This window comes from Chanodichthys erythropterus, chromosome 16 (assembly GCF_024489055.1).
Source record: "Chanodichthys erythropterus isolate Z2021 chromosome 16, ASM2448905v1, whole genome shotgun sequence".
Classification (NCBI taxonomy): domain Eukaryota; kingdom Metazoa; phylum Chordata; class Actinopteri; order Cypriniformes; family Xenocyprididae; genus Chanodichthys; species Chanodichthys erythropterus.
Window position 1 is genome coordinate 769191 of NC_090236.1, and position 116747 is coordinate 885937.

At 38.3% G+C, this 116747-nt stretch overlaps 8 protein-coding genes and 1 long non-coding RNA gene across 20 annotated transcripts; 6 read left to right on the forward strand and 3 right to left on the reverse strand.

Moving 5' to 3' along the window:
- Window positions 1-3693: 3693 nt before the first annotated feature.
- LOC137002498 (alanine aminotransferase 2) lies at window positions 3694-14437 on the reverse strand. Its single transcript, XM_067362197.1, has 11 exons — window positions 14267-14437; window positions 13827-13916; window positions 13573-13681; window positions 12054-12187; window positions 11651-11894; window positions 11451-11530; window positions 10768-10904; window positions 9334-9508; window positions 8571-8726; window positions 4273-4385; window positions 3694-4000 (listed from the first exon to the last, which is right to left on the reverse strand). The coding sequence occupies exons 1-11, from the start codon at window positions 14369-14371 to the stop codon at window positions 3910-3912; spliced, it is 1434 nt and encodes a 477-aa protein (XP_067218298.1). The 5' UTR covers window positions 14372-14437; the 3' UTR covers window positions 3694-3909.
- Window positions 14438-14893: 456 nt separating this feature from the next.
- On the reverse strand, window positions 14894-24530 carry sharpin (SHANK-associated RH domain interacting protein). Its single transcript, XM_067362205.1, has 9 exons — window positions 24296-24530; window positions 22780-22954; window positions 21075-21161; window positions 19429-19570; window positions 18927-19017; window positions 18499-18811; window positions 17003-17103; window positions 16528-16638; window positions 14894-16435 (listed from the first exon to the last, which is right to left on the reverse strand). Exons 1-9 carry the CDS (start codon window positions 24464-24466, stop codon window positions 16409-16411), a joined length of 1218 nt encoding a protein of 405 aa, XP_067218306.1. The 5' UTR covers window positions 24467-24530; the 3' UTR covers window positions 14894-16408.
- An 85-nt stretch (window positions 24531-24615) lies between these two features.
- LOC137002493 (zinc finger protein 160-like) lies at window positions 24616-30446 on the forward strand. 8 transcript variants are annotated; one of them, XR_010891873.1, is made up of 6 exons: window positions 24616-24636; window positions 24887-24931; window positions 25224-25379; window positions 26257-28190; window positions 29160-29252; window positions 29463-30446. XR_010891873.1 is itself a non-coding variant. In XM_067362189.1 (2 exons), exons 1-2 carry the CDS (start codon window positions 25292-25294, stop codon window positions 28035-28037), a joined length of 1869 nt encoding a protein of 622 aa, XP_067218290.1. In that variant the 5' UTR covers window positions 24625-25291; the 3' UTR covers window positions 28038-29150. The 8 variants fall into 8 exon arrangements, 1 of the variants encoding a protein (XP_067218290.1); XR_010891875.1 differs by having other exon boundaries at window positions 24625-25379; window positions 29463-29550; window positions 30215-30446; XR_010891872.1 differs by having other exon boundaries at window positions 24625-24931.
- Window positions 30447-52691: 22245 nt separating this feature from the next.
- LOC137002374 (zinc finger protein 585A-like) lies at window positions 52692-64818 on the forward strand. The gene is made up of 3 exons (XM_067361949.1): window positions 52692-53699; window positions 54605-54638; window positions 63062-64818. The coding sequence occupies exons 1-3, from the start codon at window positions 52692-52694 to the stop codon at window positions 64432-64434; spliced, it is 2415 nt and encodes an 804-aa protein (XP_067218050.1). The 3' UTR covers window positions 64435-64818.
- Window positions 64819-68977: 4159 nt separating this feature from the next.
- Window positions 68978-88401, forward strand: LOC137002504 (ubiquitin carboxyl-terminal hydrolase 37-like). Its single transcript, XM_067362206.1, has 17 exons — window positions 68978-69171; window positions 69353-69451; window positions 69708-69750; window positions 69842-69994; window positions 83156-83281; window positions 83450-83576; window positions 83801-83937; window positions 84080-84179; window positions 84276-84355; window positions 84431-84537; window positions 85210-85348; window positions 85455-85492; window positions 85657-85756; window positions 85846-85925; window positions 86015-86121; window positions 87350-87427; window positions 87532-88401. Exons 4-12 carry the CDS (start codon window positions 69855-69857, stop codon window positions 85456-85458), a joined length of 960 nt encoding a protein of 319 aa, XP_067218307.1. The 5' UTR covers window positions 68978-69171; window positions 69353-69451; window positions 69708-69750; window positions 69842-69854; the 3' UTR covers window positions 85459-85492; window positions 85657-85756; window positions 85846-85925; window positions 86015-86121; window positions 87350-87427; window positions 87532-88401.
- A 5009-nt stretch (window positions 88402-93410) lies between these two features.
- Window positions 93411-99703, reverse strand: LOC137002495 (zinc finger protein 226-like). Of its 3 annotated transcripts, XM_067362194.1 has the most exons (3): window positions 99573-99703; window positions 99266-99443; window positions 93411-96425 (listed from the first exon to the last, which is right to left on the reverse strand). In XM_067362194.1, the coding sequence occupies exons 2-3, from the start codon at window positions 99348-99350 to the stop codon at window positions 94960-94962; spliced, it is 1551 nt and encodes a 516-aa protein (XP_067218295.1). In that variant the 5' UTR covers window positions 99351-99443; window positions 99573-99703; the 3' UTR covers window positions 93411-94959. The 3 variants fall into 3 exon arrangements, with proteins under 3 accessions (XP_067218295.1, XP_067218296.1, XP_067218294.1); XM_067362195.1 differs by having other exon boundaries at window positions 99270-99697; XM_067362193.1 differs by having other exon boundaries at window positions 99266-99697.
- Window positions 99704-100113: 410 nt separating this feature from the next.
- On the forward strand, window positions 100114-103838 carry LOC137002516 (uncharacterized). Its single transcript, XR_010891882.1, has 4 exons — window positions 100114-100169; window positions 100388-100550; window positions 101903-102139; window positions 102295-103838. It is a non-coding gene; the product is annotated as an uncharacterized lncRNA (long non-coding RNA).
- Window positions 103839-103884: 46 nt separating this feature from the next.
- On the forward strand, window positions 103885-111362 carry LOC137002510 (uncharacterized). 3 transcript variants are annotated; one of them, XM_067362217.1, is made up of 9 exons: window positions 103885-106132; window positions 106793-106930; window positions 108026-108153; window positions 108277-108417; window positions 108535-108628; window positions 109731-110084; window positions 110192-110372; window positions 110465-110592; window positions 110667-111362. In XM_067362217.1, exons 6-9 carry the CDS (start codon window positions 109944-109946, stop codon window positions 110979-110981), a joined length of 765 nt encoding a protein of 254 aa, XP_067218318.1. In that variant the 5' UTR covers window positions 103885-106132; window positions 106793-106930; window positions 108026-108153; window positions 108277-108417; window positions 108535-108628; window positions 109731-109943; the 3' UTR covers window positions 110982-111362. The 3 variants fall into 3 exon arrangements, with proteins under 3 accessions (XP_067218318.1, XP_067218316.1, XP_067218317.1); XM_067362215.1 differs by having other exon boundaries at window positions 108538-108628; XM_067362216.1 differs by having other exon boundaries at window positions 103885-106930; window positions 108538-108628.
- Window positions 111363-114813: 3451 nt separating this feature from the next.
- LOC137002514 (gastrula zinc finger protein XlCGF7.1-like) lies at window positions 114814-116535 on the forward strand. The gene has a single exon (XM_067362221.1). The coding sequence runs from the start codon at window positions 114926-114928 to the stop codon at window positions 115592-115594; it is 669 nt and encodes a 222-aa protein (XP_067218322.1). The 5' UTR covers window positions 114814-114925; the 3' UTR covers window positions 115595-116535.
- Window positions 116536-116747: the final 212 nt, after the last annotated feature.

Consider the following 116747-nt stretch of genomic DNA (forward strand, 5'->3'; position numbering starts at 1 on the left):
AATGAATTGCATTTTTGAGGACCTAAACGTGCTCAAACTCATGAAACTTTGCATACGTGTCAGAAATGGTGAAAATGTACATCTGATATGGGTTTTAGAATTAGTTACATTAACAAACTCCTCCTAGAGCTTTAATCAGATCAACATCATATTTGGTCAGTCTAATCTAAAGGCCTTTGAGACGTTAAATTGCGAAGATCTAGAGTTTTCACTGGAGGGTGTGTCTGTGGCGGCCTGACAAAATTTGATGTTTTGTCATGAAACAGAGGAAGTTGTTGTAACTCAGGCATACTGTGTCCGATCTGCCCCAAACTTCACGTGTGAAAAGAGTCCTGGCCTAAAGACATTTATATGCCAATATTCAGTTATTCACAGTGCCACCTGCTGGCAACAGGAAATGGCACGCTTTACACTAATTCACTCCCAGAAACACATTTCAATATGCCACAAAGTACCAAACATACTAGAAACACTTGGCTAAGTGCTAATGTATGTGATTAACAGCACGAAACAGGAAGTTCTTTTAACTCAGGCATACGATGTCTGATCTACTCCAAACTTCACGTGTTTGATTACAGTCCTGGCCTGAAGACATCAACATGATTGCCATGATTGATTGATTCAGTTACAGTCAAAGCGCCTCCTGTTGGCAGCAGGAAGTGTGGCACTTTGAAATGTCTTTGCCATATGTCCCTTGTTATTAATCACTTACATGCATGTAGCCCACTGTTCTCGGTTTTCCTAAGGCCAATGTATGGCGGAGAGCCCAGGTGCGAGGGCCCTTTCATCGCTGCTTGCAGCTTTAATTGAATCGTTATTTTCCTGTTTATCACTGTAAAGCTACTTTGAAATAATCTGTATTGTATAAAGCACTATGTAAATAAAGGTGACTTGATTAGCTAAAGGTAGGGTAGGTCATTTTCAGAGAGGCTAGCAATAGCGAGCTGAAAGCATAAGATTCCACCCTCCCTTCAAAGCATTATACAAAGCCATGCCTCCTCCAAAACACATGAACGCGCAAAGCAGGAAGCAAACAAAAGCATCATGTGAGATGGCATTAAACTAAACTAGTGATTGCTATCAGGATATGAAGAGACTTTTAACCAGCATAAAAAAAAAAAAAAAAAAAAGTTTCTGGAACAAAATCACCCCTGCCTTCCATTATACACTGCTCAAAAAAATTAAAGGAACACTTTTAAAAAAAAATCAGAATAGCATCAATTCAGTTAAACTCCTGGGATATTGATCTGGTGAGTTAAGTAGCAGAAGGGGTTGTTAATCAGTTTCAGCTGCTTTGGTGTTAATGAAATTAACAACAGGTGCACTAGATGGGCAACAATGAGACGACCCCCAAAACAGGAACGTTTTTACAGGTGGAGGCCACTGACATTGTTTTCCCTACTCATCTTTTCTGACTAGTTTTGCATTTGGCTAGGGTCAGTGTCACTACTGGTAGCATGAGGCGATACCTGGATCCTAAAGAGGTTGCACAGGCAGTCCCACGCCTCCAGGGTGGCACATCAATACGTGCCATTGCCAGAAGTTTTGCTGTGTCTCCCAGCACAGTCTCAAGAGCATGGAGGAGATTCCAGGAGACAGGCAGTTACTCTAGGAGAGCTGGACATGGCTGTAGAAGGTCCTTAGCCCATCAGCAGGACCGGAATCTGCTCCTTTGTGCAAGGAGGAACAGGATGAGCACTGCCAGAGCCCTACAAAATGACCTCCAGCAGGACACTGGTGTGAATATCTCTGACCAAACAATCAGAAACAGACTTCATGAGGGTGGCCTGAGGGTCCGACATCCTCTAATGGGCCCTGTGCTCACTGCCTGACACCGTGGAGCTCGACTGGCATTTCAACTTCAACACTTTATTAGATCCCCGAGGGGCAAATTGTTTTGCAGTCAGTGGCAACAAACAAAGAAATACATGCATCCACCCAATCGAAAACAGGACAATACAATAAAAACATAGGGATAAAAATAAACAATAGTTAAATTAAGTTTGGAGAAATTAAGATAAATTAAAATAAAATAAAATAAGTGCAAAAAACAAAACAAAAAAACAATATAACAATGTCAAAGGTGCAGCATCCTTGACCAAAGGCAATACATTTAGCTATAATTTATTCAAGAAGCCAATGACAGTGGGGACGAAGGAGTTTTTTGATCTGTTTGTCCTACACTTGGGCACCAAGTACGTCCTGCCTGAGGGGAGTGGTTTAAACCTCTCCTGCAGAGGATGTGAAGGGTCAGCTAGTGTCCATGAGGTTGTTTAGCTGTATGCCAGAAATTTTCCCACACTCCTTCACTAGTGCATTCAAGCGGTTCCGGGTTTTTAAATTTAACATATTAAACCAGCAAACATACGAAAAAGTAAGGACTGATTCAATGTAGCAACAATAAAACATTTTCATAAAAACACGGTCAACATCAAGATTTCTCAATTTGCGAAGAAAGTGAATTCTCTGGTAAGCTTTGCTACAAACAGCATCCACTTGGGACTCAAAGGAAGTTTAAAAGTTTATTGTCCATCATTATGCCCAGATACTTGTATTCTTGTACCACCTCCACAGTCTTACCATCAATCAGTGCTGGGGGGAGCAAAGGAGGGGATTTTCTAAAGTCAATGCACATTTCTTTAGTTTTAGTCACATAAATGTGAAGGAAGGATGACTGGCACCAGTCAAAAAATTTCAACAGGACAGGGCCATGGTCTGGAGCATCACCGTACAACAGAGAGACAATAACCGAGTCATCAGCAAATTTAACAACATAGTGGTTCTTATGGCGACTTTGACACATATTAGTATATAAAACAAACAACAGTGGTGAAAGAATACAACCCTAAGGTGCACCAGTAGAGGACACCAAGGAGTGCCATTAACTTTGACTTGCTGGGTCTTTTTTAACCTATTTGTTAAAAAAAAAAAAAAAAAAAAAAAAAAATCGATAAGCCAAAGAATGAGGGTATTTTCTACATTGATAGATCTCAGTCTCTCCACCAAGAAGTGAGGTTGAATGCAATTAAATGTGGCATCCTTTCTTTCCTAACATTACCCAGTCCATATCAGTATAGATATCCAGCATATTTTTCCCCCATTGAGATCGGATGTGTTTTCAAAGTGTTCCTTTAATTTTTTTGAGCAGTGTACTTAGACACTGAAGTATAAAACAGGAGTTTCTGTTTAGAATGACAGTGTCACTTGACTAAATAGGGTTAACCTCTGATTATTGTAATATTATTTCCATGGGAAATTAAATTATTAATTATTTAGGCACTATTAAAGTAACTATTAGAGAAAATAGAACTGGTCAGCTTATTTCTATAATGGTCATGATTCCTGGCTAGAAATAATCTTGCTTTAAGTGTGTACAGATCCTTGGGTACTAAATTAAGTACTTTTAGAAAAGAACAAGCATGAGTGGCCATCTAAATAGTAAGATTAGTAGTCAGTTACCTCTGTCTAATGACCATGACTGGCGAGTGTGTGACCGTGAAATCCACATGCATGGCTGGTGCAAGACTCTGAGTGACACTGGAATCCAAATAAACAAGTACAATCTAAAGTATACAATTACAATAATCAAATGTCTGAATAATTTATTAGACCAATATTCATGTAACCTCAACCTAAATTTGAGGCCTACAAAGTGTTTAATTGGAACTAAATTACTTTAGTAATTAGTAATTTAGTAATTACTTTAGTCCACAAAAAGAACATGCAGCAATACAACTGGGTATCATTGTTGGGTCAGTGGATGATCCTTACAACAGAGAAATTTAAATCAAATCAAAGGATGTTGACCATCTATCTCAGCTCTGTAAGAAAATAAGCAATGTTTTCAATTTGATTTTCAATTTACTTTCAAACAAATCTCATAATCTGACAAAAGCAAATAAGATGGCACTAAGAAAACTCCTTCATAAACCGCATATGGAATGTCTTCAGTCTTTGTAGAGCATCTTCCATGATGTCCTCATGAGTTGCCACCAAAAGCCTGAGAAACAATTAAGAATTTGGTTTTCACAGAGAATCTATGGAATACACAGATGATGCTTACAATTAAGATGAGCTAATGTTTACAGTTTATTTGAATGTCTACTATGGTAAGCATGACTGGCTGTAATTTGGCAGAATTTGGCAACTGAAAAGAATAATGAAATCTGTCAGATAAAAAGTAATGATAAATTCACATTTTCCAGCATGATTTAGTTAATGTTTTCTATGAGGTAACCATTCACATCACTCAAACAGTGGCAGTGCAACAACCTAATGTGATGGCTGTCCTTTCTTTGTCCATATTCACAGCCCGGCCTCACATGCAGACCTGTTTCCTCTAGCAATTGCAAACAATACAGCATGTCTGGTTCCATCTGCCTTTTCTACAAAGAGAAAAGAACGTTAATGGTAGAAAACATGAAAACTACAGTTAGGTAAGTATTGCCTATAGGGATTTCTTCACTGCTGTGACTGGTTAGCTAATTATTCAGTGTTAGTTGATGACTTGACTGAAGACACTGTAATTGATCATGGGTCACAACTCACATCATGTGTCTAGACATCTGCCAACAACACTGCTATGCTAGTCTCACTTCAGTATTAGTATTGCATTCAGCCATATGTAGAGACAAACAGACTCGATCAGAAATATGAAAGTTCTTGCATTTTGATTTTTAAGCCCTACATTGACTGATCACTTTGGGATTTGAGGAAAATGACATTCTGCCTTTTGACAAATTACTTGTGAGGTTTCTCATTTATAAGTCATTTCGGATAAAAGCATCTGCCAAATGAATAGATGTAAATAAATATTTTGAATGCTGACTGGCTATTGTTTCTTGTGCTTATTACTAACAGGTCATTACGACTGCCACCAATTACCCTTTGGATTCCCCACATTACAATTGGCATGTGTCAGGAAAAGAGTAGTAATAAAGCTTCAACAATCACTGAGAAGAGAATTGCTACAAACTCTACCATGTGATTGATTCTGTATATTTTTTATATTGCGTCTGTTTTCTGTCTTTTGTATATACTTTTTTTTTTTTTTTTGTGTTTTAAAATAACCAAAATTTAAGGAGAATACCTGTAATAACTGTTTGTACATGACTGTTTGTGATATAAAAATGCACCGTCTGCAGAGAGTTCCCCTAAGGCCCCGATATACTTCAAACAAAGTTCTTTTTCGTTCTTCATTTAGGAGTAAAACGAAGTTCGAAATGCGTGAGCAGTGATATACTATAATCAAACATGACACCGCCCACACTGCTGAGAGTGATGGTTAGATGAATGTAAATCCGTGCTGTACACTTTATTCTCAGTAATAAAATAAACAAAAATGAGAAAACTGCAAGCATTTTCATAGAAAGCTTAAGAAAAGCATCTGATCATAACATTGGTATGTTAGCACAAGCTCTGCAAATTAGCACTCGCGTCACGTTTATTTATATAGTACTTTATTCAATAGACTGCTTAAAAGCAAGCAGCTTTACAGTATCAAACATGAAACAGTGTCAGTGCCTCATTTCATTAGAAGCACAACTTCATTTTGTACTATAAAGTGTGTTAAAGTTTACCCCTATTATTACGTTATCGTCATGGACCAATGGTAGTACGAAGGAGCTTTGCAGCTGGAGCGAACTTTTCCTGAGAGTTCGGTTTGGCAAGCCATTTCGAACTTCCAAAAAGAACACAAAACAAACTTCATTTTGTCCTGATTTTGTTCGAAATGACGTCACATCAGTTCATTCTTCGATTTCGTTTGAAGTATATCGGGGCCTTTATCCTGCCCTAAACACTGTTATTGTAAAGTGTGATGTTTGGACACATTATAGGGCAAACTCATTGAGTTTACTCAATCAAAGTCAATGAGTAATCATTTACAGTGTAAGTTGGAATAAGTAACCCTTTAAAATTATCTTGTAGATCAGTGGTGTTCCATACTATTCCTGGAGATCCTGCAAATTTTAGCACCAGCACCTGAACCAACTAATTACGGTTTTCATGAACAATTGATAATTACAAACAGTTGTTAGAGCGGGGATGGAACTGAACTCTGCAAGAAAGCAGATGTCAAGAAACAGGAAAGCACACCCCTGCATTGTCAGAAAGGTACAACAGCATGTCACTGGGGCAGTACCCTTAAATGGACAACTTTGTCCCTCATTTAACCCTAAAAGGTGCATTTTAGTACCTTAGAGTACTAATATGCAACTATAAGTTTTCTGAACTTTAACGGGGAAATAAAGATGACCCAGTGGCCATCTGTTGTACCCCTAAAGGTACAATTTTTGCACATTTTTTTTATCTGAGAGTGTGTAGTAGGTGCTTTTTTTATCAGCAACAACCTCCACCAAATGTTTCCTTTAGCTTTTTATAAGACTTGCACAACTTGGTCAAAATGGCATGACCTGAAGTTCAGGTTTCGGATCTGATCCAAAAACAAACTTCTTTTTCAGCCATCCTTTAGTTGATTTACTTGAGTGCTTTACACTCTTAAAAATTGAGGTTCTTTTTAGGCATTTTTATTTTATTTACATCAATGGTTCTTTTAAGAACTGTTCACAGAAAGGTTCTTTGTGTAACCAAATTGGTTTAACTGCATCACTATGAAACCCCCCTTTTGCAACCTCGAAGCTCATTGTCTACTTACATCACCCAACCTCTCTTAAGCTTGAGATCATGGATATCTACATCCTCATTGTCTTGATACATTTTTTAATTCATTCTCCTTTAACAGGGCTTGACATTAAAGGGTTAGTTGACCCAAAAATGAAAATTCTGTCATTAATTACTCACCCTGTCGTTCCAAACCCGTTAGATTTTCATTCATATTTAGAAAGCAAATGAAGATTGTTTTGATGAAATCTGAGAGCTTTCCGTCTCTCCGTAGACAGCTATGCAATTGAAACTTTGACGCTTCAAAAAGTTAATGAAGAGATAGTAAAACTAATCCTTATGAATTGAGTGGTTAAGTCCAAAATTTCTGAAGAGACTTGATCACTTTTCATGATGAACAGATTTAATTTAGGCTTTTACTCACATATAAACAGTGAGCTTCCATTTACCATAACTGATGTGTTGATGAATGATGAATGTTTATATGTGAATAAGCCTAAATTCAATCTGTTCAATATATAAAGTGACCGTGGATCTTCAGAAAATGAATTTATATAATATATACATTATATAATATATACATTTTTCAATTATAGTCTTTTAAAAAGGCATCTGAAATAAACCAAGTACAACGTAGTGTTGTCAAAAATATTGATTTCGATACATATTGATACTGAACTATCTGAAATGCTTTCAATTCTCATTTTCTGCAGAATAGATACACCAGCTGTGCTTTCTCGCTCTCTCATCTCTCTAACAGCGAGTTGACACACAAATCCGCTTCCCCTCACTCACAGTTTCATTTGCTCTGGATGAATATTGTTGGTGTTCCATGGCTTAAATTTTGGCGTGGGATTGCACGTATTGCACCAAATTTTACTCATTCCCACAGATTGTTTGCTCACACTCAAAGTGTGCGCACATAAATCCACCACAGTTATTTAATAAATTTAGTTATTTTTTGCTGCTTATTGCACTTAAACAGTCAAATACACATAAAATAATATCAAAACGCTGGTCTTGGTGAGTATTCACATAAACAAAGTCAGCTATGTTTTAAGTTAATGTAAAAAGTTGATAAACAAAAAATGCATGTGTAACAGTATACTAGATCCGTGTGTCAGGTCTCACAGCAGTAATATCTCACTAATATACCTGAGATAATATTAAAGATATCTATATGGAAGTTTTTAGCCATCGTATCGATGTCAAAATTGTGGCCAGTGAAATTGCTAATGCTAGTGGCTAATAACTTTGGAAAAATCACTAGCCACAGTGCTGGTGAGTAAAAAAGTTAATGTCAAGCCCTGTCCTTTAATGATTGCAAGGTGTTCAGGCAGCAAAGCAGCAGCAGGCCATTATAAGGCTGACTACGATACAGTGAACTTCCCTTTTGGAGAATTTGTTAAAACAGAGGTTCACTTTGGCTGCGTTCAGACTGTCAGTCCAAATCTGATGGCAAAAACATCACAAATCTGATTTTACAAATCTGTTTCAAGCTCTAATTCCATCCTCCTATGTTTTTGCCGCTCCTTCATAAGATGCAATACTCTAGCGTGGCGGCTACACATTGTAATGTTGTAAATAAGGCAACATATGTATTGCAAACCCCGTTGCGGTTGTTGTTGTTGGCGTATACCTACCAACGCGAAGTCATTGCCATAGAAACCAATGCAGAAAACAAAGAGTGGCATGGGACACACAAATTGGATCTGAACAGTTGCGGTACACAATGTGGACAGTCAATAAATTTAGATCAGATTTAGATAGACAAATAATTGGATTTGGACTGCCAGTGTGAATGTATTCTTTTTCACTGTGAAATTACTACTTTTTACAAAAGCTCTTTACAACTCTTGGTTTGTAGAGTTCTGCTCTGACTATTTTTTAACAACAGTAGTACTTTTAATCCAGTGTCATTTACAAATTGGTGTAACACAGAATCTCACCTTGGCCCATTTTATTGCCTTTGGAGGGAAGTGTAGACAGGGGAAGACAAAAAATCCTGCCTTCAATGGCTGGCAGTTGATCCCCGGTAGCTCAGCAAAGACCTCCTGAATCCGACAAGCATTTTTACACATCATATTTTTAATGGACTGGACCTCCTGACAGAAAAAAAATTATTTAGACATTCAAAATCAAAAAGTTGTGATAATTGATAATAGATACACAATTGGTTTGACTAATATTCCTTCATGTGCCAATGTTATGTATTCCAATCTTTAAGTAGAAGGAACAGGATTAAATATTTTGAATGATATCAATCCATGTTGTGTCAGTTATGCTTTTTTCATAATTTGAATACAGAAGGTGTAGGATGTAGCGTAAGCTTTTGAACTGCGAGAGGCGTTACAGTTTCACCATAAGCTGAATAGGGAAGGCGGTCTCGCTGAAGCTAGATATTTTACTTTATAACTTGTTAAATCTGGATATTCTCTTGAACGCATTGCTTCGCTTCTGAAGGCCTTTATTAACCCCTGGAGTTGTGTGGAGTACTTTAAAATGGATGGATGCATTTTCTTGAGCCTCATACTTGATCCTGTTCACTGCCATTATAAAGTTTGGATGCATCAGGATATTTATCAATATAACTCTGATTGTGTTCATCAGAAAGACGAAAGTCATATACACCTAGGATGGCTTGAGGGTGAGTAAAGCTTGGGGTAATTTTCATTTTAAAGTGAACAAATTACTCATATGCAGCACACCAACCTCAGAAAAGGTGGGGAATGAAGGATCTCCGGGTTTTGGAGGATCCGCCATGAGGTCAAGTGCAATTTGTCCACCAACAGGTGGGCTGAACCTAGTGGAAAAAAGTATACGAGTATATTCCTTCACCGCTGGGTCAAGATTCACCAGCTCCACGTAGCCACCACGAAGCCCACACCTGGACCCAAAGAATGGTCAGAGAAGAGACAGATTTGCTATTTACTCCATTTGGTGATTAAATACTAGTGCAACCATCAGACTAACTGGCCCACTACCATTATTATTATTATTTTTTTATCCAGAGTAGGGTAAAATGAGGCCAAATGAGCCGTGGGGCAAATGGCGCCTTGGATATTATTTTTCTCCAAAACCACTAGAACCACTAAACTCCCTAAACATCCGCTTTTCAAGACGCACATGCAAATTCGTCTGTTCCTTGACAGGATCATGGACAGCAGTGCAAAGTTGATTCTGAGGTAGTCTGATCTAATATTTTATGGTTTTTAAGATGTTGATTTAAGTAGCAAATAAGAATCGATTAAATTAATGTTTATATTTTCAGACAAAGGATTTCTTAATGATTTTCAGTTTTGTTCAAGGTAATTAAAGAAGCAATTTTTCAATAACGGAAGAATATGTAGAATGGTATGGTATTTGGGGTAAAAAGTGCACCTGCTGTTGGGGTTAAAGCACAATAATTAACATGCTAATAAACAGCTGGCTGACTTTTCCCTCTTTTGATGTGACATGGTTTGATATCATATAATAAATATCATATCAAATTGGGTATCCACCTAAGAGATAATATCCATATTTATAATGAAACAATCATATGTAAAAATATGATATTAATCATATCATAATAAAATACAATTTTTTGTTACTACTGTAAATCTATATTAAATATTATGGAATCTCCTCCAATGCTTTCAGAATCTTTACTTTTTAAAATAATTTTATTTCTGTATTTTTAAAATATCTGTATTTTGTATGTATTTTTAAATATATTTTTATATTAACATTTTAATGACAGTATATTTATTGAATGAAAATGAATTCTTTTATTTATCAAAATAAACAGAAAATAGTACAAACTTTGCTAAAGTGATTCTTTTGAACAAGTATAAAACTAGACATTATTAAAAACCTTATTTTAGCTAAAGTATTTGTATCAATACTGTGTGCCTTTTGCCCCATGCTGGGGAGCCTTTTACCCCATGTGTGGGGTAAAAGGCCCCCCTCGCCACCTCATACATTTATTAGATTTTTAAACAAATGTTCCATCAATGTTCAATACAAATATTTTTTTTCTGCAGTCATACACTTTGAGAGTAGTGAAAAGTAAAAAATTTTCTTAAGATGTGCCTTTAGCCCCATTGTACCCTAATATTAATATAAGGATCAATATAATACTCAAGAGCACAACATGCTACTCACTCTCCCATGAAGCCCTTGGAGGCAGAATTGAAGGAGGCCAGTTCCACAGTGCTGGAAATAGTAGAGCCCATTTCTGATAACACTTTCTTATAGGATTCAAACTTAGTATCTTCTCTATACACACAGCTCTGATACACCTGAAGAGAAAGATACAGCTCACGATCATGTCAATGGAGGGTTCAAGAGCAGAGGTGCCCAATTCTGCTCCCGCAGGGCCACTTTCCTGTTGGGTTTAGCTCTAACACACCTGCCTGAAAGTTTCTAGTGATACTGAAGACCTTGATTAGCTGGTTCAGATGTGTTTAATTAAGGCTAGAGCTAAACTCTGATGGAAGGTGGCCCTCCAAGTATTTTACCAAGACAGTGCACTTATATTTCTTACGAATGGGCAACACGCAAAATGGCAGAATAAGTCCCACCTTCTAAATAAAAGGTAAAGTCATCGTGTCACTGCAGCTGATGTTAGAAGCTCCAGTTGCTATAGAAACAATCAGTTTTTCGAGACACATGCTGAGGTCTGTTTTTGAGATTTCAGGGTTCCCCAATTCAAGTAGATAGGACTTGGACGCCCGATATAGCTGCCTGGAGGCGTTGAGTGATGGCCCCAGAGTGAAAAGACTTTCCTTGAAAGGGACTTCAGTTTTAATGACAGAGAGCTCTTACATTACCTTAGAAAAACTAACCTCATCAGCTAGTAGGAAGAGCCTTTCTTCTGCAGCGAACCGAATCACTTCTTCTATAGACTTCCTACTCTGTATGTGACCTGATAATCAAAGCAACATTCATCCATTCATAATTCCAAGAAGCCATTTTCTTTTTCTCAACTTTTGGTCACCAGATGGCACAGATTTCTCACAATAATAAGGATAATCTATTACTGTACCTGTAGGATTCCCTGGGTTGCAGATATAAAGCGCTACTGGATTGCAGGTCTTTCTACCTGCATGGAGAGCTCTGCGAAGCTCCTCCACCTGCAGTGTCCAGCCCTGCTCCTCACACAAATAGTAAGGTATGATGACAGCACCATGGTCCTTCAGAGCCAGGTTAAAGGAAGCATAGGAGGGCACAGGTATGAGCACACCAGTCTGACAAGGGACGTTGCTCTGAACCAGCAGCTTCAGCATAAACTACAATGAAAACATTTACTCAGTCTTGAATGAAGTGTCACTTATCACGTCCAATTTTATATTTTCAAAGAAAGGTTTTTTTGTATATTTGTGCATTTGCTTTTTAAAAACATTTAAAAGGAAGAAAAAGTCTGATGATAAATGATTTTTGTTGACAACCATGAGAGCCATCTGTGACCCAGACGTGATGAATATGTCATCGGGTGAGGAAGGAACTCCTCCATCTCTCCTGGTAATGAACTTAGACAAGCCATGTTTGATTTTGGTGATTCCACACGAATCTGTATAGGAGCCTGAAGAGATTGTCACTACATGATATGCACGTACAGATGAAAGGATTCAACACTACAGTCATGCGATTCATACAGTATACTTCAATTAACATTTGATCAGACCTGCCTGTCCACAGCGTAAAAAAAAATAAAAAATAAAAAAATAAATATTGAAATGCTTAAATTTAAAGTTGATTTGAAGCTGATCCCTTAGGCCCAGTTTCACAGACAGGTTTTAGCCTAATCCAGGATTAGGCATTAGTTCAATTAGGAACTTTAAAGGGTTAGTTCACCCAAAAATGAAAATTCTGTCATTTATTACTCGCCCTCATGCTGTTCCACACCCGTAAGACCTTTGTTAATCTTCGGAACACAAATTAAGATAATTTTGTTGAAATCCGATTGCTCTGTGAGGCCTCCATAGGGAGCAATGACATTTCCTCTCTCAAGATCCATAAAAGTACTAAAAACATAGCTCAAAAAAAATCAGCTCATGTTAGTACAGTGGTTCAATAGTAATATTATAAAGTGACGAGAATATTTTTGGTGCACCAAAAAAAACAAAATAACGACTTATTTAGTGATGGCTGATTTCAAAACACTGCTTCAGGAAGCTTCGGAGCGTTATGAATCAGCGGTTCGGAGCGCCAAAGTCATGTGATTTCAGCAGTTTGGTGGTTTGACATGCGATCCGAATCATGATTCGATACACTGATTCATTATGCTCTTAAGCAGTGTTTTGAAATCGGCCATCACTAAATAAGTCGTTATTTAGTTTTTTTGACGCACCAAAAATATTCTTGTCACTTTATAATATTAATATTGAATCACTGTACTCACATGAACTGATTTGAATATGTTTTTAGTACATTAATGGATCTTGAGAGAGGAAATGTCATTGCTGGCTATGGAGGCCTCATTGAGTCATCGGATTTCAACAAAAATATCTTAATTTGTGTTCCAAAGATTAACGAAGGTCTTACAGGTGTGGAACAGCAGGAGGGTGAGTAATAAATGACAGAACTTTCATTTTTGGGTGAACTAACCCTTTAAGTAGCTTTTATTAATGTACACAAAAAAAAAAAAAAAAAAAATCATTACTAGTGTGCATCTTGAAACAAAACAATGGCACTGACATATTTTAAGATATATCAGTACATTTTGCTTTCAGTTGAAACAGCTCAAACTTGCATTTTAGTCTAGGTCTAGCTTAAGCCTTGTCTGTGAAACCGGGGGTTAAAGTTGTAACATTTGACAATGAACATTTGACAATTGAACTTTTCTTATCATGTTAATCCTCAACTCTCACAACTAACACGAAAACATCTAGTACAGTGTAAGGCACTTAAATGTATGAAAACAGCAAGGTATGCCAATATATCTACTGGGCAGGGACAAAAGCTTACCTACGCTTCCACCATCACATTGTCTAAGGAGATCATCTGCCCTTTCTTTAACATCTAATGGCAGACTGTCATCCTCCAAAAGTGCTGGATAGAAGCAAGCAGCAAGGACCTGAAAATAGCAAAAAACACTGAGCCTTAAGAGAACTATTCCTATTTCTCTTAAAGGCATATAGGTTAAGAAATAATATTTCTCCCAACACATTGTTTTTCTGTTCTCCATACAACTGAGTGACTGGTAGAAAGGTGCTACCTACTTGACGAACAAAGGTGATGGGTTTTATTCCCCCTCTGTGGAGATCTCCAGAAGACAAATCAAGAACCTCAATATAGTTCTTTCTCTCACCCTAAAATCATTTGAAGTAAAATTGAAAATGTTCTTGAGTTATAAAAGGAACCATATGTTCAAATCAGAGCATTGCTTAGTCAGCAAGTCAGTTCAGTAAATCAGTTAAAACTGGTTTTAATTCAGGACCCAAATTTTGAATTGGTTATCTAGTTACAATATGACACAAAAGTGAATAAAAATGTAAAAGTCAAACACTAAAAAGTTGTTTGTTTTTTTTCCTCGCACAAATAAGGGCATGTTACATAACCTATCCATGTTGCCATCTGCATAATTTCTACTTGACATCAGAAGAATTTGCACCAAAATATGATATTAACATTATAAAAGAATACAAGATGAATACCACACCTGTTGTATTTCAGCTGCAATCTGTGCTGCGAGTCTCAATAAAACATCCTTCTCGGAGAGAACCCTGTTCCTCACCAATGGGCTGATCTCTCTCAGGAAGGACATTGTTGTTTCTCAATGTGAAGATTTTGAATTGTCGTCTAAATTATTTGGTTCCTTTTGATGGGTTCTCTTCCTGGACCAGTTGAATTCAGCAAGATCTTAACAGTTAGCCAAATGTTCACCACTCCTTACCATGAGTTTTAGTTATTATTAAACCTGAATCATTCATCCTATGGTGATTTTGCTTATACATGGGAGCAAAGTTCCCAATAATGGGCCGGGCTTCTTGAGACATTAACAAAGACATTGCAAGATACATAGATGACTATTCCCTGCTTAACTTCTCACCACAGGAGATGAATGGAAATCATCTACAGTATTAACATCTCATTTGGACTCATGTCTATGTAAAGTCTGACTAAAATCAGCATTTTAAGTTTTTGAAATTCTTGACATAAACCTAATAGCAAGTTTAGTAAGCATAAGCAGCCTAGTAGTAAGTGAAATCATTTTAAATACATCTACATAAATCATTTTAATACTTCACAAATGTCTCTTTACATCACATTTGAGGTGGAGCTTAATGTTTGTCTGTGTATCCAGTCAAAGTATGCATAAACTAAAATTCAAACTATGCATATCCAATTTTCTTCAATTTACCATCTACCTAACTTCAATTATATTAAAACAAAGTTTTGGCTTCTATAATTCATCAAACATTTACAGAAAGTTCAACGATTGCAGTGAATAGAGAAGTTCAGATATAATGGTTTCAATTGATGTCAATCCACTAAAAAAAATGCAAATATGCAACAAGACAGACCACATTCCATTATTAAACAGTAAAATATTGCACATTTTAAGAGACTAAAGTTTAGTCTTAAGCTTCTCACTCCATTATGTTTATTCACAGCAAAGCCATGGTGAAATGCAGGTAATTATTCTTTTTTTGGTAAGAATGTATAACACAATCATTTACAATACACACATAATCAATGCAATTACAACATAAATTCAAAACAATAGATTGTTCGTTAAATAATATTCTATATATAAAAATAAAATAAATGCACTTAATAACCCTGTCTGAATGTAGTTTGTCTGTTCCAAACATGAACAAAGTCTTTCATGAGAATTCCCAGTCAGTTAAATAAGGAATACTTAGTACATAAAATGTACATGCATTTATGAAAGTTTCATTCAGCTGACTCAACGGTCGTTTTTCTTACCATGTACTGGCCTCGTCACATAATGTGGCCACAAAGTCACATTAAAACTTAAGCCCCTAAAATAGAGCTCGGTGAACATATATAATAAACTGATATTTGTCCTGTTCCAGTACACCTGTGGAACAGACATGAACACTGACTTGCACACCATGTAGTGAGTGAAGAAGGTTCCGAAACTGTTTCACAAGCAGAAATTACAATACACAGCAAATCAATTTGAGAATAAAGAGCAAAAGAAGCAGTCACATCTGCAAATGGGTAAGATCCAATTCTGACATTGTGCACAATCTCCTTTCCAGCAAGGACATTAAAAAAAGCTTGAAATGCTTTGTTTAATCAGTATTGAATTTTACACAAGTTTTGCCAGGGTTGTTTTTTGTTTTTTTATTCAGATTACATATCTGAATCTACAACCAAAGCTAAAAGATTCTTCTTATGTCCCATTTGAAACAAAAACTTGTGTGCTATTATCCTAAATAGACTGTCATCTGTGGCGCTTGATGGTAAAAACTCAAAGCATCCGTTTTGTTTTTATCATCTGGTAAAATGAACCGAAATAACTTCTGGTGCCTATCCATTAATACTGTTCAACAGTATTCAATTAAGAGAAACCAAAGAACAAATCAATTGGGAAAACCAACTGATATTCACCCACTAGTGAAATACACTGCATAGCCACTATGGGAGTGTGACTTTGTTGCAAGCCAACTCTTATTCAAACTACAAGCGGAGGACTAGCATGTCAAACCTCAGGAGGAAGGGCGAGAGCTGGAGTCTGGTTTTACTTCCCCACATGTCGCTCGAACGTGAATGAATGGGAGAATATTTTAGGCTTTTTGTCTCGGTATCTGTGTGTATTTACAACACAGTTTCACTGGTTAGATCTTCTTGCTTTTTCCTGTAATAGAGTAAAACAAATGTGTATTAGCCCACACACTGTTCCAGCACAGTCAATGTTTTGAGCAGGTGTAGTCACTAGGGTGAAGTCACCTGTTGAACGCTACTGGGATTTGGAGGGTTTGGTCGATCTGTGCTGCAGATTTCACAGCCTGGTCTCGTTGACTTATTTATGAATGTACAGGAGGGGCAGGACCAGCCTGGCTAAAGAGAGAGATATGGAAATCCAACTATTCGTTATATATAATCCAAAAATGTACATTGGTTATGTACATGGAATGGGAAGACTGATCCACATCAATCAGGGGATATCTATATCTGTAATCTATACAAATATACCTAAATATACATGAATAATGTTGTGTTTTTTATTGAATCATTTCCATTTGCGATCTCTTACTCTGAAAGGTTTCATAAGCCGTTTAATCGGTCATTGCTACAATGGCACAGTCTGTGGGAGTGTGTGTTTTTGTGGTTTATGATTATGTGGCCACAGGCCACTTATTTACAATCCAGCTGAATTTGTTAGTTTCAAGAAATGGTAAATGTGAATGTATGTAATTATTACCTGTGTGTTACTTGATTTCAGTTTGGACCCTCCAAGTTGCAACATCTCAAGGTTTATGATGTCACTGACGCTAGGTTTATCTATGCCACACCCACTACTGCCTATTCAACAAAGAGAAACACAGTTACTAGGGAAGTAAGTTAATAATTTTTTTTCAGAAATGTTGCATTAAGTTGATCAAGTGTGACATTAAAGTATTTATAATCTTCAAATAAATGCTGCTCTTTTGAGCTTTATATTCATCAAAGGAAAAGCACAGTTTCCATAAAAATATGAAGTAGCACAACTGTTTTCAACATTGATAAGAAGAAGTTGAGAAATCACTGTTGGTGACAGACAGGCTGGTCTGAGTATTTCAGAAACTGCTTATCTACTGGGATTTTCATGCACAACCATCTCTAGGGTTTACAGAGAATGGTCATAAAAAGAGAAAATATCCAGTGAGTGTCAGTTCTTTGGGTGAAAATTCCTTGTTGAGGTCAGAGGAGAAAGGCCAGACTGGTTCCAGCAGATAGAAAGGCAACAGTCACTAAAATAACCTCTTGTTACAACAGAGGTCTGCAGAAGAGCATCTCTGAATGCACAAGAAGTCAAACCTTGAAGCAGATGAGCTACAGCACCAAAAGATCACACAGGGTGCCACCCCTGTCAGCTAAGAACAGGAAACTGAGGCTACAGTTCACGCAGGCTCACAAAAAAACTGGGCAATAGAACATTGCCTGGTCTGATGAGTCTTGATTTCCGCTGTGATATTCAGATGGTAGGGGCGGAATTTGGAATCAAATGGCCTCCACAGTCACCAGATCTCAATCCAATAGAGCACCTTTGGGATGTGGTGGAACAGGAGATTTGCATCATAGATGTGCAGACATCACAATCTGCAGCAAAATCTCTAAATCTCCAAAGAAAATTGGCAGCACCTTGTTGAATCTTTGCCACAAAGAATTAATGGATATTTGAAAATTACCTTAAAGTACACATGTAGTGTGTAACATTGCTCTAAGTCAGTGGTCTCAAACTTGTTTTGCTCCAACCCTCATCAAACACACCTGATCCAGCTAATCAAAGTCTTCAGGATTACTAGAAACTTTCAAACAGGTGTGAGTTGGAGCTGGTTGGAGCTAAACTGTGCAGAGCTGTGGCCCTCCAGGAATTGAGTTTGAGACCACTGCTCTAAGTGAATGATAACATCCTGCAAAGTTTTAAATCTGAAAGTGCACCGTATACTGTATAAAGTTATTGTCTCTCAAAAGTAAGCGTAGACTCAGTGTCAATTAAAGTCGTTTGTAAAATGAATCCCAAGCCGTTTCGTTGTGACATCACAACGAAACATTAGCATATCGCCCACCCACTTATTGTGAGTTCAGACGCCAGGGAAAATTCATTTTTTCAACAATACCACAGCAGTACAATCTTTTGTTGTGTTCCCGCCATTTTACTGACGACTGTTTCTCAAACCTCAGGGAGTTTAAAGCAGGATTCACAAATCAACTCACCTGTGCTACTGTGGCTAAATCGGGGAGGTAACGTGCTGTAGCCTCTCCAGTCATGGCTGCTGGGGCCACTGCTGGCCGGCATGTGGGCGAGCGAGGCGTTTGGTGGTGGTGGAGCTGCAGTCAGCATTGGGAGGCTGTTCTCCTGGTCCTGCTGGTGATCAAGGCAAGCGTGACGGGCAGACAAGAGGTAGAGAAATGCTGTGTCACCGTCCCTATAGATGCCGTACGATGCTAAAGAACGACCATCGGAGCACAGACTCTGAGCGATCACCCAGCGCTGCACCCTGGGGTGAAAACCATACTCAACAAACATCTGGAACAGACATGTCAGAAAATTATTAAATTATCATCTGACAATTCAGCAAATCAGAAAGTCTTGGAGAAATATTTTACTTCATTTTGTCAAGATATATTTTGATCTTTCCTACCTGCTGCTTCAGAGAAGCCACAGTCACATGAGGGTGGATTTTTACTGTAACGCAGCAGGAAGATGATGCATCTTCCACTACCACAGCTAAGCTGAAAATAAAAGTATATCCATGAACTCTTTGTCACTATCAGGACTTTAAGATATAAATTATATAAATTTGTCTACATGTACAGTATGTAGATTTGTGCTGCTTTCTATTCCAGATTTCAACAGGAAAGTCATTAGGCCATTCATGCAATTCATGTGCCCCACTGGTGAGTAAATCAATATTATTATTATTATCATTATTAGTAGTAGTAGTAGTATAAAATGTATTAACACAAACCGATTGGCAGCCCTTATAATAATCACAAAAGAAGTGATTAAACATACTTTTAGATGTGACAACACAGATAAGTGTCAAATTTTAAATACCCACAGACCAAACAAGCATGAGGCAAGCGACAGATCTAGTATAATTCAAGCATGACGAGGGCACACACGCACAGTCGCACACATACCTTATCTCCCTGTCATCAGTGTCCCGCAGCGCTGGTTGAATAGTCAGTGCGATATGCTGCCGGGCCAGATCTGTGGCGTAGTGCACAGCTGCATGAGCATCTCCAGTCTCTATTGCTCGAGAAAGCTCTATACACAGCTCCTCTACAGCAGGCAGAAGAGAAGCACAAAGACACAATGAACATGAAATGTACTTAGGAGCAATACAACTAGTATTAGAGACAGACTTTTTATAACCAATACTGGTTATTTTTAGATTTATATGTCCGATAACTGATATGCAGAACCGTTATTTAATGTTTTACTTCTGTTTTTGTTAAATTTTATCTTCATATAACAATTAAAAAAAACCTGCTTTTTTTTTTTTTTTTTTACAACAGAAGCAGCAACAGTGACAATTTTATAATAATAGGCAAAATAAACTGACAGTATAATGTTTTCAAAAGGAGAACATAAATTAATGACAAAGGGGTCTATTAACTCTGCATAAATGTAATAATTTATTTTAAACTACAGTTTAATAAAGCAATAAGCCCAGTAAAGATGTGGTTTACAGCGTTCGTAGAAGAGCTAAGGGGAGCTGTTAGGCACAAGTAAAAAAAAAAAAAAAAAAAAAAAAATTTCAAATTATTATTAAAAAAAAAATACATTTTCCCACTGAAAAGGTAGACTAAAAACAAATTAATATTTAAAACAACTAACCTACTTATTCAGGGTTTCTGAAGTTTTCATGAAGGTAGATTTAAGACTTTTTATAAAATCTTTTTAAGGCCAAGTAAAGACAATGTAAGGAATAAAGTGAAGGGAACACAATATGTCCAGGGAGAATCACAATGAGTTGTATTAGTAACACTTTAAAGTTACAAAATACAACTCTCTACCAATACAACTTTAAATGTATTTTCTCATCATAAGAAAATCACTTTTTTTTGCAGTGATGTTCTCAGTTTTTTTGTGTCTAGTTTTCCTGTGCAAATAAAGATTCCTAAATCAAGATACATTTATAGGAGAAGAAAAATTATATAAGATTAGAAGTCTTGCTTTCTGTAAAACTGATCAAAGAAGATATAAAACAAGATTAAAACTAAAATTAAAACAAGAACAAATATCTGCCAAAGGGCTCAGAAAAATCTTCTTAAATCAAAGGGAAAACAAGTTAATACACCATTGGCAGATATTTGCTTTTTTGTTCAGTGTTGAACAGTTTCTCAGAGGAAGATAATGATTCAACATTTAATACAACCTTAAGTGGCATCATTTTATTAACTTAAGACTTTTTGCTCTGATTTAAGACCTTTTTAAGGCCTTAATTTGGGGAAGGAAGAATTAAGACTTCAAGAGCTTTTTTAAAACCTGAAGAAAACCTGTTATTATAAATATTTTATTATAAAAAAAGGAATTTGAAATCTAATTTGTCAAGTGATTCAGGAGGATGAGGCCAGTTTAATATCACTGCCAGCAGTCCATTTCCCATATAAAGTGCACTTTTTAGTCACTTCCACACTGATGCAGATACACAAATGGTACTCACTAAAACATTAATAAACACAAAAGTGTTCACTGTGTGTCTACAACAATGGTGGAGCTAAATAAATGATCAAGAAAAACCAAGCTTAAACCCAGTCAGCTCTCCCATTAGAAAACAAACCTTTCATTGACAGCGACAAGACAGAGTTTTTCTCTCCACACTTCAAATTCTGCAGTCCATCATGTGAGGAATGTAAAATGTTGGCAACTGAGATAGAAAAAAAGAATGAATGAACAATGAGCCACAGTAAGAGCAGAGTCCATCTTTAAAAAAAAAAAAAGTTTAGAAGATCATTTAACAAGAAGAAAGGTTAAGCACATCTGGCATGCTTTTTTGTGTGTTTTCATATTCTTCCCATTTCGCTCGCCATGTATCTAAGATATAAGAGTTTAAAAAGGCTTAAAGTCTCTCTGATCTTGTTTTGAGATATATGAATAATCATGCATCAGGAAAGCACACTTGAGTTTCCACATTCCATATATACAGTACAGTCCAAAAGTTTGGAACCACTAATATTTTTAATGTTTTTAAAAGAAGTTTCGTCTGCTCACCAAGGCTACATTTATTTAATTAAAAATACAGTAAAAAACAGTAATATTGTGAAATATTATTACAATTTAAAATAACTCTGTACTATTTAAATATGTTTCACAAAGTAATTTATTCCTGTGATGCAAAACTGAATTTTCAGCATCGTTACTCCAGTCTTCAGTGTCACATGATCCTTCAGAAATCATTCTAATATGCTGATCTGCTGCTCAATAAACATTTATGATTATTTTCAATGTTGAAAACAGTTGTGTACTTTTTTTTTTTTTCAGGATTCCTTGATGAATAGAAAGTTCAAAAGAACAGCATTTATCTGAAATACAAAGCTTCTGTAGCATTATACACTACCGTTCAAAAGTTTGGGGTCAGTAAGAATTTTTATTTTTATTTTTTTTAAAAGAAATTAAAGAAATGAATACTTTTATTCAGCAAGGATGCATTCAATCAATCAAAAGTGGCAGTAAAGATATTTATAATGTTACAAAAGATTAGATTTCAGATAAACACTGTTCTTTTGAACTTTCTATTCATCAAATAATCCTGAAAAAAAATATTGTACACAAATATTTTGTACAATTGTACACATTAAATGTTTCTTGAGCAGCAGATCAGCATATTAGAATGATTTCTGAAGGATCATGTGACACTGAAGACAGGAGTAATGATGCTGAAAATTCAGCTTTGCCATCACAGGAATAAATTACTTTGTGAAATATATTCAAATAGAAAACAGTCATTTTAAATTGTAATAATATTTCACAATATTACAGTTTTTACTGTATTTTTAATTAAATAAATGTAGCCTTGGTGAGCAGACGAAACTTCTTTTAAAAACATTAAAAATCTTAGTGGTTCCAAACTTTTGGACTGTACTGTATATAGGATTTTTCTAAAATATAATGTATGGATAATCAAGTAAACTTAAGTTGCTTCAGTCCAGTACATGTACATCTTGAAATATTACTGACAATATTAAAGTGATTCTTACAATTACCTTATAAAATATTTCACAGCAAAAAGATGTGTATCACAACCTGAAGAGGAACTTTTTTTAATTAATTAATTAATTAATTAAAAATCACTAAAAGGCCTTTTACTTATTAAAACAGTATGAACTATCTGGGGGCAGAAGGCATGTAGTAGATTGTGTGCAACAGTTTTTTTTTTTTTTTTTAGCAAAGTTTTGATCATGTCGATATTTTAAAGGCCTTAGAATTTCATGTGTCCAATTAAATACAGTAGCTTTATGGGGTTAAATGTTGCTGTGAACTCTGACCTCTGTGTGACTCTCTCAGTGATGACATCATGACTGTTGCCCATTCCTGGGCCTCCTGCTCGCTGCGGAAGGTAAACGTGAGACAGTCGTGGGGCGGCTTGGTGAGACGCAGTTCGTGACATCGAGCCGACGTGATCTCATACTTCACCGAGCGCAGATCAAACTCTGCTAGAGACTGAGAGAGAGAACAGCTCATCATTACACCTTCAGTGACAGTGACCATTAACAGCATACATGTTATGATACATAATACACGTTCCTTTAGTGAGGCAAGACAATCCAATCTCACAGAATTGCCAATATGCCACAAGGCAGTTTGGCAAACCAAACCAAACGTTTTAGTTCGACTCATAAGCATCCGACAACACCATGAGTTTGAGAGAAGCAAGGTTTAATTTGTGACTTTCCAAGAAAGAGTGTTAAAAACAAAATGTATGTAGATGCAAACAAAATTAAAACAGCATTGTCGAATAGGTGTTGAATAATTTTGACATGGCTGTATTATGAAAAAAAATAAAATAAAATCATATTATTCAAAAATAACCTAATACATTAGAAATTGATCAGGGTTTGAGCTAAACTCAGTCGGGCAGTGTCCCTACAGGGCTGGATTTAAGGAAACCTGCAGTAAAGTGTTATATGTGTATTTATTTATTTTTTTTCTTCAAACTCTGGATGTTTAGAAGAGCATACATTTGTAATTGTTACAGTCAATGAAGTTTGCGTCACAGCTGATAAGGAACTGATAGATTTTATGTTGGTCTCAGCATTGAAAGTATGTGGACTGAGGCTCCTTTTTTTTTTCCTCTGTCAAAGCTGTATACTATGTTTTAAACATATGGTTTTCTGTGTACCAGAACCATTCCATATAAGGCTCTACCATGAGTAAATGTAAGACAGGGAATGGTCTCTGCTTTTCTGTATTACCAAGAATAGGAGAAGGTCCTTGGGATGCTAAGGGACCTCACGGGTACCTGACCAGTAGATGACCATATTTAGACTTGTTTTTCTATATGTATCACATTCCTATAACATGATCTATATGATGTATTCTCTTTCTCATTGGCTGAAACTATACTACACCCCTTGTACTCTTTCTATATATTCTCTCTTTTCTTATCAATAAAAGGAGACTATATTCTCCCTCAGCGCTGAGTGATTGCTCATTCAATTGCCAAATAAGAGGTCTGGGATGAGGCACAAATTAGGAGCAAAAACCTAACAGGAACTTTACAGAAAATTGTTCATGGTTATTTTTTTTTAATAATAAATTGTTGGAATATAACACAAACTACGTATAACCCAGCATGCATATCTATTCAGAGGACTAGCTACACGAGGGTAACGTAAACAGTGTTCAAACTGTGCTGAATGGCACACTGGCAGGTAGACAGATAGCACTAATCAGATAGTATGAAAGTGAGAATACTTTTCTAAGGTTGACAGCTAAACATAACAGATGACAGCTGTGTGTGTGTGTGTCTGTGGGTGTGTGTGTGTGTGTGTGTGTGTGTACCACGCTGCGTCCTCCGCGGTCGGTGTGCCTGAGGGTGAGTGTGAAGAGTCCCGGGCGGTTCGCGTTCATACTGAGCTGCAGCCGCAGGGAATCCGAGCCCACACAGAGCGGCCGAACAGACACCCGCACCGACATCAGCACCGTACTGCAGCCCGAGCTCACAGCCATCATGTCTTCTGCACGAAGATCTATACAGCACGTACTGACATCATCACCATCTTCATGAGTAACAAACAACCAGTTTCAAAACAGGAAGCAGGTCCGTCGGATATTTACTGCCCCCTATTTTAACATGCAGTATTTATTATGTCTATGGTTCCGAGAGTGGTTGTGCGTCAAGGGTCGGTCGATAATTTACACCTAAACAACGTTAACAATCATTTAATTGGATAAAATCCTCTATTTTTATTGTAATGAATTGGATATATTTCTTTCATTTGTAGATTTACATTCATATAACTTGACCACATGTATACATTATTTGCGTTTAATTGTATATAATGTATATATTTTATTAGTATTTGTCTAGTTTTATTTTAGACTGTTTAAACTGTCTTTTATTTTGCCACTCCGTACCGCTGACATCATAAGGTCTGCGCCGCGACTTCTCCGGTTGGTTTTTTTGACTGAAGAAAGGTTTGACATAAGCCCTTCAGTATTTAAGGTGTATAAAATGGTTCATAAGTGTTTTAAAGTTGTTTTTAACAAATTTGTTTCAACAACATGTTAATATTACTGAGAGCATTTTGCGTTGGAAATTTTGAACCTGTAGCCATAAATGGCTTTGTCTTAAACTGATAGTTGGCTCTCGTAAATATCGCCAAATTATTATGATTTATTTTTCTGTGCAAAACGCATCGACACATGAGGAACGGAGTGATTGACTTGACTGTTTTCTCTATTAATTATTCCCACTTAAACGTAACAGAAAAGTTTCCAGGCAAGCAGGATCTCCAGATTAAAGGCTGAGATCTTGCTTGACATACTGCTGGAAAGATGGAGTTTATTAAAGTGGAGATTATGGACATGAATGATCCAGAACCTTGCAGAGTGAAAGATGAAGAAGATACTGAAGAACAAAGAGGTTGGTGTCTGTTCTTGATTCCTGATTAAGTACATTTGTTGCATTTATGCATGTAGGAGATGCTTTTATCCAAAGCGATTTATGTGGCATTCAATGTACAGAAAGTAATGCAAGAAATAAAGCTTCTGAAAATTCATCAGACTTGAATTTTATAAAAGAGGTAAAATAACAAACCAATAAAACACATTATGATTCTGGCAGAGTATCATAACACTGTATATCATTCCAACATTTTATATCAGTAGTAATCGAGCAGATTTCATATTGTTAAATTGATATTTTATTAAAGGGATAGGTCACCCAAAAATGAAAATTATCCCATGATTTACTCACCAAGTATTCCACATGGTTCCAGGGGTATAAAGGCCTTCTAAAGCGAATGATGGGTATTTGTAAGAAAAATATCCATATTTAAACTATAATAACCAGCTTCCGACAAACATTCATACTCAAGACAACTTACAGTGGAAATGTAACCCCTCACGCAATGTATGACGTAGAATGTAGGAGTAGGTGAGAGTAGAAGTCTCTCACAGTTCAATCAAATAGGGTTGGACAACAAACTCAAGCTCCTCTACTCTTATATTGAAATCCTCCAATATTTCTATTTTAAAAAATTCTCATTTTAGACTTCTAATTCGTGACTGGTGTTTTGCTTTGCTCTAACTGCGCTTCCTTGTTTGTCAATACGTCTTACGTCAGAGGTTAGGCTTCTGCCGTAAGTCGACTTGCGTACAGATGTTTGTAGCTGGTTATTATATTAAAAATCCCTTTAACTTTGAGCACACTAAAGATCACATAACTTAAGTTGGACTTTACTTTAGTGTTTCTTCTTGTTTCACCTGTCTTGAACTGATTTTTAATATGTTAATTTTAGACCACATGGAAGTGAAAAAGGAAAGTCAAGAACCGAGTGACACCGAGGAGAACCACTACTTTGAGAAATCTGAGGATTTTATAGTTGGAGAAAAATCTATTAGTTCCTCGCTAACTGAAAATAATTTCTCACATACAACAGAAGCCAAAAATTCTTTCTCCTGCCCTCAGTGTGAGAAGGCATTCACACATAAAGGAAACCTTAGAGATCACATAAAAATTCACATTGGAGAGAAGCCTTATACATGCCATCTATGTGGGAAGAGTTTTATTCACAAAGGTCACCTTAATGATCACATAAGAATTCACACTGGAGAGAAGCCTTACGCATGCCATCTGTGTGGCAAGAGCTTTACATGTAAGGGAAGCCTTAATGGTCACATGAGAATTCACACTGGAGAGAGGCCTTTCACATGCCACCTGTGTGGAAAGAGTTTTACATGTAAAGGCACTCTTACATGTCATGTAAGAGTTCATACTGGAGAGAAGCCTTTCACATGCCCTCAGTGTGAAAAGAGTTTCTCACATAAAGGAAGCCTTAAGTGTCACATGAGAATTCACATCGAAGAGGGCCCTTTCACATGCCATCAGTGTGGAAAGAGTTTCACCCAAAAAGAATACCTTAAGAATCATATACGAATTCACACTGGAGGGAAGCCTTTCACATGCCATCTGTGTGGAAAAGGTTTAACATGTAAAGGAAGCCTCAGATGTCACATGAGAATTCACACTGGAGAGAAGCCTTTCACGTGCCTTCACTGTGGAAAGAGTTTCACAAATAAAGGAAACCTAAAGATTCATGCAAGAATTCACACCGAAGAGAGCCCTTTAACTTGCCTTCAGTGTGGAAAGTGTTTCACACATAAAGAAAACCTTAAGTGTCACATGAGAATCCACACTGGTGAGAAGCCTTTTACGTGCCATCAGTGTGGAAAGAGCTTTGCTCGTAAAGTAATCCTTCAGAATCACATAAAAACTCACTCTGGAGAAAAGCCTTACACATGCCATCAGTGTGGAAAGAGTTTCACAGATAAAGGATACATAAAGCGTCACATGAGAAGTCACACTGGAGAGAAGCCTTTCATATGCCCTCAGTGTGGAAAGAGTTTCACACATAAAGGAAACCTTAAAATTCATATAAGAATTCACACTGGAGAGAAGCCTTCCAAGTGTCCTCAGTGTGGAAAGAGTTTCACACACAAAGGACAGCTTAAAGATCACATGAGAATTCACACCGGAGAGAAGCCTTACACATGCCCTCAGTGTGGAAAGAGTTTCAAATGTAAAGGACACCTTAAGACGCACATAAGAACTCACACCGGAGAGAAGCCATTCACATGCCATGAGTGTGGGAAGAGCTTCACAGTTCAAAGAAGCCTACACATGCACATGAAATATCATTCTGGAGAGAAATTACATGAGTGTTCTGAGTGTGGCAAGAGGTTTGCAGAGAGCAACACTTTCAAAACGCATTTGCTCATTCATTCTGAAGAAAGACCATTTAGTTGCGATCAGTGTGGCAAAAAGTTTATTTTGGCAGCACGCTTAAAGGCACATCTGAAACTTCATACAGATGAGAGACCCTATTTGTGTTCTTTGTGTGGAGAGAGTTTTAAGCTGATCGGCAGTTTAAAATCACACCAGAAAATACATGCCAGTGAGAAATCTCATGTGTGCTCTGAGTGTGGTAAAGCTTTTACCAGAGAAAGCTACTTGAAACGGCATCAACGCACCCACACTGGAGAAACCCCCGGGAAGGGTTCATTGCTTCAAGAACCCTAAAAATATGAGTGCAAACTGCAGAGAAGCCCACTGCCATTTATATGGGAGGACTGTCAACACAGCCCTGTGATGGACTGGCCTTCAGTCCAAGACCCATCCCTGTGACCCTAGGACAAGGGGTTTGTAAAATGGACGGATTTTCACCACAGAAATGTATCTACTGGCTCTTAAAATTTTTTTTAAAAATCATTGTCCAGAGTAGTCACAGAGAGCAAAATTTGTCTTCGTTAATTATTAAATAGTGTGACATTCAGATGTAGCCAAAAGTAGAATTTCTTCCTAAAGGGTGATTTTTATCTAAGAGGGTTAAACGACCTAATGGTGATGTTTGTGCTCTTCCAAAAAAGAAAAATATAAGGGAAGTAAAAAAAAAATCATTGTGATTTTGACCTATGATAAATATTTAACATTCCATATTGTCGCTGCATCAATAAAGTATAAGAACAAAAAACAGTCACATTGAACGACACTCTTTCATGTTCAAAAGAACAAAACCTGGCAAGCAATGCCCAAATTTATCCCCGTTCTGTATATAAATCCAATTAAAACCCAGTTCTCTTTGTATTCACATAGCCATATCTAAAATGAATAGTCTAAAGCAGTGGTTCCCAAACGTTTTACTCCCTGAAGCATTTACCATTCTTCTGCGTACCCCCTCTCTTCCAATTAGACTGCAGTCAGACCGTTTCCATTAAGGGACAATATTTTTCCACAGGATTTTCCTGTGCATTTTTTTGCCTTTATAAATACCTTTATAAAATAAATTATTTTAAAATGATAAATGCTCAATAGAGAAATATGCAATGATGGTAAAAATGAAGTGATACTTTTAAATAATAAACCGCCAATACGGGGTGGTAAGTTACTGTTTTCATGAGTAAGTCATTGAATCATTCAATAGAGTGGTGGAACAATGACACATTTTGTAGGACAAAACCCGGAAGCGAGTTAGCATTTTAGCACTTCCGGTTCCGTCGTCCCAAAGTCAATGGGTTTTTAGTTAAATGGCTGAAATGAGGTCTGTGGTTAACACAAGCTCAAGATACTTTCATGTTTTATTCTGTGACAAAAAATACATCAGTATTAACCTACCTGTGACTTTTTTTTTTTTTTTTTTTTTAGCTGTTACATGTCTTTAAAATGATGGTTGCTAACAAGTGGCTAAATCAGACTGCAGAAGCTGTTGGCAACATTAAACATCATCACGCCGAACAGGTAAACTCAGTCCGCTTTTACAGCCTTGTTATGCTTATATCTGCGCTCTTACAAACTATTCTAATTCAAACTTTCAAGAAAAATGTATTTAGATAAAGACTGAAAGCATTGTTTGAAGCTTAGTGTTGGTGAAGTTGAAATTGTGTGCCTGTGGTGTAGTTCACTTATAGCCTACCTTTTAACTTTTTTGCTTCTGGCGACTGTGTTTAGGCTTCAAAATTCACAAAAGTTGTGTTCATCTGTGAAAATTGTGTTGATCTGTGAAAATGATCTTCGTCTGTGAAAATGATCAAAACATGTAAGTACCAAACTTTTGTTGATCACAGAGCTTATTTTTTGCGAAAATAAGGGAACCAGCGTGATGCCAGCTGCCAATTCGCCTACAATATGATGTCATAGTTCCACCACTCTATAACGAAGCAAGTCACTGTATTTATGAATGAGTCATTGAATCATTGACTTTCATGATTCATTCAAAGTTGCAGATTTGTTCACAAAACACCGCTGTACGTTGCAGTTTTGCTGTGGCTTTCATTGAAATTCTTTTGTTGCAAAATAGAGCAAACAATGCTGACAATACTGTGTTTAAAATGTACATCACTTAATATTATCCTTTTGTTTGTTGAAATGTTTTATAAAATCAATGTCACATTTGCAATTGTTTATATTTGGGGAAAATTAATAACTGTGTTTTTGTATTTAAGAGAGTTTGAGTCTTAAATTGATCTTAAATTGATTGCACAATCTTTGTTCTTCATGCTAGTAAGTGCTAAAACCTCACTTTTACAAAGGTACAATGTCGAGAATGGCCGTAATGTAGCTTTATTTACTAAGGCACTACACTCTGCACGCAACCTGTCATATGCACGCTGCTTGTGTGTATGCAGTCAGTTTTGACTGCAAAAAATAATAATAAAAAAAAAGGTAATTTGATTGGATATCATGTATTTGACCTTTTACAGCATTTTGCCTGTTTGAAATACATCCTTGGTTTCAAATGAATGGGAAAACTCAGCATTTCGTTCATGTACTCCTTCGTCTCATGTACCCCCAGGGATACCCCAGTTTGGGAACCACTGATCTAAAGGCAGGCTGAAGTTATTTATTCCCTTCTTTGTAAATATTTTTGTATTGCATGTCTTACTCCTTGTCTCTTGTACATCTGTATAATTGCTGAATGACAATAAAGTTAATCTTGACTTATATCATTGGCATTCTATACCTTGTTTACATTAATTAGTACATTATAATTTCACATATTTTGTCAGCTGTCTGGATAGTAGATCATTTCATTCAATACTTGATATTAAGTGATTTATTTACTGCATTATACATTTACTTTTATGTAGATTTTAATATTGTGTTCATCAGAAAGAAGAAAGTCATATACACCTAGGATGGCTTGAGGGTGAGTAAAGCTTGGGCTAATTTTCATTTGAAATTGAACTAATCCTTTAACACATGAGTTCTCTAAAAATGCTTTAACACAGTGGTTCTCTACCTTTTTTTTGGCCAGCACCCCCTACCCATTATCTAGGTCCCTATCTCTCCCTATCCCATTATCTAGGTAGTCTAATTGTCTTTCCTTAAATATTAATGCTGATAATTACCTTGTGTTTATTATAATTAGGCCTGTTGTAATTTTGGTGAGAATATTTCAACTTTCAACTACTTAAAAAAAAAAAAAAAAAATAAGTAGAAAGATGGAAAACATATGCTCTATGACAAAATACACTGCTCAAAAAAATTAAAGTAACACTTTGAAAACACATCAGATCTCAATATGAAAAAAATATAATGCTGGATATCTATACTGATATGGACTGTGTAATGTGTTAGGAACGAAAGGATGCCACATCATATGATGGAAATGAACATGATCAGCTTACAAGCTTACAACTGTTTCAAGGATTTCAGGCAGTTACAGGCAGCATAAAGTTCTCGATGGCTTCTCCAGACCCTTTCACATCTGTCACATGTGCTCAGGGTGAACCTGCTCTCATCTGTGAAAAGCACAGGGCACCAGTAGCGGACCTGCCAATTCTGGTGTTCAATAGCAAATGCCAATTGAGTTCCACAGTGCTGGGCAGTGAGCACAGGGCCCTCTAGAGGACGTTGGACCCTCAAGCCACCCTCATTAAAGTCCCTGTAAAGTCATTTTAAAGTATGTGTTTTGAGCATATCACACCACAGAAAAATGTGTTATTAACCACCCAGCCAAATTTGAATGATTAAAAAAATCTGCAAGTAAATGAAATAAGTTATCAAAATCTCGAAAAAATAGGCAGCGCTCTCTGCTCTCAAACGCTAAGGGCGTGTCCGCTGTCGGCGCTGAAACCACACCCACTCGCGAGAGCTGCCGTCTCAACTTACTTGTCTAATGAGTCAAACATACTGATGCATATAAACAAAAGAATCACGTTCGAGGGTTGCACATTTTAGTAGAGTTACTGTGGACTACCTACTAATTATAATATACGCAAACTCGGTAACTTACACTCATTGGTGGGCACGTAGCCTACTGCCGGACTGTTGTCGAGTCGACAAATGACGGTGCCGCGAGACGGGAGGAAATAAGAAGACCGAGCTGTACTGTATATTATAACAACCATGTTATATGCATTTGCATGACGAAGGCATTACTAGCTAAATGTGCAAAGGGCTGTATGAGCGTAATGAAACACTCGATACCATAGGCTCGAGACACAGCGAGTGAACCACTGTAGAGGCGGCGCCACGCTCTGTGCGTCATCGACAGTTATATACTGTTAGGGGCGGGGCTATGCTCGGGGGACGATGTGCGTCATTAGACCCCCGTTTTAGCTCCGCCCAAAAAATCCTGAGCAGAGACTTGGTGAAAAACTGTTTAACGCTCTAACTTCACAATTAAGCATTACTCAATTCACACTCTTTGTAATGTGTTTTAGCAATACATTTGTAACATTTATAAAGTGTTTAGAAAGAATTCTCAGAATTGACTTTACAGGGACTTTAAGTCTGATTTCTGATTGTTTGGTAAGAGACATTCACACAGTGGCCTGCTGGAAGTCATTTTGTAGGGCTCTGGCAGTGCTCATCCTGTTCCTCCTTGCACAAAGGAGCAGATTCTGGTCCTGCTGATGGGTTAAGGACCTTCTACGGCCCTGTCCAACTCTCCTAGAGTAACTGCCTGTATCCTGGAATCTCCTCCTTGCTCTTGAGACTGTGCTGGGAGAAACAACAAGCCTTCTGGTAATGGCACGTATTGATGTGCCATCCTGGAGAAGTTGGACTGCCTGTGCATCCTCTGTAGGGTCCAGGTATCGCCTCATGCTACCAGTAGTGACACTGATGCAAAACTAGTGAAAAACAGTCAGAAAAGATGAGTAGGGAAAAAAATGGCTGTGTCCGAAAACTGGAAAATGCTGCCTTCCGAGGACACATTTCAAGGTAGTAAGGCATCAAGGCACGTTCGAATCCAATGTTAGCTTCACTTCCTCTCTCATGAGATACCTTCCTCAGATCGATTTTTGAAGGGAGCATAGATGTATCCTTAGCTGCCTTTGATATCCCACAATGCTGTGCTTTCCATTCTGTGACAGTTGAGCTAGAAAAATAAATATGGCGTCCGAAAGTTGCGGTTGCTGCTCAGTTTGTGTATAAATGTACGATTTTGCTCAACATATTTCAATTTTGATATCATTTCTATCGAGAAATTACTACTGTAGTAATTAAATATGTGTTTAGTTCTCACCAAAGCTTGCGCTTTATTGCTGTAGATCATTAAACTGTTACGCTGCCTCAGAAGTCTGTCCGAAATCAATTTCGTGAGGTGCCTTCATGCACAAATGCTGCCGTACAAGTTATTCTCTTAGCGAGGCAGCAAGACAGCTACCTAGGTTTTTGGACGCAGCCAAAGTCAGTTGCCTTCACCTGTAAAATCATTTCTGTTTTGGGGGTCGTCTCATTGTTGCCCATCTAGTGCACCTGTTGTTCATTTCATTAACACCAAAGCAGTTGAAACTGATTAACAACACCTTCTGCTACTTAACTGATCAGATCAATATCCCAGGAGTTTAACTGACTTGATGCTATTCTCTGATTTAAAAATGTTCCTTTAATTTTTATGAGCAGTGTATTTACCATTTTAGTGCTGTCCTGATTTACATCATTGAGTGCATTCCATTTCAAATCTTGCTTTTTTGGATGTGTTGGTGTTCTGAATTTTAGAAGCTGATAAATGTGCCAGCTGTACCCCCGGATAAAATACAATCTGTTCCCTTTTGCCTACTCAAATTTTAGTCCCCTAATATCAAAACTGGTCTTTTTGGTTGAAGTGTCCAGTTGTTAGACTGGTCCCCCGTATAATATTTTTTTAAAATAAAGTCTGTGTAAAGCAATATTAAAATATATGTTCTGAGTTTGTCACACCACAGAAAAATTATGTATTAACAACCCAGCCAAATTGGAATGATTAAAAAAAAAACCAAGTAAATGAAAAAAAATAAGCTAATGAGTCAAACATACTGATGCATATCAAAAAAGAATCATGTTAGAGGGTTGCAAAATTTAGTAGAGTTACCTACAAATTATAACATAAGCACACAAGGCAACATACTCATTGGTGGGCATGTACTGCCCACTGTGGCACCAGATGTCGGTGCCACAAGACAGGGGCATGAAGGCCGGTGGGGAGAAAGTTGGTCTGGCCCCATATCCTCAGTTGTCGGCAGAATGGGAGGATGGGAGGATGAAGGCTGAGGCCCCCTTCAGATAGTCGGTTCAGCTCCATTCACCAAAAACAGTGGATTATCTATGAATCCCAGTTGTCTGATGAAAGTTTGTAAAACTCTGGTGTAAAATTATCACTGCAGATGTGGATGTTGGTGGTGATTGTCAGCTCTCCATCAAGATGGCCGTTCACGAAATTAATACACCTCTTCTTCTTATCATTTTTAGGAAATTTAAATAAGGAGACCGAGCTGTATTGTATATTATCGTAACCAGGTAATATGCATTTGCGTGGCGAAAGCATAGTAGCTAGCAAAATGTAGGCAATAAAGGTAATGACAGTAACTCACGATTGAGCTGGCGAGCCACTAATGCTTATACACTGTAGTTATTATTGTGTTAAGGGCAGTTCCATGCTCTGTGGCTTCAGTGCGTCATCAAGCCACCACTGTCTTCAGGATCCCCTACTCTTTTCTCCCACGTGGTTCCCCATCTTTTTCCTCCCCTTCCCTTTTTGCTCCCCACCCCTATCACTCCCACTGTCACCCCCAGTTGTCCTGCTGTAATGCCGGCAATGTCAACTTCATCTTCGCAGCCGACACTGATTCAGAAAACATTACTTTATTAATAAACAATTAAAATGTCTCCTTGCTGTTTTTGTCACATTCATAATTATTACTTTTACCGTTTTTTTATGGCAAGCTTTATGCGTGCGCTTGAGTGCCTTTATATATTACATAAACGCTCATTATTAGTTTATTCTCTCCAGTATTTAAGAAATTAAATTAATATAAATGTGATTAGTCAACTAATGGCTTAAATGAATAACTACTAGTCGACTAGAACATCTTATTTCCCATATTTTCGATCCAGCATGTCACAAAGGGTATTCTGGGTATGTCTGTGAGCAAGGGTATTCGCTTGCTCACAGACACACACACACACAGAGCATCGTTAATTATTATCAGTTTAAAATTATATTTGTGTATGACTAACCGCAGCACACACCAGAGAAAAAAACTTTGCAGGTCCTATGGCTAAGAGAGAGCCTACTCAGATGAAAACCGCTTCAGTAAGCTCAATTATAGTAACGCTGCATTTTTTTTTGCCAGTAACGGTAACGGCGTTGTAACGGGAGAAAAAGTAATTTGCTTGATTAAAAAAAATTGAAAATACTGAAAAATTATTCCCGTTATTCCCATCACTGAATGCCGGATTCACTTCTAACCTCCTCCACCTACCCCTCTTCATCCTGCTCCTGGACCGTCTCTTGTGCTATGTTCACACTGGCAGTCCAAATCCGATTATTTGTGTACAACACCTATGCTGTGTTATCAGCTTTCCAGAGATATGAGAGAATGGAAGATGTAGACACTAATGGAAGATGTAGACACGAATCTCCAGTCACCATGCCTGTCATCACAGCACACTACATCTCCCATAATTCTTTCTGGCTACCACCTGAGCACACTCCACAATCACCACACCTGTCTGCCATCATCCTCATCAGCTCCTTTACATGAAAGCCAGCACCACAGTCACATTACTTGGTCTCATCTATCACTACGGCGCTACACTTACCTGAGTTTTACCTGTGTTTGTGCCTGTTGCCAGTCAGTCATCCGTCTGTCTTTCTCAGTCTTAATCTTTGGCTATTCAGATCTACACTGCTCCTATAAAATGAGAGTGACTTTATTACCATTGAAGCTAAGTACTGATCAGAACTTGACTGCTGTGACTTACCTGTGTCCTACAGTTGACAGTTGACCTTTCGCCTGCTAATAAACACTCTGAACTGTTACCATGGTGTTCTCCTCTTCTGTTGCTGACAAAAGACCAGACCAAATCAAAAGATGGACTCCGCAGGAGTTTTTCTGGAACCTGAGGATTTCCTCTGCACAATATTTCAAGATAGCAAGAAGATAGAGGAGTGCATGAAGGAATTTATTGAATACTGTTACCTGACGACGTGGAATGATTGTATCCTTATCCGCTGCTTTAAAGATGGATTAGATGACAATGTCTGCCAACTATTGTCAGAGATAGATGGATGTGTGACATTTGAGCAATTTTTGGACCTCGTTCTGTGGCGGTGTGTATATGCTATACAGTTGGACCATCTCAAGACTAGAGAGAAACCATCACAAGTTCCCTTGTCTCTGCCTGCTCTGATTCCACCATAAAGACAGTTCCTGTCAAAGAACCACCCTTTCATCTAGACAGGTCAGCCAAACAAAGCTGGGAGAGATCAGCTCCAGGGAGTATTCGGCTGTCTTCTAAAGTGGAGTATTTTTTCATCATGTTTGTCCATAAGGCGAGAAGTTCATGAACAGCAATTCTAAGTCAGCCCATCAGTCCATGAGTCTACTCCATTTCTAGATTCTGTTCCTGTCAATGCCCTGTAGAATTTCAGCCCAGAAATCCACTCAGAAGCCCATTCCTGCCTCAGTACTCCATCAAATACCCACTCAATCCACAGAGCTCAACTTAGAATCGTCCTCCTGGTTGAACATAACCCTAACCCCAGCACAAAGGAAGAGGCTAAGTAAGAAGAAATCAACCTTTCAACATTCTTCTGTAGTTCCTTAGCCACTTGTCGCTTCAGAGTGCTCATTCCTGAGAGAGAACGTTCTGAGTGTGTTACAAGGAGTGATTTTATGGAGTATGCTCCTGAGATACTAGAGCCTGCTCCAGAGAAGGCAATTTGAAGGACCTGCTCCAAGATTCAGCCCAGAGTCCGCTCCTGCATTCACCCCCTGAGTCCGCTTCAGTGTTGGCTCCAGCTACTGACCACAGTCCAGTGTCAGCTCCAGCACCTGATCAAAGTCCAGTGTTGGCTCCAGCCCCTGAGTTCGCTCCAGTGTTGGCTCCAACCCCTGACCACAGTTCAGTGATGGCTCCAGCCCCTGGCCACATGCCTGGAACTCTCGCCTCAGAGTTCAGTAATGCACCCACTCCAGCCCCAGACTGCATCAAAGTCTGCTCAAGCCCCTGCGTCTTCACTAGAGTCTGCCCCAGAGCTCAGCCCAGTGCCCGCTCTCGCCGTGGAGCTCAGCTCAGTGCCCACTCTACCACCAAAGACTTCATCCAACATGGCTGCCATGTCAGAATATTCAGCAAAAATTGCCACTAAGTCTCCTGATGTCACAGCTATTGTGCCAGAACTTGTCTACTTTTCTACTCAAGCACAGGCACGGAGGCCAATCTATGTCACTTCATCACGGACGCAGAAGCTGATTTAATCTCCTGTGTTCCCAAGTCAAGTCATCTTCATTTATATAGTGCCTTTTACAGTACAGATTGTTTCAAAGCAGCTTCACAGTGATAATAGGAAAATTAATGGACAGAGTTTCTGACTTTACAGCAGCTCTAGGAAAATGTTATTATCAAGCCTAAGTATGTTTTTGATTGAATCACTTCAGTTGTAAAAGTTGTTAATTATTAACTTAGGGGCCAATTAAATTACACCTTTTTAACTGAAAATGGAAGACTTTTAATGGGTTCTTGCAGTTCATTTACGTGTTTAGTCTATAGGTATGCGCGCTTGAATGTGTATATGCACAGACTCTTGGTTAACTGCCAAATTCCCTCAACGTGGCCTCGGTGTAGTCGGGGCCATATGCACGTATACTCCGTATATTTACTTTTTGCCCAGGGCTGTTTGCGTATTACGACTTCTAAGGATCAGTATTTGAGTATACCCACTAGTATTTTTTGCTTCGAAAGTCCATAATCTACTGTTATGTTAGCTTCCCCTTTATCTGTGTGTCCAATGCTGTTATGTAAACTCGCGATTCTTTGTTGTAATTGATGCATTAGCACTTCTATCTTTCTACCTTTTCATCGACTAAAAAATCAGGCTTGACTGTGCGGGTTTGCGCTGCAGTGAGAGAACTCCACTCAAAGCCGCTCTGTGTTTTGAGCGGTGCATTTAGCGCAGTTCTCTCACTGCAGCGGACATGGCGTGAGAAATATGGTGGTCAGCGAGTAAGACTATTAATTAATTATATACATCATGCATTCTGTTTTAAGCACTAAGTTCCGTATGAACCAAAAAGACCATCAGCGGAATTGAAGTCAGAGATAATAGCACACCACTTCTTTTTTAGGACTACACCACTGCCGCCATGGTCCCCTGAGCTACCTTCAGTGTCACAACTCAGGGCGGTGCCGGCAGCTCAGATCCACACTGCTCTTGGAAATGTAAGAGAGTTTGTTACCATTTAAGCTAAGTGCTGATCTGAACTTGACTGCTGTGACTTACCTGTGTACTTCCTGTGTTCTCCTCTATGGAAGTAAAATAATGCCAAATGTTTTTGAAATAAAAAGCTTGTTGAATTGCACTATTTGAAAAAAATATGCATTACATTAGCTGTACTTGCATTTAGATGCACTGTATTTTTAAGGCTTGCATTTTTATGGGCTGAAATTCAACATGGTCGTATATTTAGGCTGTGAATATTTCAATTAAAAATATTTCACACACATTTTCATTATTAAAAATTCAATAATTCATATTCACCTTTTAGATTTCACTTCCAAAATATTCATTCTGTTTAAAAATACAACCTATAAAATTCAACTAGCAATTTTCAGTCCATTTTATTTCGCTTTACAAATTCGCTTCCACAAATTCAGTGGTTCAAATTCGGCAGAAAATTCAACATTTCACATCCGGGAACTGCAGGAAGAGCAGTAGAGTGCCGATGCATCATCTCTATCTGCTGTTAGTCTTCTTCACCAGCAGGTGCCGCTAGCGGCTGTTTAAGAGAGATCACGGCTAGTAAGTCATCATTCATTCATAAAAACAGATTTACAGAAATGGAGCAAGCGGTAAGTGAATGTGTGATGATTATCAGGGCCAGTATAAATGCAGAAAAGCTGATAAAGACACAAAAGCTGCATTTATGTTTAATTCAGTGTATTTACGCTTACTTTCCCAGTGTAGCTACAGCTTTCTCTCCAGTGAACAAGATAACGTTATTGCCCGATGCTGGTGTATAGATCAAACGTTAAATCTGAGATAGACATATATTTTTCTCTGTTGTTTAGTTTCCTTAACTTTATATCGCAGCGCTGTGTTGTAATTCTAGGGCTTCCCTCATCCGTCATAGCTGCCATCAGGACATATAAACTCTTAACACAGCTTAATGGACTCGTACAGTGATATAAAAGACCAAACTCGCACCTCATTTGTGATGTAGGTTAGACTATATAGGCTCCAAGAAAGCAGATACTGGCATTAAGTTGATTTGACGCTGAACGTTTGATTATGATATTCGCAAATTTAGGGACTGTCTCTAAAGTTACAACATTATGTATTCACGTTTCTACCTTTATTAGCATTTAAAGAGAATGACTTAGTCACAAAACCAACTGTAAATTGTTCATCTAGCTGTCAGGTATAATGCAAACCTTTTAGATTTTTGATGTTTATTAAAATAAAAGGTAACACTTTATATTAAATAGTTGATATGAACGAACAATGAACTGCACTTCTACAGCACTTACTAATCTTTGTTAATGTTAATTCCAGCATTTACTAATACATTATTAAAATCAAGAGTTGTATTTGTCAACTTTAGTTAATGCACAGTGAAGTAACATGAACAATGAACTGCTGTATTTTTATTAACGTTAACAAAGATTAACAAATACAACAACAAATGTGTTGCTCATGGATAGTTCACATTAGTTAATACATTATGAACCTTACTGTAAAGTGTTTCCAAATAAACTGTCAAGTAATATGTAAAGATTGCTATGTATTTCACTACTGTATTGGATCATACAAAAAAATGCCATAATTTAAAGCTCAATAGCATTTGATGAGAATGATTTACAATCACCAAAACTACCTGTGAAGTGTTCATCTATAGGTGCCAGGTCGAAGAGTGATGCACCCTTCTCTCTCTCTCTCTCTCTCTCTCTCACACACACACACACACACACACACATATTCAAACACACTCAACTCAAAGTACATGCACATATACTTTTTCTTTTTTTTACACATTCATCACACAATTAGTTCTACTTAGTTAATTTTATTTCTAAATTTAATTTAAAATTTGTATAAGCAGGATAATCTATGATCAGGTAAAATAAAAAATGAACAAAGTAAAAAATAAATTGTGATGAACGTGTAAAAAAAAAAAAAAAAGAAAAGAAATAGTATATATGCATGTACTTTGAGTGGGGTGTGTTTGAATATGTATATGTGCATGTGTGTCTACAAGAGTTTGGTAGAAGGTAGAAACGTGAATACAGAATGTCGTAACTTTAGAGACGGTCCCTAAATTTGCGAATATCATAATCAAACGTTCAGCGTCAAATCAACTTTATGCCAGTATCTGCTTTCTTGGAGCCTATATAGTCTAACCTACATCACAAATGAGGTGCGAGTTTGGTCTTTTATATCACTGTACGAGTCCATTAAGCTGTGTTAAGAGTTTATATGTCCTGATGGCAGCTATGACGGATGAGGGAAGCCCTAGTATTACAACACAGCGCTGCGATATAAAGTTAAGGAAACTAAACAACAGAGAGAAATATATGTCTATCTCAGATTTAACGTTTGATCTATACACCAGCATCGGGCAATAACGTTATCTTGTTCACTGTAGAGAAAGCTGTAGCTACACAGGGAAAGTAAGCGTAAAGACACTGAATTAAACATAAATGCAGCTTTTGTGTCTTTATCAGCTTTTCTGCATTTATACTGGCCCTGATAATCATCACACATTCACTTACCGCTTGCTCTAATTCTGTAAATCCGTTTTTATGAATGAATGACTTACTAGCGTTGCTTTGGTCTTCCTAAACAGCCGCTAGCGGCACCTGCTGGTGAAGAAGACTAACAGCAGATAGAGATGATGCATCGGCACTCTACTGCTCTTCCTGCAGTTCCCGGATGTGAAATGTTGAATTTTCTGCCGAATTTGAGCCACTGAATTTGTGGAAGCGAATTTGTAAAGTGAAATAAAATGGACTGAAAATTGCTAGTCGAATTTTATAGGTTGTATTTTTAAACAGAATAAATATCTTGGAAGTGAAATTTGAAATGTGAATATGAATTATTTAATTTTTAATAATGAAAATGTGTGTGAAATATTTTTAATTGAAATATTCACAGCTTAAATATACGACTGTGTTGAATTTCATCCCATAAAAATGCAAGCCTTAAAAATACAGTGCATCTAAATGCAAGTACAGCTAATGTAATGCATTTTTTTTTTTTTCAGTTAGAGCAATTCAACAAGCTTTTTATTTCAAAAACATTTGGCATTAATTTACTTCCATAGACATACTACTTAATTGTGGCTTTAACGGATGCTCTGTCGCTTAGTTACATGCAACCTGTCATAGTTTAAACTGCCCTGTCAATTATCTTGTCACAATAAAAATTCTCCACATTAAATTTAACCGTTCCAACATTCACCGTTTCAGAGAGAAATGTAGTCGCTTGTTCTTTCATGCAGTTCTTTCTGCCAGTCGTGGGTCTTTCATGCAGAGAACTCTCCTCATCTTTGCATAATGATGCATTTAAAAGTTAAGGACCAAACGCATTGTTCTAAAAGTTCACAATGCTGTTGCAGATATTTGGATGTAGATGTGGATAATATTGAATAAATATCTTTTTGTCAGGTTAGATACTGATTATTAATCATTCAAATCCTTTTATCTTAACTGCTCTGCTTAACCAATGGTCTTGCATATCCATGTTTGTAGTTTTTTAACACCTTTTATTCGTGTTTGTAGTTATAATCGAATCCTCGTCCAACGTGCAATGGGTTTTGGGCAATATTAGCCGCTAGAGTGTGCACAGATCTGCACTTCCAATTCTAATTCTTTGGAATATGCATTTTTCACATACTACAATTTGGGATGCACAAATTCTAATTACGAATAATATTTAGGACGGTTAGTATGCAAATTGGGATGCAGCATACAGGCTAGTCCCAATTTTCTGAAGAAAGAATCTGTTCATCAATAAAAAACGCTTGAGTCTTTTCAGAAAAGACCTCTCCATATAAATTGAGAGGTTTAGTCCAAAATAGACCTCTCAATTCATATGGATTAGTTTTCCGATCTCTTTATGAACTTTTTGAAGTGTCAAATTTCCAGTTACAAAGGCAGACTATGGAAAAAGATTTTCATTTGTCTTCTGGAGATGAACGAAATTCTTACGAGTTTGGAACGGCATGAGGGTGAGTAATAATGACAGAATTTTCATTTTTTGGGTGAACTAACCCTTTAATGCTGAACCACAAGGTTTTTCAAATTGCAATAATCAAATACAGTTTTAATGATAATTTAAATATGAAATGGTATACTAACTGTCTGAATTTTTATCGTGGTTCATCATTAAACCGCTAACCGTTTCACTCCAACAAAAATGAAGATAATCCAACATTGAAGGGGGACACCACACGTAACGCATACAATAACATGAAGACAATGACTGACAACAGACAGGAGTATAAGTGCGGTCACGCGGCCTCATAATTCCTGTAGTTACGAGATTCTAGCCTGTAAAAAGTGTTCATGTCCTCGTAGAGCTCGTAATTATAGCTTGTAAGCTGGGAGTTTTCTGAAAGCTCCCACATGTACCACGTGGCCGCTGTACCACCTGACCACTGTAGATTCATTTAGGCGTTGACAGTGCTGCCATGGAAACGCATAATTCCCAGTCCAAGGACCAAAAGGACGTGAACAGCTCTGAATATAACGTCATGTGTTGTCATTTCAAGATTCTGGTAAATACGAGGTGGTGTGAACGCAGCATATATACAACATGGAACCAGCGAAAGAGGCGGAGCCAGGGAATGGGGTGGAAACAGTTAAGGAGGAAGAGCAAGGAGACTGGACAGAACCAGCGGAGGTGGAAGGGCCAGGGAAGTGGTCACAACCTGAGTGTCTAGAAAGTCGGGTGGAATTGACTGGAAAGTTAAGACTCCAGGGGTGGGAGCGCACTCCAGGGTATCCAGCTCAGTGAGTGCCAGCTCAGGGACAGATGTGGCAGCAGGCTCTAACTTCGGGACTTGGCCTCTGGTTGAGGGTCTGTGTCAGGAGTGGTCACTGCCTTTGGGGCTGGGGTGCTCTTTGGAGGATTAAGGCTGGAATGGATGGAATGGGCAGGGAGTGAGTGGAGCACGCATCCCCCTGCACCTCCTCCACTGTGAGGGAGAACCAGTCAGCCACAAGGCATACTCAATGTATCGGGGTAGCAAGCAACTGTAATCCCCCATGGGCATCGGCTGCAGGAGGTCGTGGTGTAGCCCACTCAAAAACGTGAAACTTCAAAACTTCAGTGTGTGGTGTTGTTGAGCATCAGCCCACATGAATTCAACTTTTGTTAGTCAACAAAAATCCTGGTGAAAAACTGTTACCCATGATTGTGCAGAGAAATCTTCACCATTCAGAGAATCACAACAAGCAAATCCCGTCTGCTCCCATGAAGCACTGCGAATGATGCTTTCAAATTACTTATAGATATTACGCATAGGCTACTATGCAGATTTTGCAATAGACATAAAAAAGTATACATTCAACATTTATAAATCAGTAGTTTTATATTATATGTCATATTTATTTTGCTTATGTTGTACCATGTTTATGTTTTACCACAAATGCTTTTTTGCATTAAATCAAAGTTGGTAATATTGTGATTTACTTCATATCATGTTGGTTTAGTTAATGGCTTATAACTATTTAAGACTTTTTAAATCATATTTCCAGAACCAAGGCTGCTGAAAAAAATTAAAATGTAGGTTATTTATTTATTTACTTAGTAGGTTTATGTGAACACAGACTTATATCAATAAACGCATACTTTCGATTTCATGGGGGTCTTTAAGTTTAAATGCAAATAAAAATACAAACTCTGATATTTTTGATATTTGTCTACTTTTAATTTTAAGAACTTTAAATTATCTTTTATTTTGCCTTTATGACCCGATGTAACGTCATTACGTCATGACGTCGGCTCCGGGGTTACGCCGCCTGTTGTTATCAGTTCTTCGAGGGAAAGGTTGTTTTGAGCCAGTCAGAATTTAAGGTTTGTACAGCTTTCAGCATGAATGGAATGTATTCCAAAACATTGTATTATTAGATATTTTTTTAATCACCAAACCACAGCTTATGTATTTAACGTAATATGCTTTGATAGTTAGTCTTTCGTAAATGGCGCCAAAATGTTTTTTTTTTTTTTTTTTTTTTTTAATGGCGCCAAAATGTGTTATTGTTTTTAATTTGTTACGCTAGATTTTCTGTGCAAAGCGCATCCACGCATAAGGAATATAGTGATTTAATTTCCTTTATTTTTCTTTCTACTGTTAATACTTATCAAACTATTACAGACACGCAGGAAAAACTCCAGGTGAAAATCGAGATCTACGTGGCATAGATAAACATGGAGTTTATTAAAGAGGAGGACATCAGTGATTCAGAACCATGCAGAGTAAAAGAAGAGGAAACTGAGAAACTATTAGGTTGGTGTCCACTCTTGATTTGCCAGTAACTGTGTCAGGAACATTACAGTGCATTTATTAATTTGAGAGACGCTTTCTCTAAAGCGACTTGTATTGCATTCAATTAACAGGAAAAACAAAGCTTTAACCTTTTTATCGCATTTGGCGACTTCCAGAACAGTGGTTCTCAAACTGTGCAATACGTATCACCAGACGTAACACCAAGTGCATTCAGAGTGCATTAAAGTTCATATAAAAGATTTAATTTAGAAAATTTAATTATTTGATTTCAGCTTTATCCATCTATAGACTCGTTTGACAGAGTATGGGATTTGAATTCAATGCGGTGCAAGTGTAAATGCAGTAATATTAAAATATTAACAGTGTTTTTCTTAGGGTAAAAAATGGTCTTCGGTGGTGGACCAACACAGCCATCCACACACACAGTACAAAGTAACCCTACCCATGTGAACTGCAAGCCCAGTACTGACAATAAATACAAAATAAATGCAATGATACTGTTTAAAATAACTTAGCCCATTTATTCATAATATTTTAAAAAAATCACTGTCAGGATAGATCAAAAAACAAAGTGCTTAGAACCAATTTTTGTTTAAAAATCTTTAAATTTATATCTAAAAAGTTATTGAGTGACTGATTTGAGAAGTTAGTAATAAAATGAACAATGTTACGTACTACACAGAAAAAGTGGCAGGTCTATTATTTTGCATTTACGCTCAAAATCTTAATGCACAGATCTTTTGACATACTGTATCAGATTTTGTTCCATTTTCTATCGTTATCACTGTCAGTCAGAATCAACTGTGTATTTAAATTCTGTTGCCAGTCCAGAAACAATGTGTAGTTGGCAGCATGAAAAGTATATACAGAAAGTGAGCAAAATCAAAGTTAAGAGGGTTCCGGCTAACTTAAAGGCATCTGATTGGCCATTGCGTTCACGCACTCAACAGATATGCCGGTGATTAGCTACAAAGCCCAACACTGCAAAAACATGTAAATAGAAACCTTTAATGCTCTTCACAGCACAAACATTCATGGGTGCATTTTAAAGCTCATGTCTGTAAGAGAGTGATGTGAGGCACGCTAGAGAACGACACTGCACTATGATTCCAAAAATTAGCACATCTAACTAATTTAATTTTTTTTTTTTTTTTTTTTTTTTTAACTTTTTTTTTTAACTTTTTATCGTATTGCAGTTAATTTGATTTTTAACACATTAAACACATTACACATTTTTGTTTGGATGATAAATAAAACAGTTGGTTCAAAGTTTTGAACTGTCAAAACTTTGAAATAATTTTCAGTGGCCCCACTACAAAAAAAGTTATTGTTTTTGTTGTTTTGACCCATGTAACCTTGTTTTCTAATAATTCCAATTTCGATACCACAACAAAAACCACTGGACTAACTAATATGAAGTTCAAACATGTTTAAAGACAAGTAATTAGTCAGTAATAAAATAAGCACAAATAAACAATTTACAAGCCATAGATATAAATACAATAAATACAATAGAAAAAAAGATACTAATGAAATAACAGTGCTTACATTTTTTTAGGTTGGTCTAACAGTAGAATTCAGGGAGAGAAATTTGAATAATCAAATGTAAAATAACACTGCATAGTCTTCACTGTATAAATAAAGATTCATTCTTATAGAGTGCAACAGTTGGATTCCGGAAGTAAAAACTTTTTTCAACATTTTTCAAAGAAATTGATTTTTTTTTTTTTTTTTTTTTACGATAATAAATCTTTAAAGGCTCTCCAGGACTTACGTTCGAGACTTTAATATTATTAATATAGTTAGTAAAGGCTATTATTATTATTATTATTATTAAATTAATATTAGGAACTACATTTGATTTGCCTTCCCTAATTTCACAATGACATCACCACATAACCACACTTGACATCAATGACACACATGTATGATTGAAGACTCCTCAATGAAAATGTTTTTAAAACAAACTACAAAACTACATCCCACATTAAAATTGAATTGCAAAGTGATCTATTCACAAATTGTCAAGAGTGCTTGTTATAAAAGAGACACATCATTCTTATACAGTTGTTTGAGCCAAGATGAAAACGGCATTGTTGTTCATCAGTGTTTTGTTTCCATAGCACATTAAAACATGTAATGACTAATAACACTAAAAACAATACAATTACAAATTAATAATTATATCACTAACATAATATAGGCCTAATAACAGTCTTTAGGTCCAAACATTGCACAAATCAGTCATCTGTGAAAATCAAAAGCAGAAGTACAGTAAAAATGCTGCATCTGCAGGGCTAAGCACAGTCAAAAATTTAGGAGCACTTTCAGATCAATAACAGACATTATTACAGGGCGATATATGCCCCTTTAAATTAATTTCCTGGGGCATCTGTACCATTATAAGAGCAATTTTTCTAATCTTATTAAATGTATGCATCATATTTAATCAATTTCTTAAATTAAAGTAGAAAATTTGTTTTTAAATGTTAAACAATAAATCCAATTACAACAAAAAGACCCAATCAGACTGTTACCAATCAAAAGAAATAATCAAAAAAATCCATGTTTGCACTGCAGAAGTGGCACAGACGCTCCATCTGAAGTGGTATTAGACTTTTACATAGACTGCTTAATGCAGCTCATTGGTAAATAATGTTGTGCAAATGTTTTTATTTATATATATATATATATATATATATATATATATATATATATATATATATATATATATATATAATTTTTTTTTAATTTAGACATATGTATATACAAATAGACTGTTTTTACTTAAATTATTAAACTTTTAATGATTCTATGTAAAGTGTAAATATGAAAATAAATGTAAATATGAACATAAAACCACCAGTAGGTGGTGGTAAATCTTAACGTCCGAGTCATTCATTCAGTCTTCAAAATAGAGATTCATTCAGGAATCACCATTGCTTGAAGATGCGCAACAGCTCTGATGTGGCTTTGTTTGAAACTATTTTCACAAAATCGATCAAAAACGGACAGTATTGTGGCTAAAATTTTGTCACATAATATCAGCTTGTTTATTGGGCTTCAATCAGAAAAAGTGTCACATTTGCATTCATGCCAATACTCGGAGAAACAGGAGTAACAGTTATACTCCTGTGATAGTTCTTAACTTACACATATTAGGCTTGCTGAGATGGAACGGTGTTACCGGTGTTCAGCAGCAACTCTGGTTACATCGCTTGCCCACCATGAGCACAGCACCGGCCCCACCGTCATTTTGATTTTTTTAATAGTAATAATAATCATTTAATTTAGTTAGAAAATAGACACTACAGTTAAAACTGAATGCGTCGGCTCAATTCAGTAAGCTGAACGAGAGTTGCAGCACAGATCAGCAACAGGAGTCCGATTTTATCTCAGTTCGCCCATTTCGCATCATTTTTCTGAATGACAAGATGAAGGATGAAGATTTGGTTGAAAAGCAAAATGTAAAAGTGCATATTTAATCGAGTTTGTCTGCTAACTATTAAGAATAATAATGAACCCATCCACCATTCAAGCAATTGCGGCCTCCGAATTGCCTCTACTTTAAAAGTGAATGTAATATGCGCACGGGCATTCATAACTGTGCATGTGTTTTTATAAATCAATTTTTGGAGGCTTTTTTGCCCCAAGCACCCCTTAATTTCCGACTTTGATTATGATAATCCAAATGTCGTATTTACAATTAATTTTGCTGCAAAGAAACAGCAGCATGAAATGGTCTGGTAATTGCGTGTGGCTGCGTCACACCGGTTGCGCCTTGTAAACAATCTTTGGAGTGTAGTCCGGAGCGCACGTCTTTTGCACTTACTCTGCTGAATGAAGCAAAGTCTTTGAATGAAGGCATGAAAAGCAGCCGATTGCAGTACGAAATATAACTGTTGTTCAGTTAGATGCATTTTGGGAGTTGTAGCCTACTTTTTATTCCGATTGTGATCTATTCATGAGAATTGATTGGGTCACTTGCACCAGTGTGCCTAAATATTTTTTCACAGTCGCACGCAGTTATTTTCAGGAGCAAATGCGAGTGAAATAGGCGCACTGTAGAGCCCTGTTCTGTAATGGCATGAGCGGATAATGTCTCTAAATTTCCCACTGACGTGTTGAAATACTCTTCAGTTTTTAATGTTTTATTTAACATCACAACAGACATAATAAATGGAATACTCTGAGTCAGATATATAAATGATTAGGCTATGTTTTTACCTCACTTCCTGGAAATAACCTGATTTATTTATAAACACTCCACCTTCGCTAAAATAGAAAAAGATTCTCATGTATAAAAATAAGTAATTAAATAAGCAAATGATTGAGTAAAGGAATAAGCAAACAAAAAGCAAGTTAATGATCAAATAAGTATGCATGATAACATAGTGTATCACAAGCTGACGATATGACAGTGGAGCATATTACCCAGCACTAATTTATACAGTGATTATGACTATTCAGTGTTATTTTACATTTGATTATGTTTTTCAGGAAAAACTAACTGTATTCAGGTACAGAAATAAAGCACTTATTTCATTTGTGTCTTTGTTCTGTTGTATTTACCTGTTTGTAATTTATTTTCAATGCAGATGCACTACCCTACAAAATCACCCCAATCATTCTAGAATGATTAATTCATTATAAATAGCGCTATTCAAATCATCTAGTGAAATTGTTTTCCTATCGCTACATATATATAATATATCACAATGTCAGTTTTTTCCAATATTGTGCAGCCTTAATGTACACCATAGTCTACATAGATGCATCAACTATATATATTTTTTTCATAGGCTTTATATTACACATTGTTTGGAAGACAGCATTGGGCAGGATGTGGAATAACGTTGATTAAAATAATGGATTAGAATTTTTAATTAATTTTTTAAATTAAATCAATTTTTTTTTTCATCCAATTAATCGATTAATTGAAAAAATAATTAACCGATTAACTGATTATTTAAATATAAATAAAACTTTGTAATGGTGTGATTCACCTTGTAGCTGGTTGGCTTGGTTCATGGCTTATAATGCTTTAACAAACACTTTTTTTTCTTTTTTTTTTTTCTTTTTTTTAAAGCAGAACTAAGTAACTTTTTTACCTTCATAAATAGTTTTCTAAGTCCTTACGATGGTTAATTGACTTATAGTGGTGTGTTTGAGGCGAGCACTAACCCCCTTTGGCACGTCTACGCCAGAATACAGCACTTGCAACTTGAGCTGCATCGACCCGACACAATCTCGCCTCATGTTCACGTTCACGCGAGAGTGACAAAATGCTTTATGGTAATTCAAAAACAATGTAGATATTATGACTTTATAAGACAATTTCGAAAATTACCCACCTCCATCGAGTGTACTGTATTTGCAAATTACCCACCTCCTCTTTCTTGTACTGTATTTGCAAAACTACTGCGCTGGTGAGCGTTGTAGTCATTGTAATCCAGAGCAGCGCTTTGAGTATTTATGAAAGTGTGATTCACTGAAGGAAACTGTAGGGGGAGCTTCGCAAATCTTACTGAGTTCCGCTTTAATTCTATGGGAAAAATGAATAGAAACAAAATACGGTCCCACTTTATATTAAGTGGCCTTAACAACTATGTACTTGCATCAAAAAATAAGTACAATGTACTTCTTGGGTTCATATTGAATTGCAAAACACATTTGCAGCTATTGAGGTGGGATACGGGTAAGGTTAGGGAAAGCTTTGGTGGTACGGGTAGGTTTAAGGGTAGGGGTAAGGGTTAAGGCATGGGTCAACAGTGTAATTATAAATGTAATTACAGAAATGAATTACAGATGTAATTACATGCAGGTGTTTTTAAAATATAAGTACAATGTAAAAACATGTATTTACACATTAAGTGCACTGTATCAAATTATTAATTTAAATGTAAGTACATAGTAGTTAAGGCCACTTAATATAAAGTGGGTCCCAAAATACTTATGGAACCAAGGCAGCTGAAAAACTGGGTGGGTACTAACTATTATTAAAATTACAAAAGTTACTCAGTCAAGAGCATTAATGATTCTATTGTTTGATTAACATTAAGGACATAGAAAACAGTAGGGATATTAGGTTGCTGCCACTTTAAGACCTAATCCAATATACTTATACATGTGTTTTCTTTCTCGACTGTTTAACATTCACTTACGAAATAACCAGTTGTTTACAAGGATAATCACCAAGATGGGCATTTGGACAATTTTGTGTGTATTTAACCGTTGAAGTGCAAGAAGATGCGAAAGACACATAAACTGATGATTAAATGACTCTTAACAGTGTACAGACCAGGTCTCATTGCATTTGCTTGTCGGAGAAAGTGTTAACTGCAGTATGAACTGACAGCAATATCTATGGACTTTAAATATCTAAATGTTAGTAAGAAGAAGAAAAAAAAAAAAAAAAAAAAAACTTTTAGATGGACATTGGTTATGCTTTGCTCACTCTTTGAAGCTATCTAGAGCAAAATGGCTCTAGGACCTGAACTGGAAGCGATGCAACCTGTTTTACAGAATAGTTTGTTGCGCATAACCCCCATTGTGGGTCCCCAGGTCCAGGATTGAAAATCACTGTACTAGTAGATTTGATGGTGTTGATAACATCAGGATGAACTTTTAGCACACTAGAGGTCACATAGGGCTGGACAATAATTCAATATCAATATATATCGCGATATAATTTTTTTCGATAACTGTGATATAATTTTTTTTAACACATTTCCGGTATTTCGACATATACATTACAGCATCACTGACTTGAGGCGGAGAAGTTAGAAAGAGCAGAACGCGATTGGCTATTTTCGTGATGACGTACACCACAGAGACATGCAGCCACCAGCCAGTGCTCAACAGTTGTACGCTAAGATCAAACGCGAACTCACCAAGTTTTACAAAATGAGTACACCTGATGCAAATGTGAAGGAACAAGCTTTCACAACTTTATGAAAATATGTGTGCATAACTACACCATGCTGGTTAATGTTTGGTGCAGGAGAATGTGTGAAATAAAAACTTTAAACACGGATACTTTATTCTGTATGAGCTATGTGTCACGTGGCTAGTGTTATTAAACTCATCGCGGAGCTCCGCGCTGAAACCGAGCATATGCGCGCTCTGCCTGCATATAATAAAAACAATCGTATTTTTCATGTGTTCATATTCAAACTCCAGTTCTGACCGCATCGCGAGCAAAATACAAACAACACACGTGCTGTGCTGAGGTAAACAGCCTACAGCTTGCGTATCTGAACGCAGCTAGAGCAGGCAGAGGTGATAAGCAGCACTTTTGCGTTATTTGAATTCTCCGCTGTAATGCGATCTCATGTGAACATATTTTCCATTTGTGCTGGTAGATTACAGCAAAACAATCCACTTCCAAGAGAAGTGATGCTTCCTCATGCATAATACTGCAATTATAATCTTATGTATACTACAGCGCAGTGATTGGATTAAATGAGCTTTATGTCATGAATATAATGATATATATGTCGAGATTCGCTCGAAACGGTCTACGTCAGCATGTTCAACCATGCCCATACTTGGGCCGAAAGTAAACGATTATGTCAGATTTTGTGTCGTTGCTCCGACTCAGCTTTTCAAACAGGAAGACTATGGAAAATCGCTATGAAAAATGCAAAAATAACTATTTTTCACTTATGAATAACATTGAGTACCTTTAGTGTTTTCAATGATGTGCAGCCTATACATATCTGTTTACATCTCAAAAAAAGTTTTTTGGGGTTTCATGACCCTTTAAGAATAATAAAATCAGCCTATGTTATAGTTTAATGTTAAAGATATTAATATTACTAAAGTGAGTGAGTCTTATGTTTAATTTTATGTTTGTATATATTGTATACAAATAAAAGCAGAACAAATTTATTTGTACTGTTTTTATTTCTAAAATATTATATAGTTTTATAGGAAGAGATTTCATAGATTTGGCAAATTCATTTTTCAGACATTTGTAGGTACAGACATCCATTGTGGCCGTTCTTGGCAGTTTTTCTGAGGCTATTATATAGTTCATATCGATATCGGAATTATATCGTATCGACCGAAATTAAGAATTATATCGTGATATAAATTTTGGCCATATCGTCCAGCCCTAAGGTCACAAATAGAAATACAAGTTACTTTATATCTTTTGTTTTAGGGCTTCTATCTTTTGTATTTCTTGTTTCACCAACCGATTTTTAACAACTGAATGTTAATTGTAGGCCTGATGGAAGTAAAGGAAGAAAATCAAGAACTGAATGACAACTTCGATTTTCAGACACCTGAACATTTCAGAATTGAAGAAAAGAGTTTCAATAACTCACAGTCTGAAAATTTCTCACAAAAAGGACACCTTAGGGATCACATTACAAATCATACCAGAAAGAAGCCTTTAACAAACCACCGGTGTGGAAGGAGTTTCAAACATAGAGGCCATCTTAATGTTCACGTAATGATTCACTCTGAAGAGAATGCTTTTACTTGCCTTCAGTGTGGAAAGTGTTTCACAAATAAAGAAAACCTAAACCGTCACTTGAAAATCCACACTAGAGAGCTTTTTTCATGTTATCAGTGTGGAAAGAGCTTCGCTCGTAAACAAACTCTTCAGAATCACATGAAAACTCACTCTGGAGAAAGGCCTTTCCCATGCCATGAATGTGGAAAGAGTTTCAACAATAAAGGACACCTTAATATTCACATGAGAGGTCACACTGGAGAGAAGCCTTTCGAATGCCCTCACTGTGGAAAGAGATTTATTCATAAAGGACACCTTAACGAACACATACGAGTTCACACTGGAGAGAAGCCGTTCACATGCCATCAGTGTGGAAAGAGTTACAGTCATAAAGGATGCTTGAATCTTCATCTAAGAATTCACAATGGAGAGAAGCCGTATACATGCCATCAGTGTGGAAAGAGTTTTAGTTATAAAGCATACTTTAATGTTCATCTAAGAATTCACTCTGTAGAAAAGCCATATGCATGCCATCATTGTGGAAAGAGTTTCATTCATAGAGGACACCTTAATGAGCACCTGAGAATTCACACTGGAGAGAAGCCATATATATGTCCTCATTGTGGACAGAGTTTCACACATAAAGGAAGTCTGACGTTGCACATTAAAAAACTTCACACTGAAAATGGACTTTCCACATGCTTTCAATGTGGAAAGAGTTTCAAACACAAAGGAAACCTTAAGAATCACATGAAAACTCACACCAGAAAGAAGCCTAAAGCCTAACACCAGAGCATTTGGTGGTGCTAATGCACTGAAAATGTTTTCTTTCTCTCCTTTCTATCAGCTTGAACCAGTCTGTCCTCGGATATCAATAAGGTATTTTTGCCCACAGAACTGCTGCTTACTAGATATTTTCTCTTTTTCTGGTCATTCTCTGTAAACCCCAGAGATTGTTGTCCCAGTAGATGAACAGTTGTACGTAATAAACTGACTTGACAGCTACATTATTTTTTTCTTATCGGGCAGTCCTTACTGTCAAGTTAGTTTCTGTGTGCACACACCTGAAGCATTCATATAAAGTTGCTGGTGACACAGCTTTTAAAAGTTCTGAATCGATTTTTTGTTTGATGCTTATTGTGCTTAAATGGTCAAATACACACAAAGTAATGTCAAAATGCCTGCCTTGGCAAGTATTAACGTAAACTCTATGTCTTAAGTGAACACAAAAAGTTATGAAAAAATGTGATCTTTGTCATTATATTGCGTCTATGCATTAAAGGGATAGTTCAGACAAAAATGAAAATTCTGTTGTTCTCACCCTCATTTCACTCCAAACTTGTAAGACCGTTCATCTTCAGAACACAAATTAGGATATTTTTGATGAAATCCATGAGCTATCTGGCGTCTGATAGACTGCAACAATTACACTTTCAAGACCTAGAAAGGATGTAAAGACATCGTTAAAATAGTCCATGTGACTACACTGGTTCAGCCCTAATGTTATGAAGCCACAAGAATACTTTTTGTGCGCAAAAACAAACAAAAATGACTTTCAACAATTTCTTCTTTTCCATGTTAGTGTCCTATGCAGTTGATGTAGTAAACACAGTGCAGCGCTTCCACGTTCACTGCACTGTTTACTACGTTAACTGTGAAAAAAGATCTTCATTTGTGTTCTGAAGCTGAAAAGTCTTACAGGTTTGGAACGACATGAGGGTGAGTAATTAATGACAGAATTTTAATTTTTGGGTGAACTAACACTTTAACCCTCTGGAGTCTGAGGCTGATTTGGGGCCTGGAGAAGTTTTGACATGCTCTGACATTTGTGCTTTTTTCAGTTGTTCATAAACATATAAATGACAAAAGTGTCATTACACTGTATTCAGCACAAACTAGGCTACCATAATATGTGAGGAGCATGTATGTACATGTTTGCGTTTTTTAAAAGAATAACATTTATGCGTGGTTATTGAAAAAACAAAAAACTTGAGTCACTGAAATAAGGCCAAAAAAAGTATTAAATCTGTGTTCACAAGACTTCTGGGTATTGGAGATTGTTGACTAGAGTTTTTGCTTCAAAATGATTCAAAATTATCCTTCCTACTCCTTCATATAAAACAATAGAGTGATTTAAATTTTCTAAAACATCTTTGCTCAAGAAACAGTATGCGTGGAAGCGTGAATCCTCATGAATAATGGGTGATTCTCATCTGAGAAGACAAAAGAATCGCATAAAGAGCTCTAATGAGCTGCATAAATAATGAGCTCTTTCAGTCAGGTAGGCTGTGAAAAAACCCTCTGTGATCATGATTCAAATCTCATGGGGTAAATCAAACATACAGAAAAAACAGCAATACTGTGAAATATTACATTTTAAAATAATGGTATTCTATTATATTCTTTAAAATAAGATGTATTTCTGTGATGCAAAGTGTCTGAACAATTATGTTACCTCTATGGTATTTCATATAGGCTTTTAGCTTAAAAGCATGCACATTTGGAGAAATATTGATGAATTCTCATATGTTTGTCAATTTTCTATACAGAGGAGTAATATTTATTCAGGATTTATTGTCATCACTGTGAGTGCTGGATACTGTGTTTTCAATTCACACTTGCAGCCGGAGGGCGCTCTGTACACCTTTAGTCCACAAATGCCTGAGCACTAAAGAAGAATAGGCAATTCAAGAACTAACCGAACTAACAGAGGACAGAGATCGCTTACTATGGCTATTCAAAACACTTTTTCAAGACAATAAATACACGATTGAGACGATGAATGCATGTATTGACTCAGAATTTGCGTCTGAATAGCGCTCCCTCCGTGGGCGTGACCGCATTAGCGGATAATGAGCTGAATCATGGATTTCTGACATGGCTCTCTTTTCATACAGATTACATAAACACAGAATGTTTGTTTTCGATTTGACTTACACGTTTTAAAATCTGACATTTCAATGTTTTTTTAGACATAAGTCTAATTTTTTTTATCCTTTGATTTTAATAATGTATTAGTAAATGATTAAATTAATATTAACAAAGATTAAAAAATGCTATCGAAGTATTGCTCATTATTAGTTCATGTTAACTAATGAACCTTATTGTAAAGTGTTTCCATAAGCTTTTTACTTATGTTAGGCCTTTATTGCAGTGATATTCTTTTGAGCTGTTTTTTATTGTGTCCCATTTCTCGGTCTGCAGTTTTTTTTTTTTTTATTATCTTCAAAACTCCCTCTTGCTCGTTCTCTCTCCTCAACCGCCATATGCTTCCTGATGCTGATTGGTTAGACGTTTGTTGTTGGACTCGGCCCAACTAACTTCCAAACTGTATTTGAAATATCTTAAGCTTAAAAGAGTCCCCCTTTAAGCTTGCGCTTGGTACTTGAGCACTTTAATTGGAGGTGGTACCTGACTTATAAATTGAGAACCACTGGCTTAAAATCATATAATTAAAATAACAAATAAACTGAATCTGACAGTAAACATACAGTACCTACTATATACTAGGGGTGTAACGGTACACAGAAGTCACGATTTGGTACATACCTCAGTTTTGGGGCCTACATGGTCCTCTGTCTATCAGAATATTTCATCATGTCATCGCGATTATGATCAGAAGTAAGGCTGAATCAGTGTCCTTATTTGCACATATATATTAATTTGAAGGAGACATAATGAAATATGTGCACAAACACGGTGCTGGTTTATGTTTAGAGCACTAGATTATATGAAATATGTCTATAAAAACTTGAAACACTTATTTCAATCTGTATATGATCTATGATCCACGTGATGAGTGTTAAAGTTATTGCGTTGCTCTTTGCAGAAAAGGTAGTTGTTAAAGGGATAGTTCACCCAAAAATTAAAATAATGTCGTCATTTACTTCCGCTTCATTTTTGAGTGAACTAGCCCTTTAAGTTTAGGTATTGAGTAGAATTATGGGATGTAGAATATGGTCATGCAGAATAAGGCATTAATATCAACTTTATAAGTACTAATAAACAGCCAATATCCTAGTAATATGCATGCTAATAAGCAACTAGTTAATAGTGAGAATTGGACCCTAAACTAAAGTGTTACCAGACAAAGGAACAAATCCACAATGATAGGTTTCTTTTATTTTATTTTGAACAGACAGTAGTGCAAATCAAAGTTTGTTCCACCTAGTGGCGTTTAATCCCCTATATGGTACAATACAGCCTCCTGTAGTGTATTAAGCACTAAGCCGTAAACAGAATGCACTCCTGAATTGGAGCATGGATTGCCTGTGACTGACTGTATTGGTCATCTGATTGCATTCACCAAACCGTGACGTTCGGGACGAATAGATGTACTGTTACACCCCTACTATTAGTGCTGGGCGGTATGACCAAAAATTTATATCACGGTATTTTTCAAAATTATATCGGTTTCACGGTATATGACGGTATTTTTTTCCCCTATGAATGACCGGGCATTAACCACATTTTCTACTGATTGAGAGAGAAAATACTGCAGTAGATTGACTAGAATGCCCTGTTTTACTGTAATGATGAGTGAATATTGTAGAAAAATTCCACACTAGAGTTAATACAGGTTTACAAAGCCCCACAAAATGATGCTGTGGGGAGACAACAACCAATCAAACACAGACCTGCAACATACTCATTACAGACACATGAATATTAAAATATGACCATGGAGATAGAAAAAAAAAAAACGTTGAGGGCACCTTAAGCATTTTAAAAATCTACCCCTTTATAAAAACAAACTGCCAAAACGAGGGAGAAACGCATAAGAGCATTTAAACAGTCTAAAGATATTTTCAGTACATTTAAGAGCACTACAGTCTCCGAACAAATGACACACGCAAGTTTAACACAGAAAGAATAAAGCAGTCAACTTTTTGCCCATTCTTCTTTGAATTGTCAGTCTATTTATTAACCTACATCGTTTTCTGTGTGGCAGAATAACCCATTGTGTCATCGTGGTCGTGATCAGACGTACAGTTCAGTGTCCTTTGCATAACATTACATCTAATTTGTAGAAAACGTGATGAAATATGTGCACATACATGCTGCTGGTTCATGTTTAGAGCACAAGAGTATATGAAATACGTCCATAAAAAAGGTAAACACGCTCGCTCCGGTCTATATAATGTGATCCATGTGGAGAACGTTGATAACCTCATCACAGCGCTCCGCGCAGAAACTGCTCTCTATCTTGCATGCTGCGTGTAGTTTGAATTCTCCGCTGTAATCAAGGGCTGAATCCGAAATAGGGCATTGTTTTATTATTGAGTGCACTCATTCAATCTTACATTGCACCGCAATAACGAGTGTACAGCTGATGTACACAATTAACTCACTCGTTTCATTCACTCTTTTAACTGAACAATATAAGTGGATAACGTAGGGAATAGTGAATGAGGCTTTAGGGGGTGATTTTGGACTTACCATAGGCTGTGATGCGATCTCAGCTGTGCTCTCACTACAGTGCAACAGTGAAACGGGATGCTCTCAAACAATGACGGGCTGTGCCGCTTTCCGAACGTTGGTTAAGCGACACATGCCGGTATTGCAGTATCATCAAAATTCATATCATAACAAAAATAAATACCGGTATTTGGTATGAACCGGTATACCGCCCAGCACTACCTACCAGAGGTGTGGACTCGAGTCATGTGACTTGGACTTTGAATTTGATTACTTCAGACTCGACTCGACAAAATGTACAAAGACTTGCAACTCGACTTGGACTTTAACATCAATGACTTGTAACAGTTATAAACCTGTTAACATGTTTTTTGTGTGTGTGTAATTGTACTACTCTCCATGAGGGGGCAACAGTGAGCTATACTCTCAGGTATAAAATGAGTGTAAAGAGTAGAAGTAGTCAGATTCGTAATGGAGGGACTAAGCATGGCTTATGGCTCCAAACAATCATTGGTCCTGATTGAGAAACCGTGAGTTTTATGCTCAATCGGAAGTAAGCATTGTTTCTTTCCTTGTATTTCTTGAATGTTTACTGGTTCATTTGTGTGTAGTTATTTTCCTAATGTGATTTATTTCATCTAATTTATAGAAGGACTCCACATTCTGTGGGATTTATCTCTTTATTCGTATGCCTGTTGTTTTTAACCCATGTTGGAAAGATGACACTAAAATGGGATTAGAGGCAAGGAGTTGATTCAACTACAGTGGATCCTTAAACTGGATGCTGCCACTTGGGAATTGAGAGACTTTTTATTCGGCGTGGACTGATATTGACACTAAGGAGTACAGGTTGCACTTTTGGATGGCGTTCTTGGACATTGTTTTTCATGGACATTGATTCATAAGCTGTGGTGAAGGAACATTCATTGAGATTTTCATCTCTATGCTGCTGGTTATTGATTGGTGAAAAATGTATGTTTTGTGTATTGGGTATAAACGTGTTTGAAAGATAAAAGGATGTAAATGAATGAGAAACATTTATTTATTGTTTGGGTTTACTGATCACAGGGTTTTGTCAATGCTTGCCAAGTTAACAACATATGTTCTTGATGTTCTGTTGTGCCTTAAACAAAGTCTAGTTGCTAGTTCCCTCCCTTTACAACAGATATATAATTAATACTTTTGTGTGATCAAAGTAACGGTTATAGACTCATGACTTCACTTGGACTTGCGCCTTTTGACTCGAGAAGGCTTGCTACTTCCCATGAAAACCTGGAAAAAAATATTCATATGGCCGCGCCGCTCTCAGTGTATCTGCAGCGGGTGTGTCTCATAAGTTCTGAAAAGTGAAGCCACGGGCTCTTTGATTGCCCCCTGGAGGCTGGATGCAGTACAGGTCATAAACCCCGCCCTCTGGGCAGTCGAATGAGACTTCAGTGAAAACTTAAAAATCATAGACTGTAAAAAAATATGGACGTAGCGTCCGTGACGTCACCCATAGAGTTCTGAACAGCAGTTTTGAAGCGAAAATGAGGCCGCGGCCATCTTAGCTGTGCGTCACCGCACGTCATAACGTCACGGATAACTGAAAATGGGCAAAGAGGCGGGGAGGTGGTTTGAGCTGATGTGATTGGTTACTGAAACCACGGCTGTCTAGCTCGACGTGACCATGTTAGCAGGCAAATGAGCTATCTATCTTAGATACGATCTAAAATATTAATGAAGATACGTTTTATCATCAGAACGTTCTAAAGGTTTACTGTCAATCTACGGTGTTTTTTTTTTAAAATATAGATCCTCCAACACCAGTAGTGTTGGGTGTGCAAATAACAACATGGAAAATCAAATGGGACTTCATACCTTTATAATGAAATAGAGATCGCGAGATGAATCCAATCTGTGGCACTTGGGTAAAATATGAGTGTCCATTGCAAAACAAAAAAACGTCACATTTCTTAATGATCTGCTCTCTGTCATCGTTCTTCAAGAAAGGATGCAATCTGTGCAGCCTTTATGTTGTAAAACTGTATACGATCGTATCTAACAAACAAATGAGCCTGTGTCCAAAGTATATTTTTTTCAAAATAGTGCAGCAGTTTTAGTTATAATATCCAAGCAGTGCTGTCGGATTTTGATATCCTCCTGCCATTGTCATTGTAGTAAATGCCACGATCCAACAACGTGTGTTCAGTTTCTTCCGCATGCATGCACATCTACACAGACACACATCAGTCTCGAATATTATGCAGCAAGCCATATTTTATAATTGTATAAAATAATCGAGAGAAAAAAAACGGCTGAGATGCCAAATTCAGCGGCAGCTGAGGTAACATGACGGCTCACAGACAGCAGCGCAATCTACCTGTCACTCAAGTGACCACGCCCTTAATTATGCAGAACTTTAAGGCTTAATATAATTTAAACGGATAAGTTATAAAAAAATTCACCCCCCTCAGAGTTGTCATGAAGGGCAAAAATAGCAGTATAGACCAAAACCACAATTTGAACCAACTTGTAAACATGTTTTTTTCTGCTATAAACTTGGCCAATTTAACATAGGACTCAATGAGATTCTGCTCTCTTTTGGAGACTGTCCCTAGCGGCCAGTCGATGAATCGCAGTTTACTTCCTTATTGGCTTCACGAGAGAAAGGGGGAGGTTGCCGCTTGTTAAAAATAAATTCTGCTTCAAATAAAACTTTCTGAAAGATGGTTTTGGTCATTTAAGGTAGTTATCACACTGATATATATTCAATTGTTCGTTTTTGTGATTTAGATTTTAGCTAGCAATTTGATGCTATAAAAACGGGGCGTGTCGTCATGATTCGAAGTTGATTGACGGCTTGTCTGAGGACTGTTGGAGCTTCGAGGGGAGATTGAAGATGTATTAACTAACTGTTAATTTTCGATTTCTTTATTTAACACCAACAAAATGAGTTGTTCAGCAGTAAACTGTACTAACCGACCTACAGGATCTGACGGATCACTGAACTTTTTTTCTGTAACATCAAATGTGGGCGTTATAAGCCAATTAATAAATGTTATTAGTTGAGATAACACACCTAATGTTAACCATGTCAGGAAAAAGCAGGTGATCGTTATCTGGCAGTACTTATTATTTTTATGGGTATAAAATAATAATTAGCAGGACAAAACTAATGATAGCTTACTCTAATTACAGCAATCGATCTCCTGTAACGTTAGTTGAACTTGATTTAAAATGGCAGGACCGTTTCTGACGATTTAGAGTTGTTTCTAGTGGCATATTATATTGATTTTTATCTACTGAATTTGCTGTTTCAAAAATATTATTGCTCTAGAAACAGAATAGCCTATTATTTTATAGGTAGACTTTTAAATTGTGTATAATTTTTATAGTCTATTTAAAATACATGAATGATGACGCAGTCGTCTGGGCGGAAGTTTGATATCGCGACTCCGCCTCCGGCTCAACTGACGATTCCTTCTGCGCATGCCCAGGCTCCAAACTTTTTTTTTTTTGACGTATTGCGTAACGTGTCAGCGCCCATTCATCAGCCCATTTTGGCTTCAGTTCAATACAATGGAAGGAAGTGGCGTCGCGTCGTCCATCTTTTTTTACAGTCTATGATCTGCAGCTGTGAAAAAAATGTGCACCACCTGTATGCATGCAGAGAGCACGCGCTCTGCCTGCACAACATCCAATCACTGTAGTCCCACGTTGGTTTGATTCGACAGCATCTAAGCAGGCACATTGCAAGACAACCACTGAAGCGCAACAATGCGCCAGTTGGCAAAATGATACCAAAGATAGTTTCGTTTGGCTATTGTAACGTAGTTCGTAAATGTGGGGAGGAGGCGGGAACCTCCGTGAGAGACTCGAGGCCGGCGCACCGTGATGCTCATTATCACTCGCGTCACCAGCCTCGCGCCGTTCCCTCACGGCTCTCGCCCGCCCTGCTTGTCATAGCTATAACAATTATTTGGTAGTCGACAAAAAACGAGTTGCAATTTGACAAAAACAGGCCTTCCAGTTTTACTCTTTCAATAATGTCGCTAAACGTCGGCAAAATAGGCTCAATCGTTTTTACTTCATTTGAATAATAATATTAACTAATGGGAATATTGTTTAGCTTATTTTTGGTTTAATTTGGTTTACTTTAGTTATTTAATTCATTCAATTATTTTGTTTTGCTGTACTTTTCATGCCAACTTGCCATGGCCCCCCTAGCACCCCTATTTTTTGTGAAAATTTAAATTTTCTGTTTTTTTACTGTATTAATGTCATTGTATAAAAAGAGCTTTAAATAAATACAAATCTTACAGACATACATGATTTGTATAAATTTTATTTCTGTGGTAAGAGGACTTGAAATGACTCGAAACTAAAATGGTAGGACTTTGGACTCAACTTGAGACTTGTTGGCTTTGACTTTTGACTCGACTTGGGACTTGCCTCATCTTTGACTCGACTTGACTCGGGACTCGAGGGCAAAGACTTGAGACTTACTTGTGACTTGCATAACAATGACTTTGTCCCACCTCTGCTACCTACTATATACACATCTAAAATACCTATAACATTTCATGTGAGTACTCTAGCAGATTTTTCAGAATGACACACACACACAAAAAAAGTTACTTTGAGGTCTTTTGCTAATTTATCTTTAATTAGGCTTTTCTTTTTTGGTATTTCTTTTTTCACTTTTCTTGAACTGATTTTTAACCATTGAATGTTAATTGTAGGTCTGATGGAAGTGAAAGAGGAAATTCAAGAACTGAATGAAGTGGAGGAAAATCGCAAATTCCAGACACCTGAAGAAAAACCTTTTAGTAACTTGCAGTCTGAAAAATTCTCAGAAAAAGGACACCTTACAGGTCACATAAAAAATTGTCCCAAAAAGAAGCCTATAACGTGCCATCAGTGTGGAAAGAATTTCAAACAAAAAGGACACCTTAATATTCACATGAGAAGTCACACTGGAGAGAAGCCTTTCGAATGCCCTCGGTGTGGAAAGAGATTTATTCATAAAGGACACCTTAACGAACACATACGAATTCACACTGGAGAGAAGCCGTTCACATGCTGTCAGTGTGGAAAGAGTTTCACACATCAAGCAAGCCTTACATGGCACATGACAAATCACACAGATGAAGACCTTTCCACGTGCCAAAAGTGTGGGGAGAGGTTCCCAAATGCAAGAATACTTAAAGTTCACACAAGAATACACATTGAAGAAAGCCCTTTAACTTGCCTTCAGTGTGGAAAAAGTTTCACAGATCAAGAAAAACTTAAGTGTCACATGAGAATCCATACTAAAAAGAAACCTTTCACATGCAATGATTGTGGTAAGAGTTTCATTCATAGAGGACACCTAAATGATCATTTAAGAATTCACACTGGAGAGAAGCCGTTCACATGTCATCTGTGTGGAAAGAGTTTTAATCATAAAGGATACTTGAGTGTTCACCTAAGAATTCACACTGGAGAGAAGCCGTATTCATGCCATCAGTGTGGGAAGAGTTTCATTCATAAAGGACACCTAAATGAACACATGAGAATTCACACTGGAGAGAAGCCATATATATGCCACCAGTGTGGGAAGAGTTTTAGTTATAAAGGATACTTGAAAGTTCACCAAAGTATTCACTCTGTAAACAAGCTGCATGCATGCCATGAGTGTGGAAAGAGTTTCATTCATAGAGGACACCTTAATGAACACATGAGAATTCACACTGGAGAGAAGCCTTTCATATGCCATCAGTGTGGACAGAGTTTCACACATAAAGGTAGCCTGACATGGCACATTAAAATTCACACTAAAGATGGACTTTCCACATGCCATCAAAGTGGGAAGAATTTTATAAATGAAAGAAAGCATAAGCGTCGCACAACAAGTCACTCTGTAGACAAGCCGTATGCATGCCATCATTGTGGAAAACACTTCATTCATAGAGGACACCTTAATGAACACATGAGAATTCACACTGGAGAGAAGCCATATATATGTCTTCAGTGTGGACAGAGTTTCAGACATAAAGGAAACCTGACGTGGCATATGAGAACTCACACTGAAGATGGACTTTCCAAATGCCATCAGAGTGGGAAGAAACCTTAAGAGTCACACAAGATTTCACATTGGACAGAAGCCTAACACATCAATGTGGAAAGAGTTTCAAACACAAAGGACATCTTAAAAATCACATAAGAACTTTCACCAGAGAGTTATTTATACATGGTGTATGTATGTAGACAGCCTCACACATGGTAAACATGATGTAAAGGCTAGAGGACACCAAGCCGACTTCAAAGAACAAGCGGCGACAAAAACCGGTGTTGTTGTCTCTCGTCACCTGCATCCGGACCAAAAGGCTGCGCTTGAACATACAGCACAGACTACAGTCAACCACAAATTACCATGTGCGTTTTTTGTGCCTGTGTGTGAAGGCTATTATTACAGGATTAGTTCACTTTCAAATGAAAATTACCCAAACTTTACTCACTCTCAAGCCATCCTAGGTGTATATGACTTTCTTCTTTCAGATGAACACAATTGGAAAAATATTAATAAATACACATCCGAGCTTTATAATGGCAGTGAATGGGATCAATGAGTATGAGCTGAAGAAAGTGCCAATGAAATATCTAGCTTCCGCCAGACCGCCTTCTGTATTTAATGTATGAAGAAAGTGTAAAACTCTTGCAGTTCACAAAGCTTACACTATGTCCTATGCCTTCCCTATTCACCTTACGGAAAAAGCTTATCTGACGTGACGCAAGTTTACACTTTCTTCATTACTTCAATATGGAAGGTAGTCTGGTGGAAGCTAGATATTTTACTTCATAACTTGTTTAAATATGAATAATTTTTTACAAAAACTTATCGCTTTGCTTCAGAAGGCCTTTATCAACCCCCGGAGCCGCGTGGAGCACACGTTTATGATGGATGGATGTGGATGGATGGATGCACTTTATTCAGATCATACTCGTTGGTCCCGTTCACTGCTATTTATAAAGCTTGGATGTGTCAGGATATTTATTAATATTTCTCTGATCATGTTCATCAGATAGAAGAAAGTCATATATACCAAAGACGGCTTGAGGGTGAGTAAAGCTTGGGCTAATTTTCATTTGAAAGTGAACTAATCCTTTAAGGTTGTTGCATTTATTGTCTATATTAGTCATTCAAAAGGAGAAACTGTAACAAGGATATACAAGATATATGCAGATATATGAAACATAAACAAAGCAGTGCTTTCTTACCATTTTGAATATGTTATGTTGATAACTCTTCATTTTAAGTGGCTCATGTTATGAAAATATTCTTGTTTTGGAATTCTCGGGTAGGATAATATAACATTAGATGAGCCTTCTGTCTGTGCCGTCTTGACTGACTTGGGCTCTTTCTTCACTTTTGTGTTAATTCTCATACACTGACTCAGTCGCTAACATCCAATAAGAGTTCCCTCTCTCACCAATGGCCCAGACAACAATTCAACTGCCGCTAACGTGAGTCGACGAGAGTCGACATATGGAACACTGGCCTGGGTTTTGTGATGGGGATAATGCAAATAAAAATATTGCAATGCTGAAAAATATGTATTTGCATTTATTTTGATTAATGTAACTTTTACAATCAAAAACTATAAAGTCTGATTAATATTAAATATTTGTTTGATCAAGTGTTTTAACCAATAAATATGCAAATGCATATGTATTAATATGTATCAACTGAACAATAAAATCTCCACTGATACTGTGATATGATTTTGATGAAACAGCTTGTAAAATACTTACTAGTTTCAAAAACAACAATTGACCTTAAAAAGGAAATCCGGACAAATTCAGGCATGCAATTTAATAGAAAAAAAAGATTTATCTTATCCAGTTGCTCCCTCTAGTGGTCATCATAAGTATTATAGCCCTCATCTGTCATTTCACATTGAGAAAATGCTGAAATTTGTTGCTGAGGCATGTTTGTTAATTTGATTTTGATATTTGTTGTTGTTGAGTGATATTTAAGGAACATGTTAGCATGTGTAGGCTACCATAGATGATATTTTACCAATTATCAAATTCATGGATCAAACAATGGAATACTTAGTGTTTTCAAATTTAATGACTTAAAAATGACTTTAACTTGAGTCTCCAGTGATTGTCTGGCTTTCTACTTGTATCATGTAAAGATCAATTTGTCTGCTTTGTTAGCTGCTAAAAAATTGATTGGCTGCTAGCAGCCATGTCTTTTGAAGTTTTCAAGTCATATTAGAGTAGATGTAAGCATATCCATCAAAGAAGATACATACCAGTTTTTAACTTCATGGATCATACCGCTGGAGTTATAGTGATTTTTCAGTTGCATCACCCCTACTGGCAGAATTTCAATAACGAATAAATAAATATTGGTTTATTTTAGCTTCAGTTCAGTTCAGTTCCTTCAGTTGTTTTTAAAAATCCTCCTATGTTTACTGACAAGAGATATAAGAATTTGACAAATATGTTGGTGAGATGCAGTGTTGCCAAGTCCATGGTTTTCTCACGGAATTGGGCTACTTTAACACTGTTGCCGTGGGTTGAAGTGACCCCAAATATCATGATGTTCAGACCCCGGAATGCAAATTTTACCAGTTTTTTATATACAAAAGTGCTTTCCATGTCACAATTGTACGTTGTGTACCTTCATATTACAATGCAAAAATTTCATGTCATTCTTCGCTTAGGTGTAAAATGAAGTTTGAAATATGTGACCAGCGATATACTGTTAGTGAACATCTGATGCCGCCCACACTGCTGACAGCACCGGTTAGATGAATATGTAAATATGTGCTGCATGCTCTCCTGTCAATAACAAAATAAACACACAACAAAATTGAGAAAACAGCAAGCTTTTTTTTTTTTTAAATAAAGCATAAGAAAAGCATCTGATCATAGCATGTGGATATGTTTGCACAAGCTCTGCAATTCGGCACTTCAGTAAAGTCACATCACTTATTTATATATCACTTTATACAATTGATTGCTTAAAATGAAGCAGCTTTACCATATTAAACATGAAAACCAGTGTCAGTGTCTCATTTCATCAGAAGAACAACTATTTTCTACTATAAAGCGGCTCTTCAGTGTGTTTATGTGTTTTTGTGTGTGTATATTTCTGTGTGTACACTTTCAGATTTATGCCAGATTTATTGATTTATATAACAAATAATAAAAAAAAACTTGTATTTTATTGCCAACTCCATTAATTTTCAATGTGTATTTTTTTTTTTTTTTACACACCTTTAGAACAATCAAATCAAGCCTAGTTTTTTTTGTGTGTGTATATATAGGTAATATTAATCTGAGATGAGGGAAACCATGTTTTTAACAATGGAAAAGTCGATTGGGGTCACCCTGACCCCAAACATTGCATAAGGGGAAGAAATTTGTCTACAATTTTTATTGCATTACTAAAAGAATCACTTAAATTGTGCAAAATTAAATGTAGCTTAAGTAAGCTTTTTATTCGTCCACTGTGTTGCCAGGGGTCCACTAGTGAACAAATGGCCAAGCATAAGTATTCATGAATAACTTATTAAAGCATACGTGTCGTATTATAAAAATATTAGTATTATATAAGTAAAAATGACGCGAGGATAGAACGTTTGAGAAACAGGCTCAGTGACGTCACACTGACTAGCTGCATTCAAGTCCGTTGAAGAGCTCGCGCTGCTCATCTGTTTAATCAGAATGACTTGGTTAGCGAAGGGAAGTCAAATGCTAAACGCCTTATGGTTTTAAGGAGAGTTTACCCATTTACTTCACTTTGACTAACGTTTCACAAGTCTTACAAATACTGTAGTACATGAACATTACCACCACCATTATTACATACCGTAGTAGAATAGTCACACGGATTATGATCACAAAGGTAGGGAACTGCTGTTTATTTACTCTGATTTGAGATAAATGCTTGAAATGTGAAATGCTATCAAAATATGCACTGCATAAATCTCGATACTATCATTAATATTATGTGACTGCATTACATATGTCAAACGAACTTTTGTCCGTGCTTGTTTTTTGCTTTGTGTGTATTAGCTGACAATATAGTGAAAAGTATAACAAACAACTCAAAACAACAACAAAGAAATATGTAAAACATACGAAAACTTGTGAAACAAATATTTATTATTTTATTTAGTTGACTATTGCCTCTCATTGTCATATATACATTTACAACAAAAAAAAAAAAAAAAAAAAAAAATTAACTAGATAACCACTGATAGAGAAAACATTTGTGAAATTGAACTTTTTGAATCTTAAGATTATTTTGCTTGTTTAAAGGAAAAACTTATTTTGGACTTATTTTGTTTCTGAAAACAAGACAATTTTTACTTGTCTAGAAAATGCTTCTTGATTTTAGAATTTTTGGACTGGAAACAAGTAAAAAAATCTAGGTAAGAAAAACATTTTTTTCTGTGTAATTCTGAGTTATGTTTATCTCTTTAGAAAATGGTGAGTGACGTTCATCAGGCAGATGAGTAAATGCATAAAAAGACCAAAAAAGCAAAGAAGAAAAACAAGAGGGTTAAGTTTGCGCTGTCTTCTCCAGCTGATGTGATGGATTCGTCCACTACAGCTCCTGCTGACAGCGGCAAATTGCCCAACTCTTCGAGCAAAAGCAGATTTCAATTTCTGCACCGCTTTTTTGGCAAAATACGGTCATTCTGTCTGCCAAGCAAGTATTTTTCTTCTAAACAGAAGAACAGCGACACCAAGACTGAGGCTTCTTCCTCAGCTGCAGTTGACAGATCATCTGAGGAGCATCGAGGAGCTGATCTGCTGGCTGCAACTCAGGAGACTGAACCCATCACATGTAACATATAAAGCAGCTCTCCATATTTTCTACCTAATCTTTTCTTAATGCACAATGCTTCATTTGACTTGTTAAAGGCTGTAAAATTCAGATATATTTCTTTACTATGAACATTGTTTTTAAAGCAGGCAAACAGTATGAACAATAGATCATTCCTTGTATTATTATTTTTTCTCATCAGTTGTTGAAAGGATAAAACTGTCTCCCAGCTTCGATGGTTCTTTCATATCCACAGACACATCTTCTGATGAAGAGACTCAGGAGACAAAACCTTTCGAAGGTGAGAGAATGATGTAATCAGAGTTTATTCAGAGCTTACAAGTAGTAAATGCTAATTTATCATTTCTACTGTTTATTAAAATTAATACCGGATTATATTTAATGAAACATTTAAAATCCAGACTGGAGCTCTAGTCTAAAGAATTTGAAAACAGCTTACATGCTGTATTGATTTATAATATCATCTATTTTAGAAAGTCTTTCTTGAGACTTGCAGTTGATGTTTGACTAAAACTGCATCATTTCTCTTTTCACAGATGTAGCTGTCGCTCCGCCCTTTGCTGCTATTGATCTTGATTGGTGAGTAAAAGGACTGAGTTTTGTGATGATTCAGGTTATTGAATCCCTAACCTGCACAATATTAGGTAACATATGCATGATGTTTCCTTAGCCTTCAAGAAATTATGGACAGTTTAGGAAGCGAGCTGCTTGGAGATACCAAGACTTCAGCACTGCTGTGGGTCAGTGATGTGCTCGGACAGCAAGCAGCGACTGAACAGGACAGCGAGACGCAGGGTGATGATGCTGACCAAGCTCCTTTGGGGTAAAGACGTTTTTGAATGTTAAAAGTCTGGACATACCTGCCTATGCTTTATGACAACTATTTTCCAAATTTTATAACAATAGTGAAGTTATCAAATTTGTGCAATAACACAATCAGACAGAAATAAACTATTTCCTGTGAATGTGTGAGACTTCCAGTTCATTAGATGAATAACTAGAGGAATAACCAAGGTCTGTGAATGGTAAAAACTTTTTGTGCAACTGTCCAGTGTGTTTATGGTTATTATAATAAATTAAAATATGATTACAACAATTAGTTTGCAACATCAAGCAGCATATTGAACTCTTTTTTTTAAGCTAAAATAACTGGAAGCGAATGACACTGGAAGCCACACACATTTAAGTTAAAATGGTCCCACATGCTCTTACAATAAAAATATGGTGGATAGGAATTATTTAGGAACCACAAAATACACAAATGAAAACTCTTTTTTCTCTAGATACTGACTCGGCTTGCTCTGCTCATTCTGAGGTGCATGCTGGGATGCTTTTGTCAACATTTGTTGGCTGCTTAAACTGGTCCAAATCATAGGTTTAAAATGATTACGGTAACACTTTACTTGAAGGGGTGTGCATAAGACTGACATGACACCTTCATAATTATGACATGACACACGTCATGAATATGAGGGAGGTTTTAATCATGTTGTTGACAACTGTCATTAAATGTCATTTGCTCAATTATGTCATTTTTAATTCAAAGATGACATTGTTTGAGATGTCTTTGTTATGACAACTTGACATGAACCAATACATCATAACCTGTCAGTGTCTTTGTCATGACAACACAGTAAAATCCACAGAGTTAAATCAACTCTGCTCAGAGAACAGTTGGTCCCTCTCTGAATAGTGTTAAAATAACACTGAAGCAGAGTTAAAGTTAATGAGATAATTAAGCAATTAATTCAGGGATGATTGAACATTAATGATGAACACCTGCTGTGAACAAGCAGAATAACTGAAGAAAAGAGAAACACAAGAACTACAAGTGACTTCAGCCAAAACCATTTAATTGAAATCAACTGAAGGTAAAAGACATTAAATCTCTCAAGATCTGATTAAAAGATCTGATTTACTTATTACTAACCATATTGACTTTATTTCTGTCACATGTCTAAATAATTTCTTATTGAGAATTAACAGAGGTTTAAATGTTGGTGTTTTATTGGTCAATAAATTATGCCACCATCGTGGTGGTCAGGGTTTGTTTTAGTTGGGGGTCTTGACCTTTTTATGTTTTTAAAATAATTTGTGTTTGAGCAATTGCAATAGTGTTTCACAGCAAACACTTGTGCATTGCCGAATCAAAAGACTAAAGGAGCAAATCCTTTCTATGTTAGATTTTTTTCTGCAACAATGCATATGTTGTTGTAAAGCAGAGAAGTCAGCACTTATATGCTGATATTATCATTGTGAGATGGCCTGATTGTATCCAAAGCAGCTGATCATATGTTTAGTTATTTGTACTTGCACTTACTTGCACTTGGACACACACAGACATCAAGAATCAGCATATGATTCTCAACAATGGTGACAAAAATAAGAGCTTCATGCTACAATGCATGCTGGGTATCACCATAGGACAAAACTCCCATCATACATTGCAGTATGAATAATTATTGTCACCACTGTTGAGGATTGTATGCTATATTTTCTTGTATAACCCTGAGCTATAATAGCAGCTCATTTTTAGCACTGAAGTATTATGGTGGCATTTAATTTTTTTATAGCTGAATCTCAGTCAAGAAAACAAAGAGAACGAGACCTCTTTGTGATGCTTATTTGAAATGGCTTTCAAGCTGCAAATTTATGTGGATCTGCTCCTTTAGTCTTTTGATTTGGCAATGCACATGTGTTTGCTGTGAAAAACTATTGCAATTGCTCAAACACAAATTATTTTAAAAACTTAAAAAGGTCAATGTCACAATGAAGAAAGGACCCAGAAGCGAAAGCTGGTTCTTGTTATTTATTAAACAGCAGTAAAAGGACAAAATAGGCTGTCTGCCGGTCACCGGCCGTCTAGGCGGACGCAGATCAGGAGAAGGAAACTTAAAGGAACCAGACATCAAACAGGCGGGATGCCTGGTACAGGAAGCTGCTGTCAGAGGGTGCACACTGGAAACGCCGAACACACAGTCCACTTGGCAGACACGGCGGTGCTGGAGAGCAGACTTGAAGGCAGAAGCTAACAGGGAGAAATCCTCGTCCGCCACACACACACTGCGATACAGGACTAGATGAGCAAACAATGACAAGGCGTAAGTTGCTGACATGAATGAACAAACAATAACCCGACAAAGACGAGAGAAGAGCATGAGAACTAAATAGCAAGGTAATCAGGGCAAAGGAGGAACAGGTGAGAGACTGTGCAGAGTGCAACCGCTGATTAAGATAGCGAACAGCTGTGAGAGAGTAAATGCAGTTAGGAGAGAAAGGAAAAGAGGAATCAAACCAAACTCCTGACAGTCAAGACCCTAACTAAAACAAACCCTGACTTTACTGAATTTATTGACCAATAAAACACCAACATTTAAACCTCTATTAATTCTCAATAAGAAATTATTTAGGCATGTGACAGAGATAAAGTGTCACGGGCACACAAGAACAAGATGTTGAGATCCAGTTGCAGCATAAGTATTTATTGGGGAATCCAGAAATGTTAATCCAAAGGCAGGCAAGGGTCAAAATCCAAAATATCCAGTCCACAAAACACAAAGCCAGAGAAACAAAACGGTGCACGTAACAATACAATAAACCACAACTAAGGACAGAAACAACTCAGTATAAATAGACAGACACTAATAACATAATACAAAACAGGTGTGGGTAATGAAGTGATCATGAGATAATGAGTCCGGCAGTGCGTTATGGGTAATGTAGTGAATGCAATGGGTGGAAATGAGAGTCCGGGATGGAGTGCCCTCTAGTGGCTGATAGGGCACTCTCACTGGTGATCGTGACATTACCCCCCCTCAAAGGAGCGGCTACCAGACGCTCCACCAGTCCAAAAAAAACCAAAAACACAAAAACCCCAGGAGGGAGGTGGACAGGTGGAGGATCAGGGGGAGGGATGGTGGGCCAGGACCAGAACCCCCAACCGAAGGCCAGGGGGGAGCCGGAGGAACAAACCACGGGGGGCTCAAGAGAGTCAGGGTCCTGGCTGAATGCCAGGGCGGCGCTGGAAGAACTGACCAGGCGGGTTCCCCGGGGTCTGGAGTCCTGGCTGGTTGCCAAGGCGGCGCTGGAGGAACTGACCAGGCTGGTTCCAGCGGGTCTGGAATCCTGGCTGATTGCCAGGGTGGAGCCGGAGGAACTGACCAGGCTGGTTCCAACGGTTCAGACGGCCTGGGCAGTGGCGGCAGGGCAGAAAGCCTGGGCGGCAGGGCAGAAGGCTTGGTTGATGGCGGCAGGACAGAAGATCTGGGCGGTGGTGGCAGGGCAGAAGACTTGGACGGCGGCAGGGCAGTAGGCCAAGGGTGCTTCATGGCCATATCAGGGAGAGCGGACAGCTCGGTGACAGCCTCCGTGGCCGTATCAAGGGGAGCGGACAGCTCGGTGATGGTACCAGGCTCGGGCTGCTCAGGCGGCAGGGCAAGGCGCTTCGGTGGCGCGGCCTCCGTGGCCGTATCAAGGGGAGCGGACAGCTCGGTAACGGTCTCCGTGGCTGTATCAGGGAGAGCGGAGGACTCAGGGATGGCAGCGGGCTCAGACTGGGGCTGCTCTGGGACGGCAGCGTGCTCAGGCTGGGGCTGCTCTGGAACGGCAGCGTGCTCAGGCTGGGGCTGCTCTGGGACGGCAGCGTGCTCAGGCTGGGGCTGCTCTGGGACGGCAGCGTGCTCAGGCTGGGGCTGCTCTGGGACGGCAACGTGTTTGGACTGGAGCTGCTCAGGGACGGCAACGTGCTCAGGCTGGAGCTGCTCTGGGACGGCAGCGTGCTCAGGCTGGGGCTGCTCTGGGACGGCAGCGTGCTCAGGCTGGGGCTGCTCTGGGACGGCAGCGTGCTCAGGCTGGGGCTGCTCTGGGACGGCAGCGTGCTCAGGCTGGGGCTGCTCTGGGACGGCAGCGTGCTCAGGCTGGGGCTGCTCTGGGACGGCAGCGTGCTCAGGCTGGGGCTGCTCTGGGACGGCAGCGTGCTCAGGCTGGGGCTGCTCTGGAACTGCAGCGTGCTCACGCTGGGGCTGTTCTGAGAGCATCCTCCAGGCACGCAAAACCGCCACAACATAGAACGTGAGGACAGCCCTCTTGGCCATCACTGGACTGATAGGGAGAGCATGCTGTACTGGAGCGGACTCACTGGCTGGAGCGGACTCACTGGCTGGAGCGGGCTCTGTAGTAGACCCACTGGCTGGAGCGGATTCACTGGCTGGAGCGGACTCACTGGCTGGAGCGGGCTCTGGAGTGGACTTACTGACTGGAGCGGGCTCTGGAGTGGACTCACTAACTGGAGCGGGCTCTGGAGTGGACTCACTAACTGGAGCGGGCTCTGGAGTGGACTCACTAACTGGAGCGGGCTCTGGAGTGGACTCACTAACTGGAGCGGGCTCTGGAGTGGACTCACTGACTGGAACAGGCTCTGGAGTGGACTTACTAACTGGAGCGGACTCTGGAGTGGACCCACTAACTGGAGCGGACTCTGGAGTGGACTCACTAACTGGAGCGGGCTCTGGAGTGGACTCACTGACTGGAGCGGGCTCTGGAGTGGACTCACTAACTGGAGCGGGCTCTGGAGTGGACTCACTGACTAGAGTGGACTCACTGACTGGAACGGGCTCTGGAGTGGACTCACTAACTGGAGCGGGCTCTGGAGTGGACTCACTGACTGGAGCGGACTCTGGAGTGGACTCACTAACTGGAGCGGGCTCTGGAGTGGACTCACTGGCTGGAGCGAGCTCTCCGGCTGGAGCGGACTCACTGGCTGGAGCGGACTCACTGGCTGGAGCGGACTCACTGGCTGGAGCGGACTCACTGGCTGGAGCCTTTCTCCTCCTCTTCCTCCTTTTACGTGAGATAGACGATGTACCTGTGCCCATCTCCTCGGTGGACTCTGGAGCGAACTCACAGGCTGGATCGGACTCACTGGTTGGTAGATCAGGTGAGGTCCTCCGACCCCGATCTTCGAGGTAGTAAACAAAACCCCAAAAATCCAGGGTCCGGAGCCCCTCCAACTCACACTGAGGAAGAGGGTCATCAAGGCATCCATTGAATATCTCCTTTTGCGCTGCATCATTATAACGCAGTCCTCTTGCCATTGTCCAGAAAAACTGGGCAAAACCTCCTACCTCTGCTCCCTCCTGTCGCAGGGCCAATACTGCCCGAAACAGAGCCATTCGCTCTCCAATGGAGGCTGGAGGACGAATCCGAACACTCATGCTGCTGGAACCCTTGGTGGTGGTTTATTCTGTCACGGGCACACAAGAACAAGATGTTGAGATCCAGTTGCAGCATAAGTATTTATTGGGGAATCCAGAAATGTTAATCCAAAGGCAGGCAAGGGTCAAAATCCAAAATATCCAGTCCACAAAACACAAAGCCAGAGAAACAAAACGGTGCACGTAACAATACAATAAACCACAACTAAGGACAGAAACATCTCAGTATAAATAGACAGACACTAATAACATAATACAAAACAGGTGTGGGTAATGAAGTGATCATGAGATAATGAGTCCGGCAGTGCGTTATGGGTAATGTAGTGAATGCAATGGGTGGAAATGAGAGTCCGGGATGGAGTGCCCTCTAGTGGCTGATAGGGCACTCTCACTGGTGATCGTGACATAAAGTCAATATGGTTAGTAATAAGTAAATCAGATCTTTTAATCAGATCTTGAGAGCTTTTACCTTCAGTTGATTTCAATTAAATGGTTTTGGCTGAAGTCACTTGTAGTTCTTGTGTTTCTCTTTTCTTCAGTTATTCTGCTTGTTAACAGCAGGTGTTCATCATTAATGTTCAATCATCCCTAAATTAATAGCTTAATTATCCCATTACCTTTAACTCTGCTTCAGTGTTATTTTAACACTATTCAGAGAAGGACCAAATGTTATCTGAGCGGAGTTGATTTAACTCTGTGGATTTTACTGTGAACTTGACATTATTTAGCTTTATGGGTTAACATTACATTAAACTGTCATGTGGTTGGTTTTGACATGAGGCCATTATAATAGTCATGAATATTTTTCTGATTACTTTTTTTTTAGTTTCAAATTGAACTTGTCATTAAAATGTCGTTAAGTGTTAATACTCTGTCAAATATTTTTTTTTTTTAAAGTTTCCTCCAATAGAAGGTCAGATAATATACAATTTCAAATTTCTTAAAAAAGATGACACTGTTATAACATAATGGTAACACTTTATTTTAGGGTCTTTTAACTAGTTTCTTATTACTATTAGCATGCATACTACTGGAATATTGGCTATTTATTAGTACTTATTAAGCACATATTAATGCTTTATTCCTGATGACCTTATTCTACATTGTTAATCATACCCAATACATAAACTTAACAATTAACTATTAACAATTAACTAGTAAATTAGTCAAGTCACCTTTATTTATAAAGTGCTTTTTACAATGCAGATTGTGTCAAAGCAGCTTTACAGTGATAACTGGTATATAATTTTGTACTTAATATATACTTCAAGAAAATGGTGTCAGTATCCATCTTAAGTAAATTCAGTATTGATTCATTCCAATGTCAGAATCAATAGTTATTCATTTAGTTAATTTATCTATATCAGCAATGGGGTAAACTGTGGTGTTATCATCCAGTTCAGTTCAGTTCACATACAATGGTGTTAATGCAGGCAGATCAAAACACTGTTGAATATCAAATGTCAAGTGTCCCCAACTAAGCAAGCCAGGAGTTTATTGAGGGAAAAGTCATAGTTAATAGTTTATATGTGTTCCCTATACTAAAGTGTTACCAAAATAATGTAATGTAATGTTAACCCATAAAGCTAAGTAGTTTCTTAAGTTTGATAATTAATCTGCTATGTCATGTTTATGACAGGTTATGTTGTCTTGGTAATGTCAAGTTGTCATGACAAAGACACTGACAGGTTATGATGTATTGGTTTATGTCAAGTTGTCATAACACAGACATCTCAAACAATGTCATCTTTGCATTAAAACTGACATAACTGAGAGAATGACACTTAATTACAGTTGTCATAAACATGCATAAAACCTCATGGCGTCATGTCAGTCTTATGCACACCCCTTCAAGTAAAGTGTTACCATGATGACATTTTGGTTTCGTATAGAAATTCATACTTAATGCTGGGTACACACCACAAGATAATCAGGCTGATTTTGGGCCGATTTCTCCCCTTCCGACAATCCTAGGTAATCTCCCGATTATCTTGATGGTTCTACAGATTATCTTATCAGATTTTCCTGTGTCAGGTTTCAAGTGTGTTAAGAGTGACTGAATCTGCTCGGAAGAACGTATTCAACATGTTGAATATTTACGATCAGAAATCCTGATGTGTGGGGGGAACCCTGAGGACAAACGCGTACATGCTCTGGAGATTATTACGTGAAACGAAACAATATCCAATCAGAAAGCTAGCCAACAGAAGACAGAAGCATAACAAACGCAGTCATGGCGCAGCATAAAGTTAAATGGATTTGGACTGCAGAGATGGAGGATTAGCTTATCGATTTGTTTGGAAAACGTGTTCTGCAAAACATAGTGTGACGGGGTGAAGTAGGACACGAGTCGAGGATGGAGGGTAAGTTCCCCGAAGGGTGGTTTTTATTCAAGTAAAGGGTGGTTTGGTGCTCGGTGCTCAGCTTCCTTGTTTTGGGTGCGCTGGTGCAGTGTGGGTCCGTGCTCTCCTGTGGGCGTTGGGGCTGGCGGTCACACGCTGCTCTCTGTAGGCACAATGAAAGAAAGGGTTAGCCGAGTCTTGCGGAGACATCTCTCACCTCTGTGTTTGCTTGCAGGGTTTAAATGAGCAGTGCTTGATGGGACGCAGGTGTGGCCACTCAGCCCGTGATGAGCAGGTGCAGGTGTGCCTGCTCAGTTTCCAGGGCGACGCTGATGAGAGCTCGGGACACGCGTCACACTCCCCCCCCCAAGCGTCGTCCTGTTCCTATGGAGAAGCGGGGAGATCGGGGGAGGGTGGGGAGTGGAACCTGACAGACCTGCGAAAGCCGACCACAGCCGGGAGAGTCCGTCGGCGTTTGCGTTGGCCGTCCCCGCTCGGTGTTGCACGGTGAAGTTGAAGTCCTGGAGCGCAAGAAACCACCGCGTCACCCTGGCGTTCGTCTCCTTGGCTCGGGCCATCCACTGTAGGGGAGCGTGATCGGTTACGAGGGTGAAGTGGCGGCCGAGGAGGTAATACCTGAGCTCCAGGACTGCCCACTTGACGGCCAACGCTTCCCTTTCTACCGTGGCGTATCGTTGTTCCGCAGGGGTCAGCTTTCGGCTTATGAACATCACCGGGTGTTCCTCACCGTCATGGTCCTGCGATAGGACGGCTCCCAACCCGGTGTCTGAGGCGTCCGTCTGCAGCAGGAAGGGGCAGTTGAAGTCGGGGGCTCGGAGGACTGGTTCCGTCGTGAGGGCTGCCTTTATCCGGTGGAATGCCGTTTCCGTCTCAGGGGTCCACGGGACCTTCTCCGGCTGCCCCTTCCTGGTCAGGTCTGTCAGGGGAGAAGCTAAGGAGGAGAAGTTAGGGATAAAGCAGCGGTAATACCCCGCCAACCCCAAAAAGGCCCGTACCTGTGTCTTGGAGGTGGGCCGCGCCGCGGAGAGGATAGCTGCCACCTTCTTCTCTTGAGGTTTAATGAGGCCGCGACCCACCTGATACCCCAAGTACTTCGCCTCGGCGAGGGCCAGATGACACTTCCGGGGGTTGGCGGTCAGGCCAGCCCCGCGTAGTTCCGTTAGCACCCTCCGCAGCCGCTCCAGATGGTCCTCCCAAGTCTCCGAATGAATGATGACGTCGTCGAGATAGGCCGCCGCATATGCTTGATGCGGCCGGAGGAGGATGTCCATTAACCGTTGGAAGGTGGCCGGGGCCCCGTGTAGGCCGAAGGGAAGGACCCGGTACTGCCAGTGGCCACTTGGGGTAGAGAAGGCCGTCTTTGGTTTGGCCTGTTCCGTCAAGGGGACCTGCCAGTAGCCCTTGGTAAGGTCGAGAGTGGAGATGAACCGGGCCCTTCCCAGACGGTCCAACAACTCGTCTACGCGGGGCATTGGGTAACAGTCAAATTCTGAAACTTCGTTTAGGCGACGGAAGTCGTTACAGAAGCGGAGGGTGCCGTCGGGCTTTGGAACCATGACGATGGGGCTGGACCAGGGACTGCGCGATGGTTCAATTACCCCTAACCTCAGCATCTCCTGTACCTCGTCCTCGATGGCGTGTCGCCGAGCCTCCGGGACACGGTAGGGCCGCTGCCGGACGATGGTCCCCGGTGGTGTGCGGATGTCATGCTCCAAGACGTGGGTCCGCCCAGGCTGGGGGGAGAACACATCCGAAAACTGACTGACCAGGTGTTGCAGCTCCGACTTCTGGGCGGCGGAGAGTTGGGGATCCATATCAACAACCACGGGAGTCGAGCTGGTGTAGGCCGAGAGCTGGGGCCCGGTCCCGACCCAGCGCTTCATAAGGTTGACGTGGTAGAGCTGATCCTTCTTCCTTTTACCTGGTTGCCGCACACGGTACGTGACGGGACCGACCTTTTCTGTGACGGTGTAGGGACCTTGCCAGGTGGCCAAGAACTTGCAGGCGGCCGTGGGAACCAGCACCAGGACGTGGTCTCCTCGCTGGAACTCCCGTGGTTGGGCCGCCCGGTTGTAATATCGTTGCTGCGCCTGTTGCGCCTTGACGAGGTGTTCCCGGACAATGGGCATAACTCGGTCGATTCGCTCCCTCATCTCGCGCACATGTTCGATGGTGGTCCGGTGTACCGCCGGTTGTTGTTCCCAGGCCTCTCGGGCAACGTCCAGCAGACCGCGGGGTTGTCGGCCGAAGAGCAGCTCGAACGGAGTAAAGCCGGTGGAGGCCTGAGGGATCTCTCGAACCCCGAAGAGTACGTAGGGGAGCATTTGGTCCCAGTCCCGCTTATCTTCGGCCGCCACCCGGCGCAACATCTGTTTGAGGGTCTGGTTAAAGCGTTCGACGAGCCCGTCGGTCTGGGGGTGGTGCACCGTGGTGCGGAGCTGTTGGACTTTCAGGAGTTTACAGACATCCGCCATCATCCGGGACATGAACGGGGTGCCCTGGTCAGTCAGGATCTGGGAGGGGATGCCAACCCGGCTGAAGAGGAGGAACAGCTCCTGGGATATCGCCTTCGTGGTGGCTTTACGGAGGGGAACGGCCTCAGGGTAACGGGTGGCATAATCCACGATGACGAGGATGTGTTCATGCCCCCGGGCGGACTTCGGCAGCGGCCCCACCAAATCCATCCCAATCCGTTCGAAGGGCACCTCTATGATGGGCAGCGGTATCAGCGGGCTGGGGGGAGGTGTCCGAGGTGATGTCCGTTGGCACGTTGGGCAGGCCTGACAGAATCGTCGAACTTCTGCCTCTAGGCCCGGCCAGTGGAACCGGTCGCGGAGACGCTGGATCGTGTTTTGGGCCCCCAGGTGGCCTGCCATCGGATGGGCATGGGCAATCTCGATCACTGCCTCCGTTTTGCTGCGCGGGACCACCAGCAGGGTTTTCTCCTCCCCCCTCCGCTGGGCGACACAGTAAAGCAGGCCATTGTCCACGACAAAATGTGGTGTTGGGTGGGGTGCTGGCTGAAGCTCCTTTTCTTCCGCAACCCTCACCTGCCCCCAACAGTGCTTAAGGCGATCGTCCTCGTGCTGCTCCTTGGAGAAACCCCCGGCTCCAGTCACCTGCTGGAACAAATCAAAATAGAGGTTATGAGGTGGACGGGGTGACTCACCGCCTCTGGGGCTGTCGGAGGCCAGCAGCACGGGACGTCGTCGGGCTTTCCTGCCGGGCTTCCGGGTTGGGCGGTTCCCAGCAAGGCTGGCAGGCTGAGTGACGGCGGCGAGTAGGCGGTCGAACCCTGGCCAGTCTCTTCCGAGAAGGACCGGCACTGGTAGATCCCTGACGAGCCCGACGTCTACTGGCCAGGCACCGATTGACGCAGCGATGGTAACCCACCGCGCCGGCACTTCTCTGGTGTCGCCGTGCACACAGGTAATGGGGAGCTTAGTCTTGGCTTCGGCCCGTGGGGGTAGGATCGATGTTTTGACCAGGCTGACCGCGCTGCCAGAGTCCAGAAGGGCGAGGAATGGGCGGCCGTTTACTTTCACCTCCGCCCGCGGCGCGTTTTCTGTGTGAACGGCGCAGCCTGCCAGCCAAGGTCGTCCTGGGGAGCGGGGTGCTTCTGTGGGCATGGGCTCATCCTGTGGGCCGGGAACCGCCGGCCTGCTCACCGGTCGCTGTGTGCCCTCCGGCGCGCCGCTCCTGGACCACCCTTCGGGGAAACGGTGGCGCTCTCTCCCCTACATCCCGGTGTTGGGTGGCCTCCGCCAGCTCTATGGCCTCGACCAGTTCATCCACGTTGGCTGGGTTCCGCATACCGGCTGCCTGCCGTAGCGGACGGGGAAGGGCACGCAGGAGGCGGTCGACCACAACGCGCTCCGCTACCTGGTGTACGGTGGGACCCCCGGCCAGCAACCAGTGTTGGGCCAGTCGGGAGAGGCTAGCGGCTTGAACCCGGGCCGGCTGCCGCGGGTCAAAGGTCCACTCGTTGAATAGCTGGGCAGCGCTGATCGGAGACAGCCCCATTCGGCCCAGGATCTCCTTCCGTAAGACCTCGTAGGAGGTACTTTGTTCCGGGGGAAGCGCGAAGTACGCACGCTGAGCCTCTCCCGTGAGCAGTGGGGCCACGATGCGTGCCCATTCCTCCTCGGGCCACGCCTCCCGCATGGCAACGGTCTCGAACATCTGGAGATACATCGTTACGTCATCATGTGCCGTCATCCTGGGTAATAGCTGTGTTGCCTGGACACGGGGGTCAGGTGGCGGAGTTCGCGGGGCTGTGGCGAGACGGAGCGCGGCCAGCTCACGGTCGGTTTCCCCCTGCCGGGAGGCCATGTGCTCCATAATTTGCTGCTGGCGGATGCTCACCTCAGTGAGGTGCTTCAACAGCTCTTCCATCGTTGGAGGAGGAGCGCCACCTGAGGAACCAGAGAAAATACGTGAGGCAAAGAGAGTGGAAAAAACAACCAAAAAAAAAACAACCAAAGCAAACGAGTTCAATAATAGAACGCCGTGTGAGGTGGGGTCGTCTATGTCCTCTTCACTGTACTGCCCGCATTCTCCACCAGTGTGACGGGGTGAAGTAGGACACGAGTCGAGGATGGAGGGTAAGTTCCCCGAAGGGTGGTTTTTATTCAAGTAAAGGGTGGTTTGGTGCTCGGTGCTCAGCTTCCTTGTTTTGGGTGCGCTGGTGCAGTGTGGGTCCGTGCTCTCCTGTGGGCGTTGGGGCTGGCGGTCACACGCTGCTCTCTGTAGGCACAATGAAAGAAAGGGTTAGCCGAGTCTTGCGGAGACATCTCTCACCTCTGTGTTTGCTTGCAGGGTTTAAATGAGCAGTGCTTGATGGGACGCAGGTGTGGCCCCTCAGCCCGTGATGAGCAGGTGCAGGTGTGCCTGCTCAGTTTCCAGGGCGACGCTGATGAGAGCTCGGGACACGCGTCACAATACTAAAATCATTCCAAACACTATTCCAAACGCAATTTCTTCCTGCTTATCGTCCGTCATGTTTATTCTGTAGTCTCGAGACATTTTGCGAGATTTCCTGTGTTCACAGTCGGGACTGTGGATGAAAATCTGTTCATGTGTGATGTGCTCTCTTTGTCACATCACGGCACACTACGGCACACCACACACTATAGGAGCAAAACAGTTCAATCTAGCATTATTTTGTCCCCAGGTTTGTGGTGTCTCACATTTTGAAAATCTTATAAGTTTTCAAAAATCTTTTAGTGTGTACCCAGCATAAGGACATTTCTCCTCAAAACCAGTCTAAAGTATCTAAGTAGAAGCCTTTAGATCAACATTTCTTAAGGACAGGAGAAGCTTAAATTCAGTTGTTTGTAGTTTATCTGATGTTTCTTCTGAAATTTGTTTTAAAACTGTCTACTAACCAAAACTGTCTGATTCTCTCAGTCTTCCAAATTTAGGGAACACTTGCTATATGAACTCCGTCTTGCAGTGCCTCCTCAGTGTTTCCCCCTTCAGGGAAGATGTGCTTTCCCTGCAGGAAGACTGGAAAAATGAAGCCGTACTACTTGGGTACCAAAACTGATTCAACATTATATCTAAAATCTTCCTATTTAAACTGTTTGTCGTAATGTAATTCTCATGAAATTCTAGAGTACAGCAGAATAACCTTTATATATAAGCTTAGGAATTAACAGTACACCAATTCTGTACATATAATATTTATACATTTCTCTCCAGAGCATTATCTGACTTGCATATGAGCAGGCTGGGCTGCAGTGACTCTGAACTGAAGAAAAAGCACTTGGCTCTAATTAAAGGCTACACTGAAAATGACTATCCAGATTTCGAGGGAAACCAGCAGCAGGTGAGGATGTCTTAAACCAGGCATTTTAACTAGCAAGACTTCTTTGTTCAATGCGGTTTCAAGTTTTGGTGAACTGCAGGTCTCTATTCCACTTGCATTCATTCAAAATTCATGCCAACCTTTTCAGCAATGAACAACAGTCTTGCAAACAAAATGTGTTGATTTGTTCACAAGTTGCATTCAACCTTGCAGCTCTTTATCTATCCTTCTCTTTCATCTCTCAGGATGCTCATGAGTTCCTCATGGCTTGTCTGTTCTGTCTGAAAGAGGAGAGTGAGATTCTGAAGGTTTTTTGTCCCACTTACACTTGCCCTGTGACCAATATGGAGTTCAAGCTCAAACGTGAGCGCACATGCGACAGGTAATGATGACATTGCACATACCTACCTGCACTCATCAGTGATGAAGCAGTAATATTATACTATATACTACTATTCACATATAAAATTATACATGCTCATTCAAAAAAAAAAAATGTGTAAAGAAGTGTTTTGTCGTTTCAGCTGTGGCTTCCAGAAGAGCTTTCCAGAGGATTTCAACTACCTCTCGCTGGTCATTGGCCCTCAAGCATGTCTAACAGACAGTCTGCAGCAGTACTTGAACGTGAGTGTCAGTGCTAAAGTGATTTTATTACATGAACAGGTGCATATTATTTTTGTCAAGTCTTTTCTGATAGACTGATGTCTTTGTGTTCTTCAGGCATCTTCAATTGATTGTGCGTGCAGCCAATGTTCTGGCACCAGGGCCTCTGAGACTCTGAAGTTTCTCAGCCTTCCACAGTAAGACACACAGTTAATCAGTTACTGATTACATGAGTTGGTCCATCACTTCTGATCATTTGAATGTCTCTACAGGGTCCTGGTCTTTCTGGTGATGCGCTTTGACATCACATCATCTTCCATGTGCAAGCTGAAGGACCAACTGGAGATTCCTGAGAAGTTGACGCTGTCCTCTGTTGAAGGTACCGCCACTATTTGTTTTATCCAACTGCTGCAAGTAATATTTCAGTGATTGTAGATAGACATGCTATAACATCTCAATTACTCTTAAAGACAGCTTCAGAAAGATATGTGCCTTTCTTTTTCATAAGTGTTTTCTTATTTGATCTATGATCTTCAACAGAGAGCAGGAAGCAGCCAGTGTCAGCTAAAAGCTCAGCAGGCTGCAGAACATTTCTCCAGAAAATATTTAGGAAATGGAATAAAGTTAACCGCTAACACCACAGGAAAGGCATAGACAGCAATTCATGACAGACAGACAGACAGACAGACAGACAGATAGATAGATAGATAGATAGATAGATAGATAGATAGATAGATAGATAGATAGATAGATAGATAGATAGATAGATAGATAGATAGATAGATAGATAGATAGATAGATAGATAGCAATTCAGGAACATTTAAAACACAGCTGTATTAACTTTTAATCTTCATGTTTCCTAATCAGGAGGAAGTACCAACTGTCATCAACGCACAGTACAGACTCAGTGGTGTTGTGTCGCATTTGGGAAGCAATTTGTTTAGTGGTAAGAATTTGTTGTAAATTTCCAGTTGTCTCATTTGTTCATTCATTGGCCATGTGTAATTCTAGCCGGTCCCAAATTTATACTGAAGTTTCTCTGTCTTAAAGGACACTACATCAGTCATATTCGTAACCCCAATGAAGATGGATGGCTGCGGTGCAGTGATAATATTGTCAGAGAAACCAGCTGGTCGGAGGTGTCCATGGACATTGAGACAAATGGCTACTTGTTGTTTTATGTCAAAAGGTATTGAATCCAATAATATTCTGTTTTTAACATTCAGTGCTCACTTGTATTCAGTCACCTGCTTTGGGATAAAATGCTGAACTCCTCCTCACTGTTGTTTTTGTAGCTGAGCAGCGGCTGGTTCATGAAAGTTTTAAAGAACAGGTGAGGAAGATCCCGCTTAATGTGAAACTGCTCAATCCTCCTAGTCAACAAGAATGGATCTTGAGAAACTCACATGCTCTGGTTTCTCTCACATCACTTGGTTGATTTGTGAGTCAAGAAGTTGAGTTTTGTGTAAAGAAGTGTTTTTCATTCTGTTCTTTCAGCTGAGGCTTCCAGAAGAGCTTTCCAGAGGATTTCAACTATCTCTTGCTGGTCATCGGCCCTCAAGCATGTCTAACAGACAGTCTGCAGAAGTACATGAACGTGAGTGCTAAAGTGATTTTATTACATGAACAGGAGCATGTGTTTCCATCAAGTCATTTCTGATAGACTGATGTCTTTATGTTCTTCAGGCATCTTCAATTGATTGTGCTTGTAGCTAATGTTCTGGCACCAAGGCCTCTGAGACTCTGAAGTTTCTCAGCCTTCCACAGTAAGACACACAGTTAATCAGTTACTACCTTAGAGAATAGCTGAACATGAGTTGGTCCATCACTTCTGATCATTTGAATGACTCTACAGGGTCCTGGTCTTTCTGGTGATGTGCTTTGACATCACGTCGTCTTCCATGTGCAAGGTGAAGGACCAACTGGAGATTCCTGAGGAGTTGATGCTGTCCTGTGTTGAAAGTATGGCCACTGTTTGTTTTATCCAACTGCTGCAAGTAATATTTAAGTGCTCTGTGGTTGTATTCTTCAAAGATTGTAGATAGAAATGCTGTAACGTCTCAATTATTCTAAAAGACAGCTTTAGAAAGATATTTGCCTTTCTTTTCCATGTGTTTTCTTATTTCATCTATGATCTTCAACAGAGAGCAGAAAGCAGCCAGTGTCCGATATTAAAAGCTCTGCAGGCCGCAGAACATTTCTCCAGAAAATATGGAGGAAATGGAATTTACACCGAAAGTTACACCGTTAACACCACAGGAAAGGCATAGACGGCAATTCATGATAGACAGACAGACTGACTGATTGACTGCAATTCAGGAACATTTGAAACACAGTGTTACGTTCCCCTTCTAGTCTAGGAGTTAGAAGGGAAGGCAACAAAAGAAAATAAGATAACTTATTAGAAAAGGTAACGCAAGGATGAAAAAAAAAAGAAAACGTGGAGGACACACTTCAGCCTCAGTCTCAGAGGGAAAACACAACACCACTTTAAGGGAAAGTCTAAATGTTTATTTCCTTATACCAAAAAGAGCTTGCCAGAAGGGGAACATGAGGGAATAAATTCTCAGGAGAGAGTATACCTAAAACAACAAACAAAACTGGAGCTAACTAAGGTTTAGAGAATCTACTTACCCTACTCAAAAACAAAGATGAAAAAACAACAACACAAACTTCCCTGAGCTCCCTCTTTAAACAATAAACAGGAGAAAACAATTGTACACAAAAAAAAAGGCACTCTCTCCCTACGATTCCCAGATAACCCAATAATGATTGAGTTAAATGATACAATACCTTCTAGTTACCCACACATGGATTAACCCGAAAGCAGGCTAAAGAATGATGCTAGCACACAGAAAAAGTATAGGCCCACACCTAACTCAAAACTGTTAACCCTCAGTCACACACAGTACACTCAGGCAAACAATTTCAGTTTCCACTCTGAGGCTGGGGAGAAGTGTTCCTCAGCGCAGGATCTTCAGAATGCACCATATATACAGCTCTGCTCAGACTCAGGCATGCTCACAACGAGTTGCAGCTGGTGGCAATTAACCTGAGTACGAGAGTGAGGGAGAGAAACAGGGCACAACACAGCACAGGACACACACACAGGGATATGACAGTTACACACCAAAACACTCTGGGACGTAACACACAGCAATATTTTATAATCTTCATGTTTCCTAAACAGGAGGAAGTACCAGCTGTCATCAACGCACAGTACAGACTCAGTGGTGTTGTTTCACATTTGGGAAGCAATTTGTTTGTGGTAAGAATTTGTTGTACATTTCCAGTTGTCTCATTTGTTCATTCATTGACCATGTGTAGTGCTAGCCAGTCCCAAATTTATACTAAAGTTTCTCTGTCTTAAAGGACACTACATCAGTCATATTCGTAACCCCAGTGAAGATGGATGGCTGCGGTGCAGTGATGATACTGTCAGAAGAACCAGCTGGTTGGAGGTGTCCATGGACATTGAGACAAATGGCTACTTGTTCTTTTATGTCAAAAGGTATTGAATCCAATAATATTCAGTCACCTGCTTTGGGATAAAATGCTGAACTCCTCCTCGTTGTTTTTGTAGCTGAGCAGCGGCTTGCGCATGAGAGTTTTAAAGAAGTGGAAATCAACAGATGAGGAAGATCCCACCGCTTAATGGGAAACTGCTCAATCCTCCTAGTCAGCGAGAGTGGATCTTGAGAAACCCACATGCTCTGGTTTCTCTCACATCACTTGGTCGATTTTTAAGTCAAACTTGCTCTTGTCGGTTTGATTAAAACAGCACCCCATTTGCATTCTCTCTGGTCTTGGACGTCTCATGGCAGCATCTGGGGCCTGGGATTTGTTTTTGGACAGTTGGTGGCTGTGCCTACCCTCACTTGTCCTTTTGGGATTTGCAGCAGAGGTTCATTAAGAGCAGTGAACTTTGCCAGTGCCAGCAGCCATATGACTGTTGCCCAAGACTGGTTGCCTACTGAAGCTAAGCAAGGTTGAGCCTGGTTAATACCTTGCAATTCCCACCAACTCAGCTGTTGTATTTTACTAAGATTTGTATTTTACTTATGATTGTACAATTGGCAACTATCTTTATGAGACAGAGGAGTCAAACATGTTTATACATTTGTCTATACATTTAAATTTGACTTTTTGAAATTTAAGTCCTGGAAAACCTTTGAAAACTTTTTTCAACAAGTATGCCAACATTATAATATAAAATATTATTTATTGAACAATAATAGTCATTATAAGCTTTCTATTTAATATATATTATTAAATATGTTGTAAATTGTATTTTGGATACCTTATATCTGTAATTTGAGTTTTAAAAAAAACTATATTTTTGTGTAAACAAGTCATTAGATTGCAATTTAATTACTATGTAATTATAGTCCTTTATTTTCTTCTGTTATTACATCTTTTAATAAAATATTTTATTCAAATTTATGCCCTCTTTCTCTTTGCTCTTCTATGCACTGAAAATTCTAGGGCTTTGGTAATGTTTCCATAGGAGGTAGGAGGCCTACTGACTGCACGAGAAAAAAAAAAAAAAAAAAAAAAAAAAATATATATATATATATATATATATATATATATATATAAAGAGGCTAGATTGTGCAAGCTGCACTCTTTGTTTAACGTTAGTTTATATATTTATTTATTTTTGGTTTATCGCACCATATTGTATCTACATTTGAATGGACTGATAAAGGGAGCTGTAAAGTATGTTTGTTGAAGTACAATGTCATTTTGACCATAATAATGTACTAAATCTAACTTGTATAAATATTACAGTAGTATAGAAAAATATTAAACATACATTTATAGGTAAAATCGAACTCCTAACCTCCTGTACCCATTCTGTGACGTCAAACAACTTCCCTATGCAAAGGATCATGGGAGCCCGAAGTGTCCATCAGTTGTACCCTTCGAAATCCTTGGCTATGTCCGAAAACTGGAAAATGCTGCCTTCTGAGGACACATTTCAAGGTAGTAAGGCATCAAGGCACATCCGAATCCAATGTTAGCTTCACTTCCTGTCTCATGAGATACCTTCCTCAGATCGATTTTTGGAGGAAGCATAGATGTATCCTTAGCTGCCTTTGATATCCCACAATCCTGTTCTTTCCATTCTGTGACAGTTATCCACATGAATGAAAGTTAGAAATCTGGGCATTTTATAAAGTGAATTTTACATAAAAAGCTGTTCATGCATAAAAACCTATTTAAAAAAATATTTATTAATTTATTTATATAAATTTAAAAGATATCAAGAATCCTCCAAAAATTGCATAAATGTTGAGAAAAAACATTAAAAAACAGAGTAAAATTACATTGGTTTTTAAAAAATATATTATATTTTTACAAAATTAAATTTTTTTCTCCAGAGACCCCAAAGACCACGAACGTAACTTTTTTTTTTTATGCTAACATAAAAACAAGATATCACTCCAATTTTTTTTTTTTTTTTTTTTTTTGTATTTGTAGATCTTAAAAGTGCTAACCACAGTAACCACTTTGGTTAACAACCAAAGTCTCATGCCATTTGGACAAAGAGAAATTTTTTTTTTAATTTGAGCAAACATCATTTGCGGGTCAAAAAGACCCCGAAGACCGCACAAGGGTTAATAAATCCTTTCCAGTGGCCTCATGGAAAAGTGGGAAAAGAGAGAGGGGGGGGGGGCAATATTGTAATGCATTATTGCATTTTTGTAATGCATTACATTTAAAAGTAACTTTCCCCAACACTGCACATGATGATGTTTGTTTTTATTAGACTTCACCAAACCCACGCTACAAAAGAACCAAAGAATTGTGTAAAACCCAGTAAACCTTGAGATTATTACTTGTGTCAGAATAAAATATATGAGTATGAGAACATACGTATAAAACTAAATTAGACAACCTCTTAAATATGTTCTATTTTCATTAAACATTTTCATTTAAATTTATGAACATTTTTATTAAACATGGACCTTTATTTTCATTAAAAGGACTTATTTTTGCTATTGTAGGCTCATTTATAAAAGTTATAAAACATTATGTGCACACCATCATGCGAAATGGGATATCACGCAATAGGATATTTTTTCAGGCAATTTGAAAAAGGAGTATTTAGCAAAACTGCAATGGAAACAGTTTTAGCATTTACAGGTCACCTAGTGTACAGGGTGTCGAAACGATTGTATGTGGGACAAGAATCGGCTACTCAGGTGGGTCTGGCTGTGTGCTCATATACTGTCACTAATCAATGGTATTTAAGTGAATGTTAATTTGTTCGCCTGTTGCTTGTAAAGGCATCATAGTCTTTGTTGCAGCACTGAATTACAGTTACACTATGTTGTTATAATGCTAACAGTTATCTGACATTTTTTTCTAGGCTAGCCAGTACATCAATCATCCAGTGTTAGCAGCTCTTTGAATCCTGGTGAATGAGAGAAGCTGCTGTACTAGTGCTGTGTTGATATTAAAGAATTAGTTCACTTTCAAATGAAAATTAGCCCAAGCTTTACTCACCCTCAAGCCATCCTAATTGTTCTTTCTGATGAACACAATCAAAGAGCTTTATATTGGCAGTGAACAGGGTCCACAAGTACGAGTTGAAGAAAGTGCTTCCATCTACATCTATTCATCGTAAACGTGTACTCCACATGTCTCCGGGGGATTAATAAAGGCCTTCTGAAGCAAAGAGATGCATTTTTGTAAAAAAAAAAAAAAAAAAATCCATATTTAACAAGTTATGAAGTAAAATATCTAGCTTCCGCCAGACTGCCTTCCGTATTCAAATTACGAAGAAAGTGTAAACTGACGTCAAAACAACTAACTAGACTTGTGTTAATTTTTGGGAAACCTTGCCAGGTATGTGGCAACTGTTTTAGGCTATAAAAGCAGTTGACCCTTCGCCGGCAGCTTGATTGATAAGCGATCTAATCGATCATAATGCTGAATCCGGCATTTTGTCCAACAAATCAGTCAGGGGAGTAATGCTGCATTCACATGTTCTCGGAATTATCATAAATATGAGTTTCCTTGGTAAAACTTGCACATGAATGCTCTCCCATTTCGAAATTTGAATGCGATGAGCTCGTAATCACGACTTTAAGGGTTAGTTCACCCAAAAATGAAAATTATGTAATTTATTACTCACCCTTGTGTTGTTCCACACCCGAAAAACCTTTTTTCATCTTCGGAACACAAATTGAGATATTTTTGATAAAATCCAATGGCTCAGTGAGGCCTGCATTGTCAGTAGCATTTCCTTTTTCAATGCCCAGGGCTGGGTTTCCCGAAACCTTCTTAACTCTACGTCGTTCTTAAATTATACCTTAGGCTGTACCTTAACGTTAATACGTGTTTCCCGAAACGTTCTTAGTTAGTACCTTCTGTAAGTCATACTTTCGTAAGGTTGGTCTGGACCACTCTTAGCTATACCTTATCACTGTTTATAGTCAATACGAATATAATTCTGAAGCTGTAATACACCCAGTGTTCGATTAGGATTATGGCAAAGAATAAAATGCAAAAAAATTCACTGCTAAATTCAAATGTGCTTTAGCGCTGATCCAGAGACAGACGCGCGCTCTGTGCTTGTCATGTAACTTTATCACAACTATTCGGTGTTTTTAACCTCATCGCGCTTTATTTTAGGTTTCAGACATTTAAATAAACATTTGAATTAAGTAGGCTACTGCATAAAAAAGACATTTATAGTTTGTTAAATTCAAATTACACTGATGTCTACGGAAGCTGCAACAATAACCCTTTTTTTATATTTGATATGTTTTATTCATATCAGATACACATTGTTTATGAAACAATAAAGTTTAGGTTACTCCATTCTTCTCCCAGTTCACCGGCCACATATTTTTATGTATTTCGGGGAAGATTTCGTATAGGCTATCCGACAGCTCTAACTGCCGTGCAAACTCATCGCGTGACAAAACACATTCACTTTACAATCGTAAATTCATGATATAGCTAGTTAACAAGTTTGTGAATATTTAAAAAAAAAAAAAAAAAAAAACGATAGGCCTATAAACGAGATACCTACATGTCTGTCAGCTGCATGACGCGTCTCCAAGGAATTAAAATTTATTCTAAATAAAGGTCGCCTTAAACTCACACTGATCTGGAGGCTCCGCGCCCCCAGAATATAGATAAATTACAATATAGATTTAGTTTGCAATTTAGATTACTTTTATAACATACCATGAGTCCTGATAAATGCAATTTCTACTTCTGAAGTGCTTATTTTTATAAAGAACACTGATTTCTCACATAACGCAGTGAAGCAGCGACTGTATAGAGTGAATTATCGATTCTCGAGCCATCGATATCAACCAATTCAGCACCGCCACCATGGACAGCACCTGGTAACGTGGCACTTAAGAAGATATACCTTAAGCAACCTCCTAAGGGATAGTTCGGGGAACACGCCTAGAAACGGTACATCTTCAGTTAAGGTCTACCTTTAGAGTCTTCGTAGCGCGCTAAGAGACAACGTTATCGGGAAACCCAGCCCAGAAAGGTACTTAAAACATTTAAAACAGTTCATGTGAGTACAGTTCATATTGGTTCAACCTTGATATTAAGCGACGAGAATGCTTTTTGTGCACCAAAAAACAAAATAGCAGCTTTATTCAACAATATCTAGTTATGGGCGATATAGAACACTGTATCGCCCATTCGTTTCATGAAGCTACAAAGCTTTACAAATCTTTTTTTTCAAATCAGTGGTTCGGAGTGCCAAAATCACGTGATTTCAGTAAATGAGGCTTTGTTACGTCATAATTGTTTCGAAATTTCAATAGTTCACGCGACTTTGGCAGTTTGATACGAGCTCCGGACCACTGATTCAAAACAAAAGATTTGTAAAGCTTCGAAGCTTCATGAAGCAGCGTTTTGAAATTGCCCATCACTAGATATTGTTGAAAAAAGTCACTATTTTGTTTTTTTTTGGCACACAAACAGTATTGTTGTCACTATAATATTAAGGTTGAACCACTGTACAAACATGAACCGTTTAGTACCTTTCTGGGCATTGAAAAAGGAAATGATCAATGCAGGCCTTGCTGAGCCATCAGATTTTATCAAAAATATCTTAATTTGTGTTCAGAAGATGAAAGAAGGTCTTACTGGTGTGGAACGACATAAGGGTGAGTAATTAATGACAGAATTATCATTTTTAGGTGAACTAATCCTTTCAGGAGTGGGAATTATCAAATTTCCCATAGCACGTGAAGGCAGCATTTGTATTTAGACCATTTTTTGAAGGTCATGGTCTTGTCTCCGTCTCAACCACATTTGTACTCAGTATTGTCTCAGTCTCAGACTTAGAGGACTCTGGATTTTGTTTCAAGACTGGTCAAGACCACAACTATGGGGATATTGTCTGATTTATTTATTAACATTATTAATGTGAGTAATATAAATTACAGTAATTTACAGTAAATTCTGATCTTCCAGATGAATTTGATAAGTGCTAGTCTGGTCTTGACTTGGTCTCAACACACATTGGTCTTGGTCTCAGATTAGGTGCTCTTGTGACTAGTGATCTACCACATTCAACTGAGCACTATTACTTACTAATTGGTTAGTAAGAGTTTCTTGTTAATAGTAGTTACTAGAATGTTAACAGAGTGTTACTCATTCGTTCCTGTGTAGTTATTCATTAATGACAGAAGAGTATTCTAAAGTGTTACCAATTATTGCCAGTGAAAAACTAGCACTTTAGTTCAAAACAGAGATCATGGATCACATGAAAAATTGGTAACGTGAAAGACAAGCTGTCATGCAGATACAGGAGCACACTGGGATACCAAACCTGAGACTACCCGTATAAGAGGTGATCCGAGTTTGGTTTCAGTTCATGTGAATGTGAAAGCAACTTGGTCATGGTTGCACACTTGTTCAGGAAATAAAGTAACCTGCCCATGCGTTTTAGCCAATGATGATGTCATTAGTTCAACAAAACACATGACAGTTGTGATAATTTACCTTGGATTTACCTTGGATCTCTCTAGAAACTAGAAACACTCTTCGTAGTGTTAGTACAAAGTAGTGTTAGTACATACTGGGACCCAGGTCAGGATGCAGACAGACTGAACATCTGCTAGCTGCCTTGAGTTGTTACATTGTTCATATAAATTACAACACATAATGACTTTCACCTAATTAAGATAGAGACTGTGTCTGCTCCTCAAACTACCAAATGCAAAACGCTTATTAAACCACCAAGAACAATATAATTGTTGTAAACTTGGTTAATGAACACAAAATCAAAGATAAATAATTACTAAAGTTTAAACAACAGATCATTCATCATCAAAATCACAAATTGAAAATGAAATGATTACTGTGCAATCTGCACTCTTTCACTTTGTCCTTTTATATATATTTTTCTTTGGCTTATTCATCTACTCAAAATGTGACTTCTTAATTGTTTTTCTTTTGTTTGTTCTTAAATGATTGAAAAACTTTTTTAAATATTCTTTTTTTTTCTCACATCTATGTAAAGCACTTTATGCACAATTGCCATTGTGTATGAGATGTGCTATATAACTTGCCTTGCTTAATTAATTTCTTACTAATTAATTTCCTTTCCTGCTAGTCCACAAACATGAACAAAAGGCAACCCTTTAATCATTGTGGTACTGCACAGCCAGACAAGTTTATTGGACAAATATTTTGACCTCTTATAAGCTTCCTATATAGAACTTGGATCAAATTACCCTGTTTTAGGAGAAATAACCTTTTGATCTTAATTCGCACCATTTAACTGAAAATGAGCTTTGCTCTTTATGACTACTTCTGACAGTGCTTCTTTTTATGAGCCAAAAGATAAATTGATGTGCTGAAATTCATCCCACATGAAGAGCAGTTGTATAGCTTCTCTCCAGTATGCACCCCTTCTTGTGTTTGTGTTAAAATTTCTGAAGCAGTGAAAAGCTTTCCACTATGTGAAACCTTGTCCATTTTTTCTCCAGTAAGGATTTGTTGGTGCCGTTTCAAGTAGCTTGCTCTAGTACAGGCATTTACACCACTATGCATTTTCTGGTGCGATTTTAAATTGCCGAGCCATTTAAAACCCTTTCCGCACAAAGAACAAAAATAGGGTCTCTCAACAGCATGATTTTTTAGATGTATCTCTAAGTGAGATGGCAAAAGGAATTTTTTACTACAGTAATCACAATTAAACAGCCTTTCTCCGGAGTGAACGCGCAGATGATTTATGAAGTCGATCCTTTCTATGAATGTCTTTCCACACTCTGAACACTGCAGTTTCTCATTGGAATGAATCTGCAAATGACTTTTCAGGTCTCTCTGGTAAGTGAAACTCTTTCCACACTGAAGACATGTGTAAGGTCTCTCTCCGGTGTGAAGTCTTATGTGACTCTTAAGATTTCCTTTATGTGTGAAACACTTTCCACACTGAGGGCAAATGAAAGGCCGCTCTCCAGTGTGAAGCCTTACGTGAACCTTAAGGTTTCCTTTGTGTGCGTAAGTCTTTCCACAGTGATGGCACATGTAAGGCTTCTCTCCAGTGTGAATTTTCATGTGACTCTTAAGGTTTTTATTTAATCTGAACTTCCTTCCACACTGAGGGCATTTGAAAGGCTTTTCTCCGGTGTGACTTATCACATGCCTGTTAAGGTGTTTCATGTCTGTGAAACTCATTCCACACTGATGACATATGAAACAGTTCTCCCTTGTGTGAATTTTCATGTGGCCATTAAGGGTTACTTTTTGTGTGAAACTCTTTCCACACTGATGACATGTGAAAGGCTTCTCTCCAGTGTGAATTCTCATATGGTGCCTAACGTTTCCTTTTTGTGCAAAGCTCTTCCCACACAGTTTGCAGGTGAAAGGGCTCTCGCCAGTGTGAATTCTCATGTGGCTTTTAAGGTTTCCTTTTTGAGTGAAACGTTTTCCACACTGTTGGCAGGTGAAAGGACTCTCGCCATTGTGAATTCTCATGTGGCTTTTAAGGTTTCCTTTCTGATTGAAACTCTTGCCACACTGCTGGCAGGTGAAAGGGCTCTCTCCAGTATGAATTCTCAAGTGGCTATGAAGGTGTCCTTTACGTGTGAAACTCTTTCCACATTGACGGCAAGTGAAACAACTTTTAGATACTGTTTTCAGAGTTCTTTTTTGTGAGGAACTCTTTTCAGTATCTGTGCAACTAAAAGATTTGTCTCCACTTGTGAAATCATGGTGTTTCTCCTCCACTTCATTCAGTTCTTGACTTTCCTCTTTCAGCAGCATCAGGTCTAAAATTAACATAGTAAATGGTCAAAAATCAATTCAAGAAAGAAAGGTGAAACAAGAAATAGAGGTGATCACAAGTTTAATGGCACAAAATAGCAGAGACTAGGGGCCAGATTTACTAATAGCTTGTAGCAGTGCAAACCCAATTTTGTTGTTCAAATCTACAGTAAGGATTTACTAAAGACACACAGTCATAAATTAGCAGAAAAGAGTGGTTAACGAACACACTAGACGCCTGGATGCCCTCGAGCAACAAGTGATGGATCTACATATCTCCGGCCTCTAGGGTTACCTGAAGGGGCCGAGAAAGATGACCCAATTGGCTCTCTGAAATGGTAAGGACTGACCTGGATTCCATCACTAGTGGGCAAAGAAATCGAAATTGAACATGCGCATCGAGTTTACTCCAGAGCTTCAACTAATCACTGCAAACCGCAAGTGTTTCTTTTCAAACTGCTACGCTACAACGACAGGAGGATGGCAGCTGGGGTTTGTTCTTACCTCAGTCTGCAATAGTTATATGAGGTGGGTTTGCTTTATGTTACAGAGTTGTTCGGTGGGTGAGGGATAGGTTAGACTTAAGATAGGTAGACTTAAGATAATTAATTTGCCGTGGTATTACTTTGTCTCATTTGTTCAAATCACTCATTTGTTTGATACTTATGGCTGAATTGAATTTGAAGTTGTAATGTAAATAAATTAAATGGCCCCCATTAACGTAAACGTTTCTTTTTTTTTTTTTTCTTTTAGAATTATTGCAACAAAGAAAGGTTGACATTGTTTTAATCCTCATGAGATCCAAATGAGATTCCTCATTTGAGGAAGGATGATGTTCATAGATTTTACGAGGTGGTCTCTTCGGCCGCTGCAGACAATAAAACTAAAGGTGTGTTAATAATTGTTAGAATAATTTTAAATATCTCCATACAAGACAGAAATGGTGATAATGCTGGCAGAATAATTTACATAAAAACTGTGGTTGAGAATAGGAAGATTGCTTTTCTCTTAGTTTACACACCATGTAGTCCAGATCCAACTTTTGTCTCTAAATTATCTACCTATCTCACTGATCTAATGGAGATAGTAAAGGGAACAGATATGAACCATGTAATGTCCCATGACCTTGATAGTTGGCAATGGTGGCAATTTTTCTTATTCCCAGACTGTTTCTACTGAGCAATTCAAACAATGCATAGTCTTTTTCATTAATAGAAACATGGCAGTTGGACACAAATTTGGAACATAAATTCACAGATTGACTGCAGCTAAAATTGAAACTGTCAGAAAAGAAGTTAATTTATTATATAGATACAGAGATGAATTTCTTATTTAAAGATCCAGACAAAACTATTATTCTCATGGTAGCAGACCTAGGCATTTATTGGCTTAAAGACTATGTAATAGCGAAACATTTGCTACTGCAGTGAAATCTCAAATCTGTGAGGTTCTGACTGACCAGAAGAGTATAAACAACACATTTCATTCCTTCTACTGTGAACTATACAACTCCAACTCTAAATGTGAACCAACCTCCTTTTTATTTACTCTTAATCTTCTGCATCTGTCAGAATCAGACTCTGAGTTCTTAGCTAGATCTATATCATTTGTTGAATTAGAATCATCAGTCAGAGGTATAAGCAAGGGGAAATCCCTAGGCCTAGATGGCATACCTGTTGAGTTTTATTTGAACTTCTGTGCCAGATTGGGTCAGTTTACACTATAGATATTCAATTGTTCAAGGATCCTTTCCGCAAAATATGTACATGACCATTATCTCTTATGTTTAAAAAGATAAAGATTCTACATCATGTTCTAATTATCACCCAGTCTCTCTCGACTGCCGATTAGAAGGCTTTATGACCAAACTTCTTCATCATGATCAGACTGGGTTTATCAAATCTCACTCTGCCTGCAAAGACTACTTGATTTACTCGGCAGAACAACTTACTTCTCCCTCTGCAATACTCTCTTTAGATACAATGAAAGTAATCAACCATTCGGAGTGGAACTATTTGTGGGCAGTGCTAGATCACCTAGGTTTTAGCTCTAACTTCATAAATATGATAAACATCGTGTATGCTAATCCCTCAGCTACCATTCTTAGTGGCCAGGTATGTTCTTTTCCGACTGGAAGAGGTGCTCGTCAGGGTCTCTTTCATCTTTACTGTTGGGTTTATCTTTAGAACCTCTTGCTCAAGCTGTACATCAATCAGAACTTATGCTTCCTATAACGGTTTATATCTTTATTTGCAGATGACATATTGCTTTTTTTAGACAATCCAATTCAAACAGTTCCCCACATTTTAAATTTATTTAATCAATTTAGTAATCTATCTGGGTGTAAAATTAATTGGAAAATATCTGCTTCCTCTCAATTTCTGTTTTAGATGTTAGATTTTAATTCTGTGTTTTTCTGATTTTATTCCAGTGGTGCATTCCTTCAAATACTTTCCTTCCTATTGTTGAAAAGTCATTGTTTTTTGTTTAGTTTTTTTGGTGCACAAAAAGTATTCTTGCCGCTTTATAATATTAAGGTAGAACCACTGTACTCACTGAACTGTTTTAATTATGTTTTTAGTACCTTTCTGGGCACTGAAAGTGTAAATTAACTTGCTGGCAATAGAGGCCTCACTGAGCCATCAGATTTCATCAAAAAATATCTTAATTTGTCTTACAGGTGTAGAACGACATGAGGGTGAGTATGACATTATTTTCATTTTTGGTTGAACTAACCCTTTAATACCAGGTATAAACAGGACCTTATAATACTGAATTCCTCATTTAATGTCAGTTTATTTGACTGTAAGCATGGAAAAACTTAGAAATTAAAGTGAAAACCAACCTACTTGGTCCTCAGTATCTTCATTTTTCACTCTGCATGATTCTGAAATTCTTATGTCTTCATTCTCTTCTTTAATACACTCCATGTTTATAACAGTGTCACGCAGATCTCAGTTGTTTCAGCTGAAGTGCTTCCTGTTTGCACGCTTTGCCATGTTTAAGATGACGAGAATAATTAACTGAAAAAAAAGTAAATAAATAAACAAACGTAAGTCTTTCTGCAACTCGTATGGATGCGCTTTAAACATTATGTATGCACTCAGTTTTGCACCATTCACATAAAACATCACAACAGTTCATCATTCTACCTTCATTTATCGTTACTCTTGCTAAGTGGCGTTATTACGCTGTTGCAATACTTCGTAGGAAAAACAGCTCTGAATAGTTTTAAACACTTCAAATACGAATGTGTTCAAAGCCATAAACCTTTCCCCAGCCGAATCCCAGCAAACACACTGAGTCTGGTGCAGCATTATGACGCCACGACACAGATCAAAATAAAAGTGTCGCTCATACGCTGTTTTTTTAAATAAAAAATGAAATTACGTCATTCGTCAAGATAATTTTATTTGGTGAACTTAATATTTAAATACATGTCGTCCAATAAGGTTAAAATACACTCCGCGCCATCCCTACCAAGCGGCTCCACACAAAATGTCATTACATTATATTTAAGTAACATTACAATTAAAAATGCGTTTTGGGGCATTGAACTTAATAATTTGTAAATTGACATTATTATTATGCAAATGTGTCACATATTTTGAATACATATGTGTTTAAATATGCATTTCACCAAATAAAAATATCCTGACATATTTAAAGATGACTTTTATTTTGATCGGTGTCGCGGCGTCATAATGCTGCACCAGGCGATGTGTCTGCTAGAATTCAGCTGAGGAAAGGTATGTGGTTTTTAAGTGTTTACGTTGTTTAAAGCGATTCAGAACGGTCAAATGGATTTGAAGTTTTTAAAATTGTATTACATAAGCATAATAGTCTCAACTATTAAAAAAAGTAATATGAAATGAAGGTAGAACGTTTGTACCTTTTAATGATTATGTGAATTTGTAAATGATACAGTAACAGAAAGACTTACTTTGCATCTATTCATTCTTTTCAGTCATTTACTCTCATCGTCTTAAACATGACAAAGTGTGCAAACAAGTAGGAAAGGTGAAACAGCAGAGATCTATGTGACATTGTAGACATGGAGTTTAAAAGTGAAGACATAAGAATTCCAGAACCATGCAAACTGAAAAATGAAGACACTAAGGACCAAATAGGTTGGTTTCAATTTCTTATTATAGTGTTTTTGGTGTTTTTTGTTTTTGTTTTTTTTTCTAAAGAAATGAACAGTCATTTTGGAAAATGTTTACAGTCATATAAACTGTTCTTTTATAAAGAAATTACTGATTGAAAGTCAGGACGGGTCTGTTCTCAGCTTCAGACATCACGCATACACTCTGTTCACTGAACGTTTGATGCAGGTGTGTCTAAATTCGGTCCTGGAATCAGTAAATGAGCTAAATGATACATTATAAAATACAAATGCAATTTAAAATACAATCTCTACATTTTTTTTTCTTGTTTTCACACTATTTGGAACAATCCAGTTCCTAAATTCCTTTAAAGGGGGGTGTAATGCTATTTCATGCATTTTGACTTATTTACACTGTTAAAGAGGTGCATTCTCATGTTAAACATGGCCAAAGTTTCAAAACATGAACTGGACATATGACGGAGTATTTCTCTGCCAAATCCACTACTTCCGGTTTCGGTATAGGATTCGGAGAGTTTTTTTTTTGAGTGTGTCCTTTATGACGTCAAAAGAGAGCAGAATTCCTTGTATAGGCACTTCTCCCTGATAAGCGTGCGCGCACACATCACCAAGAGCATGCTCATTAACGCGTTTCATTAGGAATATGGAAACCAAGAGATTTTTTAACAATTGCGGTGTCCCAATTCTGGGGCTGCACCCTTTGAAGGCTGCATACATCATCGAGGCAGTCTCATTTAAGAATAACCACCATTAGATTGCAACGCAAGAAAGAAATTACAGTATTTTACACCTCACAATGAATATTAGTCAATTTTATTATGGTTACTTTTCTTAAATATGACATATGTGCAGCCTTCAAATGTGATCTCCAGAGGATGCAGCCTCCGAAATGAGATGCAGCTCCTGTAAACAAAGGAGTGTGTTTTTGGTTGTGAGGGAAATATTACCTTTTTCAGCTTCCCAAAGAACCCAGCGTTAAGGGAACAGAGGATGAAGTTTGTTTTTCCAAGGCAGCAGTGAGGTTATGCATGCATGCAAGTCCATTTGTTCGTTTTTGTTCCCTTTTTTTTATAATGATGTCGCAGCTAGCATGCGATCTCTACGAAGAAGCTGCGCACGCTCGTGACTCGTGACAGCACTGATGGCAGACACGCTTCCAGGATCTCTGCTTTTTCTGGAAAGACTCAGTTTAGCGTATCTATCTTTTATAAATATGACAAAACTAAAGACTTTTCAGAGATATGAAGGATGCATTGTTGCTCTATATGTACTCAAGATTAACATGAGATTGGCAGAAACTGTGTGTGATACCCCCCTCCCTTTAAAAAAGCTAAGAAAATCATGTTTTTGCCAAAGACGACAGCTGTGTCCCAATTCAGAGGCTGCATCCTTCGAAGGCCGCATTTGAAGGCCGATTGTGTCACAGCGGCACGACAAAGGCTGTCCTTTGAAAGCAGCCTTCTCTCCTTCTTTCCCCGGGCCTTGAAGGATAGAACGAGTGGATCCTTCGCAGCCTAGCCTATCCTGCACCAGTGACGACAGGATTTTTTTTCCAAAGAAAATGGCAGGTGACAGAGGAATATACTTATAAATGTAAGTATTGTGTTTTACTAGTGAAACAAGTGTTAAAAGCCAGGAGTCTTTCTTAAAAACGTAAATTTAACCCCTGCGTTACCACTGCCTGGCTTCATTGTTAGGTGGTCTGAGGCAAAACTTAATATATGTTCTAATATTTTGTTTTGTTTTAGGGAGCAAGGAGCAGACAGCTGAGTTGATTAAAATGAGGGCTGAAAATGTTAACGGGGCCAAAAATTTGGCCATTGTGGCTTGGTGGTAAGACAACGAGTCAACCCATTTGTAATATTTACACTAGGTCCTCTGGTGTATTATAACAATTAGCCCTCACACTATTTAAAGCCCACAACGATAAGGCAATAGTCTTTCACCTTGTTGTATTTTGTAGTACTGTCATGCTACCCATGTCTACAAATGTTTTAAATAAACTTTTCCTGATAATTTACTCACCCCCATGTCGTCCAAGATGTCCATGTCTTTCTTTCGTCAGTCGAAAAGAAAAAGGTTTTTGAGGAAAACATTCCAGGATTATTCTCCTCCTAGTGGATTTCAACGGCTACCAACAGGTTGAAGGTCCAAACTGCAGTTTCAGTGCAGCTTCAAAGGGCTTTAAACGATACCAGACAGACGAGGAATAAGGGCCTTATCTAGCAAAACGATCGGTCATTTTCGAAAAAAATACAACCGTTTATGCTTTATAAACACAAAATATCACCTTGAACGTACTTTCCGTTTCCGCATTCTTCAAAACGCTTACGCTGAATGTTCTATGCCTTCCCTATAGAGTTCCCCAGGGATGACGCGTTTTTGTAGGCCAACCCCTGAAGTTAGCGGCGCACGGGTTCCCTCGATCGAAAGCCTATGCGTTTTTCCCATAGACTTTTGGAAAATCGCAGAAAATAAGCTCTGTGTTTAACAAAGGGTTATGACACTTACACGTTTTGTCTATCAAGATAATCTTTACAAGTTAACACAACATTTTGAAGCCTAAATAAAGTCGTCAGATATAAAAGGCTAACAGTAGGCTATAAACGGACTACAGCACACAATGGTCGCGGATCAACGATCGGTCATTTTTCTCCACTTAAAAGATGCAATCTAATCTAGTTTACATTAAATTAGCCTGCTCCTGACAGGTTTGAGCTTACAGAACTGTTCCTATGACAGCAATTCCTGGATGAGCTTCGAAAAACCTAACAATCCTGCATCAGTAAAATCCAGATAACAGAGTAATCCATGTATGAAGAACGGGCCTCAGGCCCCCAAAACACAATTGTCATGTAAATGAATGGCCAAAACTAATGAAATATTATTTGATTAGTTGAAAACTAGAGATGCACCAATACTGATTTTCTCTACAAATGATTTATTTATTTATTTATAAAGCACTTTCACACAACTAGTTTATCCAAAGTGCCGTACAATACAGGTAGAATAAAATGAATGAGAGACAACAAAACATTGAAAACATAACAATACAATTAACATGGCTAGATAAAAGCAATTGACATGAGATGATTTTTAAGCCGGCATTTAAATACAGGCAGAGAAGATGCAGTTCGAATAGAAGCTGGTAAATTGTTCCATAGTAGACTAGGACCAGCAATAGCGAAGGCTCGATCACCTCTGCAATCGATCCTAGATCTAGGAACAGTGAGGAGACCAAGATTATTGGATCTTAGAGACCTATTTGGTTTATAAGTAGAGATTGCCTCTGAGAGATATGGTGGGGCTTGATTATGCAAGGATTTGTAAACAAAAGTTAAAATTTTAAAACTAATTCTAAATTTAACTTGTAACCAGTTTAGTGAAATAAGAATGGGCGAGATGTGGTCGAACTTTCGCCTACCTGAAATCAATCTTGCAGCAGCATTTTGGACCATCTGTAGGCGCACTATAGAAGACTGACTTATACCATAGTAAAGTGAATTACAGTAATCTCGACAAGATAGAACAAACAAGTGAATAATCTGTTCAAACTGTTTAACAGAGAGTAAAGATTTGATTTTTGATAAACGCCATAAGTGGAAAAAACATGATTTGACCACTGCACTAATTTGATTTTCAAAACCCAGGTTGCAATCAAAAAGAACACCAAGATTTTTGGCACAAGGTATAAGGTAGGAAGAGAGATGACCAAAATGAAGGGCACAGTCTTCATATGATTTTAAACCAAACAGAATGATTTTGGCTTTGTTCTCATTTAACACTAAGAGATTCTGCTTTAACCATATTTGTAATTCGTTTATACAATTCAACTGAGGTCCTAAAAACTCTTTACTTTTATGCTGCGAGGGAAAGTACAGCTGAGTATCATCCACATAAAGGTGCATTGACACTCCGTATTTCTCAAAGATAGCACTTATTGGCAGCATGAATATAAAAATAAAATTGGAGCAAGAATTGAGCCCTGTGGCACCCCACAAGCGAGTGGGTGTGAGGACGAACTATGTTGGCCAATAGAAATACTAAAGCTTCTATTAGTTGTAAAAGATTGAAACCAATTCAATATCCTCCCTGTAGTCCAACACAGCTCTTCAACCAGGAAATCAAGATATTGTTGTCAACCATATCAAATGCAGAGCTTAAGTCTAGTAGCACCAGAACCTCGTTATTCCCTTTATCTGTGTCTAGTAAAATATAATTTACAACTTTTAAAAGTGTTTCCGTGCTGTGCTGAGACTTAAAACCCGATTGAAAATTTTCAAGAATATTATTTGGGACTGCAGCTGGTTCAACACAATTTTCTCAAGAATCTTGAAATGACAAGTTTGATATAGCCATAAAGTTATTAAAGTTGGAAGAATCAAGATTGGGCATCTTTAATAATGGAGTTATACTGTAGCTGTTTTTAGGCAGTCAGGAACAACCCCAGTAGTTAGACTAGTGTTAAAGATAGTTAAAAGATCATGTCCAACAGTACTGAAAATCTGTTTTAGAAATCTAGATGGAATGATATAGAGAGAAAATGAAGTTGATCTTAAACTTTCAACAATGGCTTTACAGGATTCAAGGGAAAATCGTTCCACAGCATCAGCAAATTTACCAGTGTTAAATATACGGTGTGAAATTTTTGGTGTTGCTCAGTGTTAAAACTGGAGTACATTTTGATCCACAAGTGTAAAATAGCATCTATAAAGAGAGTTATTCTTCCATTGTTAAACTTTTAACTCAACATGCAGTGTATTTCCCACAATTCCATACGACTCATTTCAGATTCAGTTGGAAAATGTATTAGGGAGATCCCGGTAGCTCCCGGTTCAATGGTAAGTTTCAATCATTTTTTTTAACGAATTGTGTGATTGAAAAGAGAATAAATTATCTATATTGTATTTAGCGTATCGTTTCAAGTTTTTGCTAATTGTCGGCACGTTTCTGAGCCAGTTCATTTAAGCATGTGTAACAGCTTATGTGTATGGCACGTGCATTGGCTTTAAATATAAAATTATTTGTATATATGTAATCGTATTTTTAATAAACCATAAAATATAAATATATATTGCTATATCAGGGATGTATTAGATAATATTGCACATGGGCTGCAAATGTATGCGAAAGATCGTTAGATTAGTTAATCTAATCGGTTCATGATTAATGACTGTATGTTTGGCAAACCAGTATTTTCAATAGATACAGTTTTAATCGTCTTTAATCGTAAAGTTTTATAAATGTATTTTAAGAAATTGATTCTTGGTTCTCACTGCACCTGCGCGGGATTTCCCGCCCTCAGTCTTGACTCGCCCTCTCACGAGGCGCACCTATTTTGAGAATGGCCGTCGTTAGCACAGAGCTCGTCCATAAAGTTTTTTAATGGATTTAAATTAACTCGAATTATTATTTTTTTTTCTTTCTGTTTTGTGAGCGTACTGAATGAACTGCAGCTTCTGCATCAAACGGTAATCAAACAAAAACTTCGTTTGTTACTCAGCATAATGCTCTTCAAAGTCATATATGGAGGAAAGAAGTTGATTAAAACAGACAGAGCCGATTACAACGGCTTAATTAAAGAAGGTAAGTTCTTCAGTTATACATTTAGGGTATGTTTACACGACAACGATGTTCTAAAAACAGACGATAAGGTTGTCAAAACGATCCCCGTTCACACGAATCTGCGAAAATGATAAATTAGACCTCGAAAAAATCAGAATAGAAGTGGTTGAAAGTGGACAAAAGAGACGGATTAAAACACTTGGTATAAATGGGTAACGTTATGTGTCTGCCTTGTCTACTTGTGATCTGATCAACCAAAACGCTTCTTAATACCAGGCGAAAACGGGGCCTAAAAGCATAGACCTATGTCTATGCCTAAAAGGTTGTATTATGCATGCCAGGCCAGTAGTTGGGGATGTCGCTTTGTCAAGAAACAGCTTGCGAACACGAAATACGCACACGCACCATTTTCGCAGATTCGCGTTTTTGTTGATTACACGGAGACGGTAAAAAGCATCATTTTCAAAACCATTCACTTTGAAATTATTTTTTAGAAGTTTGCGTTTTCATACCCCAAAACGCTGTTGTCTTGTAGAACAGCCAAAACGCATAAAAAGTATACAGTTTTCAGTTGAAAAAGGTGTAAACATACCCCAAGTTAAAGGCGTTATCGTTTTTTGAGTTTTATATCAGTTGCTGCATGTGGAGAAAATTATCTTTTATCTCTTCACAAACGTAAAGTCAAGAAGAAATTTTCCATCGAAGACAAGGATCTGGTATTACAAGATGACACCGGTGTGGAGGTTGATGAGGATGTTTTCTCTGACGTGCTGGAGAAATCTCATGACATTCTTTGGAGAGTTGTTGACCAAGATTCAGGCAAGTGTCTATGATATACAAATACTTCCCTAGCACATGTCATTAAATTCTTTAAAGAAATAGTTACCTATAAATAAACAAATTCTCACTCTTTCATGACAAATCTATATTAGTTTTTTTTCTGTGGAACACTTAATTTGAATAATGTTGCACTTTAAACGTTGCTGTCTTTAAAGGGTTAGTTCACCCAAAAATGAAAATTCTGTCATTATCAAACATTAAGATATTTTAATGATCTGAGATTAATATTTTATATACTAAGTGGCAAATTATGTTTTTTTTTTTATTTTTTTTATTGCAAACAGAGCAATTGTGTCGCTTCTTAAGGTTAAACCGTTGTGGTCACATGGATTATTTTAATGATGTCTTTACTATCTTTCTGGGCCTCTTGACCATGTCAGTTGCACAGCTGTTAATGGATGGACAAAGATTTGCAGATTTCATTAAAATATGTGTTCCAAAGATTAATGAATGTCTTGTGGGTTTGAAATGAAATGCGGGTAAGTAATGACAGAATTGTCATTTTTGGGTGAACTAATCTTCCATTTTCACATAATTCAAAATTGCTGGATAGTATTATTTGTCAAGTCATCATGCTGAAAAACTTTTCCTCTGCCATAGCCCTTGGGTTTGAAACATGATAGTACCTAAAAAAGCCTTCTTACCTAAATTAAATTTAAGAATGTTCTTTAATCAGTATAGCTAATTTCAAAAGATTTGTTGTGAGGAGTGCAGCATTACATTTTAAAGGGTTAGTTCACACAAAAATGAAAATTCTTTCATTTATTACTCACCCTCATGTCGTTCCACACCCGTAAGACCTTCGTTAATCTTCAGAACACAAATTAAGATATTTTTTGATGAAATCTGGGAGGTATATTATATACAGAAATTTAATTTTTGGGTAAACTAACCCTTTAAATTCAAATGAGTCATGATTTATAATTAAAATAATTAGGTCATGTTAAATATAGGCCTGCTTTTAAATCCTAAACATTAAAATATTTGGTTAAGGAATAAATATGATTGTAAAAAATTTTTTAACTTTTTTTTCCATAATCAGCATGTAATTCATTAATGTTTAAATGTTTCCAGATTGCCCAGTCCTCGATTCTTCTTGTAGCTCCCACCCTGACACACTATCAATGTCCTCTGAGACTGATGAAGGTGCTGGACCAAGCTCCAAGAAACCTCGTTTTGATGAAGCTTTTGAGGCAAAACAGGTGATTGTTAAAATTTTTAATTAACTAGCCAAATCATTTAGCAGTTATTTACATTTTTATATAATAAGAGCTTTATAGCACTTTAAAAATATTACAATATTTTTTTATATGTATATATTATAGTTTGTCAATAGCATTTTGGAGTGCAAGGCAGGTGGACACGTGATTTTGGCTGAATATAAAGAACTATAATGGGAAACTCACTGACTCAACGCGGCGACTCTTGGTCAATATTGTAGTTGCATACATAACTGATAAAGAAGGGTAAGGCACAGTTTAATCTTCATAATTTATTACGTTTTTGTAATCGGACCATTTTTAGTGAGTAAATAATGTTTTAACTTCTCCCATACCCTTTTTTTTTTTTTTTTTTTTATAAAGCAGTGTCCCTTCCAAAGAAACCAAAACCCGCTGTGCCTTGGGAATTGTAACACTCTTTCCAGCACTCAAGGATCCATACTCAAAAACTGGTTATGTAAGTATTGAAACCTTTTGTCATTCTGCAAAAGTACCTAATAGAAGGTTTAAAGGGTTAGTTCACCCAAAAATTAAAATTGTCATTAATGACTCACCCTAATGTCGTTCCAAACCCGTAAGACCTCCGTTCATCTTCCGAACACAGTTTAAGATATTTTAGATTTAGTCCGAGAGCTTTCTGTCCCTCCATTGAAAATGTAAGTACCATACACTGTCCATGTCCAGAAAGGTAATAAAAACATCATCAAAGTAGTCCATGTGACATCAGTGGGTTAGTTAGAAGTTTTTGAAACATCGAAAATACATTTTCGTCCAAAAATAACAAAAACTACGACTTTCAGCATTGTATTCTCTTCCGGGTCTGTTGTCAATCCGCGTTGTTCATGACTCCGCAGTGACGCTGCTGACGTGTTATCTGGTGCGCCCGAGCTTCGTTTACAGTCTGAGGGAGACGCACGCTGTATTCAAGCTATTCTACATTGTTTATATTTTGGTATTGCTATATTTTTTAAAATGGTGCGTAAGTGTGCATGTCGCGGATGTCCTAATCACCAAAAACAACCATGGTGACGTAAAAGTGCATTACCAACGGCGACAGATGAAACGATTCAATGGAATCAATTCAGTGGAATCAATTCAATGGAAAGGATTCCGGAAGAGAATACAATGCTGAATAAAGTCGTAGTTTTTGTTATTTTTGGACCAAAATGTATTTTCGATGTTTCAATGATCTTAATCCCCTGCTATATATATATATATATATATATATATATATCACACACACACGCATGTGTTGGCTTGTATTTTTTAAACTCTGTATCATTAAAGTTATTTCATTTAAAAAGTGTAATGCTAATACAATTATACACAAAGAAGCTAATTTAAAATAAGAAATGATTTTTAAAGCATTTTTGGCTTTGGTTTTTGGCCAAGAGCATCCAGAATTTTCATTTTGGTGTATCCATAATTATATTAAGTGCCATCATTATATTGTATTCTGTATCAATGAGTATTTGCTCATTGATGCCAAGTATAGATATTGCCTAATTTAGAAGTTCAGACTTTTAAAATGTTTGCATTCATTTTGTTTTAATCTAAAGGAACATTTCTATGATCCCAAGAGCAATCAAGGATACATATCCTGGCGACTAAAAACAGTTTCACGTCAAAGCAAACCTCACAGCACAAGGAATGCCAGGTCAAGTGCAACATCTGATGATGAGGGCAGTGGAGGACCAACAGCTCATAGAGCCAACTGGAACCACTTGGAAAAGCAGCTGGAGGGTGACCAGTGCAAGGAAGCTATATCTTTTATGAATCATTGTACTGAAAAGGACCAGATTTTTGAGAAGATGAAATTAATGTTCAAGCTAAGGCAGCAGCTTATTCATGATGCCATCAAGTCCAATACAGTGTTTTCGGTTTTTCCAAGATTTCTCGACACTAAAGGATTGGTAAGATACAGAAGATAGTATAATGTGAAGAGAAATTTATATCATGTGGGAAAGCATGGTGTCCTGGACTTGTATTGTTGTGTCATGTTTATTAATATTTTTTACAGGTATTTCAAGACTTTGACATCAAATTTGGAACTGAAACGGCTTCCAGACTTCTAGAACAATGGGACAGTCTAAAGCCCAAGGTCATTGCAGAGGCGAAAACACTTACTTCCAACTTGCATCTCAACAGCCTGCTTGCAGCTGCTCAGGCCAATGGACAAAACCAGGAATATGAATGGCAAGGTAAAGAATTTTGTTACTTGTGAAGATATATAATTTGGTCTGTTACATATAATTTACTTTGTTTATCTGCATGCCCTCTTTGTTCATTGCAGGGTGGGACAGTGACATGTCCTCTCTTTTACTCTTGGCTTTCCTTTTGCCACCTTCAGCTGGTGGTAGAAACAAATCCACAAAGATCAGCATCAGGGAGGCAATGGACTATATTGTGCAGTTTCACAAGGTTTGTGCTGAAACACTAGTGAGATGTTAATCTTGGGTTACTTGTTTCTAATTGTTCTTCCCTTATTGTTTCAGTCTTGCCGCAGTCTAACTGAACATGTTGAGAAGACTGAAGGCCTTCAGCCACATCTCCTTGCAGTTGGCTCAGCGAAGAACACCATCCATGATTTCTACATTGTGCTTGATGGACAACTCCTACCATGTCAGGCAAAGTCTTCCCTTGCTGCTTTTGACAAGCTTTTTAAGGCATATTTTGTCTTTAGCGTATCATACCCCCAGTGCCTAAATGCGATGTTTACATTCATTCAGACAACGATCTACAAGATTGGCTTTGGGACAGTTCGTGAAACCCCTAGGGTTAAGGACTTAAGAGCCAAACTTCTGAATTAGCTTAACTGTCTAGGATTAAAATGTTCCGCTGTTTTGTTTGCAAAGTGGTACATTCAACTGTAAATGACCTCGTTCGTCATTTGAAACTTATCCATGCTTACTATCCTGGGAAAAAATTGAATTTGAAATGTGCACAAAATGATTGTAAATATAGCTTCATGACTTATGCCGGATTTCGAAAACACTTCAGTGTTCATAGAAATGACTTTCTAGACCAAACAGAGACTGAAAATCAAATTCATGGAGATAATGAACTGTCACATTTAAATGTCAGTTGAACCAATACTTGACTGCTTATTGCTTTTCGGTATGTTCAAGCTTAGTGTATGAAAGAAAGTTTAAAGGATTAGTCCACTTTTAAATACACTTTTCCTGATAAATTTACTCACCCCCATGTCATCCAAGATGTTCATGTCTTTCTCTCTTCAGTCGAAAAGAAATTAAGGTTTTTGAGGAAAACATTCCAGGATTATTCTCCTTACAGTGGATTTCAATGGCTACCAACAGGTTGAAGGTCAAAATTACAGTTCCAGTGCAGCTTCAAGGGCTTTAAACGATACCAGATGAGGAATAAGGGTCTTATCTAGCGAATCGATTGGTCATTTTAGAAAAAAATACAACCGTTTATGCTTTTTAAACAAAATATCGCCTTGAACGTACTTTCCGCTTCCGCATTCTTCATAACGCTTACGCTGAATGTCCTACGCCTTCCCTATTCAAGTTACGGAAAAAAACGAAACTGGCGCCGCGTTCGTTCCGTAAGTAGAATAGGGAAGGCGTAGAACATTCAGCGTAAGCGTTATGAAGAATGCGTTAGCGGAGAGTACGTTCAAGGCGATATTTTGTTTATAAATCGAAAATGACAGATCGATTCGCTAGATAAGACCCTTATTACTCATCTGGTATCATTTAAAGCCCTTGAAGCTGCACTGAAACTAATTTTGACCTTCAATCTGTTGGTAGCCATTGAAATCCACTGTAAGGAGAATAATCCTGGAATGTTTTCCTCAAAAACGATTTCTTTTCGACTGACGAAAGAAAGACATGAACATCTTGGATGACATGGGGGTGAGTAAATTTATCAGGAAAAGTGTATTTAAAAGTGGACTAATCCTTTAAGAATGTTTGTCAGGTAACCAAGTTTATGTGTTACATACATAATTTGCCATAAGTCATTGTTTTTATATTGGATATTTTACAGTTTTTATACTGTTTTATATGCACTTGTTTCTGATTTGTCAGAATGGCAAAGTTTATGAAGTTATAAAAGATTTTATGAATACATTTTTTTTTTAATAAAAAAAGTTTTACAAGTTAATTTCATCATTGTTACTTGTATCACACACATTAATAATACAAAAAAAGTATTACTTAAAAAAATGACTCCCTCCATTTGGGAGTTAAAATAACACTTTTAAAAGTGTGAAATATGTACATTACTCCCAGAGTACATTTTAACACTCATGTAAGAGTTGTGACACTTCTGTTGGATTTACAAATAAACTCCTACAGTGTTAAAATGTACTCTGGGAGTAATGTACATATTTCACACTTTTAAAAGTGTTATTTTAACTCCCAAATGGAGGGAGTCATATATACATTTAAGGAGTGTTAAATTTGACTCAAATTGAGTGAAATGTACACTGGCTTTTTTGCTGATCTCTCAGGTTGAATAGAGTTCACCAAGGGCAAGTTAGATCTTAATTGAACAGTTTTCTCATTAAAAAAGGTACAGAATTGTTCACACAGTTATACAGAAACATCAGGAAAAATGTTGACAGGGGGACTGAGCACAGAATCAATAATAAATTGTCACCAATAAACTAGATAGATATTTGGACTTTTGCTCCAACGATAGCCAGTAATTCAGAATAATATCTGCCGATACAGATAGTTTGGTGTTGGTGAATGCTTTGTAATTTCTCTTCAGGCTATTTTATGAGAAGGAATTCAGTTGCAGATGAGACAAACCATAGATCCAGATTGATCCACAAATACAAATTCATACACAGACCACAAAGAATGATACTCGTCTTTTTTTTCTTTTAGCCATTTTCATCTTTGAAATGGCTAAACTTTGCAAACAGACGGTGGGTATATAGTTTTCAGCTGCTTTAAAACTGGTAAAACCTTAAGAAGCTTCTCTCCTTTTTTACTAAAACATGAAAAAGTGAAATTCCTAATATTTCCAAATTATGTTAAAATTTACTTTGCATTGTAGCACAGAGGTTGGACAAACCATATTTATTCACCAACCATGATCACAAACAATATGGTCAAGAATCTAGGGCTGGATTGACACGCCGCTTACGCACAGATTACACACTGCTTATGTTTATCCCTAATCCCTGTCATGTTTCATGCAAAACAAAATTCTAGAGCAGATGCTAATGGAAGGTTTGGCACAGAGAAGGAGGAGAGAATTCAATGCTGGATTTGCACAAAAGATTAACATCATGGCACATGCTAGTCGATGAGTTGAATCAACTCCACAGAAACTACATAAATTTATCTACTAACTGTATAAATTACTCTGTAAGCTGTAACTTCTTATTGAGTCTCTCCATCAGTGTCCAACTCCGGTTTGAACTGCCAATCATCATTTTGGCTGCAACTGAGATTCTCCAGCTTTGTTGTTGAGCTGCTACAGCTCCACCTTCTTCTGGAAAGCAGCCTGGAGCAGCAGCTCCTTTGCATTTAAAGGGACACACACAAAAACATTGAGTTTTTGCTCAAACTCAAATAGGGGCAAATTTGACAAGCTATAATAAATGATCTTTGAGGTATTTTGAGCTGAAACTTCACAGACACATTCTGGGGACACCAGGGACTTATATTACATCTTGTAAAAGGAGCATTATATGATCCCTTTAATTAAGAGAAGTAGAAATAGTTATGGTTAAAATATGATTAATCGTGCAGCCCTAATAAAATGGACAGAATTTGAAATTTACCAGAACAAACCACAAAGCTCTTTGCGATTACTGGATGGGAGGCACTCTAAAAATAACACAAAACACAAACCTGTTAACCCTGGCTTGAACTATTGGTGATTCATAGGGTCAAATAGAGCCTGCTTTAACGTCGCTATTTTTTTTTTTTTTTACTGTTAATGCATTGTCGCGTTAACTCGGACAGCCAAGTTCAAAGCAAGAGACATTTTCTTCACACACAGTATGAGTTGCATTCTGACAAGTTTTTCTGCCCCCTTTTGATTGACAGGATATAATCAGTCCTGATCATCGGCTGATTTTAAACAATTGTCAGATGGCCGATGGTGAAAATTATTGCTTTTATCAGCTGATACAGATTATTGGCTGATTCTTCAATCTGTTCTTGTTGGTAACCATTTTTTTCTTGATGAATTAATCAAGAACTGATCTAGTTGGAGAATTGATCTTTGTTTCAATACACTCTAAAAAATGCTGGGTTGAAAATGGACAAACCCAGCAATTGGGTTGTTTTAACCCAACTGTTGGGTTAAATGTTTGCCCAACCTGCTGGGTAGTTTTATTTAACCCAACTATTGTTTGAAAATGACTATATGGCTGACTTAAAATGAATCTAAAATGAAATTAAAATGTTCATTTATTAAACATATTAATAAATGTTAATTTTCCAAGATATTTTGGGTTCATTTTAAGTAAGCAATTCTGTAATTTTTAAACAACAGTTAAGTAAAACTACCCAGCAGGTTGGGCAAACATTTAACCCAACTGCTGGGTTAAAACAACCCAATCGCTGGGTTTGTCCATTTTCAACCCAAGTTGTTTTCAACCCAGCACCAAAACATTTGAGTGTATTGAAACAAAGATCAATTCTTCAACTAGATCAGTTCTTGTTGATTAATTCATCAAGAAAAAATTGCTCTGACAGCTAAAATTACACTGTGTATGAACTTGTATAATTGTTTTTGTTCCTTTTGATTAATTTTTGACAACTACATGTTTATTTCAGAGCTGATGGATGTCAAAGTGGAAAGTCAAGAACTGAATGAAGCTGAGAAGAAACATCAGTATTACAGGCCTCGCAGATTCAAAACTGGACAAGAGTCTTTTAATGGCTCACAGACAGGAAAGAATTTGTCACAAAAAAGATCCAAAAATTCTTTTACCTGCCCTCAATGTGGAAAGAGTTTCACACAAAAAGGTCACCTTAAGGCTCACATAAGAATTCACACTGGAGAGAAGCCGTTTACTTGCCAGCATTGTGGAAAGAGTTTCACACAAAAAGGAAACCTTAAGGATCACGTACGAATTCACACTGGAGAGAAGCCATTCACATGTCATCAGTGTGGAATGAGTTTTACATATAAAAGAAGCCTCAATGATCACATTGGAATTCACACTGGAGAGAGTCCTTTCACATGCTCTCAGTGTGGAAATAGTTTCACACATAAAGGTGACCTTAAGAGACACAGAAGAATTCACACTGGAGAGAGGCCTTTCAGTTGTCACCTGTGTCAAAAGAGTTTCACTCGTAAAGAACATCTTAAAACTCACACAAGGATTCACTCCGAAGAGAACCCTTACGTATGCCCTCAGTGTGGAAAGAGTTTCAAACATCTAAGTAACATAAGAAGACATTTGACAATTCATTCAGAAATTAAATGACACTAATCACAGTCAGAGGTGGGTTGTAATGAAGTACATTTACTTCGTTACATTTACTTGAGTAAAGTTTTATGAAATTTTGTACTTTTAATAGTAGATTTAAATGTTTTACATTAACAATACATTTCTAAAGAAAAAAAAGTATTTTGTTACACCGGGCGACATTCCTCTCATTACTTTATTCTAATGCAATACATATAAATGTAGTTTATTCCAAGCGCTGTCTCTTTTTTTCTTTTTTTCTTTTTTTGGCCCATTCATGCCCCATTCACAAATTAGTCATTTTTTTTTTAGTCGATTCTGTTTAAAGACTTCAACAAACAAGTTACCATTATAACTTTTTTTAAAACCTTAATTTATACATTAAATAAGCTACCAATGTTAACAGAGTATGAAATGAACCGTTAACCCACAATTTGTGGGTATTGTGCGGTGGCGGGGACCTGTTTGTCTTAAAAAGGAATGCCTTTGCTTAGGAACAGTTAAGGAGTTTGCATGCATTTGTAGAAATATACATTTGATTAAATTGTAGAGAATAAAGAAGATCCGTCAATGTATATTTGACCGTTGTTTGTGTTCAGATGCTCAGTAGCAGTCATCAGCGTGAGCACATGTGAAGAGTCTTCACTCTCCTCCGTGTCCGTGGTTCCCTTTACATGCCTTTGAGTGCAAAACTCTGCACTTACTTTATTTTGACATTGTCTAATAATCCAGATGTATCGGTATATGTTATTATTATACAAAGCAAAGGATATGTAGGCCTAATGATATTGGGGCTACAAATGAAATGCCAGAAATAATGCTTGTCTCTTGTGTTTGTTGCTAAGATATTTAATTATGATAATAATATAATCATTAACTTGTAGCTTCTTGAGTAGTTTTTTTCATTGGATACTTTTTTACTCGAATAAATATTTCTATAAGTACTTGTACTTTTACTTATAAAAAAAGTATTTATATGTAAATCCTTTATATTTAAGCACAGAGAACTCTTTTGTTACCAGGTATTTTTATATGTGTTTAAACTGATGCCATTACAACTTGGGCTACCTTTTCTAGGCTCTATTTTAAAACATTCCAGTTGAAACTGTTTGATGCAGTTTGTATATTCTGTATTCTTTTATGGTAAATACTAAATAGTGTATTATTTTTT

What these genes read in the sequence shown, in the direction of transcription:
- sharpin (XM_067362205.1), bottom strand. Translation starts at nt 24,466, where the DNA reads ATGATGGCTGTGAGCTCGGGCTGCAGTACGGTGCTGATGTCGGTGCGG. An exon ending in ATTTAGCCACAGTAGCACAG is followed by an intron (nt 17,104 to 18,498) that starts GTGAGTTGATTT and finishes TTTGTTGAATAG; the next exon opens with GCAGTAGTGGGTGTGGCATA. An exon ending in TGAAATCAAGTAACACACAG is followed by an intron (nt 16,639 to 17,002) that starts GTAATAATTACA and finishes CTCTCTCTTTAG; the next exon opens with CCAGGCTGGTCCTGCCCCTC.
- LOC137002498 (XM_067362197.1), bottom strand. Translation starts at nt 14,371, where the DNA reads ATGTCCTTCCTGAGAGAGATCAGCCCATTGGTGAGGAACAGGGTTCTC. An exon ending in CAACCCAGGGAATCCTACAG is followed by an intron (nt 11,531 to 11,650) that starts GTACAGTAATAG and finishes TTTGATTATCAG; the next exon opens with GTCACATACAGAGTAGGAAG. An exon ending in AAGGACAGCCATCACATTAG is followed by an intron (nt 4,001 to 4,272) that starts GTTGTTGCACTG and finishes ATTGTTTCTCAG; the next exon opens with GCTTTTGGTGGCAACTCATG.
- LOC137002374 (XM_067361949.1), top strand. Translation starts at nt 52,692, where the DNA reads ATGGAAGTAAAGGAAGAAAATCAAGAACTGAATGACAACTTCGATTTT. An exon ending in ACACCAGAAAGAAGCCTAAA is followed by an intron (nt 53,700 to 54,604) that starts GCCTAACACCAG and finishes TGTGTTCTGAAG; the next exon opens with CTGAAAAGTCTTACAGGTTT. An exon ending in AGGTTTGGAACGACATGAGG is followed by an intron (nt 54,639 to 63,061) that starts GTGAGTAATTAA and finishes TGTTAATTGTAG; the next exon opens with GTCTGATGGAAGTGAAAGAG.
- LOC137002493 (XM_067362189.1), top strand. Translation starts at nt 25,292, where the DNA reads ATGGAGTTTATTAAAGTGGAGATTATGGACATGAATGATCCAGAACCT. An exon ending in AGATACTGAAGAACAAAGAG is followed by an intron (nt 25,380 to 26,256) that starts GTTGGTGTCTGT and finishes TGTTAATTTTAG; the next exon opens with ACCACATGGAAGTGAAAAAG.
- LOC137002510 (XM_067362216.1), top strand. Translation starts at nt 109,944, where the DNA reads ATGAATCATTGTACTGAAAAGGACCAGATTTTTGAGAAGATGAAATTA. An exon ending in TTCTCGACACTAAAGGATTG is followed by an intron (nt 110,085 to 110,191) that starts GTAAGATACAGA and finishes TATTTTTTACAG; the next exon opens with GTATTTCAAGACTTTGACAT. An exon ending in ATATTGTGCAGTTTCACAAG is followed by an intron (nt 110,593 to 110,666) that starts GTTTGTGCTGAA and finishes TTATTGTTTCAG; the next exon opens with TCTTGCCGCAGTCTAACTGA.
- LOC137002495 (XM_067362194.1), bottom strand. Translation starts at nt 99,350, where the DNA reads ATGGAGTGTATTAAAGAAGAGAATGAAGACATAAGAATTTCAGAATCA. An exon ending in AGATACTGAGGACCAAGTAG is followed by an intron (nt 96,426 to 99,265) that starts GTTGGTTTTCAC and finishes TGTTAATTTTAG; the next exon opens with ACCTGATGCTGCTGAAAGAG.
- LOC137002504 (XM_067362206.1), top strand. Translation starts at nt 69,855, where the DNA reads ATGGACAGTTTAGGAAGCGAGCTGCTTGGAGATACCAAGACTTCAGCA. An exon ending in GTCTGCAGCAGTACTTGAAC is followed by an intron (nt 84,180 to 84,275) that starts GTGAGTGTCAGT and finishes TGTGTTCTTCAG; the next exon opens with GCATCTTCAATTGATTGTGC. An exon ending in AAGTTTCTCAGCCTTCCACA is followed by an intron (nt 84,356 to 84,430) that starts GTAAGACACACA and finishes ATGTCTCTACAG; the next exon opens with GGTCCTGGTCTTTCTGGTGA.
- LOC137002514 (XM_067362221.1), top strand. Translation starts at nt 114,926, where the DNA reads ATGTTTATTTCAGAGCTGATGGATGTCAAAGTGGAAAGTCAAGAACTG.